We start from the raw sequence: 144179 nt of genomic DNA, 5'->3' as shown, positions 1-144179 counted from the left end.
AGCGGTATGATGGCTGCGTGGTCCCATGGTGTTTATACTTGTGTACTATTGTTTGTACAGATGAACGTGGTACCTTCAGGCATTTGGAAATTGCTCCCAAGGATGAACCAGACTTGTGGAGTTCTACAATTTTTTCCTGAGGTATTGGCTGATTTCTTTTGATTTTCCCATGATGTCAAGCAAAGAGGCACTGAGTTTGAAGGTAGGCTTTGAAATAGATCCACAGGTACACCTCCAATTGACTCAAACGATGTCAATTAGCCTATCAGATGCTTCTATATCCATGGCATCATTTCCTGGAATTTTCCAAGCTGTTTACAGGCACAGTCATATTAGTTTTAGTAAAGTTCTGACCCACTGGAATTGTGATACAGTGAATTATAAGTGACATAATCTGTCCGTAAACAATTGTTGGAAAAATTACTTGTGTCATGCACAAAGTAGATGTCCTAACCGACTTGCCAAAACTATAGTTTGTTAACAAGAAATTTGTGGAGTGGTTGAAAAACGTTTTAATGACTCCAACCTAAGTGTATGTAAACTTCCGACTTCAACTGTATGCTGAGCAAACACATTTGCAAACACACACACACACACACACACACCTAACCATGACATTACTGTCAACTCAACTAAATATCTCAACTGGCTAGTTTGCCTGTCTGTAAAGAGAAGGGCGGACTGTACGTGGATCCTGCTGCTGTGATTGGATAGAGTGAAGCTGTATTTCTCTGTCCACTCGCTTCATAATTTCACCCCACCACTTTCACTTCTCTGTTTGGGTCTGATCATTCAGACTGCTGCTGCCTCCTGTTAGCCTGCTACTGTGATCAATCAAATGCAAGGACTTTTGCTCTCAATCTATCAATGTATATTATGTTTAACAACAGGGCGAGAGTAACGGCTCCTAATCTGCAGCTTGTTTGGTCTATAAACGTGCAGGGAGACATTTATTAAAACATCCAAGTCTCATCCGATCCGACTATCAAATGTCAATTTAGGGATACGGTTATGAATACGAGTATGGTCATTTAGGGACACCCCTAGTCTACAACAGAAATTTCAGCAGTTAAATGCAGCAACAAAACATGATAAAAATCAATCTATTTTTTTGTGTTATTTGAACTCTATATTTTTTAACAAGCATGATAGCTTTACTTTTCGTTTATAGTTGACATAGCTTGTTGGCCCTTAGCCAATTGCCGTTTCTCAACCATTTCAAATCACATGAATGCACCCAACTGGTATTTATGACTTCACAACTGGTAAATTCCCACCTGGTTACAAACGCAACATAAGAATGGAGACTAGAGAGGCCCAACATAACAATCAGGTCACAGCAGGAACTGTGACCCCAAAACCTCAATATGTACCAAACTGTGAGTTTGGTGAACTGTTACACAACCACTTAAAATCATGTATTTTCAGGTAGAGATACCTTGCGATGCATCTGCATCTGCTCTCTATCCCTCTCGGTCACTCGTCATCTGTCGCTTCTCCCTCTCAGTGTATTACCACTCTTTCTGCGCTAAACTATGTAAAATATTGACTTGCTGGAAACTACAACTTCCCTACTACATTGCACACTAATGTCTCCCTAGAGCAGTGGTCGCCAACCTTTTGGTGATCTGAGCTACCTGATCAGTCAGCGGTAGGCCTATAGGTGGAGTTCTACCTTCAGACATATGAAATAACTAAAAATTGGAACACTTTGGCTGCTGAATCAAGGGCACCTACCATCAACAGCAATGGCAAAAATATGCTCAAATGCATTAAGAAGGAAAGAAATTCCACAAAATAACTTGTAACAAGGAACACCTGTTAATTGAAATGCATTCCAGGTGACTACCTCATGAAGCTGGTTGAGAGAATGGCAAGAGTGTGCAAAGCTGTAATCAAAGGGTGGCTACTTTGAAGAATCTCAAGTATAAAGTGTATTTTGATTTGTTTAATACTTTTTGCTTACTACATTATTCCATATGTGTTATTTCATAGTTTGATGTCTTCACTATTATTCTACAATGTAGAAAATAATAAAAATAAAGAAAAATGAGTGGGAAAAATGAGTAAAAATTACTCTTGAATGAGTAGGTGTGTCCAAACTTTTGACTGGCACTGTATATACAGTATAGAATAATAGGAATGCAAGATTTTATCGTATTCTTTTTACAAGCGATCGACCGGTTGGTGACCACTGCTCTAGAGAAACTGTGTATGGAGTTCACAGAAAGAAAATAGAACAAAATGGGATTCAAATAATTTAACCGACTTCGGTCAACGAGTTGTTTAAAAAAAAAAATAATAATTCAAACCGCTTAGCACTATCACACACACAACACAAACAGACAACACAAACACACACACACATACACATACACACACAGCGGAATACAAATCATTCATCCAGTAGAAACACTTGAAATAATAATAACAATAATACACCGTTTATGTTAAATGAAAAATTATGCAAATGTTATTGATATTATTCATCTTCAAATACACTGGGATATTGTGCTCCCTATAGCTAATGACACTAGCTAGGAAAATGTGAAATAAATTGATAAAATGATGAAGTGGTTAGATTTCTAATTTGAAAGTTATCCCCTCAGTCTCTCTCTGTTTCTCCCACTCACATAAACCTTTTTTTCTTTCTCTCACCTCTCATCTTTCTCTCGTGTTATTTCCATCTGTTATAAATCATTAAAACTCAAACCCAATTCCCAACACACACATGAACACACATGGACAACACCTCTGCCCGCCTGTCTGTCGCTCTGTCTCTCTGTCTGTCTCATACACACACCCACCCATCCACACACATGTTCCTGTGATATCAGGAGTGTACAGATCATTGTCTGTTATGTAACCCTAAAGGCCATGACGGAATCGAGGTGATGCGACTTCCTGCTGCGAAGGTCTGGCTGCCGGACATCGTCCTCATCGACAAGTAAGAAGCTAGACTGCTCAGTTGGTAGAGCATGGCACTAGCAACGGCAGGGTCAATGCTTCGCTTCCTGCTGGGGCCACCTTTACGAAAATCTATGCATGCACCGATGTCACATGCTAAATGGCATATATTATTACTTGGGTTCAGGTCCATTTAAATTCGGTCAATTCATGAAGTTATCAGACATTCCAATTCCAAAATGAACAAGATGACCTGATAATGTATACAGTATAATACAAATCTCTTGAGCTCCTGAGTGGTCACAGTCATTTAGATACTAAATAGCTAAAGGATGTTGGGTATTTTTCGGGCCTCTGTTCATTCAACATCATGTATTTGACTTAACTGCAATAGTTTGGACTGGACGGGTCAGTCAGGACAGAGAGTAGAAACAGACACACACTTCCAATGAACGGGACATGGACATGGACGCATACAAGAAATTACGTTACGTTGCGACCTCTGATGAGACATCAAACATGCAAAAGGACAATAGAGGAGAAAGGTGGAATCCTACTACACCGGCTACGATGCTTGTTGTACGTGCCAGAGCTTGCAGACGATAACGGATTACGAAGGGAAACCCAGCCATGAGCTGCCCAGCAACGCAGGACTCCCGAACGAGCTAAATGCCTTTTTTATGCTCGCTTTGAGGAATATAACACTGTGCCTTGCGAGAAATCCCCTGCTTTTCCAATCACTGTATGATCTCGCTCTCTGTGTCTGATTGTGAGCAACATTTTCAACAGGTTAACTTCTTATGGCTGGGGGCAGTACTGAGTAGCTTGGATGGATAAGGTGCCCGAGAGTAAACTGCCTGCTACTCAGGGCCAGAAGCTAAGATATGCATATCATATGGATAGAAAACACTCCAAAGTTTCTAAAACTGTTTGAATGATGTCTGTGAGTATAACAGAACTCATATGGCAGGCAAAAACCTGAGAAAAAATCAAACCAGGAAGTGGGAAATCTGAGGTTTGTAGGTTTTCAAGTCTTTGCCTATCCAATATACAGTGTCTATGGGGTCATATCACACTTCCTAAGGCTTCCACTAGATGTCAACAGTCTTTAGAACCTTGTTTCAGGCTTCTACTGTGAAGGAGGAGAGAATAAGAGCTGATTGAGCAAGAGGTCTGGCAGAATTCATGAGCTCAGTCAGGCGTGCGCCCGTGAGCGGTAGCTGCATTCCTTTTCCTTTCTAAAGACAAAGGAATTCTTCGGTTGAAACATTATTGAAGATTTGTTAAAAACATCCTAAAGATTGATTCTATACATCGTTTGACATGGTTCTACGAACTGTAATGGAATTTTTAGACTTTTTGCCTGGCCTGCGCGTCGTGAATTTGAATTTGTAAACTAAACGCGAAAACAAAAAGGACGTATTTGGACTTAAATTATGGATTTTATCGAACAAAACAAACATTTATTGTGGAACTGGGATTCCTGGGAGTGCATTCTGATGAAGATCATCAAAGGTAAGTGAATATTTATAACGCTATTTCTGACTTCTGTTGACTCCACAACAGGGCGGGTATCTGTATGGCTTGTTTTGGTCTCTGAGCGCTATACTCCGATTATAGCATGGTGTGCTTTTTCGGTAAAGCTTTTTTGAAATCTGACACAGCGGTTGCATTAATAAGGAGAAGTTTATCTAAAGTTCCATACAAAACACTTGTATCTTTTATCAATGTTTATTACGAGTATTTCTATAAATTGATGTGGCTCTCTGCAAAATCACTGGATGTTTTGGAAGCAAAACATTACTGAACATAACGCGTCAATATAAACTGAGATTTTTGGATATAAATATGAACTTTATCGAACAAAACATACATGTATTGTGTAACATGAAGTCCTATGAGTGTCATCTGATGAAGATCATCAAAGGTTAGTGATTAATTTTATCTCTATTTCTGCTTTTTGTGACTCCTCTCTTTGGCTGAAAAAATGGCTGTGTTTTTCTGTGACTAGGTACTGACCTAACAGAATCACATGGTATGCTTTTGTCGTAAAGCCTTTTCATTGGCTGTTGTCATATCGATCCCGTTAACGGGATCTCAGCCGGTTAACAATCACAAGGCCGCCGGGGCAGACGGAATAACAGGGCACGTTCTCAAAGCATGCGAAGACCAGCTGGCAGGTGTCTTCAGACATTTTCATTCTCTCCTTCGCCCAGTCTCCAATCCCAACATCTTTCAAGCTGACCACCACTGTCCCTGTTCCCAAGAGCTCCAAGGTAACCTGCCTAAATGACTATCGCCCTGTAGCTCTCACATCTGTAATTATGAAGCGCTTTGAAAGGCTGGTCATGACACACATCAACACCATCATCCCAGACATCCAAGACCTACTCCAATTAACATACCAACCCAACAGATCCACAAATGACGCAATCTCAATTACACTTGACACTGCCCTCTCCCACCTGGACAGGAGGGGAAATAACTATGTGAGAATGCTGTACATAGACTACAGCTCAGCGTTCAACACCATAGTCCCCTCCAAAATCCTCACCAAGCTAGGAACCCTGGGACTGAACATCTACCTCCACAACTGGATCCTGGTACTCCCTGAGACAGCCTATAGGGAGGAGGTCAGAGACCTGGCAGTGTGGTGCCAGCACAACAACCTCTCCCTCAATATCAGTAAGACCAAGGAGCTGATTGTGGACTATAGGAGACAGACGGGAGAGCACGCTCGCATCCACATTGACGGGGCTGTGGCGAAGCGAATCTAGAGCTTCAAGCTCAAGGACTTAACATGGTCCACACACCCGCACAGTCATGAAGAGGGCATGGGCCCTCATATCCTAATAAACGTTGTAAGCTGCACCTTCGAGAGCATCTTCACTGGCTGCATCACCGCTTGGTATGGCAATTGCTCCACTCTTGACCACAAAGCTCTACAAAGAGTGATGCGGACAGCCCAGCACATCACTGGGGCCAAGCTCCCTGCCATCCAGGACCTCTATATCAGGCGGTGTCAGAGGAAGGCACGGAAAATTGCCAAAGACTCCAGCCATAGACTGTTTACTCTGCTACCATCCGGCAAATGGTACCGGAGCATCGTCTCTCGGTCCAACAGGCTCAGAGACAGCTTCTACCCCCAAGCCATAAAACTGCTAAATAGCCAGACTGCTAAAAAGTTAATTAATGGAACCCGAACAATCTGCACTGATCCTATCTTGCACCGACCCTACGCACTCTCACTAGACTATATATACACACCATATACACAGTCACTAGACTATATATACACACCATATACACACTCACTAGACTATATATACACACCATATACACAGTCACTAGACTTTATATACACACCATATACCTTTGATGATACAGTGGTAGCAATACAAGGTTATAACACTTACAGAAAATACAGAAATACCAATGGTAGAGATGTTGCTGTTTATATTGAGAACCACATTCCTGTAAAGTTTAGAGAGGATCTCATGTTAAATACTGTTGAAGTAATATGTCTACAGGTCCATCTGCCTCACCTAAAGGCCATTATTTTGGGAAGCTGCTATAGACTACCAAATTCTAACAGTCAACTTGATAACGTGTGAAATGCTTGATAATGCATATGATATCAACAGAGGTATATTTTCTGGGTGATTTAAATATTGACTGGCTTTCATCAAGCTGCCCACTTTAAAAAAAGCTTAACTATAACCAGTGCCTGCAACCTAGTTCAGGTTCAGTCAAACTACCAGGGTAGTTATAGACAGCACAGGAATGAAATCATCGACTTGTATTGATCACATCTTTACCTTATGCTACAGAAATCAGCTTGAAAGCAGTATCCAGAGCCATTGGATGTAGCGATCACAATATAAACTCAGCAAAAAAGAAACGTCCTTTCACTGTCAAGTGCGTATATTTTCAGCAAACTTAAATAGTTGTATGAACATAACAAGATTAAAAAATTGAGACATAAGTTCCACAGACATGTGACAAGAAAAATGTAATAATGTTTCCCTGAACAAAGGGGTCAAAATCAAAAAGTAACAGTCAGTATCTGGTGTGGCCACCAGCTGCATTAAGTACTGCAGTGCATCTCCTCCTCATGGACACCAGATTTGCTGTGAGATGTTACCCCACTCTTCCACCAAGGCATCTGCAAGTTCCCTAACATTTGTGGGGGGGAATGGCCCTAGCCCTCACCCTCTGATCAAACAGGTCCCAGATGTGCTCAATAGGATTGAGATCAGGGCTCTTTGCTGACCATGGCAGAACACTGACATTCCTGTCTTGAAGGAAATCACGCACAGAACGAGTACTATGGCTGGTGGCATTGTCATGATGGAGGGTCATGTCAGGATGTGCCTGCAGGAAGGGTACCACACGAGGGAGGAGGATGTCTTCCCTGTAACGCACAGCGTGAGATTGCCTGCCATCACAACAAGCTCAGTTCGATGATGCTGTGACACACGGACCTTCCACCTCCAAGTCGATCCCAGAGTACAGGCCTCGGTGTAACGCTCATTCCTTCAACGATAAACGCAAATTCTACCATCATCCCTGGTGAGACAAAACCACAACTCGTCAGTCCTGTCTTTTTGCCAGTCCTGTCTGGTCCAGTGACGGTGGGTTTTTGCCCATAGGCAACGATTTTGCCGGCGATGTCTGGTGAGGATCTGCCTTACAACAGGCCTACAAGCCCTCAGTCCAGCCTCTCTCTGCCTATTGTGGACAGTCTGAGCACTGATGGAGGGATTGTGCATTCCTGGAGTAACTCGGGCAGTTGTTGCCCTCCTGTACCTGTCCCACAGGTGTGATGTTCGGATTTACCGATCCTGTGCAGGTGTTGTTACACGTGGTCTACCACTGAGAGGACGATCAGTTGTCCGTCCTGTCTCCCTGTAGCACTGTCTTAGATGTCTCACTGTGCTGACGTTAATTTATTGCCCTGGCCACATCTGCAGTCCTCATGCCTCCTTGCAGCATGCCTAAGAAACGTTTACGCAGATGAGCAAGGACCCTGGGCATCTTTCTTTTGGTGTTTTTCATAGACAGCAGAAAGGCCTCTTTAGTGTCCTAAGTTTTCATAACTGTGACCTTAATTGCCTACCGCCTGTAAGCTGTTAGTGTCTTAACGACCGTTCCACAGGTGCATGTTCTTTAATTGTTTATGGTTCATTGAACAAGCACGGGAAACAGTGTTTAAACTATTTACAATGAAGATCTGTAAGTTATTTGGATTTTTACTAATTATCTTTCAAAGACAGGGTCCTGAAAAAGGGCCGTTTTTTTTTTGCTGAGTTTAGTAGCCATATCTAGGAAAACAAAAGTTCCAAGGGATTGGCCTAAAATAGTGTATAAGAGGTCATACAATACGTTTTGTAGTGATTCCTATGTCATTGATATTCGAATGTTTGTTGGTCCGTGGTGTGTAATGAGGAGCAAACAGACACTACACTATGAAAGAAAGATAAATGACAATGAATGATAGTAAAATGCTTTGGAGCACCTTAAATAAATGTATTGGGAAAAAGGGAAACTCAGCTCCATCATTCATAGAATCAGATGGTTCATTCATTACAAAACCAACTACTTTAATTATTTTTTCATTGGCAAGAATTGCAAACTTATGCATGACATGCCAGCAACAAACACTGACACTACACATCCAAGTATATCTGACCAAATTATGAAAGACAAGCGTTGTAATTGTGAATTCTGTAAAGTGAGTGTGGAAGAGGTGAAAAAAATATTGTTAACTATCTGACAACTTGGATGGAAAATTACTGAGAATAATAGAGGAAGATATTGCCATTCCTTTTTGCCTTATTTTAAATTTAAGCCTACCAGAAAGTGTGTGCCCCCAGGCCTAGAGGGAACCAAAAGTAATTTCGCTACATAAGAATATTAAAGCCCCCTTTACTGGCTCAAATAGCTGACCAATCAGCCTGTTACCAACCCTTGTGTTGAATCAGATGCAAAGCTATTTTACTGTAAACAAATTGACAACATACTTTCAGCACACTTGTAGGGAAGGACATTCAACAAGCACAACACTTGCACAAATGACTGATGATTGGCTGAGAGAAATTGATAAAAAAAGATAGCGGGGGCTGTTTTGTTAGACTTCAGTGCGGCTTTTGACATTATTGATCATAGTCTGTTGCTGGAAAAACATGTGTGTTATGGCTTTACACCCCCTGCTAAATTGTGGACGAAGAGTTACCTGTCTAACAGAACACCGAGGGTGTTTTTTATGGAAGCCTCTCCAACATAATCCAGGTAGAATCAGGAATTCCCCAGGGCAGCTGTCTAGGCCCCTTTTTTCAGTCTTTACAGATGACATGCCAGTATGTATGCGGATGACTCAACACAATACACGTCAGCTACTACAGTGACTGAAACGACTGCAGCACTTAACAAAGAGCTACATTTAGTTTTAGAATGGGTGGCAAGGAATAAGTTAGTCCTAAATATTTAAATACTAAAAGCATTGTATTTGGGACAAATCATTCACCAAACCTCAACTAAATATTGTAATAAATAATGTGGAAATTTAGCAAGTTGAAGTGACTAAACCGCTTGGAGTAACCTTAGATTGTAAACTGTCATGGTCAAAAAATATTAATACAACAGTAGCTAAGATGGGGAGAAGTCTGTCCATAATAACACGCTGCTCCTACAGGCCCTAGTTTTGTCGCATCTGAACTACTGTTCAGTCATGTGGTCAGGTGCCACAAAAAGGAACATGGCAGCACGGCTGGCTCTTGGATGTACACAGAGAGCAAATAATAATATGCATGTCAATCTCTCCTGGCTCAAAGTGGAAGAGGGATTGACTTCATCCCTACTTGTATTAATAAGAGGCATGTTGAATGCACCAAGCTGTCTGTTAGAACTAATGGCACACAGCTCGGACACCCATGCATACCCCACAAGACATGCCAACATGGGTCTCTTCACAGTCCCCAAGTCCAGAACAGACTATGGGAGGCACACAGCACTACATAGAGCCATGACTACATGGAACTCTATTCCACATCAGATAACTGATGCAAGCAGTAAAATTAGATTTAAAAAACAGATAAAAATACACCTTATGTAACAGCAGGGACCGTGAAGCAACACAAACATAGACACAGACACATGCATACACACACACGACAACATACTATTGGGTTCTGAGAACATGAAAATATACTTATTGATGTCACTGATGGAGTGCTAAGGTTTAGAGGGTCTACACCAGAAGTTAAGGGTTATAGAAGGAAGGTATATGGTGTGTGCAACTAAGCTTGGAATGTGTTGAGTGCAGGGAAGCGATTACATGTGGCAGGCATTGATAAGGGGAGACGGGTGGAGATCTTAGAAACTATCAATGCCACTGTGGGAGAGAGGGTCATGTATAACGTTTACATTATGTCCAGATATGCCACTGTGGGAGAGAGGGTCATGCATAACGTTTACATTATGTCCGGATATGTTATTGTTAGCCATCAGGGATCCTATGGGAGGAGAAGAGACACAGTCTCGTACCAGTCACCATGACAGCCTTGAGTTGGGGAGGAGTGAGCACTTTGGGGTAGAGGTCAGGTCAGATGAAGTGAGGAAGAACAGATATCACTAAAGTTCTGTCTAGCACCAGAGATGCATTGGCTGTTCAGTTGTGGAGGAGGAGACTCAGCCGAGGAGAAAGGGTTAAATATCAGTGCTTGTGTGAAATGTCGGTCGTCTGAATTACAGCTGTATCGACCCTTTGGGAAGAATTAAACTTGGTTAACCCTTTTGGAACCGTGTTTTCTAAGAGTGTAAGACATAAGCGTATAGTCACTATTAAACTCATAATGCAAGCCACAACAGAGACATCAACACAATTAGACTGGCATGTTGAGCACCCAGAGTACTGTACACTGCATGGTTTTATGGGCTTGGCAGTGGGCTGGTGAAAGCCCTTCCTTAGGACTGCCCCCTCTAAAACCGTGTCCCTGTGAAGGTGTTTTCAGAGATAAAATTACAAACATTGATCACCCTCACACACACAGACACAGGCACGGACGGGTGCACTAACTTGCCCACACACAGGTACACAAGCACGCACACACACATGCATGAGTCCGCATATGTGAGTCCAGCTCCACTCCCCACTGATTCTCCACTCTTCGGTGCTAGGTGAATGGGTTCCTAGCTGGAGCGTTATCTAAGCGGTTCTCGGTGCGGAGACAATGGCTCTGTTATTGGGGAGCAGTGCTGCTTAATTACCTATAAAGCAGTGATGAATGGAGCGGAGGGGATATTTACAGCACAGTTAACGGGAGCCTCCACACCGACTGAATGAGTATTTGTATTTATTATGGATCCCCATTAGCTGCTGCCTTGGCAAAATTATGGCATTTATACAATTTTAAAAACATTACAATAAATTCACAGATTTTACAACACACTGTGTGCACTCAGGCTCCTATTCCACCACCACATATCTACAATACAAAATATATGTGTACGTGTGTGTATAGTGCATATTGTTAGGATGTAATTTTGAGTAAATAACTCACGGACACTAGAGAACCTTAATCTTCTGTCCACATAGGAGAACCCTTTGGGTTTCATGTAGAACTCTCTGAAGAAAGGGTTCTACATGGAACTCAAAATGGTTCTGCCTGGAACCAAAAGGGTTATTAAATGGGAACAGCCAAATAACCCATTTAGGTACTTAGATAGAAGCTTATTTCTAATAGTGTACAGTCCTATAGACAGAATAGCTCTCATGTACAGTGAGAATGGTATTCTTCTGTTTCTAACTCTCTCTTTTTCTCAATCTCTCTCTCTGCACTCTCTCTCCTCCTCCCTTCCCTCCCTCCATCCCTCTCCCCTCCCTCCCTTTCTCTCGTTCTGCAGTAATGATGGTGTGTTTGATGTGGCCCTCCGTGTGGCTATCCAGGCTTATAGTAGTGGGAGGGTGACCTGGTCTCCCCTTGCCCTCTTCTGCAGCCCCTGTGGGGTCAAGGTGACACACACATATGCACGAGTGAGCAAACACAAACACACACACAAATGTACGTACACATGTACACATACACTGTCACACACACACACGCCGAATTCATGTGCGTACACGTTCATAAATGGACGCACAGACACACACATACGCAGACAACCACACACACAGTTTTACATTTCCATGTGTCTGTTACCTTCTTTGTCGTAACACCCCCTCCTCTTCCTGTTTCCTGTGTCCAGGTGGCGTACTTCCCGTTGACCGGCAGAACTGCACCATGGTGTTCTAGACCTACACCTACATCAGAGGTGGACCTGCAGATCAAAGAGATACAATGTGATGAGGGCTTCAGTGATGACGATATGAGAAGACACACACACACACACACACACACATCCTGGACGAGAAGGGGATTGAGTAGGGGTGTGCCGACATGGCCATCCTCGCATTCGTATCCGTAAGTTGACAGTTGGCCGTCGGATCGGCTCAGATGATACTTGTGATACTTGTTTTTGAATAAGCCTAATATGCAAAATACCTCCCTGCACGTTCTTACTGCAAAAAAGCTGCAGATTAGGAGCAGCGTGTGGAGGGGTGGGTGTGTGTGTGTGTGTGTCTGTGTGTCCTCAAGTTTGCTTTCACTCAGTCAGAATGTGCAGCAGCGTTTCATGTTTTTCCCTCTTGTTAGATGTTAAACACATTGATAGCTTGATAGCAAACATCCTCGCCGTGTGATTTATTACAGTAACAAGCTGCAGCCATCTAAACGATCAGAACGCGAACATGCTTGGAAAAGTGATCGGGTGAATTTATGAAGCGAGTGGACAGAGAAATACAGCTTCACTCTGTCCAATCAGAGCAGCCCTCTCTCTTTACAGACTGGCAAACAAGCCAGTTGAGTTATTCAGACCACGTAGAACCTTGCCCATGTACATTAGGGTTGTCACGCCCTGACCTTAGAGATCCTTTTCTCTATTTGGTTAGGTCAGGGTGTGACTAGGGCGGGCAATCTATGTTCTCTATTTCTTTGTTGGCCTGGTATGGTTCCCAATCAGAGGCAGCTGTCTATCGTTGTCTCTGATTGGGGATCATATTTAGGCTGCCTTTTCCCAGCTGTTTGTGGGATCTTGTTTTTGTATAGCTGCCTGTGAGCAGCCCAGAACGTCACGTTTCGGTTTCTTCTGTATTGTTTTTGGTGAGTTTCATATTTATTTAACATGTGGAACTCTAAGTGCGCTGCGCCTTGGTCCATTCATTCAGACGATCGTGACAAGGGTTTAGAAACGCTTTTGACTGACTGACACGAGAAAGCTGCTTCCTGGCACCCAAAATAAATCTAATCACGGATAATTACAAAAAAAAACACTGATCATAATCGTATCCAGAGAATTGCTCAGCACACCCCTAGTATTGAGAGTGGCGAGTGATACATCAGACACACGACACACATACACACACCCTATGCTCAATGTGGTTTCCAAAGTCACTTTCCTACACTAATACATAATGTACACCATATGTCTCCAGAGAGTGGTGAGTGGTACATCCGTCACCTGCCCAGCAGGAAGAACGCAAACCGTGATGGCCTGTATGAAGGCCTCACCTTCTACCTCATCATCGAGAGGAAGCCTCTTTACTACGTCATCAACATCATCCCCTGCATCCATTTTCAACTTCTACCTGCCGCCCGATGCTGGTGAAATAGCACAGATCTAGGATCAGTGTAATAATTATGTATTAAATGTACTAGAACGCTTACCACACATTGGAACATATTTAGGATCAGTTTAGCCTCATAATAGTTTGAACAGATTAATGTATTGATATAGTCTTCATTTATAGAACCATATTGTTACGAATCCCTTTTGGCTCGACAGTCTAGGGGAGATGGTAACGAGACCTGTAACATAACTCATGCACATTATAATAGTGAAAAAGTAAAAGTGAGAACGAAATAACCACAGACAAATTACTGTCAAACACATGGTTTATTAGAAAACACACGGTAATGGGGGGGGGGGGGCAGGAAAAGGAGCTGAGCTGGACCCAAGGAAAGAAACAATAAGCATCCAAAACACCCCTAAACTAGACTAGCCTATTTCAACAACCGCTAACTAACCAAAAATACAGTGGGTGGTCCGCCCAGTTCTAACTAGTGTTTTTAACTAAGTTTACCTACGGGTAGTGTATGCCCATGGGCGACTTGTCTTGGTTCCCCCTTTTCCCACCAGCAATCAAACACCATTACCAAAATCAATACTCACAGGTGAGGACAAAGTGATATGCAGGTGCTCAAACAAAAGAGAGCTCAATACATAAAGAGCGATAGAGAGACATAGTAGGAGAGGGTGAAACAGAGCAATCTACAGACATATGGCATTTACAGAGAGATTGCGCTCTAGAGCAAACAACTGACAGGGTTTTTAAACCAAGGGAAAGGAACTGTGATTGGGTAGGAAACAGGAGGAGGTGTGTCTTCTGATTGATGATTGGTGACTGATTGGGGAGTGATGATTTTCACCTGTGAGGGGAGAAGGAGAGAAAATAACACAGGATACACACACACCCAGGATACCTGTATCCGTAACACATATACAGAGTAGGCTACAAAACATTATGGACACCTGCTCTTTCCATGGCATAGACTGACCAGGTGAAACCAGGTGAAAGCTATTATCCCTTATTGATGTCGCTTGTTTAATCCACTTCAGTCAGTGTAGATGAAGGGGAGGAGACAGGTTAAATAATCATTTTTAAGCCTTGAGACAATTGAGACATGGATTGTGCATGCCATTCAGAGGATGAATGGGCAAGACAAAATATTTAAGTGCCTATGAACAGGGTATGGTAGTAGGTTTGTGTCACCGGTTTGTGTCAAGAACTGCAACACTGCTGGGTTTTTCACACTCAACAGTTTCCTGTGTGTATCAAGAATGGTCCACCACCAGCCTGTGGGAATCTTTGGCGTCAACATGGGCCAGCATCCCTGTGGAATGCTTTCGACAACTCTCATTTGAGTCTATCAGTGTGCAGAGATGGTGTAGTTCTCCTATACCCTTCCTCTTCCTTCCCTTATTCTTCCTACACACACAGCCTCTCATGGGTGATCACACACACACACACACACACACACACACATGCATGCGCACAGGTACATGCATGCGCACACACACACACACACACACACACACACACACACACACACACACACACACACAGCTAGTGAAAACCCACATGCCTGTGAACGTGTTCCTCTCTTGGCTTCTGTGGGAGAGGAGTTAGAGAGAGAGAGGGTCACACTGTGAGAGAAGTGGCCATGCATAGCAGCACAATACACAGACTGTACAAGGACACATTTAAGCCCAGCTCCCTGGGGCTCTGAATGTAAAGTGTCTCACTCAGTCTCGGCTCAGCTCTGTGTGTCTCTATGGAGCTCCTCAAGTTCTCACACACACATGCAAGCAAAGACACACACCATCCTTGTGGCACGAACACTTACAGTGTGAAAACAGCCTGAATCCTGTCCTTTCTGCACCTTTGTTAAGTCACTTGCTGAAGTTACCTTTACAGCTAGGAGCATTGTATGTACATTTCTCCATCTGTTTGTCAGTAGGAGTGAGTGTTTTAATGGTTAATTTGGCAATTTTTGTCTAATTCATCAATATGTTTTTTTTTTACATTGTACTGTAACACAATGGGAGCATCACTTCAGGGCTCCCTGTCTCCTCAGAAAGGAAACGAGAGACGAATCACCATTAGAATTCATTAACTGGTGAATGACACAGGCCAGCTAACGTTAACACACAGAATCCCTTTTTGTACATTCCTTCCATTCAGTAACTTCCCAAATAATCCAATAGGCTCTACAAATCCCCTCTGTGTCACATTAACCTGACCACAGAACTCTGTTGTGTCCTCTGTGGTGTGTAGCCACGGGAGAGGAGGAGGGTGGGGTGGAGTGTGTGTGGTTGGGTGCATGCGCGTGTGTGTGTGTGTGTGTGTGTGTATGCATGTCTAATATGTCCAATATAACATGTATAATGTCAATGTCTGCGTAATGTGAATGTATATACACACTGTACAGTATCAGTCAAAAGTTTGGACACACCTACTCATTCAAGGGTTTTTTCGTTTCTACGTTGTAGAATAATAGAGAAGACATCAAAACTAGACTAAAAGTAACTTTCTCAGTCTTTCAAAGATCATTTATAAAAAACGGAATACCTTCACAGATCTTCATTTTAAAGGGTTCCAGCACTGTTTCCCATGTTGAATGAACCATAACCAATTAATGAACATGCACCTGTGGAACGGTCGTTAAGACACTAACAGCATAGGTAGGCAATTAAAGCACTCAGACATATGGGGCTACACCAAGAGATTCGTATGGACAGTCAAAGCAGAAGTGAAGAGGGACCTCGAGCGTGGGGAACCTCCTAGCCATTCCAATGAGTTCGACATTACTCCATTTGTAACAAGTTTTTCGAAACCCTCAATGGAGCTTAACTTTATTGTTAAGAAACATTTTGAGGAGACACAGAATCGTTTTGAGCCCTTGAAACCGTTGAACTTCATTTCAGCGTTTAGGAGAAACAAGAACCTCGACGACATCTTGGTTGAATGCTTCCATAGGTAGTGGGAAAGTGCAGGTTAATCCTCATTTTAGATGTGGGAAACACCTGCAAAATAAATATACGGGAATGGGGGCTCCGGTTTGGCAGAACTTCCAGCTGGAGTCATCCAATCTTGTCTATTTGATAGAATGTAAAGAATGTAACAAACTGTATGTCGGAGAAACCAAAAATAAATTGCTGAAATGTCTAAAACAACACATGTATTACAAAGAGAGAGTGGATGAAATTACAGAATCATATGTACACTTTCATACACATGGAAAAAATAACATATCTATCTATCGCTGGCCTCGAGTTGGGGGTGGGGTGGTCCAAGGCCCAAAGATTGGCAGCAGAGAAAAGGTGAATAACAAATGACTTGCCCCCACCGGTCTCAATGAGATTGACAAGAGTCCCATTGATATTACTCCATCTAGATTATCATTTTTTACAACATGTTGTTTGTGTGGGGTGGCACTACTATATATACTACCAATTAACCTCTAACACAATTTTAATAGATCCTCTATTAAAAATATTTCTTACATAATCTTCATGGGATTTCTTTGTGTTGTTTTTGTGATTTGCATGGTAACAGAATATAGGTTTTCCTCTTTTGAATTTGAAAGGAGGCTATTTTGAATTCTACCCCTCCTCTTATTGCACTTGTTTCAACAATTAGCACTTATTTATGTATAGTTGCCAACATCAGTACTTACAACCTTTTGAGGCTAAAAATAAATAATATATATATATATTTATTTATTAATTTATCCTTTCATATTTGTTATGTTTTTAAAGTTCACTGTGGATAGTAATTAGTTAGTGACCACTAACAAACATTACAGGAAACTAACTACCCTTTATTCTGGTTGGAAGATTTGAGTGTTCTGGGACCACTTCATCTATTTTTACAATGTATTAAAATTGAATTTTGGTTTTAACTAGAAGTTCATAAAATAAGTGGGGTAATTGTCTATGTGCTCGTGCACCCTGTACTCCTTGTGGGTACGTTTTTGTCCCCTTACCTAACCTTAACCCTCACCCTAACCATAACCCTCATCCTAACCTTACCCTAACCTTAATCCTCACCTAACCCTAAAATCTTAACCCTTACCTTAATCTTTTTCAATTTAAACTTCAATGGAGTGATGTCAGAGTTGTACATTCCATGGATCCCGGATATCACTAGCCCATAAAGATAGGTTAGGTTGCATCTGATGGGGAGCAGACATTGAATAAGGAATCCGATTATTGATCTATCAGATATGACCAGCAATGATGTCTTGATTATGTAAGCTAGTCATATGCAAAAATAAACGTCAAGAAATGAGTTATTGGTGAACACAGTAATAACCCTGAAAAATCAGAATAATCTTGTTTATTTGCATAGGCCTATTTGTAACAAGCAGGCTATGGAAGAAAGCGCAGTACACAATTCAAAGACACATGAGACCAGTTTTTTTTTTTTTACAATCATACAAATATATTATATTTTATTCAATTATATCCAATAACATGTCTCCCTTGACTTTGTGTAAGTTATTATGGAAATGAATACAGATCATATTGCAAAAGCAGAGAAGACAAGGGTTCAAGGAGTAGAGTGTGTTTTGGGGGAAGGGAGGGGGGGGGAGTAAATATAGGACTCCTTGTCTTTCTTTTTTGATGTATCCTGTAAATGTTGGACGCATGCATGCTTGTAGTACAGTCCATCTGTGACTCTCTCCACTGCCGTAGGCTATAGTGCTCAAAACAGCCTTAGATAGATCTCTATTCCTTTATTGTCCCATTCTCTGTTTTTTCGGTGATACATGGTTCGGTGTTTTGCTTTTAGATGGTATGGTGTTGTTGTCCTCTTTGTGTGCAACAGGGGGCACACTGCGATGCACATCTGACCCCCCCCCCCCCCCCCCCTTCCACGTTTCCATGGATATGATAGTCCCATTGTTTTGGTACAAAAATAGTGTCATCGTGGTTTTGTTGTTAGCTGGAAGACTGAAGTACTGATTTTTCATTGGAAGACATGAAACAAGTAATGTGGAGAATTTCATAAAATCCCTTTTTGGAAGACTTCATCATCATCATCATAGTCATCATCATCACAATAACTTGGATCATCCATGCAATACAAAACTGTAGGGGGCTCCAATGTACAAAGCAGACCCCTTTTATCAATGGCAGAATCACACACGTGGGTTATACGGTGTGTGTGTGTGTGTGTGTGTGTGAGAGAGAGAGAGAGATAGAGAGAGAGAGACAGTGAATGAGCAGTCTGCATGCTGCTGGAGAGCCAGTTAGATTCCTCTCAGGGTTCATAGGTCAGAGGTCATCCAGTTTGATTGAGAGGTCTGTATCCATGGCGAGGGGTACTAGGGCTCCGGAAGACATAGTAGCCAAAAGATGAATATCCTTCCGTCTTTACACACAATCACTCACTAAAATGTTACTTTTCTCTTTGCCTTTTTGTTTACATTGTGGAGTTGGGGTTCAGTGTTGGGTTGGCGGTACACATCAGAGTCCGATTTGAAACCAGACATGGATATGTATTGAAAAACAGAACAAAAACAAGATCAAATCAAGAAAGAAACATACATGGATGGACCAACTAAGATATATACATTAAACAACTCCAATGCTATCGACAGAATCCCCCAAAAGTACATTCTTTACAACAGTCACAATAACCCCAACAACATACCCCCATGACAATCAATCTCAGTCTTCACCAACAAGATCCCACTTTAAAAAACAGTAATACATTTTCAGCATACCATCAGACCACAGTAGTTACTGTGCAGCAGGCCTAGGCTCAAATACCATTCAAACAGCATTTGTTTGCCCTAGTCTGCCTGCAGTGCCATAAGGGTAGGGTTTGCATTCTTGCCGGTATTCTATTACTTCCATTGTGCCAGGACAGCTCAATCAAGCCCACATGAAGTATTTGTAATGATTCCAAATACTATTGAACCCAGGCCTGGTATTTATTTATTTAACCAGAAAAAGCCCATTGAGACAAACAGTATGCAGTACCTCAGTGGTGGGGCAGCTCCCCAGCTTAGCTCCTATTTTAAAGGTGACCTCTGTGATTCACATCTGCGCCGGCCCAGCCCGACATGCAGAAGTGCTGTGTGTGCATTGCAGATGTGCTTCAGGACAGGACTGTACCTTTAAAATGCAGCACTACTCTGAGGACTAACAGAGATTGGAGATAGCTACTGGCCAGTGGTATTTTAGCATTAAACTCAGGGCTGGGTTGGGTCAGGGCCTCAATAGAAAACTATTTTGTCAAGCAGCTTCAGAAACAAAATATCTGAGAACGGGACCTTGACTTAGTTATTTTGTCAAAGCATGTGAGCTTTTCTCTTTCCATTTTGTGTCTCTTTTCTGCTGCATTGCAGATGTGGGAAGAAGGACTACACCCCAAAGTAACACACACAGACACATGCAACAGCAACTCCGATCACAAACAAACATGGAAAAACGTTTTTAAAAGTTAAAGGTCTGACAAAACACATTTGCTAATTTGTTTAACACTCTCGTAGATATACTGTATAACCTGTGTTGCATCTTTTAATGAAGTTTCTTCCTTTCTGCCCAACGACTAGTTCTCATTGATTTGGCGTCTTGATGTTTACCTCTCCTCACTCACAAGCGCACACACACACAGAGACAGAGTGAATGGACACATTTTCACACATTGCTACAGTACCTGTAGGCAGTACACAGAGATAGACAGACGGATGAGATGCAGAGAGGAGTGTGCGTAGAAGTTACACACACACTCTCACACCCTCTTCATAAGGGTTGTAGGGAAGTTGTGTTTGGGAGACGGATCAGAAGAGGAAGTGAAACTTCAAAGTGTGGCCGAGTGGGCAAGAGTTAGTTGCCCCCCTCCCTCTCCTTTGAGTCCTCCAGGACTCCAGATGACCTACACTGCAGTTCTCTCTCTCTCTCTCAGTGTGTACTGACTGGGGAGAGAAGGAGGGAAAGATGGAAGGAGAAAAGACCCCCTGATAACACCGGGCAAACGGAGTGGGTGAACCTCCATCGCTTAACCCTATTGAATAACCATATCTCACACGCACATACACACACATTTGAACTCTCTATTGCACAAGCATCCACACGGTCTCTCTCTCCCACTTACAAATGTAGAGTGAAAAGTATTAATATAATATAATACGCTCTCAAAAGGGAGGATATTTTGCATTTAAAATAGAATCCAGGGGCACTTTATGGGGAGCTTAACAGCTGTAAATCCAGCTCTTGATCTCTCTGATCAATTTATGGTCAGGTAATACATGGGATGGAGAGGTAAAGAAGAGATGAATGGCCGTCCAAAGACACAGTAATTCATGCTGAATGACATGAAGTGATAGCTAACTCCCCGAAGGAAGGCAAGGGATATGGAGAGACATGGAAGAAAAGAGAGAGGAGGAGTATGTCTGTTCTTAGATGTATTCAACACTTCAGTGGATCAGGGAACACTTTGAACATGGCAAAAACACAGCACAACACGAACCACACCATCCTCGTGGGGGCCAAACAGTTGATTCCCGTTCAAAATCCTAATTCCCTAACACGTAACCCTATTAAACCTAACCCTAACCTTAACCCCAAACCCCCAAATTCCTTACCCTAATTCTAACCCTAATTGTAACCTTAAACCTAACGCCTAAGCCTAAAATTGCGAAAATGTCCCCATTTGTCTGAATTGTCCTTTTTTTTACTATCCTTGTGAGGACTTCACACACTCTCCTCAGTGGAGAAGCACTACAACTCTTGCAACTCCATGAACACCGTTGTTGTTCCCCCACTCTGCATCTAACAGAAGAAAGTGAAAAACACTGCAAACACCTGGGGGGCCTAAAACAACACTGGTGCTCATCTGAATAACTACATTATCCTCGCATGTGTTTTACTGTAGCGTTGTACTATTTCCAATGAGCTATTGTTCATTCTATATTCATTATTGCAACCTACAGGCATATGTAAATAAATGAAAACTTGTTTGTTTGTTGAATAAGTCAGGTTCATTATAATGAAAATGACTTTGTGTGTGTTTGTGAGTGCGCGTGCATGTTTGATTCTGTATAAGATGGAAGCTCAGTACAATCCTACACTCCATAACCTACACACCAGCATAGCAGCGCCCTGTGGCTACATATCTGCTCATACAGGTGCTCACACCTTGTGTGCTCGTAGATATACTGTACCTGTCCTGTATGTATAAACACACACACGTTGTGTAACCATTTGAAGGGTTAAAACAAACGGGATTACATTTGGTGTAAAATTGCACTTACTCCTACACTGACACACCTTTATGAACACACACCAATCATACTGTATGTAACATGACATACACAAGCAGATGACAACACACACACACACACATTCAGTGCTCACTGTAATGTAATCTCAACTTGCTAGAGTGCCAGTGTTGTACTGGCACAACATCATCAAATCATCATCAAGCATTTCGCTACACGCAATAACATCTGCTAAACACGTGTATGTGACAAATAAAATTTGATCACCATATCAGCTAGTCAGGGACTAGCTTAGCATTAGCCCTTAACTCGCTTTCTTTTCTCATTGTTAATAGTAATGCTTGTGGAGGGTGTGCATTCAGAGTTGTGATGTAAAATAATGTAATGCATGCACAGACAGTGGTTGATACATAATGTATTGCAACATAGATTTCCCCAGCCCTTAAATAAAACTGTAAAAATCACAGGATTCATGGCTATTTTACATACAGTATATCCAATTTATGGATTCACTGGCCTTATTCAACATTGACCGGTTTGATAAACCAGCGGAAGCGCTCATTTAAAGTAACCTATTGTTTTCTCCTCTCCTCCCCTCCGCTCCACTCCTCTCCTCTCGATCATCTCCTCCTCCTCCCCACTCCACTCCTCCCCTCTCATCCCCACCCCTCCTCCCCTCGCATACACTCTTCTGCTCCATCCCCTCCTCTCCTCCTCCCCACTCCACTCCTCCCCTTTCATCCCCTCCTCCCCATTCCACTCCCCTCCTCTCATCCATCTCCCTCCCACTCCATTCCACTCCTCCCCTATCATCCCCTCCTCTTTTCCATCGCCTCCTCCCCACTCTACTCCTCTCATCCCCTCCATCTCCTCATCCCCCTTTCCTGACAGTCTCACACCATTTAGTTCTAATCTGAGGCAGAAGGAATCTTCCTAGAGACTCATGTTCTCAGAACCTTTCTATAATTGGACATGCTTGGAATTAGCTTGTGGAATCAGTGGGTCAGATGTGTGTGTGTGTGTGTATGTGTGTGTGTGTGTGTGTGTGTGATCATAGGCCTTTAGGCTCAGCAACCGGGCTTCCCAAATACATAAATCAGAAGCCCTATTTAATTGCTTAATTGAAGTGAATAGTCTGAATCAGTGAGAACCAGAAAGTCTGACAGACAGCCTGCTAGCATAACAAACAGACAGCCTGCTAGCATAACAAACAGACAGCCTGCTAGCATAACAAACAGACAGCCTGCTAGCCTAACAGACAGACAGCCTGCTAGCCTAACAGACAGACAGCCTGCTAGCCTAACAGACAGACAGCCTGCTAGCCTAACAGACAGACAGCCTGCTAGCCTAACAGACAGACAGCCTGCTAGCATAACAGACAGACAGCCTGCTAGCATAACAGACAGACAGCCTGCTAGCCTAACAGACAGACAGCCTGCTAGCATAACAGACAGACAGCCTGCTAGCATAACAGACAGACAGCCTGCTACCCTAACAGACACTGTCGTGTTACAGCTCACACACTTTCACAACAGAGAGAGAGAGAGAGAGAGAGAGAGAGAGAGAGAGAGAGAGAGAGAGAGAGAGAGAGAGAGAGAGAGAGAGAGAGAGAGAGAGAGAGAGAGAGAGAGAGAGAGAGAGAGAGAGAGAGAGAGAGAGAGAGAGAGAGAGAGAGAGAGAGAGAGAGAGAGAGAGAGAGAGAGAGAGAGAGAGAGAGAGAGAGAGAGAGAGATGAAGATGCCTGGTGTCAGCACCTTATTTAGGATTACCAGGTCTGGAAGAAGCCATCGTAATTCCTATAATTCTCTCTGAAGCCTCGTTCCTCCCTTTCTCTCCTCTGGCTTAAGTAGTGGTGTAAAGTACTTAAGTAAAAATACTTTAAAGTACTAGTTAATTTGTTTTTGCGATATCTGTACTTTACTATTTATATTTTTGACTACTTTTACTTTACTATATTCCTAGTTTTAAATATTGAACTTTTTACTACATACATTTCTCTTGACACCCAAAAGTACTTGTTATATTTTGAGTGCTTAGCAGGACAGGAAAATAGTCAAATTCACGCACTTATCAACCAAACATCCCTGGTCATCCCTACTGCCTCTGATCTGGCAGACTCACTAAACACACATGCTTCATTTGTAAATGATGTCTGAGTGTTGGAGTGTGCCCCTGACTTTCCAGAAATTAAAAAAAGAAAATGGTGCCGTCTGGTTTCCTTAATATAAGGAATTTGAAATGATTTATGCTTTTACTTTTGATCCTTAAGTACATTTTAAACCAAGTACTTTTAGACTTTTACTCAAGTAGAATTTCACTGGGTGACATTTACTTTTACTTGAGTCATTTTATATTAAGGTTTCTTTACTTTGACTCAAGTATGAAAGTTGAGTACTTTTTCCACCACCGCAAACAAGCCCACTCACTCTAAAGTAGTGAATCTCTCCTCCATCTACCACTCTGCCCTAGCTCTCTGCCTCCCAAATGGCACCCTATTCCCTACATAGTGCACTACTTTTGATCAGGCCCCATAGGGCTATGTAGGAAATAGTTTGCGGTAACACTTTATTTGGATAGTCCATCTGTAACTATCTACTAACCCTAGCTCGAACTCTAACCCTAACTAACCTTAACCTTAACCCTTATCCTAACCCTAAACTTAACTTAAACCCTAACCTTACCCTTACCCTTATTCTAACCCTAAACTTAACTTAAACCCTAAACCTTACCCTTACCCTTATTCTAACCCTAACTAACCTTAACCTTAACCCTTATCCTAACCCTAAACTTAACTTAAACCCTAAACCTTACCCTTACCCTTATCCTAACCCTAAACTTAACTTAAACCCTAAACCTTACCCTTACCCTTATCCTAACCCTAAACTTAACTTAAACCCTAACCGTACCCTTATTCTAACCCAAATTGTAACCTTACCAAGTAGTTGCTCATCAACAGATAGTTTGTTGACAGTATGACCATAAATCCGGATTCTCCAAATAAAGTGTGACCTAACATTCCATTTGGGATGGGAACTCAAATCCCTCCTGTAACCACATCACGGTAAAATAAAATAAAAACATCATAGTCTTGTAGACGCATGTCAACGACAGGCACCGTATTCCCTGTACTGCGTGACCTTTGACCAGAGCTCTGGTCGGTACCTTTTCGGATGCAGCCATCGAGAATTAGCAACCTGTAACTGGCGCTGTCAACGTCAACAAAACAACAACAGATTTCATACTGTACAACAATGACGTTGCTGTGGGCAATGACCAGACATGATGGTGTAGCGTGCAGTAAAGGAGGCTCGTAATAACTACGATCTGCTCAGGATACTGGATCATGTGTTGATGAGGTTCAGTGCATACTAGTTGGTTATTACATCTGAAGTTGAGATCAACATCAGAAATAAACATGGAACCAGGAGGTTATTAGCCTGGGTGCCAGTCTGTTTGGCCTGATAATTCCATAAAGAGGCTGTAGCCCTCAGGAAAGAACCACAACTGTCCTGCAATAACATACACAACTACAAAAACACTCAAACAAAACCACAATAGGCCTACGACACAGGAGGCTGCTGAGGGGAGGATGGCTCATAATAATGCCCAGAACGGAGCAAATGGAATGGCATCAAACACATGAAAACACATTTGCTACCATTCCACTCATTCCGCTCCAGCCATTACCACGAGCCCGTCCACCCCAATTAAGGTGCCACTGACCTGCTGTGGGCCCAACAGTATGTATCTCCCTGACTGAAGGCATGAGCTAGAGAAATGATACATTGTGTTGTAGTGATAGGAGGGTGTATTGCAAACAGATTCTCAGAGACCAACACCATCTCACTGATGGTGTCATTACCATTCCTTAAGCCCTGACCCGCACACAATCACCACTCTCTCTCAGAAGGGTGTGTGTGTGTGTGTGTGTATGTGTGTAGTTCAATGCAGTGCAGTGGGGAGGTTCCTCTCTCTCTTTAAAGAGGTATGGGAGATTTTGATTAGAGAGCTGCTGTTAACAGCCCTAGAGAAGAACGAGGAAGTTTCTCTTGTGCTGCCGAGTGGAAAATTGACTCCGTGTCACAAACTAATCAAATTTCACCAAAGGTGAACGAGAAAAAGAAAAAAAGAAAAGAGAACCTCCACATCATTGCTTAAGTATGGAGGGGATCGCTATGGTCACAAAGGTGCTGACGGACAGAGAACACCTGGTAACAGATGTGAAGAGAACAACAGGGTGTTTGGGGACACGTCCCATGTGGCACCCAAATTCCCTTTATAGTGCACTACTTTTGACCAGAGTCCTGTGCAAGCTTTGGTCAGAAGTAGTGCACTATAAACGGAATAGAGTGAAATTTCACATCCTTGGTCAACCTTACATTAGGATGAAACCTGTGGGAATATAGAACAATACGGCCCCCTCTACGCGCTGCTCGGTGGGGCAAGGGGGAAACATTTGACGGTGACCCCCCTTTGTAATAAAAACAGGAAGACTTTGTTCGCCAGTCAGTGCCAGTGCCAGTCAGTGCCCATTGCCCCCTGTCTTCTCCATGCGCTAGGAAGTTTTGGTTTTGGAGGGCGGGTCTTTCTTGCCGTTCTGCAGCACGGGCGAATCGGAGGTCTTGGCCGTTTTTCTGGGCGGACTCAGCTCGGCGACCACCACCACTTCATGCAGCGAAGGCTCCCTGTACATTGCCACTGTATGGGGGAGAGAAGGGAGGGAGGAGGGGAGGAGGAGGAAGGGAGGAAGAGGGTGGAAATAGGGGGAGGGAGAGAAGGAAGGGATTGGATAAAAGGATGGGAAAAAATAAGTGAGAGAGGAGAGAGACAGTAACATTGAGCTGAACAAATCTATTTTTAAATGAGACCTGAGCAACATCTACAGTAGCCAACTGGTCTTTGCAGAAAGACCGCTTGCTGCCCACAACGTTACAAATGTTCCAGCATGTCCTATGTCTGGGATGTCTGGGAATAGTAGCCTACCTTCTATGAGTTTGGGCAGGAAGTGGGCCGCCCCTTTGGTCTTCTTGACCCTGTTGCCCTTCATGACCTGTCCGTCCCGGTTGATGCCGATGTACCAGGCCCTGCCCGACTGGGTCTGCCGGTACAGGATTGACGAGTACGTCACGTAGTAGTTCTCAAACACACTCTCTTTGAACTTGCACTCTGGGGTGAAGTATTCCTGTAGATTAGAAGACAGAGACACACTGATATTCATAGATGAGCACATGGGGAACACAAACACAGATAAGCAGATGTAGCGCACTCACACACTCACTCATGCTCTAACTCACTCACACACTTACACACTCACTAATGCTCTAACTCACTCACACACTCACTCACTTACACACTCACTAATGCTCTAACTCACTCACACACTCACTCACTCACACACTCACTCATGCTCTAATTCACTCACTCACACACTCACTCACTCACACACTCACTCATGCTCTAATTCACTCACTCACACACTCACTCACTCACACACTCACTCATGCTCTAATTCACTCACACACTAACTCACTCACTCACTCACTCACACACTCACTCACTCACTCACTCACTCACTCACTCACTCACTCACTCACTCACTCACTCACTCACTCACTCACTCACTCACTAATGCTTTAACTCACTCACACACTCACTCACTCACTCACTCACTCACTCACACACTCACACACTCACTCACTCACACACTCACTCACTCACACACTCACTCACGCTCTAACTCATGCTCTAACTCACTCACACACTCACTCATGCTCTAACTCACACACTCACAAATGCACTCACTCACTCACTCACTCACTCACTCACTCACTCACTCACTCACTACACACTCCAGATCAGTGGACAAGAACAACAGATTGAAAGTGCTGACAAATATTTTGATTCCATATATTTAATTTCAAATTCCAAAGGCTCAGATGGGGAATTGCGCAGAACGGAGCCCACATTTCCTTGTGACAGGGTTAGGGGAGGATCTGTGTCTGTTGCGCAAAATGAACACAACACGAGCACGTGCACGCTCACACTCACACACACGCGCACGCGCACACACACACACACACACAGAGGCTATCTGTCACCATCCTGTCCATCTATATCACCATCCTGTCCATCTATATCTATATCACCATCCTGTCCATCCATATCTATATCTATATCACCATCCTCTCAATCTATATCTATATCACCATCCTGTCCATCTTTGTCACCATCCTGTCCATCTATATCTATATCACCATCCTGTCCATCTATATCTATATCACCATCCTGTCCATCTTTGTCACCATCCTGTCCATCTATATCTATATCACCATCCTGTCCATCTATATCTATATCAACATCCTGTCCATCTATGTCACCGTCCTGTCCATCTACTTCAACCTCCTGTCCATCTATATCACCATCCTGTCCATCTTTGTCACCATCCTGTCCATCTATATCACCATCTTGTCCATGTTTGTTACCATCCTGTCCATCTATATCACCATCCTGTCCATGTATATCAACATCCTGTCCATCTATATCTATATCACCATCCTGTCCATCTAAATCTATATCAACATCCTGTCCATCTATGTCACCGTCCTGTCCATCTATATCACCATCCTGTCCATCTATATCTATACCACCATCCTGTCCATCTACGTCACCCTCCTGTCCATCTACGTCACCCTCCTGTCCATCTATATCACCATCCTGTCCATCTATATCTATACCACCATCCTGTCCATCTATATCACCATCTTGTCCATCCACATCTATACCTATAAAGCAATTTTTTTGTCCATTAAAATAACGTAAAAATGATCAGAAATAGAGTTTTGTAACGGCAGATTTCCTCCTCTTCGTCTGAAGAGGTAGGTGCAGCAGGGATCGGACCAAAACGCAGCGTGGTAAGTGTCCACATCATTTATTATAAAACATAAACTGAACACTAAGAAATACAAAACAATAAATGTGACCATGAACGAAAACGAAACAGTACCGTGTGGCGACACACAGACACGGAAACAAACACCCACAAACCAACAGTGAAACCCAGGCTACCTAAGTATGATTCTCAATCAGAGACAACTAATGACACCTGCCTCTGATTGAGAACCATACTAGGCCGAAACAGAAACCTAAACATAGAAACACAAAACATAGACTGCCCACCCCACCTCACGCCCTGACCATACTAAATAAAGACAAAACAAAGGAAAATAAAGGTCAGAACGTGACAAGTGTAGACATTGTTAATGTTGTAAATGAGTATTGTAGCTGGAAACAGCTGATTTTTATGGAATATCTACAAAGGCGTACAGAGGCCCATTATCAGCAACCATCACTCCTGTGTTCCAATGGCACGTTGTGTTAGCTAATATAAGTGTATCATTTTAAAAGGCTAACTGATCATAAGAAAAGCACTTTGCAATTATGTTAGCACAGCTAAAAACGGTTGTTTCAGATTAAATATCTCAGACTGGCCAATAAAAAGAAAAGATTAAGATGGGCAAAAGAACACAGAAACTGGACAGAGGAACTCTGTCCAGAAGGCCAGCATCCCAGAGTCGTCTCTTCACTGTTGACGTTGAGACTGGTGTTTTACAGGATGGTGTCCATCTAAATCTATATCACCATCCTGTCCATCTATATCTATATCATCATCCTCCGGTCCATTTATATATATATATATATCTGTCCATCTATGGATCTGACAAGAATGTGTCAGTTACTATAATATGCTCTCTCCCTCTATCCATCTCCCACTCTCTCGCTCTCTGTCTCCCTCAGAATTTCCCCCTCTCCTCTCTTTCTCTCTCTCCGTCCCTCCCTCTCCGTCCCTCCCTCTTCCTCCCCCTTCATTTGGTATCCTTGTCGAGGAACAAACCAATTTGCAGGATTGATTTGGAGCCTTGATGTGACTGGTGAACAGAAAATCCCTGAATAAGGACTTTACTCTACCTCTCTTCAACATCCATCTGTGTATCTCTCCCTCCTTTCTTTCCTCTCATTCTTACCTCTCCTACTTTTTCCCTTTCTCTCTCTCCCTCCCCTCTATAAACTCTCTGTTTACCTTTACTACTTCTTCCCTCTCTCTCTCCCTCCCCTCTTTTAAACTCTCTCTTTACTTCTTCTTCTTCCTTCTGTTTCTCTCTCCATTATCCTGTTTACCTCTTCTTCTTCCTTCTGTTTCTCTCTCCATTATCCTGTTTACCTCTTCTTCTTCCTTCTGTTTCTCTCTCCATTATCCCGTTTACCTCTTCTTCTTCCTTCTGTTTCTTTCTCCATTATACCGTTTACCGCTTCTTCTTCCTTCTGTTTCTCTCTCCATTATCCTTTTTACCTCTTTCATCCCTCTGTTTATCTCTCTCATCCTCCTCTTTCTCCATTATTAACGACACATGCTTTAATCGTCTATAAATCCATTATACACACCTGCATAGCTAATTACAGTGACTTCAATTGCTACCTTAATTACACATGAATTTCCTGACTCACTCATTAACTTAACGTTGATAGCAAAGAGTGGGGTGTAGAGGTCTAATCTTTAGAAGTTGTGATCTAATCCACTATCATTAGTTCATTAAATTGTCTTAGCAATAACCAAGATCCAGCCCAGGCAATCTTCCTTAAAATGCGGTTGGATCTTTAGAGGGAGTTTTATAGGCTAACACACACACACCCACCCCCATTTACACACACACACACACACACACACACACACACACACACACACACACACACACACACACACACACACACACACCTTCAAAGAGATATGTCTTTGAGTTAACAGCGAGAAGCCCAGAGCAAACCAGACAGCCTCGCTCAACCCCATTAATTGATTAATTAACTTAATTAAATGGGAACTCCCTACAGAACACCGGAGAAGGGAGAGCGAACGGGGTTTGTGTGTGTGTGTGTGTGTGTGTGTGTGTGTGTTCACAGAATGACTCCATTACAGTGGAGTCCAGGGACCAGTTCATCTCTAAACCACTAGGGACTGTAACCTTCTACAGCAGGTCCCCATAGCACATCTCAATCAGTCGGCAGTTATTTCCTCTTTCCTCCATTCCTCACATCCTATCTCCTCACCTCCTTCTCAAAACGCATTGGAGAAGAAGGTCTGAGAGGGGGGACTTTAGACCATCTCCTCCAATACGGTTGAGAAGGAGGCAAGGAGATTAGAAATGAGATAGAGCCAATGTATGGCCCCAAAGAGGAACCAACCCAAACACTATGGCTGTCCTAAATGGAACCCTATTCCCTATATAGTACACTAGTTTTGACCAGAGTCCTATGGTTCCTGGTAAAAAGTACTGCACTAAAAAGGTGAATAGGGTGTCATTTGGGATGCATCCTGCAGTACCCATCAAAAGTTTGGACACACTTTCTCATTCAAGGGTTTTTCATTATTTTTACTACTTCTACATTGAAGACATCAAAACTATGAAATAACACATATGGAATCATGTATTAACCAAAAAAAGTGTTAAAACAAATCAAAATATATATTATATTTTAGATTCTTCAAAGTCTTTGTCTTGATGACAGATTTGCACACTATTGGCATTCTCTCAACCAGCTTCACCTGGAATGCTTTTCCAGTGTTCCCGCATATGCGGAGCACTTGTTGGCTGCTTTTCCTTCACTCTGCGGTCCGACTCATCCCAAACCTTCTCAATTTGGTTGAGGTCGGGTGATTGTGGAGGCAATGTCATCTGATGCAGCACTCCATCACTCTATTTCTTGATAAAATAGCCTGGAGGTGTATTGGTTCATTGTCCTGTTGAAAAACAAATTATAGTCCCACTAAGCCCAAATCAGATGGGATAGCGTATATCGCTGCAGAATGCTGTGGTACCCATGCTGGTAAAAAAAAAAAAAAATCACAGACAGTGTCACCAGCAAAGCACTCCCACACCATAACACCTCCTCCTCCATGCTTTATGGTGGGAAATACACATGCAGAGATCAGCCGTTCACCTACACCGCGTCTCACAAAGACACGTCGGTTGGAACCAAAAATCTCCAATTTGGACTCCAGACCAAAGGACAAATTTCCACCGGTCTAATGTTCATTGCTCGTGTTTCTTGGTCCAAGAAAGTCTCTTCTTCTTATTGGTGTCCTTTGGTAGTGGTTCCTTTGCAGCAATTCGACCATGAAGGCTTGATTCACATAGTCTCCTCTGAATAGTTGATGTTGATGTGTGTGTCTGTTACGAGAACTCTGTGAAGCATTTATTTGGGCTGCAATTTCTGAGGCTGGTAACTCTAATGAACTTATCCTCTGCAGCAGAGGTGACTGTGTCTTACATTCCTGTGGCAGTTCTCATGAGAGACAGTTTCATCATAGTGCATGATGGTTTTTGCAACTGCACTTGAAGAAACTTTCAAAGTTCTTGACATTTTCCAGATAGACTGACCTTCATGTCTTAGAGTAATGATGGACTGTCGTTTCTCTTTGCTTATTTGAGCTTTTCTTGCCATGATATGGACTCGGTCTTTTACCAAACAGGTCTATCTTCTGTATACCCCCCCCCCCCCCCCCCCCCCCCATACATTGTCACAACACAACTGATTGGCTCAAATGCATTAAGGAGGAAAGAAATTCCACCTTCTTCAGGATTGGTGGCTCCCCTGTGGGAGGGTTGAGCTAACGTAGGCTAATGCGATTAGCATGAGGTTGTAGGTAACAAGAACATTTCCCAGGACATAGACATATCTGATATTGGCAGAAATATTAAATTATTGTTAATCTAACTGCACTGTCCAATTTACAGTAGCTATTACAGTGAAATAATGCCATGCTATTGTTTGAGGAGAGTGCACAATTTTGAAAATGAAAAGTAAACAAATTAGGCACATTTGGGCAGTCTTGAAACAACATTTTGAACAGAAATGCAATGGTTCATTGGATCAGTCTGAAACTTTGGCCATCTAGTGGCCAAAATCTAAATTGCACCTGGGCTGGAATAATACATTATGGCATTTCTCTTGCATTTCGAAGGTGTTGGTGCAAAAAAATACAACAAAGTTAGTTTTTTTCTTTGTATTATCTTTTACCAGATCTAATGTGTTAAATTATCCTACATTCCTTTCACATTTCCACAAACCTCAAAGTGTTTCCTTTCAAATGGTACCAATAATATGCATATCCTCGCTTCAGGGCCTGAGCTACAGGCAGTTAGATTTGGGTATGTCATTTTAGGCGAAAATTGAAAAAAAGGGGCCGATCCCTGAGAGGTTCATTTAAATGCATTCCAGTTGACTACCTCATGAAGCTGGTTTGGGAGAATGCCAAGAGTGTGCAAAGCTGTCATCAAGGCAAACAGTGGCTATTTGAATAATCTCAAATATAAAATATATTTGATTAACACTTTTCTGGTTACTACATGATAACATGTATTATTTCATAGTTTTGATGTCTTCACTATCACTCTACAGTGTAGAAAATACAAAAAAAAAAAACCCTTGAATGAGTACGTGTTCTAAAACTTTTGACCGGTAGTGTATGTGGCACCTAAGAGGACCCAAGCCAGACATTGTAAGGCCCCTGAGGGCCCTAGACAGACACAGTGTGGCCCAGGTCACCTCTCCTCATTAAATAAACAGTACTCCTTTGGGGCTCCTAAACACAGCCAGTTCCTCTCTCTCTCTCCAGGGTCATCAATAAATAAAAGCACACTGCTCTCTGAGCTGTGAGTGGGGGGTATGAATTAATAAAGGATGGATGGATAGAAGGAGGGAGCGAGGTAAAGAGAGAATGCTAAAACATGTCCAGCACCTTTCAGTGTTGCACCCAGGGGCCTAAAATGAAGGGAAGAAGGAGAGAATGAAAGAGAACTCAAACATAACCCTTCACTCCTAAAACAAATGGTTGTGCTGAAAAGAATTCAAACAAAAGCATTTTCTACGGTTTAGTTATTTACTTGATTCCATGTCTGTCTCGTAGTGATTTGTCAATCACTTCCGTACAACCGTAGGACACAACAACACACCAACTCATCAGACATCCTTTCTTTCTTTCTTTCCTCTGCTGTAGCTCCCTATGTCTACCCCATTCTATTCCTTTTTCATCCTTGTTCCTATCGATTCTGGTACAGGTTAAAGATGATTTCATACTAACCTATTAATGGGTACTGTTTCAATCGGTAGGTCAGTTAGAGGGCTTGTCTGTCAAAGTCTGGTTGGATGTTTTTCAAAGTGCTCTTTCACTCTCTTACCAACCAGTGGTTACTCTTTCACTCTCTAACCAACCAGTGGTCACTTTTTCACTCTCTAACCAACCAGTGACCACTCTATCACTCTCTAACCAACCAGTGACCACTCTTTCACTCTCTAACCAACCAGTGACCACTCTTTCACTCTCTAACCAACCAATGACAAGGGTAATGTAGGTGGTGTGGATGTTAGTCCCTGGGTCACCTTTTATTCTCTCCTGCATAAATATATTATATCTAGTGAGTGAAAAACCTGAATAGAGTACAGATCGATACAGTACAGATCTAGAATCACATGATCATCACACACATCATATTATCATACACATCACATTCTGATATGAGACAATGAATGCGGGCAGCAGGTATCCTAGCGGTTAGCGTGCTGGTCCAGTTACTGAAAGGTTGCTGGTTCAAAGCAGACAAAGTGAAGAACCTGTCAATGTGCCCTAGAGCAAAGCACTTAACCCTAATTTCGCCTGTAAATTGGGAAAAGGGATACCTAGTCCGTTACACAACTGAATGCATTCAACCAAAATGTGTCTTCCACATTTAACCCAACCCATCTGAATCAGAGAGGTGCGGAGTGCTGCCTTAAATCGACACCCATGTCACCGGCTTAACCGCTAGGCTACCTGCCACCCACTCTGGATAATAGTGTCTGCTAAATGATAACAATTTAAATAAATATGGTCCAAAAATATATCACTAATGCAATTCCACTTCTCTCCAGCAGGGGCTGCTCAAACACACAGGCTGCCTGGGGGCTTGTAGTACACTCTGCCTTGCTGCTGTTGGTGGTACAATACTAACACAGAGACCACTTCTCCAAAACACCTAACCTCAGATCTCCCATTGCATTGGCCCTCTTAAAACAGGCTAAAATTCACTCAGGTTCGACACCTGCGTTACACATGTGAGGATTTCATTTAGGTTTTTTGTTGTTGCTAAATCAATCCCTCCTGTTGCATATTTGAGGCAGATTTGTAACGGGCACATCCTCTCTCACACACCACATTACATAAATGAATCCTGAACAGAGAGAGAGAGATGAGGGTGAGAAAGGGGAGGGGGGAAGGGAGAGGGAGTGTTGAGGGTTAAGGATTTGGGACAGAGATAGATGAGAGAACAGAATGGAGATGCAAGCGTGCGAGAGAGAAAGAGAGAGAGAGAGTGGGAGGAAGAGGAAGAGAAAGAGCGAGAGAGAGTGTGTGAGCAAGATGGAAACAACTATTTACATCCTACTTGCTCAACTCTGAGCTTGCACATGTAGCAGGAACCAGGTTGATTTCCAGACATTGGCACCAACCAGAACCCCCCAGTCTTCTACTCCACCTCTCTCCCCCACTCCCTCTTTCTCCTCCACCAGTACTTGCTGGGTTGACATTAACCATTCAGCTCTCAAAGCAGTCAACTGGAGAATTGATTTCATGTAGGACCTCTGTGAAAAGTCAATAGGCATTAGTGCAAAGAAGAAAAAAACAGGATTAGGCTGTGGTTGCATCCACCCAAGCATGGAGAAGATAGAAACGCTTCCAAGCTCGGAATCGGCCAACTAAAGGTTAATCCTGGGTTTAACCATCCTGACACTTATTGGCTGTCTCCCTGAGAACAATGGTATTTCACACCGTTGATCAGATACAACGTGTGTGTGTGTAAATGTGTGTGTGTGCGTGTCTGTGTGACAGGTTTCACGTGACACTGTCGCTGTCTCCAACGTCATCTAAGACGTCAACGGATACAAAACATCCCTATAAACGGCTCATAAAAGACTTGACGAGAACGAGAACATCCCATATCACTCATTAAAGCCGTCCGTCCTTCAGTATAGAGACAATTAGGGCATAATAAAGGAAGTGTGTGTAAAAGAGGGTTTCAGGTACTGTAGTCCAGGTGCATGGAGGGGTCATAAGCCAATCAACGGGCAGCTAAATTATCACCTTGGATCTTTCTTACCTGGATCCCTGAGCTGCTGGAGCCTTCACAGTCACTGACCCCACTGACACACACACACACACACACAAAAACACACACACCATGTTCAGAACAGCTGGAGAGGAGGAGGAGGAGGAGGAGGAGGGGGGTTGTCCTCTGCATCTCACCTTGTCTGCCAGACCCCGCTGAGTGTTTGGGGATTTTCCAGAGGAAACTAGAACTAACCTACCCACCCCACACAGCCCTCTCCCTCTCTCCCTCCCTCTCTCTCTTTCTCTCTCTCCCCCTCTCCCTCACTCCCTCTCCCCCTCTCCCTCACTCCCTCTCCCCCTCTCCTTCACTCCCTCTCCCTCCCTCTCTCTCTCTCTCTCTCTCAACCCCCATCTCTCCTACCTCTCAACCTTGCCCTCCTCTCTCGCTCCATCTCTTTCTACCGCTCTACCTCCCCCATACCTGAAGCCCACGTGTGTCTGCATGCCTTCGCTGCTAGGTCAGTTTAAGGAAAGGGAGGGGGAGAAGAGTGAAGAAGAAGAGGATAGACAGAACGAGAAAAACAGACAGAGTTTGAATAAAGGGAAGGAGGGAGAGAGGGAGTGCTGACTCGATGGAAAAGAGACAAGCGTTTTCTGATTCGATGGAAGGTGTGGAAGGTCACAAGAGAGGGACGGAAGGGGAGATGTGTATGTGCATGTATCCATATGTGTTTGTTTGTGTGTTTGTACGTGTGCACTCCTGCGTGTGTGCCTGTGTGTGTGTTGCCACATATGTGTGTGTGTGTGTGTGTGTGTGTGTATTGGCATGTGTTTGTGCGTTACTGTACGTGTGTGTGCACTCCTGCGTCCCTGCGTGTGTGTGTGTTGCACAGTGCAGGGTGGTCTCTGAGGCCAGTGTGGATCCTTGCAGGTTCTAGCTATATTGACTAATGAGCTCATCTGTCAGGGCCAGGGGCCAAGGGCTAGGGGGCCAAAGAGGGAGCAAAACCCCACCCCTCAACCATCTCAACCCCCCTCCTAAACCAGACATGAGTAATCACCCTGACACAACCTGAGGACAAGGTTGAACGAACACGCAACAGTTTGAACACTGTGTTCCTAGTTCATTCCGGGTCACATCCGAAAACCTTCAACTAGGCACACTCCCTTCAGGGTTTATCTTATGTGACTGTTTGGCATGACAGGAATATGCACTAACACGCCGACATTCAGTCTGGTTCTTACTGTAGGGGAAAAAAGGGTAGTTGACCTGAGTCTAACACTCGTATGGTGTGTGGTCAGCAGCGGTTTAAAGGGTTTTGTGTGTTTAATGTATAGAGTAGTGGTACTTGTAAGTACGCTACAGATACTGTACGTCATATACAGTACAGTGCATTCGGAAAGTATTCAGACCCCTTGACTTTTTACACATTTAGTTACGTTACTTATTCTAAAATGTATTGAATATTTTTTTCCCCTCATCAACATAAACACAATACCCTATCATGACAAAGCAAAAAGCACTTTTCAGAAATTCTTGCAAATGTATAAAATAAAAAAAATGGAAATATGACATTTACATAAGTATTCAGCCTCTTTACTCAGTACTTTGTTGAAGCACCTTTGGCAGTGATTACAGCCTTGAGTCTTCTTGGGGATGATGCTACAGGCTTGGCACACCTGTATTTGAGGAGTTTCTCCTTTTCTTCTCTGCAGATCCTCTCAAGCTCTGTCAGGTTGGCTGGGAAGCATCGCTGCACAGCTATTTTCAGGTCTTTCCAGATATGTTCGATCTGGTTCAAGCTCTGGCTGGGCCACTCAAGAACATTCAGAGACTTGTCCCAAAGCCACTCCTGCATTGTCTTGGCTGTGTGCTTAAGGTCATTGTTCTGTTGGAAGTTGAACCTTCGCCCCAGTCTGAGGTCCTGAGCACTGGAGCAGGTTTTACTTTGCTCTGTTCATCTTTCCCTCAATCCTGACTAGTCTCCCAGTCCCTGCTGCTGAAAACATCCCCACAGCATGATGCTGTTTCCTCCAGACGTGACGCATGGCATTCAGGCCAAAGAGTTCAATCTTGGTTTCATCAGACCAGAGAATCTTGTTTCTCATGGTTTGAGAGTCTTTATGTGGCTTTTGGCCAAGCAGGCTGTCGTGCCTTTTACTGAAGAGTGGCTTCCTTCTGGTCACTCTAACAAAAAGGCCTGCTTGGTGGAGTGCTGCAGAGATGGTTGTCCTTCTGGAAGGTTCTCCCATCTCCACTGAGGAACTCTAGAACTGTCAGAGTGACCATCGGGTTCTTAATCACCTCACCTCCCTTCTACCCCGATTGCTCAGTTTTGCCGGGCAGCCAGCTCTAGGAAGAGTCTTGGTGGCTCTAAAGTTCTTCCATTTAAGACCTTCAATACCGCAAACATTTTTTGGTACCCTTCCCCAGATCTGTGCCTCGACACAATCCTGTCTCAGAGCTCTACAGACAAATCCTTCGACCTCATGGCTTGTTTTTTGCTCTGACATGCACTGTCAACTGTGGGACCTTATATAGACAGGTGTGTGCCTTTCCAAATCATGTCCAATCAATTTAATATACCACAGGTGGACTCCAATCAAGTTGTAGAAACATCTGAAGAATGATCATTGGAAACAGGATGCACCTCAGCTCAATTTCGAGTCTCAAAGTAAAGGGTCTTAATACTTGTGTAAATAAAGTATTTATGTTTTTTAGTTTAATACATTTGCAAACATTTCTAAAAACCTGTTTTCGTTTTGTCATTATGGGGTATTCTGTGTAGATTGATGAGGAAAAAAGTTATTTAATCAATTTTATAATAAGGCTGTAACTTAACAAAATGTGGAAAAAGGGAAGAGGTCTGAACACTTTCCAAATGCACTGCATACTGTGTGTGTGCCCTCTCACAACAGTTTTCTCAATGTATAGGCCTATATACTGCACAGTGTCACTGTCTCCACGCCCGTCCACACCCCCTACAACTGACCAAAGATATCAACAGAACATCCTAATGAAATATCTATCTAAAGAAGGAGCACTCTCATTCTGGCATCATCTCAACAACACACACACACACGCACAAACACTACATTAGGGTGGTTCTACAGGGAGGTAAATGTCCCTCAACAGTAGCTGGTATTCCTTATGACCTCCTCTAGTCTTAACAATGGCATTGCGGCAAAACACAGCTGGCTATACTTTACTGTGCCTTAGACAAGCAACCATTCGCATGTACTCTGTCACACACACAAAGGCATGTACGTACGTGCGTGCTCACGCAGGCACACACACACACACACACACACAGGGAAAGGAATAGCTAACTATTACAAATTACAACAGCATGATAGATTTGGGAGCTGAGAAACCCCAAAATATAATCTATCCCAGTTAGTGTTCTGTATGACAGCCATTAAATGGCACAGGATGTAGTTCATAAAGCGTGTCTGTGATAATAGATATTGGGAAAGAGAGAGAGAGTGTGTGTGTGTGTGTGTGTGTGTGTATACTACTGTATAGTAATCTATGTATTGTGTCTGTCTATATGGATAAATAGTAGCGATCAGAATGCAGAACCTTCGGGGCTTTGTCCATTCAGTGCTTCACCCATTGGGCTCATAACTCTGTCACATTAAATGCATTTATTGTATTCGCTATAGCTGCACTATATTTAGGAGGTGGTGGAATCCTCCTCTCTCCTCCTTCCTCCCTCCCTCTTTTCTACACCTCATCCCTTGCCTCCCTCGCTTCCTCCATACTTCCTCCTCCCTCCTCCTCCTCTGTGCCCCTCCTCCACTCCTTCCTCATCCCCCTCTGTGTCCCTCTGTGCCCCACATCCATCCTGCCTCGTCCTCCTCTGTTTCCCCCCTCCCCTCCTTTCTTCTCCTTCCTCCCTTTCGGGGCTGTGTAATGTCACGTGACAGAGAGAGGTGATCCCTATCTTGCGGGCAGTGCCTTCCTGCATCTCAATAAGGCCCCGGAGGGTTTGGAAAGAGCTACTCAAGGAGTATAGCAGAGGGGAAGCAGATAGAGGATACAGAGAGAGAGTGTGAGAGAGAGAGAGAGTGTGAGTGAGTGAGTGAGTGAGTGAGTGAGTGAGTGAGTGAGTGAGTGAGTGAGTGAGTGAGTGAGTGAGTGAGTGAGTGAGTGAGTGAGTGAGTGAGTGAGTGTGTGTGTGTGTGTGTGTGTGTTAGTGAGTGAGTGAGTGAGTGAGTGAGTGAGTGAGTGAGTGAGTGAGTGAGTGAGTGAGTGAGTGAGTGAGTGAGTGAGTGAGTGAGAGAGAGAGAGAGAGAGAGAGAGAGAGGGGAGGGGTGGGGGAAGGAAGATAATGAAGGAGATAACAAAACCAAAGCAGGAGATCTGGAACTCACTTTATATAGGGAGTCACCCAGGTGAAACATAGCACATAACATGAAAACACACCCTTTCTCCTATCTCTGTTATTAGCAGTGTTTGAGTGTTATTAAAGTGTTGTTAGTTTATCTTCATTGTATAAATGTTTAAAAGTTTACTTGGTCCAACTTTTCCCCAGCCTGTTAGTAAGCTGGTCAGTTCTGCCTGATCAGAGCTGGCTGTCCCAATTATGTCTACCTTCCTCTGTCAGTTTGTTTACACCTGCGTACTGTGTGTGTGTGTGTGTGTACTCCTGTTCGTCCATGTGTGTGTGTGTGTGTGTGTGTGTGTGTTTGTGTGCAACTTCATCTCCCACTCTCCCACCTCCCATCCCTCCTTCCTTCGCCCCCTCTCTCAGCCCAGAAGGGTTTCTCCAGAACACAGTTAATAAAGTGGACCAGACCCGGCTGAGCACTATTTTGTATTAAAAAGCAATTCCCACATGTTACCCCAGAGTTAGCTGTAGCTGAGCCCAGGCACCAGGCAGGCAGGCAGCGCCTCAGACAATAGACCAATGACAAGGAGTTTCCCTCCATCATTAGCCTCTCTCTAGTCCCTACTGCTCCTCGAGGAGCTGGGGATAGGCATGGCCATCGGCCACACCGCACGGCTCCTCCTTAGGTGGAAAGGGAGAGAGGAGGGATGGTAGAGAAGAGAGTAGGGGGGGTAGAGGGAGGGAGAGAGGTGGGGGGATAGAGTAGGGGGAGAGAGGGAGGGAGAGAGGTGGGGGTATAGAGTAGGGGGAGAGAGGAATGAGGGAGAGAGGTGGGGGGATAGAGTAGGGGGAGAGAGGAATGAGGGAGAGAAGTGGGGGATAGAGTAGGGAGAGAGAGGAATGAGGGAGAGAGGTGGGTGGATAGAGTAGGGAGAGAGAGGAATTAGGGAGAGAGGTGTATGGATAGAGTAGGGAGAGAGAGGAATGAGGGAGAGAGATGGGGGGATAGAGTAGGGGGAGAGAGGAATGAGGGAGAGAGGTGGGGGATAGAGTAGGGAGAGAGAGGAATGAGGGAGAGAGGTGGGTGGATAGAGTAGGGAGAGAGAGGAATGAGGGAGAGAGGTGGGGGATAGAGTAGGGGGAGAGAGGAATGAGGGAGGAAGGTGGGGGATAGAGTAGGGGGAGAGAGGGAGGGAGAGAGGTGGGGGTATAGAGTAGGGAGAGAGAGGAATGAGGGAGAGAGGGGGGGGTTAGAGTAGGGAGAGAGAGGAATGAGGGAGAGAGGTGGGGGTTAGAGTAGGGAGAGAGAGGAATGAGGGAGAGAGGTGGGGGATAGAGTAGGGAGAGAGAGGAATGAGGGAGAGAGGGGGGGATAGAGTAGGGAGAGAGAGGAATGAGGGAGAGAGGTGTGGGGATAGAGTAAGGAGACAGGGGAATGAGGGAGAGAGGTGAACGACTAATTCTATAGTGAGACTGTGAGAGCTTGTTGTGAGAGAGAGTGGGAAAGAGAGAAAAGGAGAGGGTCACGCAGGAAGGACAAGGACAATAAATGAGGAACATACGAAGACAGGCTGAAGGGAGGTCAAGGACAGTAAATAAGGAACATACGAAGACAGGCTGAAGGCAGGTCAAAGACAGTAAATAAGGAACATACGAAGACAGGCTGAAGGGAGGTCAAGGACAGTAAATAAGGAACATACAAAGACAGGCTGAAGGGAGGTCAAGGACAGTAAATAAGGAACATACAAAGACAGGCTGAAGGCAGGTCGAAGACAGTAAATAAGGAACATACAAAGACAGGCTGAAGGCAGGTCGAAGACAGTAAATAAGGAACATACGAAGACAGGCTGAAGGGAGGTCAAGGACATTAAATAAGGAACATACAAAGACAGGCTGAAGGCAGGTCGAAGACAGTAAATAAGGAACATACAAAGACAGGCTGAAGGCAGGTCGAAGACAGTAAATAAGGAACATACAAAGACAGGCTGAAGGCAGGTCGAAGACAGTAAATAAGGAACATACAAAGACAGGCTGAAGGCAGGTCGAAGACAGTAAATAAGGAACATAAGAAGACAAAACGAGTGATGGGAGGAAGAAATTTTAAAAAGAAGCGAGAGGCAAACCACAATTCTGAGGAGAGAAAGGCAACTAGCACGACGGATATAGACGGCTGGCCAGGGAATGAAAAGGAATGACAAGCAAGAAAAGGGAGAGAGAAGAGATAAGGAGAGATGGAGAGAGAGGAGAGAGCTGCAGAGCGCTTTCTTCTCCCTACAGGCAGTACTCAGTGTATCTGGCCCCATCAGGAAGACATGCTCGCACACACAGATGCATGCACACACACACTTTATGTGCCGCAGGGAGCTGTCTCCCTACAGGCAGTGCGTGTGTGCGTATGTGTGTGTGTGTGTGCGGGGGGGCTGGTCCCCTGTCAAGCCATCCCTCCTACTCTGCTCAGAAAGACACAATGATATGGCTGTTTGGTACAGCTGTTTGTTATGCTGCCACTCACAACCTGCCCCAAGTGAACCAGTCCTGTACTAGACCATGCCCCCAGGCATATACACACACACACACACACACACACACACACACAGATGCATGCACACACACACACACACTCACAAACAAACACACATACACACACTCTCTCTCTCTCTCTCTAACGGCATGCTATGCACAGAGGGATATTCACTCAGCAATATCCAAACATACAGGGAGGCTTGCAGGTAGGCACATTCGGACACAAACCCACACATACATGCACACACACACCATAGTAACAACACAGTGTTGTCAAAGACATGAACTTAGTTGTAGTCACGATCTGGTTACCTATAACTCAATAAATAATTATGTTTAGAGGGTTTTAAATATTTATTAACTTATTTTCGGATATCTTCGGAACTACCCACAATGCACTATTGTGTTATAGTGCTTCCTAGTTCGTATGCTAGCTCGCTAGGTAGCTCAAGTTGGCTAACGTTTGCCACTAGCCATGCTAGCATGTATTTACATTCCAGGCCGAGTGTTGGTAGTTATGTTGACTGTTCCACTCGTCCCCTGTACCCTCTGCCGCTTCTTGATGATCTACTTTGGATTTTCCTCGCTATATCACGATTGGATTACACTCACTGACTCTCCCTCAGCCCGGTGCTCACTCCTCCCCCCGCTTGTTCGCAGGCTAGCTATAGCTACGGCCTTCAGCCCAGTCGTCCATCTGCAAGACTCTCTTTGCTTTTGATCTGCTGGCGAGGGTGTTTTTCTGGCTTGCTGCTTATGCCGACCATGGCTAACGTTAGCTGGCTGGCTAGATAACTGCATAGCTATAACAATCTATAACATTCTTTGATCGCCAACTGATCAGAAAACGTTATGTATTTCTAAAAATGTGGTTTACTTTAATGTGGCTCAATTCGCTATTAAAGCTGTAAATGAGCTAGCTAGGTGCTGATAACCACTGGCTGACTCTTGCAGTACTAATGTAGCAGGCTTGTTGCCTAGCAACCTTGCAAGCTGATTTGTAACCATAAATTCATAATGTATTTGCTTGTAAGTTGGCAGAAATTTTGATTGAAAATGGGTAGTCATGATTGCACACAATTTTATTTAATTTGAAGTTATACATTTGAAGATATTTCTTTATGAGTTTACGTTGCAGGAAATCGGCTGGCTGGCCAGATCCTCTATATGACACTTCGCCCCTCCCCCCAAAGGGATTTGTTCTGATCAGTTTCATGCAATAACTCGAAAAATAGAAAAACGTGAGATGTTACTTTGCATTGGGACTTTTGATAGGTTTACTAATTCAAATCCATATGTTACATGTGGTTATGTTTTTGCTGCCTACCCTTGAAGGCTACAAGACAGGGATTCAATCTTTCACTTCACTTCAGTGATTTTGTGAAGTTCTGAATACGACGTTGTTTGTCTTGTGTCCTTGTGAAAGTGTTTTCGTTTCTTAAAAGTAAAGTGATCCACTATGTATTCTTACACTGTAACTTTTTAAAAGACAGTACTTTTGTTTCTTCACATTGACTGGGTTGAATCTATTTTTTTTTCTCTCTCTCTGAGTGTAAAGAGCAAAAAGACAAGTGCTAGTTGAGTGATCCTGAAATAGCAGCAGTAGGTCTGAAGTGGAATGATTGAGCTTCTCCCTGATCCGCTGAGAGAGACTGTACACATAAATAACACAAAGCTCTAAATAACACAAAGCTTTCTTCTTAAAATTATAACTTTATTTACATCCACATATCCTGGGACACTGGCAGAGAGAGTGTGTTCTCTGGCTAATTGAGACAAGAGTGGAGTGTATGTGGATGTGTTTAACTATACAAAAATAGTAAAACAACATTTTTACCAACTGGGGACATTTTGTTCATCCCCACAAAGTCAAATGCTGTCTCTAGGGGGTTTAGTGTTAAGGTTGGAATTAGTTTCACAGTTAGGGTTAAGGTTAGGGGAAATAGGATGGGACTGAATTGTGTCCCCACAAAATGTGAAATTAGTTATATAAGACTGTGTGTGTGTGTGTGTGTGTGTGGTGTGTGGTGTGTGGTGTGTGGTGTGTGGGTGTGTGTGTGGCCTCAGAGGAGAACACAATGATAATGTGTTGGGGCTTTGACTGCCACAGAGACACATTAATGGTCAATACTGAGAGACTACTGGTCCAGAAAGGAAGTGTGTGTGTTGGTGAGTGTGGGGTGGGGGGAGAAGTTCTGGTACACACACACCAGAGGTGATTGAGTCCAGGTGAGTCCAGTAATCGCAGATGCGCGGGAAGGATGGAAGGCAGGTGTGCGTAATGATGATGGCAGGAGTGCGCAATGCTGGGGAGCCTGGTGCCCTTGAGAGCCAGGGGGGAAGAGCGGGAGCAGGCACAACATAGGTAGCTTTCTCCTGGCATCCGTCAAACCCCGGTTCGTCTGTCGGACTGCCAGGTGTTGAAGCAGGATTCATCCCTCCAGGGAATACGTTTCCACTGCCCCAGAGTCCAATGGTGGTGAGCTTTACACCACTCCAGCCAATGCTTGGCATTGTACATGGCTTCCAGAGGCAGTTTGGAAGTCGGTAATGAGTGTTGCAACCGAGGAAAGACGATTTTTAGCTTCAGCATTTGGCGGTCCTGTTCTTTGAGGTTGTGTGGCCTACCAGTTCGTGGCTGAGCAGTTGTTGCTCCTAGGCGTTTCCACTTCACAATAACAGCACTACAGTTGATTGGGGCAACTCTAGCAAGGCAGAAATTTGAAGAACTGACATGATGGAGAGGTGACATCTTATGACAGTGACACATTGAAAGTCACTGAGCTCTTCAGTAAGTCCATTATATGTTTGTCTATGGAGATTGAATGGCTATGTGCTCTATTTTATACACCTGTCAACAACGGGTGTGGCTGAACTAGCCGAATCCACTAATTTTAAGGAGTGTCCACATACTTTTGTATATATAATGTATCTTGAACACACACCCAGTATTCAAACATGCACTCTTTAAAACCATACAAGCACACAAACCCATTTCCTACAAGTTCAGCATTGATCAGTATATAAATGACGCAATGCACATCAATATGCTGCCAGAGCATGTGAGAGCCGTGCGGAACAGTTTGCTGCTGTTGGTCTACCCTCTAGTAATCTATTCCTCTGCACCAGTGTCAGTGATGTGTCAAAGTTACAGTAGGGATATCAAAGTCTTAGACTGACTTTGAACCTGTACACCTTTCTGATGTAAGACATCACAGTGCTGCTCTCCCACAGGCAAGGTGAGTTGTCCATTCAAGCTGAGATAGTGGGAGCAAACTGCTCTTTGACCTTATATATAGCTCTATGCACTATTGAGCTATTTAATACTTAACCAACATTAGCAGTTTTCTAGTGATATGCATGGCATGTTTATAATAGTATTATGCCAGACTTAAGACACAGACAGGGCTTCATTTCAACTGAGTTTGACATCTTATTGTTGCCGTGCCAACCTGGTCACGGAGGTGACAGTACCTTGGTCGTCAATGGCTTCTATACCCACAGTCATAAACCATTTCTACAATTTCTCTTCTTAAAATGCTGCTGTCCCCCTCTCTCCTCTCCCTCTAGTGTTGTAGTGGATTATGTAAGAGGTGCTAAAACACTATAGTCGCTACCCTTACCTTGTTCTCTCTCTCTCTTATTATTTGACCAATTTCTCTCTATGACCAACTCTCTCTCTCTCTCTCTCTCTCACACACACACACACTCTCTGTATCCTCTCTCTCTCTCCCTCCCTCCCTCCCTCCAGCACTATAGTCCCTACCATTACCCCCCCTATCGCTCTGATGCTTTCAGTGAGAATGTCCATCGCCTCTATTTCTGCACACTGTCCTCTGAATCACTCGATGTGCCTTTCTTCACACCGTGAAAAAAAATGACAAAAATAATGAAAAAAATAGAAAAAAAGAAAGAAATAGCTCCCCCTCAAAGCCACCTGGTCTCGGGGCAATGTTCCCTCTCATTTGTTTGGCACTGAGCAAATTTCAGGTCTGCTGAGTGCAAACTTGAAAGTTGTGAAAATTCTGTGCAACTTCCAGTGTGTGTTTACTGTGAACACTGAGGCTGTACCTGCTTTAAGTTATAGTTTTAAGTGGCCAAGTAGGCTACTGTGGCTATTTGATCATAATGTAGGCCTGCCAGAGTGGCCTACCATCAAAAACAATGGAGAAAATGCATCCCATAATTTAACATGGAAATAGCTGTTCTTTCATTCAGCCTACAGTAGCAGCCAATGTGTGGTGTTTAATGTAGTCCTACATTCCATGAGACTTTTGAAAAAAACATACGAGCTTGACATTAACCTGTTTATCCACTTGTCCTTCAGACAAGGAGGTGACTGAAAATGTGTTGTTTGATGGAAGAAACCACTTTACAAAATAAAATGCATTATTTTTTCCATACCATTACTTCATAGAATCAGACAATATATGCTACCCTCTGCTTATTGGCTGCTTAGCTTATTCAAGCCTGTCTCAAAATACAACACTGCCCGTTTAAGACAAAAGAAATCTCTTTACCTGACTCTCTTTTCAAAGATGTCTAGAAATGTACACGTTTTGTGCTCTTGTAGGAAGCAATCATTCCCCTTTTACTGATTACAAAGGATCTATAACTGGGCTAATAACTCACTAGCAAAGGACATGAACTAAATGTGCACACGGGGCTACATGCAGCTTTTGCTTTGATCTCAAAACAAGCACATCTACTCACGACCACAGCTGTAAACACAGTCCAGTTCAAAGTAAATGGCACAGATCTATATATGGCAATGGTCTATTTGCATATAGGCCAACTGCAGCTCTGATTGGTTATGCCGCACCGGTCTGTGTAGAGTACCACCACGTTATGTGCAATAGAATCCTACTAAGATGTGTTCTGCCTACCACAAAATCTCTTGCATAGTTTGTTTTGCTTTGGTATGTCACATTGAAAGTGGCTAATATTGCATTGATTCGACCATAATTGCCACAGTAAAGAGTAGTGATAGTTTTAACTTACAGGGAAAAGTCTAGAAAGTTGAAGTTACAGTTTTGAGCTTCTCTCCGTGTAATGATATTTCTTCTGCACTCTATGCTGCAGTACTGGGGAGCTGTGTGGCAGTCTCGGGGCTACTGAGTTCCCGTTTAGGAGTAGACATATCATAGGAAACTGGGACACTCCGATTAGTATGATATGTTACAATTCGTATGGTATGTATTCATTTGTGGATGTCGATCATCCATTTTGTATGATATTACAATTCGTATGATATGTTATAAATTCCAATTAGTACGAATTTTCAAAAGTATGACGTGTTAAAAATTCCAATTTGTTTGTGGCTAACATTAGCTAGGTGGCTAACACTAATGTTAGCTAGGTGGCAAATGTTAGCTAGGCTATGAGTTAGGGGTTGTGGTTAGGGTTAAGGTTAGCGTTCGCGAACATGTTAAGTAGTTGCAAGAAGCTAAAAAGTAATAAGTAGTTGCTAATTAGCTAACATGTTGTCTGTTATGAGATTCAAACATGCAACCTTTGGGTTGCTAGACATTCGGGTTATGCACCCACCTTTCATGTGGACCCCAGGAAGAGTAGCTGATGCTTTTGCAGCAGCTAATGGGAGTCCTAATAAACACCAAATACCGATACACCCTGACCAATTACCCTCTGTTCATATTCGCCTTAAGTAACTTTTTCTGTCTTATGTAACCATACCAAATGTAACAAATCATGCTAGTTTGAGTGTCCCAGATTTACATGTATAATGTTACGTCTAGTCTATGAGACCAGGCTGCTCAAAGGGATTTTCTCTATGACCTTTTCTTCTCTCTCGCTGTCTTCTGTGGTTCATTCCCCCTACGAAAATGGGTCACCTTTCTTCTGTCTGGAGAGAATGCCTGTGCAAGTATATCCTCTACAGCTGTGCTCTCTCTCGCTCTCTCTGTCTCTCTCTCTGTCTCTCTCTGTGTGTGTGTGTGTGTGTTTGTGTGTGCATACGTGCATTCGTACATGCGTGCATGTGTGTTTTTTTCATACCTGTGTTCATGTGTGTATGTATTTGTGTATCAAAGTGTGTGTGTGCAGACTGACACATCGGAAAGCCGGTGCTAAAAAACTTCATGCCACGCCATTCCTCTCTATACCCCAGGTCCTGCAGGCAGAATGTCGACTTCGAAGTGAACGTGCAGAGCTACCTTAAACAGAACTACACAGCAGACTAGAAAAGTGCTCTACTTTCCCTCGGTCTACCTCTCCACTCTCTCTCCCACATCAAGGTGAAATAAGAGAGTTGCATACCAGTACAATGTGGATGCATCCCAAATTGCACCCTATTCCATGATAGGGAATAGGGTGCCATTTGGGATGCATAAGTACTGTGCATTAGACTATGTCAGATTGGTAGTGGCACTGAATACCGTATCTTTGACTGTTCAACATGATGAGATCCACAGAGATAATAGACTTTCAATTATGCAGGACCGGAATTTTTTTTCTCTGATCGGGTACTGTATTATTGAAAGTATATTATCTCTGTGGATCTGATATCATGATAGATAGTACATTAAACAATGGGGGATACATGTGTTGTTACTTTGTTAGGCGTACTGACTGACACGGTTGTATGCTAATCAAATCAAATTTTATTGGTCGCGTACACATATTTTGCCGATGTTATTGAAGGTGCAGCAAAATGCTTATGTTTCTAGCTCCAACGTTGCAGTAATACCTAACGATACAAAACAATACACACAAATCCCCCAAATAAAAAGAAAGAAATCACGACATTTCGAAACGAGCAATGTCAGAGTCTGGAACACAGTACCAGTCAAAAGTTTGGACACACCTACTTTTTTTCCATTTTTTAAAACGATTTTCTACATTGTAGAATATGTTGAAGACATCCAAACTATGAAATAACACATACGGAATAATGTAGTAACCAAAAAAGTGTTAAACAAATCAACATATTGTCACGTTCGTCGCATGAATGAGACCAAGGCGCAGCGTGTGTAGAGTTCCTCATATTTTAATCAACTGAAACTCACTAAACAAAACAATAAAGAACAAACGAAACGTGACGCTATACACAATAGTGCTGACAGTCAACTAAGATCAACTGCAGTCAACTAAGATCTCACGAAACACAAAAGGGAAATGGCTACCTAAATATGATCCCCAATCAGAGACAATGATAAACGCTGTCTCTGATTGAGAACCATATCAGGCCAACATAGAAATACAAAAACCCCTAGACCTACAACAACCCTAGACATACAAACACCCTAGACAATACAAAAACTAGCGTACCCACCTCAGTCACACCCTGACCTAACCAAAATATAAAGAAAACAGAGATATCTAAGGTCAGGGCGTGACACATATATTTTATATTTCAGATTCTTTACCCTTTGCCTTGATGACAGCTTTGCAAACTTTTGGCATTTTCTCAACCAGCTTCAACTGGAATGCTTTTCCAACAGTTGAAGGAGTTCCCACATATGCTAAGCACTTGTTGGCTGCTTTTCCTTCACTCTGCGATCCAACTCACCTCAATTGGGTTGAGGTCGGGTGACTGTGGAGGCCAGGTCATCTGATACAGCACTCCATCAAACACTTTCTTGGTCAAATAGCCCTTACACAGCCTGGAGGTGTTTTTTTTTTGGTCATTGCAAACCAGATGCTGTGGTAGCCATGCTGGTTAATTGTGAATTTTAAATAAATCACTGATACTGTCACCAGCAAAGCCACTCCACACCATAGCACCTCCTCCATGATTCATGGTGGGAACCACACATGCGGAGATCATCCATTCACCTACTCTGCGTCTCACAGAGACACGGTGGTTGGGACCAAAAATAGGACAGATTTCCACCTGCAAATGTCTATAGCTCGAGTTTCTTGGCCCAAGTAAGTCTCTTCTTCTTATTGGTGTCATTTAGTAGTGGTTCTTTGCAGCAATTCAACCATGAAGGGCTGATTCACACAGTCTCCTCTGAAAACTTGATGTTGAGATGTGTCTGTTACTTGAACTCTTCAAATCATTTATTTGGGTTGCAATCTGAGGTGCAGTTAATTCTAATGAACTCTGCAGAGGTCTTCCTTTCCTGTGGTGGTCCTCATGAGAGCCAGTTTCATCATAGCGCTTTATGGTTTTGTGACTACACTGACATTTTCCAGATTGACTGACCTTCATGTCTTAAAATAATGATGGGCTGTCATTTCTCTTTGCTTATTTGAGCTGTTCTTGCCATAATAAGGACTTGGTCTTTTACCAAATAGGGCTATCAAGATGGCACAGACAGATAGGGCAGCCGTGCTTCTATCTACTTAGCAACTTTGTATTTAGTTTTTTATGCGTTATTTGTTACATTATTAGCCCAGATTTTTGTGTGTTATTACATACAACAGGAAATAACTTTTGGATATCAGAGCAGCGGTAACATACCGCATTACCAACATTGGGACCAGGAATACAACTTTCCCAAATTGGATCCGTTGTTCTTACCCCCCAGGGCAATTGAACTGATTTGAGAGGCTGATTCCAGGTCCGACTCAGGAGGCACGCACACCACCCACCGCTTCCAAGTATATTATTACTTGCTACTGTTCAGTCTCTGGATAATAAAGTTGACGAGCTCAGGGTGAGCATCTCCTTCGAGAAACATATCAGGGATTGTGACATACCCTGTTTCACAGAAACATGGCTCTCTTGGGATATACTGTCTATACAGCCAGTTGGGTTCTCAGTTCATCGCGCAGACAGGAATAAATCTCTCTCCAGGAAGAAGGACAGCGGGGTGTATGTTTCATGATTAACTACTCATGGTGTGATTGTGATAACATACAGAAACTCAAGTCCTTTTGTTCACCTGACCTAGAATACCTCACAATCAAATGCCAACCGTATTACTTCCCAAGAGACTTCTCTTGAGTTATAGTCACAGCCTTGTATTTTCCCCTCAAGCCAAAACAACGTCGGCCAATGAAGAACTACACTGGACCACATATCCATATCCACATATCCTGAGGACACATTTATTGTAGCTGGGGATTTTAACAAAGCTAATCTGAGGAAAATGCTACCAAAGTTCTACCAACACATTGACTGTAGCACTCGCTCTGAGGAACTTTGGACTTCTGTTACTCAGCTTTTCGAAATGCCTACAAGGCCCTCCCCAGCCCTCCCTTGGGCAAATTTGATCATGACTCTGTTTTGCTCCTCCCTTCCTATAGGCAGGAACTCAAACAGGAAGTAGGGATATGTTCCGGGTAGCCTCTGAGAATAATATCGACGAATACATAAATACGATGACTGAGTTTATCAGGAAATGTATAGGATATGTACCCTTGTGACTATGAAAACCTACCCAAATCAGAAACTGTGGAAAGATGTCAGCATTCACGCAAAACTGAAAGAGCGAACCACCACATTAAACTATGACAAGGTGACTGGAAATATGGCCGAATACAAACAGGGTAATTATTCACTCTGTGAGGCAAGCAAACAAGCAAAACATCAGTACAGAGACAATTCAACGGCTCAGACACGAGAAGTACGTAGCAGGGTCTACAGACAATCACAGACTACAAAGAGAAAACCAGCCACGTCGCGGACACCAATGTCTTGCTTCCAGATAAGCTAAACAACCTTTTCACCTGCTTTGAGGATAACACAGTGCAATTGATGTGGCCAGCTACCAAGGACTGTGGGTTCTCCTTCTCCGTGGCCGACATGAGCGAGACATTTAAGCGTTTTAACCCTCGCAAGGTTGTCGGCCCAGACAGCATCCATAGCCGCAACCTCAGAGCATGTGCAGACCAACTGACTGGAGTGTTTACAAACATATTCAATCGCTCCTGTCATGACGTTGGCCTCTTTGGGTATAGCAAGCCCCACTCCCTGCCTCCCCCTTGCCTCCTTCAACTACGTGGTCAGAGAGACGTCGTAAATTCCTGAGGATCTCCTCAGAGTAAATTGTCATAGAGAACAAAGCAATTCCTTCCACCTCACAGAACTTGAGGTACGAACAAATTTCATGTTCCGGAGAAAGTATAAAAGATCGGTGAAGAATCCAGCAACGAACTGGTCCGTTTGTCACAACTTGGGGAAGCTTATGGGAGACAGTGTGGCCACATTACCATAACGCTGTTTATATAATATCCTCAGATATGAGGTTTACACTTAATTGTTGTATAAGATGAATGAGTGAGTATGATACTGTTTGTAAAATTGTGTAATATGAGTTTGGACTGTTTAATGAAGGAAAACTCAAAAAGGGGATTTGAGTTTACTAAATTAGAGGACTGCCCCTGAGCCCAGTTAGGGTCAGGCATCCTGGGACAGCCCTTTTCTGACTTCCGAATAAAACCCCCACTCGGGTTTTTGATCAGCAGAACCGACCTTACCTCATTTACGAGATGGCTAAAGGTTGCAGACCATGTTTTTCTCCATTAGGAAAGTACAAAGGTTGTAGACCCTTGCTGAATCTTTTAACCATACCACATGGTTAAACTATCAATACCAACAGAATAAGAACAAGTCTTTGATATTAATTACTAGTCTGCAGCTAGGAATTCAGTATCATTGAACGCGAAGAACGACAACCGCCGAAACATCCATTCTATAACGAAACGAATGAATGTCACCCTGAAATATCCAATATAACCAAGACAAAGAGAGATAGGGAGAGAGGCGGACAATTCTACAAAATAAATGAACTTGCTGAATGTAAATATATATATTGATTGCAATTGTTCTCGAATGAGTGAGCGTTCATGTGCAAAGGATTAACATTTCAATTGTTATAATTATCACTTTGTAGTGACTTCTTAGTCAACCCCCACTTCCCCTTTTGTCTAACAAGCCGACATGCCGGTTTAGCCCACTAGGGCACATTCTCATTTCATGTAACCACATTTACCTTGATTGTTTGTTTGTTTATGCATTTCTGTGAATTACTTAGTTAGTAATAAATAAATTACTTCAGACAATCGATGTATGGATTACTCATAGTGAAGACTGGGTTCGTGCAGATAACCAACAATTTACGACGTTTGGAATGAGACTAACGTGAAGTAAATAATTCATTAATTCGAAGACTAATTGATCAGATAAAATATCTGAAAAGTTATTTTAGGAAATAATAGCTTTGTAATCCGAATATTTTTCCTTGATGCCCCGACTTCCTAGTAATTAAAGTTACATGATTAATCAGTATAATCACGTATTGCTACAGAGAATCTTTGAAAACAACTATGTCTTCAGTTAATGATAGTAAAGACACGACACTCCTTATCCCAGTCTGCTCTCCCCACATGCTTCAAGATGTCCACCATTCTTCCTGTACTTAACTTTTTCTTAACTTTTAACAAGGCATACAGATTCATTGAAATGCATTCCAGGTGACTACCTCATGAAGCTTGTCAAAAGAATGCCAATGTGTGCAAAGCTGTCATCAAGGCAAAGGGTGGCTACTTTGAAGAATCTCATACATAAAATATATTTTGATTTGTTTAACACTCTTTTGGTTACTACATGATTCCATATGTGTTATTTCATAGTTTGTCTGTCTTTACTATATTCTACAATGTACTGTATGTACAATTTTAAAAAAATATATATTTAATTGTGTTCTAATCCTACCACCCTTCCCCTAATTGGAGTAAACTAGTGAACGACAACGCTTAGGCTTCTACTTCCAGATTATACATATTATATACATTTTACGGGCAGAGTCTATTTTACGATAGTTATATTGTGTTTGTTTTTACTCCCGTCCTTCCTCTAACCTCAACCTCTCCCCTCTATTTCTTTCACAAAAGTTCTGAACCAAAATACATTTTATGGACACATTATGATTTACAGTAGTTATCTTGTTGTTATTTGTTGTCATTATTCCCAACCTTCAGCTCCTTTCAACCCCTCCCATCCATCTCTTAACACCATCCATATTGAATTTCTATTTTCTATTTCTAACTGTGCTGTTGATGTTTCACAAAAGTTCTGAACCTTTCTATTCTCATAATTTCTACAGATTGTAAGTTAAAAACATTTTTTAGCTAAAAGTATTATGATATTTTTGATCGATTGACTATGACTTTTTGGATCACCAAAACGTGACTATTGACGTGACTATCATTAAAATGATGACGGTTATTTTATCAAATCAATGAACAATGTTTAATAATTACGTGATTCAATTAATCATGTAAAAATTAACTCATTAGTAAACTTGGGGCACCACGGATAAAGTTTGTTTAAAGAGTTACCATTTCCCGAATTAACTCAAGAATACATCAGAATATATCGTTATCATACCAGTCATCCATTAATCATTTTTACCTCGTATCAGTCTCATTCTGAACGTCGATGACTTCAAATCTGCACGAACCCTAGTCTAAATGATGATTCAGCGATACACAAATTGTCTTAATTATTTATTTGCAAACTAACTAAATAATCACACAGAAATACATTATACATGGTCAAGTTTCCTACACTACGTGATATGCAGAGCTGCAGGTGGTGCATATCTTAGTCTAGTCTTCTTCTTCTCTGTTGAGTTTCAGAGGGGTTACCATTTTGTGACATTCAGCTCACGCTGCCAGTCACACTGGTCTGTATTTAAATTGCAACCATTTCAATGTGTAGCCAAAGCGCCACGCTTTCTGATCTAATATTTTAATTCTTCAGCGAGTCCTTTAATGCACTCGCCTTGGAGGGCGGTTCCATCACATTGCCACAATGTCTGTGCTCACGTGGGTATGGTTACTGACTTAGCAAAGTTTCTATGAAAAACAATTATCTAATTTAGAAGGCTAAAATACCCTTTCATCAAATAGTTTCATATGTAATCATATGTTTTACAACATTTAGATGTATTTCTGAAAACTGGGACGTAAACATTTGTAGAGTTACAGATATTTAGTTGTACCGTCCTTAATGATATCACAAAACAATAAATGTTTGACAGGATTTAGTGTTTGGATCCCCATCAACCATTTCCCACATTATTTATGTTGGAAATATTTTTTCATTATCCACTTTAGGATGTTGGAGTTTTGGCGTTAGATTCTCTATACACAAGGATTTTGACTTCTCCATACTGCATGTCCAGAGAGAGAAAGTTTACAACCGGTCATTTTAGAGTCATAGAACCGGCTCCACTCCCCCTCTTCCTCTCTGGTGGGAGAGAGGAGGGCTATCTTTGATACTCACCCAGGAGCGAGAGTCCTGACAAGTGCTATCTGCAGAGTTAGCTCCAGGTAAATGTTGCAATTATTCAGCAATTCCTGCACCTGTGACCAAAAACAAGCTACTTATGAACCAAAACAAATTATACCAAAAACAAATGATCTAATGAAAATGTCTCTACACAGCAAAATCTGCAGTGCAGGGAAGATTGTATTCCCCATATATATAGCATTATATTGGTTGCAAGAATTTTGGATAATAATTTAAATTGAAAAATTCAAAGTTTTGAATCTGGTGTTGTTTTGCGTATCTGTTCATAAACCATGTGAATCTCTTTGTCACGCCCTGACCTTAGAGAGCCTTTTTACTCTCTATTTGGACAGGTCAGGGTGTGACTAGGGTGGGCAATCTGTGTTGTATTTTCTATGTTGGCCTGGTATGTTTCCCAATCAGATCGCTGTTTGGGGATCATAGTTAGGCAGCCTTTTTCCCACCTTAGTTTGTGGGATCTTGATTTTGTATAGTTGCTGTGTAGTCTGCAGAACTTTACATTAATTTTGTTTTTTGTTTTTCAGTGTTCATTTCAATAAAAGTAAGATGTTTGCCTACCACACTGCACCTTGGTCTCCTCATTCAAACGACGAATGTAACACTCTTCCCAACTATTTTGCAATCTACATGGCACAGCTGTACATTTTTTGGTACTTAAATGAAACTGGTATACTTTTTATTTATCACAATTTTGTTTAACCAATTATTGTCTTTAATGCAGGGTCGACAGACAAGTTCCATACTTTTCCCCCTTCCACTTTCCTCTTCTATTTTTGCAGTAATACTGCAATTAGTTTAGTGCAATTAATTGGTTGTAATTCTGGGTAGGGCAGACATTTCTATATATTTTTGTTAGCTGCATATGTGACATTACTCCACCAGCCCCATTTACGACATCATTTACAACGATTATACCTTTTTTAAACATTTTGTAAAATATTTTATTATATTTCAGTTTAACCACAATATTTGTTGTATTATTTGTTTTAGTTTTTTCTGGTGGATGAAATTGAAATTGCAATCAACTTTCTATTGATTGTTTTAAAAAGAGCGATATTTGGGAGATTATTTGGGAGTGTGATTTTGTAATCTGAATAAAGGGAAAAAGGCCATTCTTGAACATTGGGTGAGGCATTCTTATTAATTTGTTAGTATAACTTTTGTATGACTAAACCCATTAGTGAGAGGTCTAATGCTTTAATATTTAATCATTTCTGCCCTCTGAATTCATATTCATTTTATAAATACGGCCGTTTAATTTTGTCTGGCTTGCAGTTCCCCCCCCCCCCCCCCAAAAAAAAATCATATTTTTGTTCTCATATCATTTAAATAACTGTTTGCTAGGTGCGGGCAAGATCATAAGCAAATAGATTGGGATATGACTAACAAGTTAAACCTCTCTGGGATATGTGGGACGCTAGCCTCCCACCTCGCCAACAGCCAGTGAAATTGCAGGGTGACAAATTCAAAACAACAGAAATCTCATAATTAAAATTCCTCAAACATACAAGTATTATACACCATTTTAAAGATAAACTTCTTTTTAATGCAACCGCTGTGTCAGATTTCAAAAAGGCTTTACGGCGAAAGCACACCCTGCGATTATATTAGGTCAGCGCCAAGCCACAGAAAAACATACAGCTATTTTCCAACTGAGGAGAGGAGTCACAAAACTTAGAAATAGCGTTATAAATATTCACTTATCTTTGATGATCTTCAACGGAATGCACTCCCAGGAATCCCAGTTCCACAATATATGTTTGTTTTGTTCGATAAAGTCCATCATTTATGTCCAAATACCTCCCTTTTGTTCGCTCGTTTAGCCCAGTAATCCAAATGCACAATGTGTGAGCAATTAGTTCAGACGAAAAGTCAAACAAGTTACATTACAGTTTGTAGAAACATGTCAAACGATGTATAGAATCCATCTTTAGGATGTTTTTATCATAAATCTTCAATAATGTTTCAACCGGACAATTCCTTTGTCTTTAGAAATTATAAGGAATGCAGCTCGCTCTCATGGCCACGCACCTGACTTAGCTCATGGCATTCTGCCAGACCTCTTAGTCAAACAGCTCTTATTCGCTCCCCCTTCGTAGTAGAAGCCTGAAACAAGGTTCTAAAGACTGTTGACATCTAGTGGAAGCCTTAGGAAGTGCAATATGACCCCATCAACACTGTATATTGGATAGGCAAAAAACCTCAAAACTCCGATTTTGTACTTCCTGGTTGGATTTTGTATCAGGTTTTTGCCTGCCATATGAATGATGTCTATGAGTATAACAGAACTCAATCTGTTTTACAAACTTCAGAGTGTTTTCTATCCATTTCCACTAATTATATGCATATTCTAGCTTTTGGGCCTGAGTAGCAGGCAGTTTACTCTGGGCACATTATTCATCCAAGCTACTCAATACTGCCACCCAGTCCCAAATAAGTTAAATCAGGGTGATGCTGGCCTTTTAGGCTGAGTTCCTCTGTCTGTGTTCCTTTGCCCATCCTAATCTTTTGTTTTTATTGGCCAGTCTGAGATATGTCTTTTTCGTTCCAACTCTGCCTAGAAGGCCAGTATCCCGGAGTTGACTCCTCACTGTTGACGTTGAGACTGGTGTTTTGCAGGTACTATTTAATGAGCTGCCAGTTGAGGACTTGTGAGGCGTCTGTTTCTCAAACTAGACACTCCAATGTACTTGTCCTCTTGCTCAATTGTGCACCGGGGCCTCCCACTCCTCTTTCTATTCTGGTTAGAGACAGTTTGCGCTGTTCTGTGAGTAGAGTAGTACAAAGCATTGTACGAGATCTTCAGTTTCTTGGCAATTTCTCACATGGAATAGCCTTCATTTCTCAGAACAAGAAATGACTGACGAGTTTCAAAAGAACGTTCTTTGTTTCTAGCCATTTTGAGCCTGTAATCGAACGCACAAATGCTAATGCTCCAGATACTCAACTAGTCTAAAGAAGGCCAGTTTTATATCTTCTTTAATCCAACAGTATTCGGCTGTGCTAACATCATTGCAAAAAGGTTTTCTAATGATCAGTTAGCCTTTTAAAATGATACACTTGTATTAGCTAACACAACGTGCCATTGGAACACAGGAGTGATGGTTGCTGATTTTGGTTCTCTGTACGCCTATGTAGATATTCCATAAAAAATCTGTTGTTTCCAGCTACAATACTCATTTACAACATTAACAATGTCTACACTGTATTTCTGATCAATTTGATGTTATTTTAATAGACAAAAAATGAGTTTTTCTTTAAAAAATAAGGACCTTTCTAAGTGTCCGCAAACTTTTGAACAGTAGTGCATATTCAAAACTCTTACATGTCTTTTTTTCCATCATTAGCAATTAATACGAGTAATAATGTCAACAGTTCATGCAAAGGATTGTTACCTATAACCAGGATTGCCATTGCATTACATTTTTGTCAAGCTAACAATTATTGTGATTCATCCGATATGTTCCCTAACATCCTTACCCCCTAGCAGTAGATGTGGGACGGACACACACACACACACACACACACACATATAAACAAACAAACCCTTTCCCCCACAATCAACCATAAGCTCAACGGTTGTTACATCCCAGAGCCCAACTCAAGAAAGGACTTGATTTACAAATGCATATTCAGTTACAGCTGTTTGAGAAAGCATGCAAGATTGATTGAGGTTGAAGGAATTGTCCTTAGAGCTCTGGGACAGGATTGTGTCGAGGCACAGATATGGGGAAGGGTAACAAAAAATGTCTGCAGCACTGAAGGTTCCCAAGAACACCGTGGCTTCCATCAATCTTAAATGGAAGAAGTCTGGAACCGCCAAGACTCTTCCTAGAGGAGGAGGAGTGGCTGTGTGCGACGATATCTGTGCAGCAACGCTCCCCATCCAACCCGACAGAGCTTGAGAGGATCTGCAGAGAATGGGAGAAACTCCACAAATAGAGTTGTGCCAAGCTTGTAGAGTCATACCCAAGAACACTCAAGGCTGTAATCGCTGGCAGCTAAGCCGAGGACAGCCAAGCCAAATTTGGTTGAGCAGTTGATGTGGATTGGGGCGTTCTCTCTCTGTTGTCTCCTGAAGTCCATGATCCGCTCCTTAGTTTTGTTGTCGTTGATGGAGAGGTTATGTCCTGGAACCACTCCGCCAGGGCCCTCACCTCCTCCCTCAGGACTGTCTCGTCATTGTTGGTAATCAGGCTTATCACTGTTGTGTCATCAGCAAACTTGATGATTGAGTTGGAGATGTGCGTGGCCATGCAGTAATGGGTGAATAGGGAGTACAGCAGGAGGCTGAGCACGCACCCTTTAAGGACCTCCGTGTTGAGGATCAGCGTGGCGGAGGTGTTGTTTTCTACCTTCACCACTTGGGGTCAGCCCGTCAGGAAGTCCAGGACACAGGGAGGGATTCAGACCTAGGGCCCAGAGATTAGTGCTTGGAGGGCACTATGGTGTTGAAAGCTGAGCTGTAATCGATCAACAGCATTTTTACAGGTATTTCAGTGTGCAGTGCGATTGTGTTTGCATCATCCATGGATCTGTTGGGGAGGTATGCAATTGTAGTTGGTCTAGGGTGTCGGGTAGGGTGGAGGTTATATGATCCTTAAAATAACTAGCCTCTCAAAGCACTTCATGATGACAGACGTGAGTGCTTAGGGGCGATTTAGTTCAGTTATCTTCGCTTTCTTGGGTACAGGAACAATGGTGGATAGGGCGAGATTCAATATGTCCGTAAACACTCCAGCCAGCTGGTCTGCACATGCTCTGAGGACATGGGTTGGGATGTTGTCTGGGCCGACAGCCCTGTGAGGGTTAACACGCTTAAACGTCTTAATCACCTCGGCCACAGAGAACGAGATCTCACTGTCCTCGTTAGAAGCAGTGGCTTGTGTTTTTGCGGCTCAGTGTTTTATTCGAAGTGGGCGAAGATGTTTAGCTTGTCCGAGAGAGAGGTGTCAGTGTCCGAGACGTGGCTGACTTTCCCTTTATAATCCGTGATTGTCTGGAGTCCCTGTCACATACGTCTTTTGTCTGAGACGACTTTGTCCCTGTATTGTCGTTTTGCACCTTTGATTCCCTTATAGCTGGTCTGATTGTGCATGTCCATGTTCCCAGCCACCTTGCCGTGGTTAAATGAGGTGATTCACACTTTCAGTTTTGCATGAATGCTGCAATTGTTACAATCGTTATAAGGAGTGGACCAAGACGCATCGTGGTATATTTCCATCCTCTTTATTAGGAAAAGAAACTCAAAGAAAAACAAAGTGTTAAACGAAACGTGAAGCTCAATGAAGTGCTGACAGGCAACTATACCTAGACAAGATCCCACAAAGCACAAAGGGGAAATGGCTGCCTAAATATGATCCCCAATCAGAGACAACGATAATCACTGCATCCCCCGTACAGACTCGGGAGAGGCGAATGTCGAATGTCGAAAGAATGTCGAATTAGTTCTCTGAAACACGATCCTGCCAAGCCGCAAAGCTTCTTAACACACTGCTCGCTTAACCCGGAAGACACCCATGCCAATGTGTCAGAGGAAACAACTGCTGACCAAAGTCAGGATACATGCATCCAGCCTGCCACAAGTCACTAGAGTGCAGCGGGACAAGGACATCCTGGCCGGCCAAACTCTCCCCTTATCCGAACAATGCTGTGAAGCAGTGCCTTAGATGGCTGTGCCATCAGTGTATACGTCGATACTATTTTCAAAGGCAACCCGGAACACATCCCAGTCCGTGTGATCAAAACAATCTTGAAGCATAGATTCCGATTGGTCAAACCAACGTTGAACATTCAGGTACTTCCTGCCTACTATTTTTTAATGATTTTTTTTATTTCACCTTTATTTAACCAGGTAGGCCAGTTGAGAACAAGTTCTCATTTGCAACTGCGACCTGTCCAAGATAAAGCAAAGCAGTGCAACAAAAACAACAACAGAGAGTTACACATAAACGAACGTACAGTCAATAACACAATAGAAACATCTATGTACAGTGTGTGCAAATGTAGAAGATTAGGGAGGTAAGGCAATAAATAGGCCATAGAGGCAAAATAATTCAATTTCGCATTAACACTGGGGTGATAGATGTGCAGATGATGATGTGCAGGTAGAGATATTGGGGTGCAAAAGAACAAGATGATAAATAACAATATGGGGATGAGATAGTTGGGTGTTCTATTTACAGATTGGCTGTGAACAGGTACAGTAATTGGTTAGCTGCTCTGACAGCTAATGCCTAAAGTTAGAGAGGGAGATATATGTTTTCAGCTTCAGTTATTTTTGCAATTCATTCCAGTCATTGGCAGCAGAGAACTGGAAGAAAAGGCAGCCAAAGGAATTTGGCTTTGGGGATGACCAGTGAAATATACCAGCTGGAGCGTGTGCTACGGCAGGGTGTTGCTATGGTGACCAATAAGCTGAGATAAGGCAGGGCTTTACCTAGCAAAGACTTGTAGATGACCTGGAGCCAGTGGGTTTGGTGACGAGTATGTAGTGAGGGCCAGCCAACGAGCGCATACAGGTCGCAGTGGTGGGTAGTATATGGAACTTTGTGACGAAACGGATGGCACTGTGATAGACTACATCCAGTTTGCTGAGTAGAGTGTTGGAGGCTATTTTGTAAATGACATCGCCGAAATCAAGGATCGGTAGGATAGTCAGTTTTACGAGGGTATGTTTGGCAGCATGAGTGAAGGAGGCTTTGTTGCGAAATAGAAAGCCAATTCTAGATTTCATTTTGGATTGGAGATGCTTAATGTGAGTCTAGAAGGAGAGTTTACAGTCTAACCAGACACCTAGGTATTTGTAGTTGTCCACATATTCTAAGTCAGAACCGTCCAGAGTAGTGATGCTAGTCAGGCGGGCGGGTGCGGGCAGCAATCGGTTGAAGAGAATGCATTTAGTTTTACTAGCATTTAAAAGCAGTTGGAGGCCACGGAAGGAGGGTTGTATGGCATTGAAGCTCATCTGGAGGTTAGTTAACAGTGTCCAACGAAGGGCCCGATGTATACAGAATGGTGTCGTCTGCGTAGAGGTGGATCAGAGAATCGCCCGCAACAAGAGCGACATCATTGATAAATACAGAGAAAACAGTCTGCCCGAGAATTGATCCCTGTGGTACCCCCATAGAGACCGCCTGAGGTCCGGACAACAGGCCCTCCGATTTGACACACTGAACTCTATCTGAGAAGTAGTTGGTGAACCAGGCGAGGCAGTCATTTGAAAAATCAAGACTATGTAGACTATTATTCAGGTTTCTGTAACTGTCATAACTTAATTAATCAGAGGTTGCCATACTGACGTGTACAGATGTTATTACTATGGTATAAGTGGTGTTGATAGTGTCATAACTTAATTAATAAGGGGTTGCCATACTGAGGTGTAGAGGTATCCATCGCTGTTCATCCCAATGTAGAGCCCTGTCTTAGTGCTCTGGATGGCTACTATCCTCAGTCCCACAGGAATCAAGTTGAACTGCACTGCAAAACAGACACAAGGGAGGGAAATATAGAGGGGGAGGGGCAGAGTGAAGGAAGGAGATAGAGACGTGTTAGAGCAGTCTGCACATGTTGTTGCTTTCTAAAAACATTCTCAGTGTTTGAAAAACACAATTACAGCCTCCTCTCGTTTCATTCCTACCTCCATCCGTCAGTGAAAAAAGAAAGAGAGGAAGATAGTCAGAAGTTTAAGAACAACAAAGCCTCTCTGTTCCACCTGCGGGTCAGAGTGACCAGGAAGAGAGAGATAAAGGGAGAGGGGGAAAGGAAAGTGTGTGAGAGAGAGAGAGAGAGAGAGAGGGGGGGGGGGAGGAGAGAAGAGAGAAAGAAAGAGGGAAAGATAAAGAGAGAGGGGGAAAAGGAAAGTCTGAGAAAGAGAGAGAAGGGGCAAAAGACAGAAAGAGTGAGAGAGAAACTGAGAGAGAGGGGAAAGGTGAGTGAGAGAGATAAAGAGAGTGAGAGATGAGAGAGCAAGATAAGAAAGAGTACGAAAGAAGGAGAGAGAGAGAACAGAAGGCTTTAAGCCTATGGAATTCATTACGGAGTGAAACCTGCAGAATTCATCTTTAACAACACTGTAAACCCGCGTTCTTTCTCCTTTCTCCTTTCCCACTTTCTTTTTTCTCTTTGTAAAGGGATACTTCTGGGATTTTGGCAGGATCTGGCACCTCTCTGTTCTGGACGGTTTCGTTCCGGAACCTATTTGTCCGGATACGGTACCTCTTCATGAGAAAAAAAAATCACAGTTGACAATGAAAAAAAGTATAATTCCAGATGCCGCCTCATTCATTTTCCTGCACCTAAAATATGTAATTTGAAAACGTTGATTTTCAGCCGGTGCCTAATATTCTAAGATTTCATTAGTGTTGTGCCAGCCTGGGCTTTTGGTTTGTGCAACATTATAGCCTGTATCATTTTCTCTACTAGACATGAGCTTGCAACTCTTATCTTGCCAGCTTTGCAGTTCATCATTTGTTCCCTTATGGAATCATAGCCGCGGGAAGTGTGCTGGAGGAGCTGCAGCACCTCTGATTACTTGAAATAAATTTGCCAAAGTTATAGAATTACTGCCGTCTGTTATTAAATAATAAACAATAGGTTAAATAATGCAGAATACTACTCCAGGAGTAGGCCAATCATTTTGCCACAGAGGATCAATAGCTTAATTAAAAAAAATTGCTTAGCTGTGGATTGTGTTCATGTCGACCAATAACAAAGCATAGAGCCCAGGAACGCTTGGCATATCTGCCAGTGAACAGCATGCAACAAGCCTTTCGCAATATTCCAAATACTATCATGGAAAAACACTTTGGAAAGCAAATGGCTCCTGCTGAAAAGAGAAAACTCTAATCTGATTGTAGGCCACCAAAATATGTTTTATCAACTTCCAAATAGGCCTATTGAGAAAACAATGTTTGACAAAGTGAAACAAGAGAGAGGCTTTTAGCACGAGAGTGTCGGCCATCACCCGCGAGTGAGCTGCGCATCATTGGGTGAGTCAGTGAAACTGGAAAGCTTTTCTAGGAACTCCTCGTATTGTACAATATATGTCTCCACACATCAAGGGTATTGATGGATTCAAGACGAGGAGGTTAATGATCTCAGTGTAACGGTTTTCTTGCGGTGAAGGGGAGGCGGACCAAAACGCAGCGTGGTGATTATTCATGGTTCTTTAATAAAGAAACTATACAGGAATAGACTAACAAAACAAGAAATGTGAAAAACCAAAACAGCCCTATCTGGTGCAAACACAGCGACAGGAACAATCACCCATAAAACCCAACACCAAACAGGCTACCTAAATATGGTTCCCAATCAGAGACAATGACTAACACCTGCCTCTGATTGAGAACCATATCAGGCCAAACATAGAAATAGACAAACTAGACATGTAACATAGAATGCCCACTCAGATCACACCCTGACCAAACAAAACATAGAAACATACAAAGCAAACTATGGTCAGGGTGTGACACTCAGATTCTTCATTTGTCAATGTCAAAGTAGCCTGTCAGTTCGATCATTTGTGCGGTGGTCTGCGAAAGCTTCCAGTCATATACAATTAGGTAGAATCGCATAAAACGTGTTTAGAAAATACCAAATTCTTCCTGGACCCAAGTACAAAATAAGTTTGTGCATCTTCTGTGAGCGCCTCTACTCTAAATGCTCTATGCAACGCCGCAAATACAATGATATGCACAGCTTTGTTATAAAGCAGATTGTTTTCTTCTTCGTGCATTCCCGTTACCTCAGAGCACCCCAGGTCACCCCCTTCTTGTGCTCATTTGTTGTTCCGGCCCCTCCTCATTTACAATTTGGGCACTGACGGTAACAGCAGCTGTGACCGTAGATGCTGTTACCATAGACTTCCAGTCACTGCGCTAATGCTAGATAGCAAGCTTCCTTCAAACTGCAGGCAGAGATATAAAATGGTATCCACGAGTTCATCTGGCTCTGGGAAAGAAGATAAAGGGCTTCATTGCCACAATCCCCAAGTATCCCTTGATGGCAGTTCAGTGCATCTCCTCTATTCTGAACCTTGGATTTTTCCATAAAAACACATCAAACCTGGCTCTGTCTAAAAAGCATTGTATGTCTCTACAGTATCAGTCAAAAGTTTGGACACCCCTACTCATTCAAGGGTTTTTCTTTATTTTTACTATTTTCTACATTATAGAATATATGGAATCATGTAGTAACCAAAAAAGTAATAAACAAAGATATTTTATATTTGAGATTCTTCAAAGTAACAAACATTTGCCTTGATGACAGCTTTGCACACTCTTGGCATTCTCTCAACCAGCTTCATGAGGTTGGCTGGAATGCATTTCAATTAACTGGTGTGTCTTGTTAAAAGTTAATCTGTGGAATTTCTTTCCTTCTTAATGCGTTTAAGCCAATCAGTTGTGTTGTCAGGGGGAAGATAGCCCTATTTGGTAAAAGACCGTGTTATGGCAAGAACAGCTCAATTAAGCAAAGAGAAATGACAGTCCATCATTACTTTAAGGCTTGAAGTTCAGTCAATGTGGAACATTTCACTACATTTATTAGAGTTAACTGCACCTCAGATTGCAGCCTAAATAAATGCTTTACAGAGTTCAAGTAACAGATACATCTGAACATCAACTGTTCAGAGTAGACTGGGTGAATCAGGCCTTCCTGGTCAAATTGCTGCAAACTAACAACTACTAAAGGACACCAATAAGAAGAAGAGACTTGCTTGGTCCAAGAAACACAGGGAATGGACATTAGACCAGTGGAAATCTGTCCTTTGGTCTGATGAGTCCAAATTTGCCCTGTTCTGTTTTTCAACAGGACAATGACCCAACACACTCCAGGCTGTGTAAGGGCTATTTGACCAAGAAGGAGAGTGATGGAGTGCTGCATCAGATGACCTGGCTTCCACAATCACCCAACCTCAACACAATTGAGATGGCTTGGAATGAGTTGGACTGCAGAGTGAAGGAATAGCAGCCAACAAGTGCTCAGAAAATGTGGGAACCCCTTCAAGACTGTTGGAAAAGCATTCCAGGTGAAGCTGGTTGAGAGAATGCCAAGAGTGTGCAAAGCTGTCATCAAGGAAAAGGATTGCTATATTAAATATATTTTCATTTTTTTGACACTTTTTTGGTTACTACATGATTCTGTATGCGCTATTTCATAGTTTTGATGTCTTCGCTATTATTCTACAATGTAGAAAATAGTACAAATAAAGAAAACCCTTGAATGAGTAGGTGTGTCCAAACTTTTGACTGGTAGTGTACAGTATGTCCTCTCTCATCATCAGCGTGTCTTGAACGTGAGCCCAGTGTACCCTCTATGTGGGGGGATATACCAAGTAACAGGTTAACGTGAGCGATATTGACAAAATGCCCCTCGGCTTCACAACACTGCGGGAGCCATGCAGATTTTAAACTGATGCCTGAAAGCATTAAGGCGACTGCTGTCGAGAGAAACAAAGCCCTCACTCACTGCCCTTAAAGGTTCTAAAAGGTCCCAAGAAACAAGCTAGGAATAGTAGCTTTAAATAAGCCACTCAATAGCCAGTGTCACGACTTCCGCCAGAGTCGGTCCCTGGCCTTCTAGCCATCACCGAACCACTTTTAATTTTCCATTTGTTTTGTCTTTGTTTTTTACACACCTGGTTTCAATTCCCACAGTACATGTTCATTATTTGACCCTCTGGTTTCCCCCATGTTTGTGTGCGTGTTTGTTTTATTGTAAGGCTGTATCTGACGGCTGGTATATTGTTGCCAGGTTTTGTTATTTACGCCCGTTTATTTCGTGGTACCGGTATTTTTCCAGCACCAGAGTATTGTGTTTATACTGGTGTTTTTCTTGAATTAAATACCTTGTCCACGCATCTCAGCTCTCCTGTGCCCGACTTCTTTCACCAGTTACTCACAGCCTTGGCAGCCAGTATAAAAAAAAACAACAATCCAAGCGCAATTATCAACCCCTGACCACTTTCGTCTAATACAGTTTTCTCGCTGAAAGGAAGAGAGTGATGAGGGGATGGGTGGTGAAAGAGGGCAGCCATGGCTGCCCCCGCCGCCTCTCTCCATCTCTCTATCTCCAGGCCAGGCTTTTATTTGTTCTATCGACCCCTGAATCTCAACTAGGCCATTTCGCAAATGAACATGGTGTCACCGAAGACCACGGAGAAGATGACAAATAGAAGAGCACCCTCTCTATCGCACACACACACATTGAATATGTAATAGCCCCTTCCTCTCCATAACCCTGGCCACTGCGACAGGCAGAACACACAATCCTCTCTCTCTCTTTCCCTTTCTCTCTCATCAAGACCCTGCACTGACCTGTATTTCTCTTTCTGTCTCCCCTCCCCTCTCTTTTCTCCAATCTCTTTAATCATTAATCATTTCTCCCACCATTCATTTGCTCACGTCCTCTCTCCATCTCTTCACCTACTCTCCAGTATCTCCTACTTTCCTACTACTCTCTCTCTCTCTCTCTCTCTCCCATCTCCTCGCTATGTTCTGTTCCGTTCTTCCAGGCATCAAAGAGAGGAGTGCGTCAGTCCGTCCCCCCACCCCTGCATCCCCTCCATGGCATAGTGAGTGAGAGTTTGTCCTTCTTTCTCGCTTCATCAACGGTGTCTCTCTTATCGTCTAGGTTATACCACTCTCTGTAGATAATAGGTCAGCCTGCCGTTTCTCTGTTTCCTTTCCTCTTCGCTTTTTTCGCTCTCCTCTCTTTCTTTCTCAAGATGCTTGCCGGGGCTCTGGGGAGACTGCTCAATTAATTAAAGTTGTTTGAGTGAGAGACAGAGGGAGGGAGAGAGAGATATAAAGAGAGAGACGGAGGGTAAGCGAGAGTGAGAAGATAGATAGGTGGCTTTCCTGAATCAATCCCAGCAAGTCAATTTGAGAGCTTGAGATCATCTACACAATAAATAAACGAGAAGAAAAACTACCAGGGAGAGAGGGATGGAGGAGACGAGAGGGCATCAGCGGGCTTGTTGATAAGCAGAAGGGATGGACGGATGACAGGAGGGATAGAGAGTAGGCGTGGAGGAGAGGGAGGAAGGGCAATAGAGGGAAGGTGTGGAGATGGCATCAGTTGTCTTGTTGCTGTGATGTTGTTCTGCATTGAGCCTTGCAGTGAGAACAGGATTAGCTGTCATGTAGAAAGTTCAATACAAAGCCAGGTGGTAGATGTAGTCCATCTACTTGTAGTCCATCTATTTGTAGTCCAAGTAGATGGACTACAGGAAGTATAGCTTGTTCTCTACTTCCTATTTGTTAGGAGAGGTTGTAGAGAGGGGGGTGGCTGTGTCTCAAATGACACCCTAGTCCCTCATGTAGTTCACTACGTTTGACACTCAGGAATCAATTAATATCAGGATTTACGGATTACTTGAGTGATGTGAGATTGACTACTTTTGAAGTGCCTATGATACTCATTCTCCTATTCCTATAGCAGTGAGTTTCATATAGCATGTATCCCAAATGGCACCCTATTTCCTAGGGGCCCTGGTCAAAAGTAGTGGACTCTATAGGGAACAGGGTGCTCTTTATGATTGAATTACTGTGTCATGCTCTTCTGATGTGCATAAGCCCTATCTGTCTGTCACTCATCTCTCATCGCCATGATGACGCTACTTTAAGGGATTACTCAGACATCATCAATCTACCAAACAGAGCAACAGATCAAGAGGAAGAGGATAGGGGTCACAAGAGGTCAAATAATGTAGAGACCACCAGTCATCTAACGTCTGCCTATACGCTCTATTCCTCTTTATTTTGTATTATTTTATCAATTTTTCTATATCTACTTTGTGGATGACACAAGTAATTTTTCCAAAATTGTTTACAAGCAGATTATTTCACTTATAATTCACTGTATCACAATTCCTGGTGATCAGAAGTTTACATTCACTAAGTTGACTGCATTTGAACTGCTTGGAAAGTTCAGAGTCCATCTACACTCTCTCCCTCTCTCTCACTTTCTGTATTTAACCTACTCTATTCCTTCAGTGTTGTTTCACCTCTTTCTAGTTCTCTCCTTCTTGGTTTATTCTCTTCTCTCTCTCTTTCTGCCTCCTGTGAAACACCTACACTCATTTACCTCTGTCTTATCCTACATCCTTATTTCTCAGCACCCCTTCTCTTCCTTACTTCTTTCTTTCTCTCTTGCTGCCCTCTGTCTCCCTGACTCTGTCTTTCGCTCTCTCTTTCTCCTTCTCTCACACTGTCCCTTGATCTCACTTCCCTATTCCTCACCCTGTCTCATGCTCACACACCCTCTGTCTCTCACTGACTCTCTCTGACTGTGACTCTGTCTCTGTCTGTTGCTCTCTGTCTCTCGGTCTCTGTCGGTTTCTCTCTGTCGCTCTCTGTCTCTCTGTCTCCCTCTGTCTCGCTCTGTCTCTCTCTCTCTCTGTCTGTTTCTCTCTCTCTCTCTCTCTCTCTCTCTCTCTCACTGTCTCCCCCTCTCTCTCTCTGTCTCTCTTAGTCTCTATGTCTCTCTCTCTCTCTCTCTCTCTATTTATCTGTCTCTGTCTCTCTCTCTGTCTTTCTGTATCTCTCTGTCACCCGCTCCCTTCATCCGACTGCAGCATAAGAAGTGCATTTCAATGCTTTCAATATATCGCATGCCTTTCCTTTCCTTTCCTTGAGTGCTGCTATCTTTGTGCACAAAGTTTTGATGCTTTTCCTTTCAGAGGTTTTCCTTGTCTTGTCTGTCTGATGAATAAAGATAGCTGTTAACAACTGCACTACTTTGAGAGAGTTTCCCTGTGTGTGTGTGTGTGTGTGTGTGTGTGTGTGTGTGTGTGTGTGTGTGTGTGTGTGTGTGTGTGTGTGTGTGTGTGTGTGTGTGTGTGTGCGTGCGTGCGTGCGTGCGTGCGTGCGTGCGTGCGTGCGTGCGTGCGTGCGTGCGTGCGTGTCTGTGTGGGCGTGTGTGCACGTGTGCTTGCATGCATGTGTGTGATCGAGTTACTCTAGGGAGGATGTCAGACCAGACCAATCACTGAACTGGAAGAGATGAATAACGATTTTCAGAAGCAGTAATTGGAGGGGATAAAAGTGCAGGGAATCAAGCTGACTGGTCCTTATGGCTTTCCGATGGGATGTCCACACAAAAGTCAATTTCTCCTCCGCCCCTGTCCAGACGGATTGAGATTTTCAAAGCAGGCCAAATCCATTGATACCGCTTCACCACCCTTCTAACCCCAATCTCTCACTTTCTTGTTTTTCATCTTCCTCTGCTACTCTCTGGATCGCTGTTTTTCAGTCTCCGTTTTTTTTCTCTGCCTCTCAATAAACTATTCTCACAACCTCTTACACTCCTTGTCTCTCTTTCTTCTGTTTCTCTCTGTCTCAGTTTATTTTTCTCTCTCCATCTCTCTGTTTCATTTTCCGGCCTGTTTCTCCCTCCTATCTCTGTAGGTTGTGAGAGTCCCTCCTCTATTGCTACAGTATTGCTACAGTATTAAGGCATCCTCCTCCCCCTATCTTCCCCCTCTCCATTTCCCCCTTTCTCCTCCCTCCTTCATGTATCTCAAGTGGAGGTCGAGCTCTCTCACACACACAGCCATGTCACAATGTCAACCCACTGGTCAGTCCAGCTGGTCAGAGAAGAGGTGTCCAAAATCTGGATTCCCCCCCCCCCCCCCCCCCCTTTCCCTTATTACCCCTATTACATAACTCTCTGAAAGAGAGAGGGAGAGTAATAGCCAGCCTCTCTGACCTCCCACCAGAGGGGGGAGACACAGTGATTGAATGGCCATCAGTGGATCGCCAGCTGCTCATTTGGCATCACAGTCCCTCCTCCCTTGATCTCCTCTTTCTCTCATCTCTCATCCCTCCTCTCTCTCCCTATTCCCTGTCTTCCCATCTGTTCCTCTGCTGTCTGTTCCTCTGCTCTTCACCTTCCTTTCATTCATTCATTCATTCATTCATTCATTCATTCCTTCCTTCCTTCCTTCCTTCCTTCCTTCCTTCCTCTTTGCCTAGGTGTAGGGATACTACTGACACACAGTGCAATTGAGGCCCAGCTAGCACATTTGTTTCCTTGGGGGAACATCAGTTTTTGGTTTCCCATTGGCTCTGGGAATTATTATAATGATTTTTTTTATTTAACCTTTATTTCTTTAGGGAATGAAGCCCTAAATAACCAGTAAAACGGAACGTTTTTTTTAACATTCTGAAAACAGAAGTTGCCGGTTCTGAGAACGTTTTACCATGGTTCCCTGATACTTTTCCTGGGAGGTGTTAGTAATGTTCTGAGAAAATAAATTATACATTACTTGAAGGTAATTAAATAATATTCTGAGAACATATTTCAATTAGACTTTTAATAACACTGACAGCTTATTTTGGGTTAACTGTTTTGAACCAGCACAGACAGTGCCCTCAAAGCTCATCACTAAGCTAAGGACTCTGGGACTAAACACCTCCCTCTGCAACTGGATCCTGGACTTCCTGACGGGTCGCCCCCTGGTGATAAGGGTAGGCAACAACACATCTTCCATGCTGATCCTCAACACGGGGGCCCCTCAGGGGATTGTGCTTAGTCCCCTCCTGTACTCCTTGTTCGCCCACGACTGCATGGCAATGCACGACTCCAGCAACGTCCTTACATTTGCCTACAACACAACGGTGGTAGGCCTGATCACCAACAATGATGAGACAGCCTACAGGGTGGAGGTCAGAGACAATAACCTCTCCCTCAACGTGAGCAAGACAAAAGAGCTGATTGTGGACTCCAGGTAAAGGGAGGCCGAGCACGCCCCCATTCACATCGACGGGGCACAACAACTCCTATTCCCCCTCAGGATAATAAAATATTTGGCATGGGTCCGCAGATCCTCAAAAAGTTCTACAGCTGCACCATCAAGAGAATCCTGACTGGTTGCGTCACCGCTTGGTATGGCAACTGCTCAGCATACGACTGCATGCGCTACAGAGGGTAGTTTGTACGATCTAGTACATCACTGAGGCCAAGCTTCCTGACATCAGGACCTATATACTAGGCAGTGTCAGAGGAAGGCCCTAAAAAAGACTCCAGCCATCCTAGTCATAGACTGTTCTCTCTGCTACCGTGGGTTAAGCAGAACCGGAGTGCCAAGTCTAGGTCCAAAAGCCTCCATATCAGCTTCTACCCCCAAGCAATTAGACTGCTAAACAGTTAATCAAATGGATACCCAGACTATTTGTATTGACACCCTTTTTTACACTGCTGCTACTCGCTGCTTTTTATCTATTTATAGTCACTTGACCCCTACCTACATGAACATATTACATACATTTACTAACCTGTACCTTCGCAGATTGACTCAGTGCCGGTACCCCCTGCATATAGTCTCATTATTGTTTTTATTATTTTTTATTATTTTCTAGCAAATATTTTCTGACTTAAAAAAAACAGTATTGTTGGTTAAGGTGTCACGTTCTGACCTTAGTTCCTTTGTTTTGTCTTTGTTTTAGTATGGTCAAGGCGTAAGTTGGGGTGGGCAGTCTATGTTTGTTTTTCTATGTTGGTTTTTGTATTCGGCCTAGTATGGTTCTCAATCAGAGGCAGGTGTCGTTAGTTGTCTCTGATTGAGAATCATACTTAGGTAGCCTTTTTCCACGTGGGTTTCTTTTTAGTATATTTCCTGTTTAGTGTTTGTCATTCCCATTACGGGACTGTTCGTTTGTTGCTTATTGTTTTTGTTCAGTGTTCATTTTTGCTTAATTAAATTATGGACACTTACGACGCTGCGTTTTGGTCCTCCAATCCTTCTCGCTTCTCCTCCTCAGAAGAGGAGGACGAGATCCCTTACAGAAACACCCACCACAAAAGGACCAAGCAGCGTGGTAACGGGCAGCAGCAGCGATCGCAGGACTCATGGACGTCGGAGGAGATTCTGGACGGCAAGGGACCATGGACACAGGCTGGAGAATATTGCCGCCCCAAGGCTGAGCTGGAGGCAGGGAAAGCCGATGAGGAGCCTATGAGCGAAAGCCTATGAGGAGGCAGCACGGCGGCGCAGCTGGAAGCCCGAGAGGCAGCCCCAAAAACTTATTGGGGGAGGCACATGGGGACTGTGGCGAAGTCAGATAGGAGACCTGCGCCAACTTTCTGTGTTTACCGGAGAGAGAGAGGGACCGGGCAGGCACCGTGTTATGCGGTGGAGCGCACGGTGTCCCCGGTGCGTGTGCATAGCCCGGTGCAGTACATTGCAGCACCTCGTATCATCCGGGCTAGAGTGGGCATCGAGCCAGGTGCCATGAAGCCGGTGCTCAAGAGCTCCAGTGCACCTTCACGGTCCGGTCTGTCCGGTACTACCTCCACTTACCAGCCCTCCGGTGGCAGCCCCCCACACCAGGTTGTCTCTCTGTCTTCTCCCTACAGTCTCCCGTCTGTCCTGAGCTGCCAGAGTCTCCCATCTGTCCTGAGCTGCCAGAGTCTCCCATCTGTCCTGAGCTGCCAGAGTCTCCCGTCTGTCCTGAGCTGCCAGTCTCCCGTCTGTCCTGAGCTGCCAGAGTCTCCCGTCTGTCCTGAGCTGCCAGAGTCTCCCGTCTGTCCTGAGCTGCCAGAGTCTCCCGTCTGTCCTGAGCTGCCAGAGCCGCCAATCTGTCCTGAGCGGCCAGAGCACCCAGTCTGTCCTGATCCGCCAGAGCCGGCAGTCTGTCCTGAGCAGCCAGAGCCGCCAGTGTGTCCTGAGCCGTCAGTCAGCCAGGTGCTGCCAGAGCCGTCAGTCAGCCAGGAGCTGCCAGAGCCGTCAGTCAGCCAGGAGCTGCGAGAACCGTCAGTCAGCCAGGAGCTGCCAGAGCCATCAGTCAGCCAGGAGTTGCCAGAGCCGTCAGTCAGCCAGGAGTTGCCAGAGCCGTCAGTCAGCCAGGAGTTGACAGAGCCGTCAGTCAGCCAGGAGCTGCCAGAGCCGTCAGTCAGCCAGGAGCTGCCAGAGCCGTCAGTCAGCCAGGAGCTGCCAAAGATGCCTGTCACGCCGGCGATGCCAGAATCGCCCTTCACTCCAGCGCTGCCAGAGCCTTCCTCCTGCCCGGCGCTGCCGGAGTCTCCCGCCTGTCCGGCGCTGCCGGAGTCTCCCGCCTGTCCGGTGCTGCCGGAATCTCCCGGCCATTCGGGACCCGTGGTGTGGGTCCCCAGTCCGAGGTCGGCGGCGAGGGTCGCCGCTCATAAGAGGCCACGGGGGTGGTTGAGGAGGCGGACAAAAACTATGGTGAAGTGGGGTCCACGTCCCGCGCCAGAGTCGCCACTGCGGACAGACGCCCACCCTTATAGGTTCAGGTTTTGCAGCCGGAGTCCGCACCTTGAAGGGGGGGGGGGGGGCTACTGTCACGTTCTGAGCTTAGTTCCTTTGTTTTGTCTTTGTTTTAGTATGGTCAGGGCGTGAGTTGGGGTGGGCAGTCTATGTTTGTTTTTCTATGTTGATAGAGACTGTGTGTGCTAGAGACTGTGTGGGTAGATGAAGGCTGGGCGTTGGGGGCTAGAGACTGTGCGGGTAGCTGAAGGCTGGGGGTTTGGGGCTAGAGACTGTGCGGGTAGCTGAAGGCTGGGGGTTTGGGGCTAGAGACTGTGCGGGTAGCTGAAGGCAGGGGGTTTGGGGCTAGAGACTGTATGGGTAGCTGAAGGCCGGGAGTTGTGGGCTAGAGACTGTGCGGGTAGCTGAAGGCCTGGAGTTGGGGGCTAGAGACTGTGCGGGTAGCTGAAGGCTGGGGGTTTGGGGCTAGAGACTGTGCGGCTGAAGGCTGGGGGCCGCAGGGATCGATCCGACAGGACGGCAATGGTAAAATTAGCAATTAACTGGCAGGGCGGTGCAGCCGCAGTGTGTAATACGCCTGGCCAGGGGCCAAATGCCCAGGGGCCAAATGCCCAGGGGCCTCTGCCAACAGCAGCCTCTCTGCCTAATTGTCAGCGTGAGGGAGGAAAAGAGAGCAGCGAAATAGAGGAAGGAGGAAGGGGAGGAGAGGGAGGCCTCCCATCCCAGTGTCCTTTAACAACTTCCAACGGTCAAATGTACTTTGAGAGAGTTTATGCGTTTGCGTGTGTGTGTGTGTGTGTGTTTGGCTTCTTAGCTAAATGTAGAGAGGAGGGCAGGGGAAGCCCAGTAAGAACTGCCTGTGGGCACAGGTCCAGCAGAAGACTCCAGACACTCTGTGCATCCAAAAGGGCACCCTATTCCCCATATAGTGCACTTCTTTTGACCCGGACCCATAGGGAATAGGGTGCCATTTGGGACTCAGGCTGTCTCTGTAGAACTAATATGAATCTGACCATTTCCTCCTTAATTATTTATCTCCATTTGCTGCTGATTTGGTCCTTTTCTGACTGGCCTCCTTAGCATACGCCGCAGTAGGGTGCATAATTACACACACACACACACACACACACACAAATGGACAGGCATGCATAAGCACATGTACAGACAGACACTTGTTTTATATAGGAGAGGTCAGGGAACCAGTGGGGGTCCTGATGGGAGATTTCAGGAGGATGAGAAGCAGAGACAGAGACAGGGAGAGTGAGCGGGAGAAAGGGAGAGAAAGAGAGAGAGTAGAGTGTAAGCTATAGCGTGACCGAGACAGAGAATACTCAGCAGGTCTCTCAGCCACTCAGAACCCTAGCAGCCTGGGCTGTGTTGTGTTGTGTATGAGGGGTATCTCTGCTCTCTCCATAGGGAGAAGACCTGTCATTCTGTCATTCTGTTATGGTGTATCTCTGCTCTCTCCATGGGGAGAAGGCCTGTCATTCTGTTATGGGGTATCTCTGCTCTCTCCATAGGGAGAAGACCTGTCATTCTGTTATGGGGTATCTCTGCTCTCTCCATAGGGAGAAGGCCTGTCATTCTGTTATGGGGTATCTCTACTCTCTCCATAGGGAGAAGGCCTGTCATTCTGTTATGGGGTATCTCTGCTCTCTCCATAGGGAGAAGGCCTGTCATTCTGTTATGGGGTATCTCTGCTCTCTCCATAGGGAGAAGACCTGTCATTCTGTCATTCTGTTATGGGGTATCTCTGCTCTCTCCATAGGGAGAAGACCTGTCATTCTGTTATGGGGTATCTCTACTCTCTCCATAGGGAGAAGACCTGTCATTCTGTTATGGGGTATCTCTGCTCTCTCCATAGGGAGAAGACCTGTCATTCTGTTATGGGGTATCTCTACTCTCTCCATAGGGAGAAGACCTGTCATTCTGTTATGGGGTATCTCTGCTCTCTCCATAGGGAGAAGGCCTGTCATTCTGTTATGGGCTACAGTAAATACTGTAGGGGTCATTCCAGACCTCAAACATACATGCTCAAACACGTACATAAACATGCACGCACACACACACAAAAACCACTAATTTTTCCTATTCAATATTCTGTGCAGTCGGGTAGATGCTTGTGCTGTAGATTGATGCGCAATTACAATGATGTCAATCACTCCACAATTCCACCGTGCTGCGGGAATTAATAAATAATCTGCCTTGAAAGAAAAGTGAACAATTTATAAATCCTGTACTGTACATTCCAGATCTCCCTCCATTCGTCTATTTCTCTCTCCCCCCCCCCCTCTCTCCCACCTTCTGTATCTCCCCTGTTTCCCTTACAAAGCGCTCACAGTAACAGTAAGACTGATGTAGGGTTTGATGGAATTATAGTTATTAAATTAACCGTAGCTCACACTCACAAACACTTCATGGCTGACCTCCAATCTCTAAATAAATGACTTAATACTCCAACCGGGCCCTGTTTTATTACTCACTGATTTACTCTCTATACTGCCCCTACCTAAAAAAAATCACCCACACTGGCTAAAGAGAGTTAGTTGTACAATATATTTCAGATTTAAGACTCACAAAATCTTATGGAATAATGTGTCCACGCTTACTGTATAGGCTACCTGTCTAAAAATACGTACTGTCTAGAAAGCATTCACACTATGCCAATATGAAGTGTAGATTTTCATATCGCAATACATACTGTGAAGAGTTACATGGCATTACATAATGACCCTCAACATGACATCCCCCCCCCCCCCTTTGAGAAAGGAACAGCATGCGTTGCGTATCACCAGATAATCACAGTGCCTTGGGATCTACAGTAAGCGTGACTTTCCTCATTACAAATTATGCTAGCGTTATACCTTTTCGCCGTAAGGTATTTCACTCTAAGCTAGTGGGAAGTGCGGCATCAACACATCGTGGGATCCTATAATGCTCTATTGATCTGTTGTATGAGAGCCCAGTGGTCCCAGAGGAAGGGAAGGTATGTTCTGCTCAGTGATCACCCAGGTGAAAACCCTAACCTCCTTCAAACTAAAAGTCCTAACATAAGCAGGTCTCACATTATAATGATCTGGTACAGGTGAGACCAGTGGGCCGTAGAGGACTGGGGATACTGTATCTTTTGGTCAGTGATCATTCAGGTGAAAACCCTGACTGAGGGTAATACACCCAGCAGAGAGACTACTCAGCAGGTGAGCGAAGTTTCCCCTACTTACAGTTTCAGGATCAGCTCCCCCTCCCCCAATCCTAACCTTAACCATTAGTGAAGAAAATGCTGGAATGACCCAAGATCAGCATGTTCACCCTACACCCGGATAACTGATCCAGCAGGAAGACTACTATCTGGGGCTAACTACCGAGCTACTTGGGGAAGATCTGTGAGGAACCAGAGCTATGTGGATAACAGCTGTTTTAGACTTGTCTAACTGACACTCCAGATGGGCAGACAGAGGGACAGGACAGCCAGGGGTTGAGGACAGCAGACTGTCAGACGCAGACAGACAGGTGCATAACCGTCCCTGGAAGGTTACAGGAACAGTGAACACAGACAGACAGACAGACAGGTGTGAGACTCAGAGATGGACAGCAGGGTTATAGGGAGACAGACAGGTGTGAGCCAGACAGACAGACTTACAGAAGGAGCTGCTTTCGTCCTTTGTGCCGTCCATGGTGCCATCCGGAAGCATCTGGAGGTAGAAGCCATGCCGGTTGTAGAGTCTTGTGACGATACCTTTCAGTTGGGGCTCTGCAGGTGGAGGGAACAGGACAGGGTTAACAACACACAGGTACCACGGCAACCAACATATGTGTGTGGCCTCATACTGCCCTATCCTACACAAACACAGCATCTGGGAACGTGTGTGTGTGTGTGTGTGTGTGTGTGCGTGTGTGTGTGTGTGTGCTTTAAGCAGGTGGTGGATATCAAAGTTGATGTCCAGCAATTAAAGAAAGACTCTGCGCACTGCAATCTATTTCCTCCCATCTTCCACCTATATTTTAACATCAGGTCTAAGACCTTAAAGGAAAACTCTTCCCAAAAATGATATTTTGGTATTTGCTTCATATAGTTCCAAAAATGTTTTCCTTGTCAGCAATCATGTTTACAAGATGTATAACTTTCAAAATACAGAAATACAGCTGCCCTTATCAAGAAGAAAATGCAGTCAGATTGCAGTATAACTGCAGTACACTTTTACTGCAGTTTCAAAAGTGCAATCTTTTTTGTAAGGGTGGTGTGATTCATTTTGCATTATATGATGCAAAATGCATCATACAGGCTGTATTTATGTCATTTCATTCGGACTAATGACAAATAGTTTGGGTTTGGAATTTTCCTTTAAGGTGTTGTTATTATGGACACATTCTGGAGCAGACTGCATGTAAATGACAGTGTGCAGAGTGCTCCTTCTTACTGGTGAACAAACAGTCACTAAGGGAGAGAACGTTGTGTCCCCCTAATGCATGAGAGCCCTGCTATTTACACTGAAAGGCACCGTCTGTGTCTACAGTGGCCTTCTGATTGATGGGACCTTGCAAGGTGCCTGCTTAAAAAGGGACAGCCTCTACTGTGAGGAAGGTAGGGTGTGTGTGTGTGTCTATTGCCTAGCACGGAGAATGCTTCATTAAAGATGGATAGCATGTGAGACTGTGCTGCTCTGTTTGGGTAGAGGAGTGAGAGAGTGAGAGAGTGAGAGAGTGAGAGAGTGAGAGAGTGAGAGAGAGAGAGAGAGAGAGCGAAAGACAGACAAAGAAACACTTTACTGAGCTACTAAAAGTTGCATGACCCGGGACACCATTTTCCATCTACTGTGGTGCTCTGTTTTGTTGTTTTCAGAATACGTTCTGAGGCAGAAAAGTTGTTTGTCGAGCTAGCTGGGATTTATATCTTATATGAACTGTGAGCTTATCTGCTGCATTTGCAGCCTCTAGTTGTGTGTATTAGCTTTCGGTTGACAGCTAGCGTGCTAGTATGCTAGCTAACGCTATGGGACAACAGCAGTTGTTTACCCTGCCTGACAACATATCAAATCCTTCACTTAGAACCTCCAAATAGCAGGAAAATAATGTGTAGCATCTTACGTAGCTTCCTGTTGACAGCAGGGGACAGCAGTTGTTGGTTTCTTTTTTCTGTGCTCCACACAAGACAGTCTGTCACGTCCTGACCTTAGTTCCTTTTTTTATGTCTCTATTTTAGGTTGGTCAGGGCGTGAGTTGGGGTGGGCATTCTATGTTTGTATTTCTGTGTTTGGCCTGGTCTGGTTCCCAATCAGAGGCAGCTGTCAATCGTTGTCTCTGATTGAGAACCATACTTAGGCAGCCTGGTTTCGCCCTTCAGTTGTGGGTAGTTGTTTTCTGTCTTTGTACCAGACAGGACTGTTTCGTTGGTTCCGTTTTGTTATTTTTGTTCTAGTGTTCAGTGTAATTAAAAGATCATGAACACGTACCACACGGCACCTTGGTCCTCTCCTTCTTTCACCTACGACAGCCGTTACACAGTCCCTCACTTTAGACCTTCCAAGAGCAGGAAATACAGGGAATGTCTAGCACCTTGTTCCAGTGTGCTAGCTAACGATACAGGACAACAGTAGGGTTACCACATTTAACATACCCAAATACGGGACAACAGGAAGATTTTGTGGGACAGTGTAGCCTAGATTAAAATATATATATATTTGTCAGCAGGTGTTTGTAAAAAAAAAAAAAACGTAGGCATTAATATGAGGGCTAAGTGCCTTGCCCCACAAGTTAAAAATATCATATTTCAAAATAGGCCATCATTACTGTCAATTGTGAATTATAATTTTTTACAATATTGTGTCATATAATGGTGTTAACAAACTATATAGCCTTCCTGTATTTTGTTCAAAGCACATTTTGCCTAGTTGCGTGTGCTGGACTATTCAAGTAACTATCCTAAAATCTCAAGAAATGAGCTGGTGTTTTTGGTGTAACAGTAACATTATACTACGCTATTATATTTGGTTCTGAATACAAATAGATCATTGTGATCTTCCAAGGCATTGATTATTCAGCTTTGATCTAACTGTACTAAACGAGCACCACTGTGAGAAGTAGCGTCGTGCTGCTCTGGACACCCCTGCTCCCGTTGCACTGAACAAGCTAATTAAAGCACACCTAGCTACTCATTTGCCTCGTGCAAAATTTGGTGATGCAGAAACGAGAAACTACACGTGTGGCTGTTTTATGAAAATCTGGGAATATGTGGATACGGAAACATTTCTGGCTGTTCTTACTTTTATAGCTCTTCATCAGAAGTGTGCATTTTGTAAGTAGTTAGGCTAACAGTCCTCTCCAAGTTTAGCTGGAATTTAATTTAGCTTGAAAGGATTTGAGAAATGTGATTGGTCGGCGATAGGCCTATGATGTTGGCCTACGTCTCGTCTTGCGCTACGCAGAATATCAGATCTCGACAACAATTTTCATAAACGCAACGTGAATGCAGGAGACAGGTTGGAATGTCTGACTGAAATACGGTGACAAATCAAATAGCACTTCTAAATCAGCGATGTTTGAATTTGTGGGACAAAGGGACCAAATGCGGGACTGTCCCGCACAATCTGTGACATGTGGTCGACATGTTTTCTGTTTTCATGTGCCCCACAGCAGAGAGAATCCTTCACATTAGACCATTAGCAGGGAAAATACTGTATCACATGGATCACAGGGAATGTCAGACTACTTAAGTGCCACTACAATCCAGATTTAATGAGCAACATCAAATATGCATGAGGGTACGGTAGTATCGGGGCATCTGGTAAAACAGGGCTTCTGACACCTTGGCCTTTTGAGTACGGGGAGGAAAAAGATATCACTTGTACAGTTGTGTGTGGCTGCTAAGGGTTTAACCGTTTCCTTCCTGGGAATAGTGAGGGAGATACCTGTACACTAACATTTGTTAAATCATGAAAGGCCCTGACTAACACAGAACGTGCCAGGAACGTTTACGCAATGTGGAAACGTCCAGTTGGTGACACAATGCTGTTAATTGTTGGGTGAAGGTTGTGGCCCCTGGAATGCGATTGGATCCAATAATGACCACCTCATCGGCAGTGGGTGGTCAAACACCAGACACACAAGGCCAGAGTTCAACAATTTGCTTGTTCTGGAGTACAGTTTTAATCCCAAATTAAGCCTCAGTCTACACTTTCAAGCCTCACTTATCATACTGTACTGGACAGAAGCAGCACTTCTCATGACAGTGGATCTTACGCAATATTACAAAATACTGTCTATAGAGACACATTACACAAGCACACGCGGTCAAGCACACACACAAACACACACACACTCACTCCCCCTTCAGTCAAGGTTAAACACAGCAGTAGCTGCTGCAAGTGGTGTGGAGTCGGGGGAGCATGTCAGTCAGACTGGGCTGTGTTCAGCAGAACATCTGGGGGTTCTGGAGAGGGCAGGGGCCAGCCGAGGAGAGCTTCCCCCTCCTGAGTCTGTCCTGCCTGGGCTGGATGAGCTGTCAGGCTGGCCCTGATGGACCTCCCTGGTTCCGTATGCTAAACACTGCAGGGGCACCACTGCTCTACCACTCCTCACCACACACACACACACACACATTGCATGTACGCACAAACACACACCACACGCACGTTGCATGTACGTACACACACACACACAAACACGTTGCATGTACGCACACACACACACACAAACACACACCACACACACAGCCCCACCCAGCCGCAGGCGTCACCGCGGACTGATAGAGAGAGGAGCCATCGATCCAGGATTAGGCGCCTTCAGGACTGCACATGATGTTTTAACATTCTGGGTGTGAAGCAAGGGGGAATAAGCCAAGCCAAGCGGCCACTGGAGTCGTGAGCGGATGAGAAAGCCACCTACAGTCACACACAGGAGGGGAGGGGCTGAGAGAGAGAGTCGTGCCCGTTTTCAGAAACATAACTTTTGCCATTCAAAGGAAGTCTAGGTGTAAGAGACTGTAACAAACATGAATATATTCATTTGTCTTACCCATTTAAGTCACAATATTCCCCAGTGTCTCACATCTGACAACTTGACCCATTCCCATTGGTTTCTTTTCCTTGGCTGTGTGTGGTAACTGAGTGCAGAGAGATCTGAGATGGATGTGTGTGCGTGCGTGTGTGTATGTATGGGTGTGTGTGTGTATGTGCGGTCTGAGATGGATGTATGAATGCTGGCAGGTCCCTTCCCAGAGCATGGAAGTGACGGACACATCTAAAGGAATGGGGTTGGCAGGGGGCAGAGGGGTGGACTGGAGCCGTCACACACACACTGATGCCCACTCTACGTGGGACCTCTCTGGCATCCTTTCTCCGTCCATCCATCCATCCATCCGTCCACCCCCCCCCCCCCCCCAGTCCGTGGAAGCGTAGTGAGTTATGTGGTTTGGATCCCTCCTAATAATGCCATATATCAACCAATCAGCAGGGGATAACAAGGCATTACTTTTCTCTGCTGAAAGAGAGAGGGAAGAAAGAGAGGGAGGCAGATAGAGGGAGAGAAATAAGGAAGAAAGACAGAGGGAGTGAGAGGAAAGAGAGAGCTAGATGGAACGAGAAAGACCTAGCACACAACAAGAGATGGAGAGAGAAAGAGAGAAGCAAACGAGAAAAAAGAGAAGGAAATGAGAGGTAGAGAAGCAAAGCGAGAGAGAGAGAGAGAGAGAGAGAGAGAGAGGGAGGGATGTGTGGGAATTGCGTGGCTGCGGCGTGGAAGGGTAGCAAGGGATGACAGAGTTATTTCATTAGGAGAGATTCACTCTCTTAATAAAAGAGGAGCGAGCATCACGCCTTCACGACCAACGTCAATAAAGCGCTGAGGCGAGACGCTGCTTAACCAAACCAGCCTGTCTGTCTGTCAGATACACACTGGAGAGAGATGGTTTCATTTAAATTTGCTTTGGTAAATATGCTTGTTCCAGTTTAGTTGACCTATTCACAGCAGTACAAGGCCATTCAGACAGAATATCAGGAGATAACAGTATTGGATGTGCTGCAGGACATTGTTCATTATACTGTTAAAATAGCTCAAATAACTCAAAGGATATCGGTATGACTTAGATTCAATTACAGGTTCATTCAGTGTTGGAAAAAGAAGATATCTTTTAACAGAAAATGAGTCAGGTAAAGGTGAAAGTCACCAAGTAAAAACTACTTGAGTAAAACTATTTGTTTTGAAATATACTCAAGTTTCAAAAGTAAAATTGTAAATCACTTCTAATTCCTTATATTAAGGAAACCAGACGGCACCATTTTTTTCTTCTTATGGATAGTCAGAGGTACACACCAACACCAGTATACCACTCTGAATCCCACTGCTGGTTGGCTTCTGAAGCTAAGTAGGGTTGGTCCTGGATGGGAGACCAGATGCTGCTGGAAGTGGTGTTGGAGGGCCAGTAGGAGACACCCTTTCTTCTGGTCTGAAAAAAAATATCCCAGGGCAGTGATTGGGGACATTGCCCTGTGTAGGGTGCTGTCTTTTGGATGGGATGTTAAATGGGTGTCCTCACTCTCTGTGGTCACTACAGATCCCATGGCACGTACTGTTGGGGTGTTAACCCTGGTGTCTTGGCTAAATTCCCAATCTGGCCCTCATACTGTCACCTAATGATCCCCCGTTTACATTTGGCTCATTCATCCCCCTCCTCTCCCCTGTAATTCTTCCGCAGGTTGTTGCTGTAAATGAGAATGTGTTCTCAGTCGACTTGCCTGGTGAAATAAGGGTAAAAGAAAGTGTGTGAATTGGACCATTGTCCTGTCCGGCTAAGGATTCAAAATGTAATGAGTACCTTTGGGTGTCAGTGAAAATGTATGGAGTACAAAGTACATTATTTATTTGGGAATGTAGTGAAGTAAAAGTAATCAAACATATAAATAGTAAACTACAGACACCCCAAAAAACTACTTAAGTAGTAGTTTAAAGTATGTTTTACTTAAGTGCTTTACACTACTGCAATCATTCTTTTTTCTACCTAATACAATCCAGTAATCTTGCTACTGCAGCTCATATTGTATTTGCTCCCACCATCACAGCCTACAGCTGTTAACGCACCCACCAACTTAGATTTCCACTAGCGTTAATATTTTTATCTGTAACATTTACATCCATGGCAACAGAAGCTACTGATGAAATAACACCTAACAACAGCACAACCCCCCCCCCCCCCCCATATATCTGTTACCATAACAAAAGTTTAGAGACCTGCTGCAGTAGCTTTCAGGAGAAAGATGCAAACTCGCACACCGACGCACACGCACGCACACACAGGAGGCATAAAAAGCTCCAGGTGCATCTTTCATCACATATTCATAATTACGATAAGTGCGCAGATAAATTGCATCAAATGACCATGTCTGCTCTTGGTGGCCCCGTTTGAGTAAGAGTAATGGGGAGAGAGGCAGGCAGAGCCCACATCCTCATGGGCATATTTAGTGGGACCATCAATCATATCTCGCTGTGAAAGACTCCTTCATCATTCATATAGACATGGGTGTGGTGACACTTTAAAACAAACTATTTTCTTGCCGATGCCGCTGCCACAGCTCTGACTATGATGCCCGCCAACTGCCCACATTTAGGGAAATGGATTTATAGGGTGTTGACGATTGAGATGAGAGAAGCTATGCCATGTATTATGCATCTATTAACGTGAAATGCATTGTGGGTAGTAACGGTGTAATACGAGGAGGAAAAGTAACCAGGTCCAATTGAATGAATCCCTGTTGTCACTTCATACAACCGTTCCAAGTATGTCACTAAAACCACAAAGGAAGTTAAAAGTTGCCCAACAACTCCGGCAGTATTTCTCTACTGACATTGCATTGGCTGGAGAGAGACGACAGCTAGCCAATGAACACAGTACACATCTCTTGGGCTATATCCTATTCACCTAAATAGTGTATTTGGAAATAGGGTGCCATGTTAGGATATAGAAAAGAAATTGAAAGAAAAGTGTGTGAGCACCTAGTGAGATACATTTGGTTGGCTGTCTCAGTCCAAATCCATAGTATCTGGTTTTATAGTATCCCAGGGCAAGGACCAGAGCCATACAATGTGTCTGGTTTTATAGTATCCCAGGGCAAGGACCAGAGCCATACAATGTGTCCGGTTTTATAGCATCCCAGGGCAAGGACCAGAGCCATACAATGTGTCTGGTTTTATACTATCCCAGGGCAAGGACCAGAGCCATACAATGTGTCTGGTTCTATATCCCAGGGCAAGGACCAGAGCCATACAATGTGTCTGGTTCTATATTCCAGGGCAAGGACCAGAGCCATACAATGTGTCTGGTTCTATATCCCAGGGCAAGGACCAGAGCCATACAATGTGTCTGGTTCTATATCCCAGGGCAAGGACCAGAGCCATACAATGTGTCTGGTTCTATATCCCAGGGCAAGGACCAGAGCCATACAATGTGTCTGGTTCTATATCCCAGGGCAAGGACCAGAGCCATACAATGTGTCTGGTTCTATATCCCAGGGCAAGGACCAGAGCCATATAATGCATCTGGTTCTATATTCCAGAGCAAGGACCAGAGCCATACAATGTGTCTGGTTCTATATATCCCAGGGCAAGGACCAGAGCCATACAATGTGTCTGGTTCTATATCCCAGGGCAAGGACCAGAGCCATATAATGCATCTGGTTCTATATCCCAGGGCAAGGACCAGAGCCATACAATGTGTCTGGTTCTATATATCCCAGGGCAAGGACCAGAGCCATACAATGTGTCTGGTTCTATATCCCAGGGCAAGGACCAGAGCCATACAATGCATCTGGTTCTATATTCCAGAGCAAGGACCAGAGCCATACAATGTGTCTGGTTCTATATATCCCAGGGCAAGGACCAGAGCCATACAATGTGTCTGGTTCTATATTCCAGTGCAAAGACCAGAGACATACAAACGAAGGTAGAAACAGAGAGGGTCAGAGACACAAGCAATATAACACATTTATCTCCATCTACTTCTTAAAAGGCAGTCACACACACACACACACACACACACACACACATATATACAGTTGAAGTCGAAAGTTTACATACCATACCTTAGCCAAGTACAGCTAAACTCAATTTTTCACAATTCCTGACATTTAATCAGAGTAAAAGTTCCCTGTCTTAGGTTCACCACTCAATTTTAAGAATGTGAAATGTCAGAATAATAGTAGAGAGAATAATTTATTTAAGCTTTTATTTCTCTCATCACATTCCCAGTGGGTCAGAAGTTTACATACACTCAATTAGTATTTGGTAGCATTCCCTTTAAATTGTTTAACGTGGGTCAAACATTTCAGGTAGCCTTCCACAAGCTTCCCACAATAAGTTGGGTGAATTTTGGTCCCTTCCTCCTGACAGAGCCGGTGTAACTGAGTCAGGTTTGTAGGCTTCTATCATGCCCTGACCTTAAAGAGCTTTATTTTTCTCTATTTTGGTTTGGTCAGGGTGTGATTTGGGTGGGCATTCTATGTTCTTTTTTCTATGTTTTTGTATTTCTTTGTTTTGGCCGGGTATGGTTCTCAATCAGGGACAGCTGTCTATCGTTGTCTCTGATTGGGAACCATACTTAGGTAGCTTTTTCCCACATGGTTTTTGTGGGTAGTTATTTTCTGTTTAGTGTTTTGCGACTGACAGGACTGTTTCGGTTATGCTCTTTGTTATAGTGTTCCGTTTCAATAAAAAAGCATGAACACTTACCACGCTGCGCTTTGGTCCGATTCCTCTTCTTCAGACGACAAAAACCATTACAGAACTACCCACCACCAACGGACCAAGCAGCGTGTTATGGAGGAGCAGAGGGTTCAGGACTCCTGGTCATGGGAGGAGATATTGGACGGAAAGGGACCCTGGAAACAGGCTGCGCACCAGAGTTCCAGTGCTCCCCCACAGCCCGGTTCATCCAGTGCCTCCTCTACGCACCAGGCCTCCTGTAGGTCTCCCCAGCCTGGTGGGCCCTGTGGCAGCCCCACGCACCAGGCTGTCTCTGCGTCTCCTCACCAGGCTGTCTCTGCGTCTCCTCCCTCCAGAGTCGCCCTCCAGTCCGGAGCTTCTAGCGCCGCTCTCCAGTCCGGAGCCTCCAGTGTCTCCCTCCAGTCCGGAGCTCCCAACAAGGGTGCCCAGTCCCGGGCCCGCTACGAGGGTCTCCAGTCCGGGGCCCGCTACGAGAGTCCCCGCTCCAGAGGTGCCACCTAAGTGGGCCAAGCCAGAGGTGAAGCGGGGTCTACGTCCCTCACCAGAGCCGCCACCGCGGAGAAATACTGTCACACCCTGACCTTAGAGAGCTTTGTTTTGGTTTGGTCTGGGTGTGATTTGGGGTGGGCATTCTGTTCTTTTTCTATGTTTTGTATTTCTTTGTTTTGGCTGGGTATGGTTCTCAATCAGGGACAGCTGACTATCGTTGTCTCTGATTGGGAACCATACTTAGGTAGCTTTTTCCCACATGGTTTTTGTGGGTAGTTATTTTCTGTTTAGTGTTTTGCACCTGAAAGGACTGTTTCAGTTTCGGTTATTCTCTTTGTTATTTTGTTGTAGTGTTCAGTTGCAATAAAAAAGCATGAACACTTACCACGCTGCGCTTTAGTCCGATTCCTCTTCTTCAGACGACGAAAAACGTTACAGCCTCCTTGATCGCACACACTTTTCAGTTCTGCCCACACATTTTCTATGGAATTGAGGTCAGGGCTTTGTGATGTCCACTTTGTTGTCCTTAAGCAATTTTGCCACAACTTTGGAATTATGCTTGGGGTCATTGTCCATTTGCAAGACCCATTTGTGACCAAGCCTTAACTTCCTGACTGATGTCTTGAGATGTTGCTTCAACATGTCCATATAATTTTCCTGCCTCATGATGCCATCTATTTTGTGAAGTGCACCAGTCCCTCCTGCAGCAGAGCACCCCCACAACATGATGCTGCCATCCCCGTGCTTCACGGTTGGGATGGTGTTCTTCGGCTTGCAAGCCCCCCCTTTCCCCTCCAAACATAACAATGGTCATTATGGCCAAACAGTTATATTTTAGTTTCATCAGACCAGAGGACATTTCTCCAAAAAGTAGGATCTTTGTCCCCATGTGCAGTAGCAAACCGTAGTCTGGCTTTTTTAATGGTGGTTTTGGAGCAGGTTATGTCAATATAGGACTCGTTTTACTGTGGATATAGATACTTTTGTACCCGTTACCTCCAGCATCTTCACAAGGTCCTTTGCCGTTGTTCTGGGATTGATTTGCACTTTTCGCAACAAAGTACATTCATCTCAAGGCGACAGAACGCGTCTCCTTCCTGAGCAGTATGATGGCTGCATTGTCCCATGGTGTTTATACTTGCGTATAATTGTTTGTACAGATGAATGTGGTATCTTCAGGGGTTTGGAAATTGTTCCCAAGGATGAACCAGACTTGTGGAGGTCTACAAAGTTTGGTGGAGGTCTTGGCTGATTTCTTTTGATTTTCCCACAATGTCAAGCAAAGACGCACTGAGTTTGAAGGTAGACCTTGAAATACATCCACAGGTCCACCTCCAATTGACTCAAATTATGTCAATTAGCCTATCAGATGCTTCTAAAGCCATTACGTAATTTTCAGAAATTTTCCAAACTGTTTAAAGACACAGTCAACTTAGTGTATGTTAACTTCTGACCCACTGGAATTGTGATGCAGTGAATTATAAGTGAAATAATCTGTCTGTAAACAATTGTTGAAAAAATGACTTGTGTCATGCACAAAGTAGATGTCCTAACCAACTTGCCAAAACTATAGTTTGTTCACAAAAAAATTGTGGAGTGGTTGAAAAACGGGTTTTAATGACTCCAAACTAAGTGTATGTAAACTTCTGACCCCAACTGTATACACACACACACACACACACACAGAGACACACACACAGACACACACTCACTGAGAGGTCAGAGTGAGGGAGAGGAGTAGCTGCTGAAGATTAATTAAAGAGAGACTGATGAACAGTTTGTTCTCTTTGGCTGTAAAGCTGAATGATTTGTAGCTTAACGAACGGCAGAATAATTAAGGCAAAGAGAAAGAGTGAGCGAGAAAAAGGAGAAAGGGGGAGGAAAAGCAGATGTCAGAGAAATGAGTGAGAGAGGGGCTACAGAGGAAGAGATGGGGGAGGGTGAAGGGAAAGATTGATAAGGTCGGAGAGAAAGGAAGAAAAGATAAGAAAAGAAGAAAGAAAGAGGGAGAGAGACGGAGGGGGGGGGGGGTGACAGTGCTTAGTAAGAGAGAAGTTTCCCTTGGGGGCTGTTGTATTTGGGGGAGAAAAAGGAGAGGAGGAGAGAGAGAAAGACAGACTGATGGACAGACAGGAGGATAGAGTGACAGACAGATGGAAAGAGCTAAAGAGAGAGAGAGGGGGAGAGAAAGGTGTGAAGGAGAGAGCCTTGTGGAGGTTTCCCATGACTTTAACAATTAGACCCACAGTGCTCTGGTGCTGGCCTCCACCCAGAACCTGACAGGGCCAGGAGGAGGGGAGATAGAGAGAGAGAGAGAGAGAGAGAGAGAACGAGATCAAGGAAAGAGATAAGGAGGAAGGAGGGAGAGAGTACATGAGAAAACAGAGGGAGAGGAGTAGAGGAAAAGGAGGTGGGAGGCAGCGAGAGAGAACGTGATAAAGGAAAAAGGGAGAGGGGCGGAGGGAGGGGAGAGGGAGGAAGGGAGAGAGAATGTGAGAAAAGAGAGAGAGAAGAGCAGAGGAAGGGGAGTGGGAGGCAGAGAGAACATGATAAAGGAAAGAGAGAGGGCGGAGGGAGGGAGGGAGGGGAGAGGGAGGAAGGGAGAGAGAATGTGAGAAGAGAGAGAGAGAAGAGCAGAGGAAGGGGAGTGGGAGGCAGAGAGAACATGATAAAGGAAAGAGAGAGGGCGGAGGGAGGGAGGGAGGGGAGAGGGAGGAAGGGAGAGAGAATGTGAGAAGAGAGAGAGAGAAGAGCAGAGGAAGGGGAGTGGGAGGCAGAGAGAACATGATAAAGGAAAGAGAGAGGGCGGAGGGAGGGAGGGAGGGGAGAGGGAGGAAGGGAGAGAGAATGTGAGAAGAGAGAGAGAGAAGAGCAGAGGAAGGGGAGTGGGAGGCAGAGAGAACATGATAAAGGAAAGAGAGAGGGCGGAGGGAGGGAGGGAGGGGAGAGGGAGGAAGGGAGAGAGAATGTGAGAAGAGAGAGAGAGAAGAGCAGAGGAAGGGGAGTGGGAGGCAGAGAGAACATGATAAAGGAAAGAGAGAGGGCGGAGGGAGGGAGGGAGGGGAGAGGGAGGAAGGGAGAGAGAATGTGAGAAGAGAGAGAGAGAAGAGCAGAGGAAGGGGAGTGGGAGGCAGAGAGAACATGATAAAGGAAAGAGAGAGGGCGGAGGGAGGGAGGGAGGGGAGAGGGAGGAAGGGAGAGAGAATGTGAGAAAAGAGAGAGAGAAGAGCAGAGAAAGGGGAGTGGGAGGCAGAGAGAACATGATAAAGGAAAGAGAGAGGGCGGAGGGAGGGAGGGGAGAGGGAGTGAGGGAGAGAGAATGTGAGAAAAGAGAAAGAAGAGGGGAGGGATGAAGGGAGCGGGAGAGGGAGAGGGTGAGAGAGCGAAAGAGAAGAAACAGAGGGGGCGGAGGGAGCAAAAGAGAGGGAAGAAAATATATCTGGCTATAGCTCTGATGTTACAACTTGCAACGTTAAAGGGTGTCAAAGTTGGAGTACTGCCAAATTGCAGATACTACAGTGAGGATTTCTCCCAGGCGTTCCATTCGTCACTTGCATGAACACAGAAATTGGTTATTAGAAAAGCACAAACATAAAAATGTCCATCACAGATGCTACAAAATAAAATAGGCACCATACTTTTCTTTCACCTCTTTAAAATACACTGAACAAAAATGTAAAGTGTTGGTCCCATATTTCATGAACTGAAATAAAATATCCCAGAAATGTTCCACACGCTCAAATTTTGTGCATTAATGTGTTTACATCCCTGTTAGTGACCATTTATCCTATGCCAAGATAATCCATCCTACCTGACAGGTATGGCATATCAAGAAGCTAAATAAACAGCATGATCATTACACAGATGCACCTTGTGTTGGGGGCAATACAATTTCACTCTAAAATGTGCGGTTTTGTCGCACAACACAATGCCACAGATGTCTCATGTTTTGAGGCACCGTGCAATCAGCATGCGGACTGCATGAATGTCCACCAGAGCTGTTACCAGAGAATTGAATGTTAATTTTAGAGAATTTGGCAGTACGTCCATCCGGCCTCACAACCTCGTCGTGTGGGCGAGCGATTTGTTGTGAACGAAGTGTTCCATGGTGGCGGTGGGGTTATGGTATGGGCAGGCATAAACAACGGACAATAAATACAATCGCATTTTATCGCTGGCAGTTTCAATGCACAAAAATACTGCGATGAAGTCCTGAGGCCCATTGTGAGTCCCATTTTTTTAAGGTATCTGTGACCAACAGATGCATATCTGTATTCCCAGTTACATGAACTCCATAGATTAGGGCCTAATGAGTATTTTTTCATTTGACTGATTTCCTGATATGAACTTTAACTTGCGTTTATATTTTTGTTCAGTATAGTTTAATACCCATATTTCTGCTCTTCAACAGGGAAATGATGCACTCTGGTAATGTGAGTGGTCTGACCTTTTGAGCGATAAATACTGTATATTCCCTTAAGTGCCATTACAGGCAGGCAGATACAAGCCAACAGTCTGCCTCTGTAACCTCTGTCCCATCGCTCTCAGGATGACAGTCACTGCATAGCATCATTCTACAGTGTGACTCACAATAACATACAACTATGTATATTTCACAGTCAACAGTTAACACTGCTTCCAGAAACCTGATCATATCACCTGGATATTCCTATTGTGAATTGAGACTGTGTACTCCCACTGCAGTGCTACTGCCCTGTGTCTGACTCACTGTGCTAAGGAGAGGCAATGTGTGGCTGCCAGTGGGTGAACTTACAGACGAACGTGCAAGCACTTACACACACACACACACACACACACACACACACACACACACCTCTCTCTCCCAGCAGTTAAGAAGTCGTCCAGTCGCGTGTGTGTGTTTACCAGCGAGTGTGTGTGTGTTTGCGTGTATCAATGAGTGTGCGATAGTGAGTGTGTGTGTGTGTGTTTATTAGCAAGTGTGTGTGTGTTGTTGGCACAGCAGTGTGACAGAAATGGATGAGGGTGGAGTGACCCTGTGATGGACTACTGTTCTCTTGCGTCAGTGCCCTTTGACCAGTGTTGCGTGTAACGGCGGTGCATTAGTTAATGACCGCCGTACCGTCCTCCCAGTGAGAACCATCCGCCTGTCATCAGTGTACAGGGGTGTGTGTGTGTGAGTGAGCGAGAGAGAGAGAGAGAGAGGGAGAGGGAGAAAGAGGGGGAGAGAGAGGGAGAGAGAGAGTAGGTGAAGAGGAGAGAGTAGGTGAAGAGGAGAGAGAGAATCCAGGATATGTAGGCGTCTATGTATCCTGGAGCCATGCCGTATGGGACACCTAACTAAATGTGTGTGTGTCTGGTCATCTCTAAGTGTGTTTGAGTGAGTGCACTACGCGTCTTAATCAGTGGCATAGATATCTGTATGGACCTGTCGGCAGCAGTGCACCGGATGAGAGAACAGAACCCTCCCGACAGTAAGAAGGAGAAAAAAAGAACAGCAGAGGAAACGGGTGTTTCCCTGTGGCCTGACAGCACCGAGCTGTTTTATTGTCTCAGCTCAACAAAGCAGCCAAGACACTGAGAACAGAGGGATGAGAGGGCGAGTGGGGGAAGAGGATGAAGTGTACACTTGTCTGCAGTCCCACCCCTCCCTCTCTCTCTCTTTCCTCTAGCTTTCTCTCTCCTTCTCTCCCTCACTCTCTTTTAAACCTCTCACCCTTTCTCTCTTTCTCCCTCTAAATACATAGACTCTCTCCTCTGCCTCAGACTACTCTCTCCCCATCCCTCTGTCCTCCCCTCTCTCTTTCTAGCGGTGATTCGAAGCCACGGCAGTGGGACATGGACCACAATGCTAATCAGCTTTCTCTGTGGTGTACATCTCTCTCACAATTCAATTTCAATTTAATTTTGATAATTAGCGGGTATCGGCCTAATTCTGCTCGCTCTCTCTCTCTCTCTCTCTCTCTCTCTCTCAATTAAATTCCAAGGGCTTTATTGGCATGGGAAACATATGTTTATATCTCCAAGCAAATGAATAGACAATAAACAAAAGGGAAATAAACAAGGGAAACATTAGTGAACATTACAGAAGACATTTGAAATGTATTATTGGCTATGTACAGTGCTGTTACAATGTGCAAGTAGTTGAAGAAAGAAGGGAAAAATAATTAAACAGATAAATATAGGTTGTAATTACAATGTTGTTTGTGCTCCACTGGTTACCCTTTTCTCATGGCAACGGGACACATATCTTGCTGCTGTGAATACACACTGCGGTACTTCGCCTAACAAACATGGGAGTTTATCAATGTTTGATTTGTTTTCAGATTCTTTGTGGGTCTGTGTGATCACTGGGAAATATGTATTTCTAATGCGGTCATACATTTGTCAGGAGGTTAGGAAGTGCAGCTCAGTTTCCACATACTTTTGTGAGCTTTGTGCACATAGCCAGGTCTGCCTATGGTGGCCTTTCTCAATAGCAAAGGCTACGGCGTCTAGATGGAATTTGTATTTGTAGTACTGGCAACTGGACCTTTTTTGGAACACGATTATATTTGTGTTACTGAGATTTACTGTCAGGACCCAGGCCTGACAGAATCTGTGCAGAAGATCTAGTTGCTGCTGTAGGCCCTCCTTGGTTGGGGACAGAAGCACCAGATCATCAGCCAACAATAGACATTTGACATCAGATTCTAGTAAGGTGAGGCCGGGTCCTGCAGACTGTTCTAGTGCCCTCGCCAATTTGTTGATATATATATATATATATATATATATATATATATATATATATATATATATATATATATATATATATATATATATACTGCTCAAAAAAATAAAGGGAACACTTAAACAACACAATGTAACTCCAAGTCAATCCCACTTCTGTGAAATCAAACTGTCCACTTAGGAAGCAACACTGATTGACAATACATTTCACATGCTGTTGTGCAAATGGAATAGACAACAAGTGGAAATTATAGGCAATTAGCAAGACACCCCCAATAAAGGAGTGGTTCTGCAGGTGGTGACCACAGACCACTTCTCAGTGCCTATGCTTCCTGGCTGATGTTTTGGTCACTTTTGAATGCTGACGGTGCTTTCACTCTAGTGGTAGCATGAGACGGAGTCTACAACCCACACAAGTGGCTCAGGTAGTGCAGCTCATCCAGGATGGCACATCAATGCGAGCTGTGGCAAGAAGGTTTGCTGTGTCTGTCAGCGTAGTGTCCAGAGCATGGAGGCGCTACCAGGAGAGGCCAGTACATCAGGAGACGTGGAGGAGGCCGTAGGAGGGCAACAACCCAGCAGCAGGACAGCTACCTCCGCCTTTGTGCAAGGAGGAGCAGGAGGAGCACTGCCAGAGCCCTGCAAAATGACCTCCAGCAGGCCACAAATGTGCATGTGTCTGCTTAAACGGTCAGAAACAGACTCCATGAGGGTGGTATGAGGGCCCGACGTCCACAGGTGGGGGTTGTGCTTACAGCCCAACACCGAGCAGGACGTTTGGCATTTGCCAGAGAACACCAAGATTGGCAAACTCGCCACTGCCTGTGCTCTTCACAGATGAAAGCAGGTTCACACTGAGCACGTGACAGACGTGACAGAGTCTGGAGAAGCCGTGGAGAACGTTCTGCTGCCTGCAACATCCTCCAGCATGACCGGTTTGGCGGTGGGTCAGTCATGGTGTGGGGTGGCATTTCTTTGGGGGCCGCACAGCCCTCCATGTGCTCGCCAGAGGTAGCCTGACTGCCATTAGGTGCGGAGATGAGATCCTCAGACCCCTTGTGAGACCATATGCTGGTGCGGTTGGCCCTGGGTTCCTACTAATGCAAGACAATGCTAGACCTCATGTGGCTGGAGTGTGTCAGCAGTTCTTGCAAGAGGAAGGCATTGATGCTATGGACTGGCCCGCCCGTTCCCCAGACCTGAATCCAATTGAGCACATCTGGGACATCATGTCTCGCTCCATCCACCAACGCCACGTTGCACCACAGACTGTCCAGGAGTTGGCGGATGCTTTAGTCCAGGTCTGGGAGGAGATCCCTCAGGAGACCATCCGCCACCTCATCAGGAGCATGCCCAGGCGTTGTAGGGAGGTCATACAGGCACGTGGAGGCCACACACACTACTGAGCCTTATTTTGACTTGTTTTAAGGACATTACATCAAAGGTGGATCAGCCTGTAGTGTGGTTTTCCACTTTAATTTTGAATGTGACTTCAGACCTCCATGGGTTGATGAATTTGATTTCCATTGATAATTTGTGTGATTTTGTTGTCAGCACATTCAACTATGTAAAGAAAAAAGTATTTAATAAGATATTTCATTCATATATGGGGAATATGGGGAAAAATGCACCAAATTATTTTTCAAACCAATAGAATGTTATATACAGTGCCTTGCGAAAGTATTCGGCCCCCTTGAACTTTGCGACCTTTTGCCACATTTCAGGCTTCAAACATAAAGATATAAAACTGTATTTTTTTGTGAAGAATCAACAAGTGGGACACAATCATGAAGTGGAACGACATTTATTGGATATTTCAAACTTTTTTTAACAAATCAAAAACTGAAAAATTGGGCGTGCAAAATGATTCAGCCCCTTTACTTTCAGTGCAGCAAACTCTCTCCAGAAGTTCAGTGAGGATCTCTGAATGATCCAATGTTGACCTAAATGACTAATGATGATAAATACAATCCACCTGTGTGTAATCAAGTCTCTGTATAAATGCACCTGCACTGTGATAGTCTCAGAGGTCTGTTAAAAGCGCAGAGAGCATCATGAAGAACAAGGAACACACCAGGCAGGTCCGAGATACTGTTGTGAAGAAGTTTAAAGCCGGATTTGGATACAAAAAGATTTCCCAAGCTTTCAACATCCCAAGGAGCACTGTGCAAGCGATAATATTGAAATGGAAGGAGTATCAGACCACTGCAAATCTACCAAGACCTGGCCGTCCCTCTAAACTTTCAGCTCATACAAGGAGAAGACTGATCAGAGATGCAGCCAAGAGGCCCATGATCACTCTGGATGAACTGCAGAGATCTACAGCTGAGGTGGGAGACTCTGTCCATAGGACAACAATCAGTCGTATATTGCACAAATCTGGCCTTTATGGAAGAGTGGCAAGAAGAAAGCCATTTCTTAAAGATATCCATAAAAAGTGTTGTTTAAAGTTTGCCACAAGCCACCTGGGAGACACACCAAACATGTGGAAGAAGGTGCTCTGGTCAGATGAAACCAAAATTGAACTTTTTGGCAACAATGCAAAACGTTATGTTTGGCGTAAAAAACACACCATCCCCACTCTCAAACATGGTGGTGGCAGCATCATGGTTTGGGCCTGCTTTTCTTCAGCAGGGACAGGGAAGATGGTTAAAATTGATGGGAAGATGGATGGAGCCAAATACAGGACCATTCTGGAAGAAAACCTGATGGAGTCTGCAAAAGACCTGAGACTGGGACGGAGATTTGTCTTCCAACAAGACAATGATCCAAAACATAAAGCAAAATCTACAATGGAATGGTTCAAAAATAAACATATCCAGGTGTTAGAATGGCCAAGTCAAAGTCCAGACCTGAATCCAATCGAGAATCTGTGGAAAGAACTGAAAACTGCTGTTCACAAATGCTCTCCATCCAACCTCACTGAGCTCGAGCTGTTTTGCAAGGAGGAATGGGAAAAAATGTCTGTCTCTCGATGTGCAAAACTGATAGAGGCATACCCCAAGCGACTTACAGCTGTAATCGCAGCAAAAGGTGGCGCTACAAAGTATTAACTTAAGGGGGCTGAATCATTTTGCACGCCCAATTTTTCAGGTTTTGATTTGTTAAAAAAGTTTGAAATATCCAATAAATGTCGTTCCACTTCATGATTGTGTCCCACTTGTTGTTGATTCTTCACAAAAAAATACAGTTTTATATCTTTATGTTTGAAGCCTGAAATGTGGCAAAAGTTCGCAAAGTTCAAGGGGGCCGAATACTTTCGCAAGGCACTGTATATATGGCGGATACAATCTTCCCAGCTCTGCAGATTCTGCTGTGAGGAGGCAGAGTCATTAGATCATTTATTTTGGTATTGTCCATATGTAGCTTGTTTTTGGTCACAGGTCCAGGAATGGCTGAAGAATTGCAACATTAGCCTAGAACTAACGCTGCAGATAGCAATATTGGGTGATTTGAAAAGTCATAGTCAATCAATAATACAATAATTATTTTAGCGAAAATGTTTATTTTTAATTTACAATCTGTAGAAGCTATGAGAATAGAAAGGTTCAGTACTTTTGTAAAGCATCACAGCACAGTTGAAAAATATGTGTCAAATAGAAATCCAAAATGGATGATGTTGAGAGATAGATGGGAGGGGTTGAATGGAGCTGAAGGGTGGGACTAACAACAAGATAACCAATGTAAAACATACAGGGTCTGTAAAATGTATATAGGTTCAGAAATGTTGTGAAATAGCAGTTACAAATAGAAATCAAACAGGATGGACATCAGAACTAGAGGAAGGACTAAAAACAAACAAAATATAACTATTGTAAAATAGATTGTGTCTGTAAAATGTGTATCAGATATGTCAACTGAAGGTAGAAGCCTAGGTGTTTATTAGTTTACTCCAATTGGAGGAAGGGTGGTAGGTTTTGCGGGGAATAATAAAGGTATATTCTTTAAAAAGTATGTACTGTAGTTGTATCTAGGGGGGCATATTTGTAAGGGAATGCTGTCACCTCCATGTAGGCTTTTGTCCCCCTGTGTGCTAAGCGTATCCAGTTCTGGCATTTAGGTCGGCACAGTACATGTCCCTGAGCCTGAAAATGGTTGATCTTCCTCTCTAGGATGGAGATGCTGTCATCGTTAAAATATGGGGATTATATTGGGGGGGATATAGGTAGCGCACAAGGTCATATTTCTCTTTTGAGATAATATCCTTATTACCAAATCAGTAATACCAAATGAGTCACCTACTAACAAATGAGTCCCTTACTACCAAATGAGTCCCTTCCCTGTTTCACATCTGGTAGTTAGGTGGATGGGACTATCAGCTCTCTGTTACTTAAAAGGGCAACTAGTGGGTCCGTCTCCTCTATACCATGTATCTTGTAGGATGACCGTGTCTGTATTTCCAATTTCTTTGATGAAGTCTGGGTTCCTGCTCTTTAGGCCAAAGGCAGATGACCTCAGACCTTGTACTGTATATTCCAGGATGAAATAGTAAAAGCTTTGTGTTCCATAGTGTTTAGGCTCATACCATTACAGTAGGTGTGAGCAGAGCATGTCGAGCATCTGATACATTACACTTAGATTGCAGGATGGGGCTTGTGGAGGTGCATTAGTGGTGGTTGGGCCTGTTGCTCTGCTCACGGCCTGGGCATATGTGCAGCTGTCATGTTGAGGTCCTTGCTGCAGGGGCAAGGGGCCTGGGGGGACAGAAGGGGCATAAGTCTGATCTGGGGGGGCTATTTAGGGTGTGGCTAGGGTTTGTTTGGGGTGTGGTCGACTGGTTGGGGTGGGGATGTGGCTGGTGGTCTGGAAGTGAGTCTTCTTGGGGGGGGGGGGGGTCTTGCAATTCTGGGCGGGGTGTCCGTTTCTCTGTTGCTTCTGTGTGAGGTGCCGAGATTGCAGTTGAGGGTGATGTGCTTCAGCCCTGGCAAAGGTAGGGACTGCTGCCTTGTCGAGGTAGACCTGGTCGTAAAGGCTGATGGAGTGGTGGGCCAGGTAGACATTAGGTTTTGAGGCACAGTCACAGTAGCAGGGTGGAGATAGCCACTTGTGTATTGGGGATAGTGGAAGAGGATTTTTGTGTGCGTGAGGTGGCCACACTTTCCTGCTGGGCTCTCAGGTTGACAGCAGCTTCAGGGCACGCCGGGTGTTCGGACACCAGAGTTTAGTCACTTGGTGTTTTTGTAAAAGTTCTCTCTCTCATCAGTGTATTTCCCATTTGAGTCAATGAGGAGCACAATCTCTGGCTTTTGTGTGTCCTCAGTTGGTGTGGAGGTGTTGTCAGGAGAGCTATCCGGGGGTCTGACAGGGGAGGGGTGCCAGGAGGGGGGTACTGCTGGGTTGGTGAATCCTGCCATGTTTATTTTTTATTCCACCTTTATTTAACCAGGTAGGCTAGTTGAGAACAAGTTCTCATTTACAACTGCGACCTGGCCAAGATAAAGCAAAGCAGTTCGACACATACAACAATACAGAGTTACACATGGAATAAACAAACATACAATCAATAATACAGTAGGAAAATCTAAACACAGCATGTGCAAATGAGGTAACATAAGTGAGGTTAGGCAATAAATAGGCCATGGTGGCAAAGTAATTACAGTATAGCAATTAAACACTGGAATGGTAGGATGTGCAGAAGATGAATGTGCAAGTTGAGATACTGGGGTGCAAAGGAGCATGATAAATAAATAAATACAGTATGGGGATGAAGTAGATTGGATGGGCTATTTACAGATGAGCTTTGTACAGGTACAGTAATCTGTGAGCTGCTCTGACAGCTGGTGCTTAAAGCTGGTGAGGGAGGTAAGATTTTTGCAATTCAGCAGAGAACTGGAAGGAGAGGTTGCCAGAGGAAGAATTGGCTTTGGGGGTGACCAGTGAGATATACCTGCATGCTACGGGTGGGTGCTGCTATGGTGACCAGTGAGCTGAGATAAGGCGGTGCTTTACCTAGCAGAGACTTGTAGATGACCTGGAGCCAGTGGATTTGGCGACGAGTATGAAGCGAGGGCCAGCCAACGAGAACTTACAGGTCGCAGTGGTGAATAGTATATGGGGCTTTGGTGACAAAACGGATGGCACTGTGATAGACTGCATCCAATTTGTTGAGTAGAGTGTATTTTGTGAATGACATCGCCGAAGTCAAGGATCGGTAGGATGGTCAGTTTTGCGAGGGTATGTTTGGCAACATGAGTGAAGGGTGCTTTGTTGCAAAATAGGAAGCCGATTCTTGATTTAATTTTGGATTGGAGATGTTTAACGTGAGTCTGGAAGGAGAGTTTACAGTCTAACCAGACACCACAGTATTTGTAGTTGTCCACATATTCTAAGTCAGAACCACCCAGAGTAGTGATGCTGGACGGGTGGGCAGGTGGGAAATGTTATAGATAGGGATGGAAATTTCAGGGTTTTTGGTGGTTTTCCTAAACCAGGATTCAGACACGGCTAAGACATCCGTGTTGGCAGAATGTGCTAAAGCAGTGAATAAAGCAAACTTAGGGAGTAGGCTTCTAATGTTAACATGCATGAAACCAAGGCTTTTACGGTTACAGAAGTCAACAAATGAGAGCACCTGGGAGTAGGAGTGGAGGTAGGCACTGCAGGTCCTGGATTAACCTTTACATCACCAGAGGAACAGAGGAGAAGTAGGATGAGGGTACAGCTAAAGGCTATAAGAACCAGCCGTCTAGCACGTTCGGAACAGAGACTAAAGGGAGCAGGTTTCTGGGCACGATAGCATAGATTCAAGGCATAATCTACAGACAGAGGTATGGTAGGAAGAGAGTACATTGGAGGTAAACCTAGGCATTGAGTAATGAAGAGAGATATTTCGTCTCTAGAGACGTTTAAACCAGTTGATGTCATCGCATATGTAGGAGGTGGAACAACATGGTTGGTTAAGGCATATTGAGCAGGGCTATAGGCTCTACATTGAAATAAGACCGTAATCACTAACCAGGACAGTTAATGGACAAGGAATATTGATATTAGGGAGAGACATGCTTAGCCAAGTGATCGTATGGGTCCAGTGAGTGTTTGGGCTGAGTGGGGACACGGCGATTCAGACAGTTAGCAGGCCGGTGCTATCAAGCTAGCATAACAGCCTAGGAGGGACGTCGCGATGGGGGAAAAGTCTGTTTTGCCTCCTCGTGTGGTGACGTCGAATAGACCAGTCGTGGAATTAGTAGGGTTCCAAGTAGCAGAGGGGTCCAAATCCAATTGGCAAAATGGGTATAGTGGTCTAAGAAACTGGCCGGTGGATCAGCTAACAGTCCAATATGCTATAGAGAGCTAGCAGGCCGTGGTTAGCAGAATGGGCCTTCAGGGGATGTCTCGCCTGAGGGACAAGTTGGGATCCTCGGGCAGATTATGTCGGTATTCCAGTTGTGAAGGATCGGCTGGGTTCCATGTCCCGTACCGGCAGTAGAAGGGGTCTGGATATTGTAGCCGAGGAGTGGGCTTCAGGAGTAACCCAGGAGCCCTAGCTGGGAGATGTGTTGTGTTGTGCCATGTGTTTCTCTCTCTCAGCCTGCAGTGCTGTTAGCTGTGCCATGTGTTTCTCTCTCCTCCTGCAGTGCTGTTAGCTGTGCCATGTGTTTCTCTCTCCTCCTGCAGTGCTGTTAGCTGTGTCATGTGTTCCTCTCTCCTCCTGCAGTGCTGTTAGCTGTGCCATGTGTTTCTCTCTCTTCTTTCAGTGTTGTTAGCTGTGCCATGTGTTCCTCTCTCTCCTCCTGTAGTGCTGTTAGCTGTGCCATGTGTTCCTCTCTCTCCTCCTGTAGTGCTGTTAGCTGTGTCATGTGCTTCTCTCTTGTCCTTCATTGCTGTTAGCTGTGCCATGGGTTTCTCTCTCTCCTCCTGTAGTGCTGTTAGCTGTGCCATGTGTTCCTCTCTCTCCTCCTGTAGTGCTGTTAGCTGTGCCATGTGTTCCTCTCTCTCCTCCTGTAGTGCTGTTAGCTGTGCCATGTGTTTCTCTCTCTCCTCCTGTAGTGCTGTTAGCTGTGCCATGTGTTCCTCTCTCTCCTCCTGTAGTGCTGTTAGCTGTGCCATGTGTTCCTCTCTCTCCTCCTGTAGTGCTGTTAGCTGTGTCATGTGTTCCTCTCTCTCCTCCTTCAGTGTTGTTAGCTGTGTCATGTGTTTCTCTCTCTTCTTTCAGTGCTGTTAGCTGTGCCATGTGTTCCTCTCTCTCCTCCCTCAGTGCTGTTAGCTGTGCCATGTGTTCCTCTCTCTCCTCCTGCAGTGCTGTTAGCTGTGCCATGTGTTCCTCTCTCTCCTCCTGCAGTGCTGTTAGCTGTGCCATGTGTTCCTCTCTCTCCTCCTGTAGTGCTGTTAGCTGTGCCATGTGTTTCCCTCTCTCCTCCTGTAGTGCTGTTAGCTGTGCCATGTGTTCCTCTCTCTCCTCCTTCAGTGTTGTTAGCTGTGCCATGTGTTCCTCTCTCTCCTCCTGTAGTGCTGCTAGCTGTGCCATGTGTTTCTCTCTCTCCTCCTGTAGTGCTGTTAGCTGTGCCATGTGTTCCTCTCTCTCCTCCTGTAGTGCTGTTAGCTGTGCCATGTGTTCCTCTCTCTCCTCCTGTAGTGCTGTTAGCTGTGTCATGTGTTCCTCTCTCTCCTCCTTCAGTGTTGTTAGCTGTGTCATGTGTTTCTCTCTCTTCTTTCAGTGCTGTTAGCTGTGCCATGTGTTCCTCTCTCTCCTCCTTCAGTGCTGTTAGCTGTGCCATGTGTTCCTCTCTCTCCTCCTGCAGTGCTGTTAGCTGTGCCATGTGTTCCTCTCTCTCCTCCTGCAGTGCTGTTAGCTGTGCCATGTGTTCCTCTCTCTCCTCCTGTAGTGCTGTTAGCTGTGCCATGTGTTTCCCTCTCTCCTCCTGTAGTGCTGTTAGCTGTGCCATGTGTTCCTCTCTCTCCTCCTGCAGTGCTGTTAGCTGTGTCATGTGTTTCTCTCTCTTCTTTCAGTGCTGTTAGCTGTGCCATGTATTCCTCTCTCTCCTCCTGCAGTGTTGTTAGCTGTGCCATGTGTTCCTCTCTCTCCTCCTTCAGTGCTGTTAGCTGTGCCATGTGTTTCCCTCTCTCCTCCTGTAGTGCTGTTAGCTGTGCCATGTGTTCCTTTCTCTCCTTCTTCAGTGTTGTTAGATGGGCTGTGTGTTCTGTGCCATAAGTTCTCTCACCTCAGACCGGAGCGCAGCCAGCTCTCTCAGACAGCCATCTATCTCCACCTTCAGCCCTCTGGGTAATGTAGTGTGGGGTGATGTTGTGCTGGTCTGTTTTGTGTGTCTGGAGTGTGTGGACTAGCTCTCTGAGCTCCACCATTTCTCTCTCCAGCTAGGTGAATTTATCTCTCTCAATGATGGAGGAGCAGTGCAGTTGTGGGACATGGGTGTGTTCTCACTCTCTCTCTCTTCTCCTTCCCTCGCTCTCTCCTTTTCTGTGTCCTTCTCCTTCCCCCTCGCTCTCTTTCTCTCTCTTTCTCCTTCCCTCTCTCTTTTTATTCTTCTTCTTCTTCCCTCTCTCTCTCCTTCTCTCTCTCTCTCGCTCTCTCACTTTCCGTACTGTGTAATCATATCCTTTATACCATAGTCTCCCAATCTAATCTCATGCATCAATACTCTTTAATTCATCTGATTTGCTGGGACTCTCTCTCTCTATCTCGGATTCTTTCCTCAATTAATTCACACCCCAACACTACACACTCAAGAACAGTCAGTGCACACACACAAACACACGCTCGCACACACACACATGCACAGTCAGTGCATGCACACACACAAACACATGCTCGAACACACACACACACGCACAATCAGTGCATGCACACACACAGAAACACACACCAATCATTCCCTCAACTTGTCGACAGCCCTGCAATCAGCTCAAACAACAAGCAGTGAAAAATTGAAATGTTAGTCTTAATTATTTCCTCCATTCATTTGTACAACGAGTGTTCCCACCTTCAGCATAATCATCTCAAACTGCACAAATCAACAGCGGCAGCGGCACCCTGACAAAAACAACTATAGACAGACAGACAGAATGTTCATCTAGGGCCAAATCAACTGTTATTGTTCGCATGATGATTGCATATTGTTCAGTTGCTGCTTTGGTAATGGTGGTTGTGTGGTTTTGGATCCTGGCCGCTGAACCAAACTACTGTTATCCTGTTCCAGTGTGGTCTGTAGTGAGTATACCACAAAGGGAGACAGGGGGAGCAGTGGTGTGGTCTCTTTCTCTCTCTCATCCCCAACCAGCAAGGCTATCCCCATGGTTTACGGTTGCAGTAGGTGCTTCCTTCTCCATCCTTTCATCCCCCTTTTATTCTCTCCCTCTCCCTCCCTCTCATTCTCTCTCTGTGTTAGTGGCTCACTCATTATTGTCGTGTCTTTAGTTTCTCTGCAGCAAAACCTGGGGTTGCCAGGTTGGATACTGTATCACACAACTATCCACTCACACAGGCTTATGTAATCTCTTAAAGTCTATTTAGTAGGACTCTTTCCCAGAGAAAAGCATCTGGCAACCCCCATGGTTCTGATGCTGTAATGCTTCAGCCTTTTTAGACTGGCAGCTGGTAGCCAGTTACTGTTAAATGGGGAGTTTTCCAAGCATCTGGCAACCCCCTCGAGCAGAGCAGTGCATGGAGGGTTGCCAGAGCTAGTGCATCCCCCCAGAACATATACTGTATAGCAATAATGATCATCATCACTCTAATCATTACCATCATGCAATAAGAGGGGAAACAATAGTAATTGCTTCCACCCTCCGGTCCCTAGAGTTGTGTGTGTACATAAAAATTGGGTTTTAGAGGAGAGGAGAGGGGGTTGTGGATGGAGGAGGGGGGATTTTCAATAAGGTGATCGACTTCTCTGTTCTCCCCTTCTTATTATTCTCTTTCCCTCTTCTCTCTCTCTCTATTCACCCTCTCTCTCTTTCTGTGTTTAATTGGAGAAATGGTGAACTCCGTAATCCTTCCAATGTAGTATTTTAATTGTGTGCGGGCGGGATGCAGTGTTTTAGTAATTACTGTTGAAGTCAAAGCCCTTTAGCAGTTAGATAAGGAGAGAGGAGTTGGACTATTTTAACAGAGTAAAAGCTTTCTTTTGAGAGAGAGGGACAGGGGGGAGAGGATAGGAAAAGAAAGAAACAGGTACGAAAAAAAAACAAACTAAAATGGCATCCATTATCATGAAATCCAACAATAAACACAGCCCATATGTTGCTGAGGCGCCAGCCTCCTCCTACCACAATAAAATCCACATAATACAACAACAGAGTTTAACAGGAGGGTCACTGTCACTCTCAGAGGGTGTCCTGTCCACCAGCCCTACGTCTCACTGTACTGTCCCCATACATGCTTCACTCACGACTCACTCTGAAAACCACTGCATGCGACACAAGCATGCAAGCTTTGCACACTACAACTCTCCCCCTCTCTCTGTCTCTCTCACAGACACACACCCTCTCTCTCTCTCGCTCGCTCTCACACACACACACCTAAAAAACCGAGGTAGGTGTTTCCCAAGCCGTGGGCCACGTAACCCTCCATTCCTCCATCCTATCCTGCAGGCCAGCTGGCTGGCGTGTTTACGGGCATATTCAATCTCTCCCTATCCCAGTCTGCTGTCCCCACATGCTTCAAGAGGGCAACCATTGTTCCTGTACCCAAGAAGACAAAGGTAACTAAACTAAATGACTATCACCCTGTAGCGCTCACTTCCGTCATCATGAAGTGCTTTGAGAGACTAGTCAAGGACCATATCACCTCCACCCTACCTGACACCCTAGACAGACTCCAATTAGTTTACCGCCCCAATAGGTCCACAGATGACGCAATCGCCATCACACTGCCCTGTCCCATCTGGACAAGAGGAATACCTATGTAAGATTGCTGTTCATTGACTATAGCTCAGCATTCAACACCATAGTACCCTCCAAGCTCATAATTAAGCTTGAGGCCCTGGGTCTGAAACCCGCCCTGTGCAACTGGGTCATGGACTTCCAGACGGGCCGCCCCCAGGTGGCCGCCCCCGGGCCGCCCCCAATTCCTTGCGCAAAGACACCTCGCTCTCTCTCTTCTCTACCCCCTCTCTTTATCTCTCTAACCCCAAAACAAACTAGCACCACTCTCTCTCTCCTTCCTTCCATCTCTCTGTTTGGTGACCTCTCGGTAGAGGTCAGGCTCAGTCTGTCCTTGCCTGCTTTAATCCGACCATCAACTGATTCCCTCTCAGCTGAATATACAGTGGGGCAAAACAGTATTTAGTCAGCCAGCAATTGTGCAAGTTCTCCCACTTAAAAGATGAGAGAGGCCTGTAATTTTCATCATTGGTACACTTCAACTATGACAGACAAAATTTTGAAAAAAATCCATAAAATCACATTGTAGGATTTTTAATGAATTTATTTGCAAATTATGGTGGAAAATAAGTATTTGGTCACCTACAAACATGCAAGATTTCTGGCTCTCACAGACCTGTAACTTCTTCTTTAAGAGGCTCCTCTGTCCTCCACTCCTTACCTGTATTAATGGCACCTGTTTGAACTTGTTATCAGTATAAAAGACACCTGTCCACAACCTCAAACAGTCACACTCCAAACTCCACTATGGCCAAGACCAAAGAGCTGTCAAAGGACACCAGAAACAACATTGTAGACCTGCACCAGGCTGGGAAGGCTGAATCTGCAATAGGTAAGCAGCTTGGTTTGAAAAAATATACTGTGGGAGCAATTATTAGGAAATGGAAGACATACAAGACCACTGATAATCTCCCTCGATCTGGGGCTCCATGCAAGATCTCACCCCGTGGGGTCAAAATGATCACAAGAACGGTGAGCAAAAATCCCAGAACAACACGGGGGGACCTAGTGAATGACCTGCAGAGAGCTGGGACCAATGTAACTAAGCCTACCATCAATAACACACTACACTGCCAGGGACTCAAATCCTGCAGTGCCAGACGTGTCCCCCTGCTTAAGCCAGTACATGTTCAGGCCCGTCTGAAGTTTGCTAGAGAGCATTTGGATGATCCAGAAGAAGATTGGGAGAATGTCATATGGTCAGATGAAACGAAAATATAACTTTTTGGTAAAAACTCAACTCGTCGTGTTTGGAGGACAAAGAATGCTGAGTTGCATCCAAAGAATACCATACCTACTGTGAAGCATGGGGGTGGAAACATCATGCTTTGGGGCTGTTTTTCTGCAAAGGGACCAGGACAACTGATCCGTGTAAAGGAAAGAATGAATGGGGCCATGTATCGTGAGATTTTGATTGAAAACCTACTTCCATCAGCAAGGGCATTGAAGATGAAACATGGCTGGGTCTTTCAGCATGACAATGATCCAAAACACACCGCCCGGGCAATGAAGGAATGGCTTCGTAAGAAGCATTTCAAGGTCCTGGGGTGGCCTAGCCAGTCTCCAGATCTCAACCCATAGGAAATCTTTGGAGGGAGTTGAAAGTCCGTGTTGCCCAGCAACAGCCCCAAAACATCACTGCTCTAGAGGAGATCTGCATGGAGGAATGGGCCAAAATACCAGCAACAGTGTGTGAAAACCTTGTGAAGACTTACAGAAAACGTTTGACCTCTGTCATTGCCAACAAAGGGTATATAAAAAAGTATTGAGATACATTTTTGTTATTGACCAAATACTTATTTTCCACCATAATTTGCACATAAATTCATTAAAAATCGTACAATGTGATTTTGACAATTCATACAATGACAATTCATTTTGTCTGTCATAGTTGAAGTGTACCTATGTTGAAAATGACAGGCCTCTCTCATCTTAGAGAGAGAGAGAGAGAGAGAGAGAGAGAGAGAAATATAAATATCTGTTCACAACCACACCCCGCTGAGCCCCGGGGAATCAGCACAATTAGAACCAACCAAATCTTGAGAGAACAAAAAGATAATCACTTGACACATTGGAAAGAATTAACAATAAAACAGAGCAAACTAGAATGCTATTTGGCCCTAAACAGAGAGTACACAGTGGCAGAATACCTGAACACTGTGACTGACCCAAACTTAAGGAAAGCTTTGACTATGTACAGACAGTGAGCATAGCCTTGCTATTGAGAAAGGCCGACGTAGGCAGACATGGCTCTCAAGAGAAGACAGGCTATGTGCACACTGCCCACAAAATAAAGTGGATACTGAGTTGCATTTCCTAACCTCCTGCCCAATGTATGACCATATTAGAGAGACATATTTCCCTCAGATTATACAGATCACAAAGAATTCGAAAACAAACCCAATTTGGATAAACTCCCATATCTATTGGGTGAAATACCAGTGTGCCATCACAGCAGCAAGATTTGTGACCTGTTGCCACAAGAAAAGGTCAACCAGTGAAGAACAAACACCATTGTAAATAGAACCCATATTTATGCTTATTTATTTTCCCTTGTGTACTTTAACCATTTGTACATTGTTACAACACTGTATATATATAATATGACATTTGTAATGTCTTTATTGTTTTGAAACTTCTGTATGTGTAATGTTTACTGTTATTTTGTATTGTTCATTTCACTTTTGTATATTATCTACCTTACTTGCTTTGGCAATGTGAACACATGTTTCCCATGCCGATAAAGCCCCTTGAATTGAAAAAAGCAGAAGAGGAAGAGAGAGCAGAAGAGAGAGGGGTTGGTAGGCCCTTCATTAAACACACACAGCCCTCCTGTACCTCATCAATGTAAGGCCCCTGTATAAGGAACCTGCTTGGTTCTGGTACTGGTTCCAACTGACATTTTTACTTATTATTCGATCTGTGGACACAGTAGATTTCAAGATGTGACCTCTGACACCACTTAAAGTGAAGGATGTCCCTCCTACTATTTCATTCATCCATCAACTCCTGGCGGAACCCGACAATAAAGCCACAAACGAAGCAAACCTGACATCGTAATGCAGCAACTGAGAGGGGTTTCGTCGCTGTAGCACATTCAGAGATCAATTTATAGCCAGTAATCTAAAATAATCCATAGATTATATTAATATGAGATTAAAAGGAGAATTCCTAACAAGTTCAGGAAGCCAAGCTACAACTCTGTGAGACGTTCACAGCGATGGGGGCAGACATTTTGAACAAAAGAGATCTTTAGAGAATATGCACATTTTCTCTAACACTAAATATACAAATATGTGTTTTACAGTTATACGGAAGGTGAAACCTTATGGTTAGTCTTTTTATAAATTGATTATGCTATATTTAGAGAAAAAAAAAATCAGTTATATCAAGCCTTATTCATTGAGTTTTGTTGAATAGGAAATCTATCACATAAAATATTCCTATTTTCATATATCTGTATCATATTTGTACTGTGTACACTCAAACGTGACTACGCCTCAGAAACAATTTTTACCAGAAAAGTGAAGTTTCAACTTTCTTGGATTATGCAGCATTATTGTTTGTAGCCCTCTCGTGATAAATCATTACTTTGGGGGATTGAGAAGATTACATTTAGATACATTTAAGATGTTTTTAAAGCACAACAATACCTCTTGAGACACACACAATTTCTGTCTCATCTACTGTTCCTCTGAGGAGTAAATGAGAGCTCTCTTACAGGCTCATGGCCTTGGCTTAGTCAGTGTCTATGTCCAATATAGAATATGTATGTGACTGTGCGAGCTTTTATCTGTCACCCTGATGTTTGTTAGCTAGGCATTGCCCAATTGTAAACGAACCAGCTGTATGTTCATAAACCCTTCTGTAGGATCTCTGCTTTGGCTCACTGCACTCCAGTCCATTCGGTTTCAACCTGGCTATTTCTACCAGAGACGCTGGAAAACGTGTAGCAAGACAGCATTTTCCCCAGTGGTGTGGTGCCACCACAATACTTTCAATACGATACTAACAATATGCTGGCCACTGTTGATAGTGTGCAAAAAGAAATCTATAAAAAATACACTCTAACGTCGAGCCTACTGTAGCCAGGTCAATATCTCTTTGCGAATGACATTTTCTTAAATAGGCAAAGTCTTATTTTGAGATGTAAAACAAATACTCTCAAAATGGCATACTTTATAAACAAAAATGAATGCAGTTAATGCAATGTAATTCTAAAGAATAGATCAATGACTTACTTTTCTTAATTACTGTATATTAGACAGCTGTTTAATGCATATCACAATACCCAAATAAAGACTGTTTATAATCTCTGCATAAAGAGAGAAAGCATGTCAACCTATTGGCCCTGCATGACCCCCCCCCATCCAAGTCTGGACCAGTAGAAGTTATGTTCGGGCCAGTTGATTTTTGGCCAACTGGGCCAGTGAGAAAAAAAGTTAGTGTTGAACCCTGTCATAGCCTAGCAATGGGACCCAGAGTTTTACCATACCAGGTTATGAGATCAGGAAAAACTCCAGGCCCCCGAAAAGACACATACACATTTTTTTGCCACACCACTTTTTAACCTGTGGTGGCCACCTCACTTTCTACCCATCTCTGACTTCAACAGGGGCCTGTTAAGCCTGGGTAGGCTTGGATAGAACCCTTCCGTAGCCTGGACCGCAGTACATAGTTCTGGTGTGATTCGGACCGGGCCTCTCCGTTCTCTCCTCTCTGCTATCCATATGGAGCATTGCCACACAGTCCTTGTTCCTTACAGGAGCAGTGAACAGCCCTTAGCAGAGAAGCCTCCATTTTGTGATTTGATTTGGAGAGTGAACGACCAGTAAACTGAAACAGTTCCATTTCTATTGGATTAGAGCTGATCACTGCAGTGTCTCCTTTTCATTGCTACTCGTTTTTAGTGCTTGTAGAGGTTTAATTCTGTCCGGGGGGTTTACTGGAGTGGTGTGAAGACTGAACTTTACTGGAGTGGTGTGAAGACTGTTGTTGGAAAGCTTTTGCTATCATGCTTGTCCTTTGGTTTGATGTTGATATGGAAAGGATTTTGGGGGACGTTCTCTTTGATTGATGTCAAAACACACGTTTTTTAAATATGAAATAAACTAAAGAATATCAAGATCAATGGGTTCAAATTGAATGGCAAAAAAATCCACCATTTAAAATCAGCACTATAATGTATAAATACAACATTAACCGAAGCTCCACATTTTCTATTTCTATCTGTTTGGCTACTTTCTATTCATACAATAAGTGATGATTAGCTGTCATATATCCCGTTATTACTTCTCCTCCTCTCCATCTCTAATGTTTCTGTTGAGTTAAACCCAGCGAACAGGGGACGTCCTGAGGACATTCTGCGATGTTCCCATTAGGTCCCTTAATTCTTAGGGCTGAGATCCCGCTAACGGGATCGATATGACAGCCAGTGAAACAGCCAGTGAAAGTGCAGGGTGCCAAATTCAAAACAACAGAAATCCCATAATTAAAATTCCTCAAACATAGAAGTCTTTCACACCATTTTAAAGATACACTTCTTGTTAATCCCACCACAGTGTCCGATTTCAAATAGGCTTTACGGCGAAAGCACCACAAATGATTATGTTAGGTCAGAGCCAAGTCACAGAAAAACACAGCCATTTTTCCAGCCAAAGAGAGCAGTCACAAAAATCAGAAATAGAGATAGAATTAATCACTAACCTGTGATGATCTTTATCAGATGACACTCATAGGACTTCATGCTACACAATACATGTATGTTTTGTTCGATAAAGTTCATATTTATATTAAAAAAATCTCAGTATACATTGGCGCGTTATGTTCAGTAGTTCCAAAAACATCCGGTGATTTTGCAGAGAGCCACATGAATTTACAGAAATAAATGTTGATGAAAATACAAGTGTTATACATGGAACTTTAGATAAACTTCTCCTTAATGCAACCGCTGTGTCAGATTTCAAAAAAGCTTTACGGAAAAAGCAAATCATGCAATAATCTGAATACGGCGCTCAGAGACCAAACAAGCCAAAAAGAAATCCGCCATATTGTGCAGTCAACAGAAGTCAGAAATAAAATTATAAATATTCACTTACCTTTGATGATCTTCATCAGAATGCACTCCCAGGAATCCCAGTTCCACAATAAATGTTTGTTTTGTTCGATAATGTCCATTTATGTACAAATAAATACTTTTGTTCGCGCGTTTTGTAAACAAATCCAAACTCACGGAGCGCGTTCACTAGGAGCAGACGAAATGTCAAAAAGTTCCGTTCCAGTCCGTAGAAACATGTCAAACGATGTATAGAATCAATCTTTAGGATGTTTTTAACATAAATCTTCAATAATGTTCCAACCGGAAAATTCCTTTGTCTGTAGAATTGAGATGGAACAGAGCTCGCTCTCACATGAATGAGCGTTACGAGCTCAAGGTATTCTGGCAGACTCATTCCCCTCTCTTCCGGCCCCCCTTCACAGTAGAAGCCTCAAACAAGGTTCTAAAGACTGTTGACATCTAGTGGAAGCCTTAGCAAGTGCAACATGACCAATATCCCACTGTGTCTTCAATAGGGAATAAGTTGAAAAACGACCAACCTCAGATTTCCCACTTCCTGGTTGGATTTTTTCTCAGGTTTTGCCTGCCATATGAGTTCTGTTATACTCACAGACATCATTCAAATAGTTTTAGAAACTTCAGAGTGTTTTCTATCCAAATCTACTAATAATATGCATATCTTAGCAACTGGGACTGAGTAGCAGGCAGTTTACTCTGGGCACCTTATTCATCCAAGCTACTCAATACTGCCCCCAGCCATAAGACGTTAAGGGTTTTCAGCGTGATGTTATCCCTCTGACGTTCTGAGAACATTCTAAAAACATTGTTTGATGGTTCCAAGAGAACGTTCCTTCGCTGACCTTTGTCTAGTTCCCTGTAAGTTCCCAGGACACTTAATATATTAATAGGACACTTAATATATTTTTATAAGGACCATGTCAGGACCTTTTTAGGATGTTCTCAGGATGATCATTTTACTAGTCCTTAGGACATCATGTGATGGTCCTAGGGGAATGTTCTCAGGGAGACCTTTGTCTAGTTCCCTGTAACTTCCCAGGACATCACTGAGGACCATTTCAGGACCTTCATTTTACTAGTCCTTATGACGTTGTGTGATGGTCCTAGGGGAATGTTCTCTGGGGGACCTTCGTCTAGTTCCCAGGACATCACCGAGACCATGTCAGGACCTTTTTAGGATGCTCTCAGGACGTTCATTTTACGAGTCCTTAGAACATCTTGTCTTCCAATAAGCTTTCCTCTCATTCCCCACAAATACTTCGCTAAGTGTGTGCATGCCTGCCTGGCAGGGGTGCGTATGTTGATACACGTGCATGTACGCCCTGTGTGTGTGTGTGAGTGTCCTGTATATGTGTGTACACCCTGTCTATGTCTCTGTGTGCATCCTTGAAGTGAGTAAAGGGAGTGTACCGTGTGTGTGTATACCGTGTGCATGTTGTGCAGGGAGTGCTCTGGCGTGTTTCCAGTGGGAGAGATTGATGGCACATTAAAGCGAAGGACGCGTCACGCACCTGTGCTCCTGTAGTGCAGGGGGACCAACACACAGGTAGACAGGATGCTGCAGTCAGCAAGGTGCCCCAGACACACACACACACACACACACACACTACAAGTATTAATAAGACACATTAACCCACACCACACACTTGTTCTCACATCTCTCAAAAGGTGGCTAACCCACCAGAAATTCACACACACAGACATCCAAAGGACACCCTCACACACACCTATTGTACATCCCTACACACACACACACAAGGTACATGTATCTGCATCCATGGACCTGCACGCAGATCAGTGTCCCCATAATACATGATGCTCTGCTACATCACCTACCCTACCATCACCATCACAACACTACCCTGTCTTATCAGGACATCCCCATCACAACACTACCCTGTCGTATCAGGGCATCACCATCACAACACTACCCTGTCTTATCAGGACATCACCATCACAACACTACCCTGTCTTATCAGGGCATCGCCATCACAACACTACCCTGTCGTATCAGGGCATCACCATCACAACACTACCCTGTCTTATCAGGGCATCACAACACTACCCTGTCTTATCAGGGCATCACCATCACAACACTACCCTGTCTTATCAGGACATCACCATCACAACACTACCCTGTCTTATCAGGACATCACCATCACAACACTACCCTGTCTTATCAGGGCATCACCATCACAACACTACCCTGTCGTATCAGGGCATCACCATCACAACACTACCCTGTCTTATCAGGACATCACCATCACAACACTACCCTGTCTTATCAGGACATCACCATCACAACACTACCCTGTCTTATCAGGACATCACCATCACAACACTACCCTGTCTTATCAGGACATCACCATCACAACACTACCCTGTCTTATCAGGACATCACCATCAGGGAACTTCTTTACTGCACTAAACACCCTGTTATTCTAAATTCTACCACTCTATGCTTTACTTAAGCTACCTCTAATGGGTTGGTTGGGGGACACCCACACATAGTACTGCTCTTCCAGATGTCATTTTCATAATGAACAGTGTTGGCTGGCTGAACGGCAGGATAGAGTGAATTGTTTTAATGTGTTTCATGTACTCAGTATAGAAGGCATTGAATATTTGACTGTGTTTCATGTTCTCATATGTCAAAACATGGCTTTAAGTGGCCGGTAGAAGAAATATTTTAGTGTAGTGTGTGTGTACAGAGTACACAGTGCATTCGGAGAGTATTCAGACCCCTTGACATTTTCCATACTGTTACATTACAGCCTTATTCTAAATGTTTTTTTTCTTTAAATCCTCATCAATCTACACCCAATATCCCATAATGACAAGCAAAAACAGGTTTTTATAATTTTTTGGAAAGGTATTAAAAATAAAGAACATACAGTGCCTTGCGAAAGTATTCGGCCCCCTTGAACTTTGCGACCTTTTGCCACATTTCAGGCTTCAAACATAAAGATATAAAACTGTATTTTTTTGTGAAGAATCAACAACAAGTGGGACACAATCATGAAGTGGAACGACATGTATTGGATATTTCAAACTTTTTTAACAAATCAAAACCTGAAAAATTGGGCGTGCAAAATTATTCAGCCCCATTACTTTCAGTGCAGCAAACTCTCTCCAGAAGTTCAGTGAGGATCTCTGAATGACCCAATGTTGACCTAAATGACTAATGATGATAAATACAATCCACCTGTGTGTAATCAAGTCTCCGTATAAATGCACCTGCACTGTGATAGTCTCAGAGGTCCGTTAAAAGCTCAGAGAGCATCATGAAGAACAAGGAACACACCAGGCAGGTCCGAGATACTGTTGTGAAGAAGTTTAAAGCCGGATTTAAATGCAAAAAGATTTCCCAAGCTTTAAACATCCCAAGGAGCACTGTGCAAGCGATAATATTGAAATGGAAGGAGTATCAGACCACTGCAAATCTACCAAGACCTGGCCGTCCCTCTAAACTTTCAGCTAATACAAGGAGAAGACTGATCAGATATGCAGCCAAGAGGCCCATGATCACTCTGGATGAACTGCAGAGATCTACAGCTGAGGTGGGAGACTCTGTCCATAGGACAACAATCAGTCATATATTGCACAAATCTGGCCTTTATGGAAGAGTGGCAAGAAGAAAGCCATTTCTTAAAGATATCCATAAAAAGTGTCGTTTAAAGTTTGCCACAAGCCACCTGGGAGACACACCAAACATGTGGAAGAAGGTGCTCTGGTCAGATGAAACCAAAATTGAACTTTTTGGCAACAATGCAAAACGTTATGTTTGGGGTAAAAACAACACAGCTGAACACATCATCCCCACTGTCAAACATGGTGGTGGCAGCATCATGGTTTGGGCCTGCTTTTCTTCAGCAGGGACAGGGAAGATGGTTAAAATTGATGGGAAGATGGATAGAGCCAAATACAGGACCATTCTGGAAGAAAACCTGATGGAGTCTGCAAAAGACCTGAGACTGGGACGGAGATTTGTCTTCCAACAAGACAATGATCCAAAACATAAAGCAAAATCTACAATGGAATGGTTCAAAAATTAACATATCCAGGTGTTAGAATGGCCAAGTCAAAGTCCATACCTGAATCCAATCGAGAATCTGTGGAAAGAACTGAAAACTGCTGTTCACAAATGCTCTCCATCCAACCTCACTGAGCTCGAGCTGTTTTGCAAGGAGGAATGGGAAAAAATTTCAGTCTCTCGATGTGCAAAACTAATAGAGACATACCCCAAGCGACTTACAGCTGTAATCGCAGCAAAAGGTGGCGCTACAAAGTATTAACTTAAGGGGGCTGAATAATTTTGCACGCCCAATTTTTCAGTTTTTGATTTGTTAAAAAAGTTTGAAATATCCAATAAATGTCGTTCCACTTCATGATTGTGTCCCACTTGTTGTTGATTCTTCACAAAAAAATACAGTTTTATATCTTTATGTTTGAAGCCTGAAATGTGGCAAAAGGTCGCAAAGTTCAAGGGGGCCGAATACTTTCGCAAGGCACTGTAAATATACATTTACATAAGTATTCAGACCCTTTACTCAGTACTTTGTTGAAGCACATTTGGCAGCGATTACAGTCTCGAGTCTTCTTGGGGATGGCGCTACAAGCTTGTCACACCTTTATTTGGGGAGTTTTTCCTTTTCTTCTCTGCAGATCCTCTCAAGCTTTGTCAGGTTGGATGGGAAGCGTCACTGCACAGTTATTTTCAGGTCTCTCCAGAGATGTTCGATTGGGTTCAAGTCTGGACTCTTGGCTGGGCCACTCAAGGACATTGTCCCGAAGCCACTCCTGCATTGCCCAGTTGGAAAGTGAACCTTCGCCCCAGTCTGAGGTGCTGAGCACTCTGGAGCAGATTTTCATCAAGGATCTCTCTGTTCTTTGCTCCGTTCATCTTTCCCACGATCCTGACTAGTCTCCCTGTCATTGCAGCTGAAAGACATTCAAACAGCATGATGCTAACAACACCACGCTTCACCGAAGGGATGGTGCCAGGTTTCCTCCAGACGTGACGCTTGGCATTCAGGCCAAAGAGTTCAATCTTGGTTTCATCAGACAGGTGCCTTTTGGCAAACTCCAAGCTGCCTGTCATGTTCATTTTACTGAAGACTGGCTTCCGTCTGACCACTCTACCATAAAGGAGTGATTGGTGGAGTGCTGCAGAGATGGTTGTCCTTCTGGAAGGTTCTCCCATCTCTACAGAGGAACTCTGGAGCTCTGTCAGAGGGAGCATTTGGTTCTTGGTCACCTCCCTGACCAAGGACCTTCTCCCCCGATTGCTCAGTTTGACCGGGTGGCCAGCTCTAACAAGACTCTTTGTGGTTCCAAACTTCTTCCATGATGGAGGCCACTGTGTTCTTGGTGATCTTCAATTCTGCAGAATTGTTTTGGTACCCTTCCCCAGTTCTGTGCCTCGACACAATCCTGTCTCGGAGCACTATGGACAATTCCTTCGACCTCATGGCTTGGTTTTTGCTCTGATATGCACTGTCAACTGTGGGACCTTATATAGACAAGTGTGTGCCTTTCCAAATCATGTCCAATGAATTGAATTTACCACAGGTGGACTTCAAGTTGTAGAAACCTCTCGAGGATGATCAATGGAAACAGGATGCACCTGAGCTCAATTGAGTCTCAAAGCAAAGGGTCTGAATATTTATGTAAATACGGTATTTTTGTGCTTAAGTTTTAATACATAATACATTTGCTTTGTCATTATGGGGTATTGTGTGTAGATTGATGAAGAAGAAAAAATATTTCCTACATTTTAGAATAAAGCTGTAACGTATCAAAATGTTGAAAAAGGGAGGGGGTCTGAATACTTTCTGAATGCACTGTATGTGTGTGTCAGGATTGGGCTCAATTCGAAGTGAAGGTAGTCAATTCAGGAAGTTAACAAAAATTACATTTCAATAATAGAATTCATTTTCAATGACTTGTCAATAAACTGAAAAGTAGAAGCTATTTATTTCAAAAGTTTTAAATGTCTGAATTCTACATTCAAATCACTTCCTGAATTGACTACCTTTGATTCAAATTGAGCCCAACCGTGGTGTGCGTCGATTTGTGTGGGGGGAGGGAGAGAGACAGAGAGAGACAGAGAGAGAGAGATGCCAGGGGGCATAGGGTGCCATTCCATTTTCCGTTTTGTCTCTCACCCCTCGTTGTTGCACCCTAATCACTCCGTGATCAATGCAAATGAACCACACACCCAGTTCTGACATCATGCATGCATGCATACACACACACACACACACATACACACACACACACATACATACATACATACATACATACATACATACATACATACATACATAGGCTGGGGGAGAGGAGTAAGAGTTTGGGGGGGTCGGGACACTGTTGACAGAGAGATCACACTCTGCACGCATGGCCATGAGGGGTGTAGCGGTGTGTGTGTGTGTGTGTACATGTGTATGTACGTGCGTGTGTGTGTTTTTGTCTGCATGCACGGTGTGTGTGCAGTCAGCACTACTTAAGGTAAAATACTTTAAAGTACTACCTAAGTAGTTTTTGGGGGGTATCTGTATGGGGTCAATTTCACGCCATATGTATTGAATTCAAAATAAAATAAAATTGTGAACATGGTAAATAAAGTTGAGAATGTAAACATTATATTTTCCAGAACGGGTGAGATAATGGATGTCGAAAATCAAAAGCCAAACAATTGAAAGCAAAATATATAGAATTGTAAACAAAAATAAGACATCAAAACCCCAAAACATGTAAGCAAATAATTTTAAAGCGAGAGCGAACCAGTTACCAACAACTCCGCCGAATGTTGTGCAACAGGTAATTCATATGTTTACCTAAGTAGTTAGATGGTTTGTCATTAAATGTATTAGATAGACATGCTTGTAATATCCGTACATTATTGACCCGTGACTGACAATTTTGAAGTACGTTAGCTGAAACTATAAAACGAGGTGACGTCAGACCATCTACTTAAGTAGGCAAATGAAATAAGCCTGTGAAGAATAACCGTCACTCCAAAACTAGCGGACTGGCAGTGAAAGCAAAGAAACACAAATCGAAAGCAAAGATACAAGTAGTGTAACCAAAAGGTAGTACATGCAGGCAAGAGTGTAGGCCAGCGGGCCTCCCGGGTGGTGCAGTGGTCTCATGACTCTGGATCCGAAGGTGTTCATTCTCAGTGTTTTTAAATTTTTTACATTTAATTTTATCCCAAACCATATCCCTTAACACTCATACCCGTGTACAGGTAAAAAAAATGACAGGTTTGGGCACTGATAAGCGCCTAAATTACAGGTCAGTGGCTGTACAGTACATGCTACAAATTAGGTCAGCTCTCAGGCTCTCGCCTTCACACCACTGTGCCGGGTTTGACTGACAACCGTTCTGAACCTGAGCACCGCGCACAACAAGAAGTTGCCCAGATCCCCCCTACAATAGGCAGTAATGCTGTAAATGAAGACAATTTATTTTCTAAAGATGAGACGTCGAGGATTATAGTAAACACCGCGTTGATGTCATACTGCACAAGCAAGCCAAACACCAAGCAGTCCAAATGTGCACTTCACATTTCCATATCATAAAACTCATGTCATATACAGTGTAAGTGTTTATGATCACCATGTTTGATGTACAGTCAGAAGATGACATGGCGCCACACCCTGGGTTGTTCTGAGCCTGTGTTTGTGCACCTGAATCACTCACGACTCCTCTCTATGCACGCAAAAATGACCATCTGTTTCTGTGAATTGCCCTGTGAAAGCCTAATACTTCAAGATCGTATTTTATAACGTAGCTAGTCACGTTGGCAATAAAACAAACTTTCAAATGATGCCCACCTGACCCAGATTGCCATGTATAATGTCCTGTTATTAGACTGCATAAACAACAACAGTAATTGTGTGATGGCGGGGATGCAGGGTGTTCCAAACAAAACAACCATAAGTGTGCTTGCTCTAGTTCCTCAACAGCACAGCAAAAATAAAGTAGTATAGTTGAAGACTCTTCTTTGGGTCATAAAAGTGCATTGAAATGATTTAAGAACTGTGAACACTTTGGAGAAGTGAGTGTCACTTTGAGACACTAGTTAGTCGTCTCACTTCAACCCTTGGCATTTTTTTGTCTTATGTTGCACCTACTCCACATTTTTCATGCTCTGTGTAGTGAATGAATCCAAAGCATTTCCTGATTTCGTTATCAACAAATGCGCGAAAAGTACAGTAAATGTAAAAATGCACATATAAATCAACAATCTAATGTTTGGATTCAATCCTTTGTCAGGTGAACCGTTGTCTCCTCAACTTTGTTCTAATCATTTTTCCATCATCTCCAAACTGTTCCCTTTCAATTGCTACCATGATTGTGCACACACCTTTCATATGCTTTCTGTAAGAAACATTTCAATTATACCTATCCATGTAGGCCAATTACCACGAGTGTAAAGGGTTAACCCTTTACATTAAAACCTACCCCAACCAGAAACCGTGGATAGATGACGGCATTTTGCGCAAAACCTAAGCGTGAACCACAGCATTTAACCAAGGCAAGAAGACTGGGAATATGGAAGCATACAAACAGTGTGGTTATTCCCTCCTCAAGGCAATCAAGCAAACTAAATGTCAGTGTAGGGACAAAGTTGAGTCCCAGTTCGACGGCTCAGACACAAGACGTACGTGGAAAACCAGCCACGTCGCGGACACTGAAGTCTTGCTTCCAGACCGGCTGAACCCCTTCTTCGCTGGCTTTGAGAATAACACCGAAGTGACCCGCTATCAAGGACTGTGGGCTCTCCTTCTCTGTGGCCGACGTGAGTAAGTCATTTTAGCGTGTTAACCCTCGCAAGGCTGCCGGCCCAGATGGCATCCCTAGCCGCGTCCTCAGAGCATGCACTGATCAGCTGACTGGTGCGTTTACGGACATATTCAATCTCTCCGTATCCCAGTCTGTTGTCCCCACTTGCTTCAAGATGGCCACCATTGCTTTCTTAGGTACAGGGACAAAGGTAATTGAAGTAAATTACTATCGCTCCATAGCACTCAGCTCTGTCATCATGAAGTGCTTTGAGAGACTAGTCTAGGATCATATCACCAACACCCTACCTGATACCCTAGACCCACTTCAATTTGCTTATCGCCCCAATAGATCCGCAGATGACACAATCGCCACCATACTGCACACTGCCCTATCCCACCTGAACAAGAGGCATACCTATGTAAGAATGCTGTTCATTGACTATAGCTCATTATTCAACACCATAGTACCCTCCAAGCTCATCATCAAGCTCGAGGCCCTGGGTCTGAACCCCACCCTGTGCAACTGGATCCTGGACTTCCTGACAGGTCGCCCCCAGGTGGTGAAGGTAGGAAACAACACCTCTTCGCTGATCCTTGCAACACTGGGGCCCCCACATGAGTGGCCTTGCGTGCCTCCAACTCAACCATCAAGTTTGCAGATAACACGACAGTAGTAGGCTTGATTACCAACAGCGATGAGACAGCCTTCAGGGAGGAGGTGAGGGCTCTGGGAGTGTGGTGCCAGGTAAATAACCTCTTACTCAACATCAACCAAACTAAGGAGACGATCGTGGACAGGAAACAGCAGAGGGAGCACACCCCTAGCCACATCGATGCCACCGCAGTGGAGTAGGTGGAAATCTTCAAGTTCCTCTGCGTACACATCACTGACAAACTGAAATGGTCCACCCACACAGACAGTGTGGTGAAGAAGGCACAACAGCGCCTCTTCAACCTCAGGAGGCTAAAGAAATTTGGCTTTCACCTAAAACCCTCACAAACTTTTACAGATGCACAATTGAGAGTATCCTGTCGGGCTGTATCACCGCCTGGTACGGCAACTGCACTGCCCAGAACTGCAAATCTCTCCAGAGGGTGGTGCAGTCTGCCCAACGCATTACCGGAGGCAAACTTCCCGCCCTCCAGGACACCTACAGCACCCGATGTCACAAGAAAACCAAAAAGATCATCAAGGCCAACAACCACCCGAGCCACTGCCTGTTCACCCCGCTATCATCCAGAAGGCGAGGTCAGTACAGGTGCATCAAACCTGGGACCAAGAGACTGAAAAACAGCTTCTATCTCAAGACCATCAGACTGTTAAACAGCCATCACTAGAACATCAGCGGCGGCTGCGTATTGATATAGATTAGGAATCACTGGCCACTTTTAGAAATGGATCACTAGCCACTTTAATAATTGTTTCCATATCGAACATTACTCATCTTATATGTATAAACTGGACTCCACACTATTCTGCTGTATCTTAGTCACTTCTAAATTGTGTTAACATATTGCATCACCCATCTCACATGTATGTACTGTATTGTTTGCAGCTTCTTCAAAATGTGATGTTTGGAGAAACGTGGCTAATGGTCAGAATCTGATGCCAAATTGGTAAAACCATGAGATCTTGCTGGTGTTTGAGTGAATGCGTGCATGCGTGCGTGCGTGAGTGAGTGAGTAAGTCAGTGAGTCAGGATGGCTAGGAGGTGTGCGTGGACCGTATCTCCATGTCATCCACGTACAGCTGTGTTTGCATACCATCAGGCAAATTGATTGAATAGAAAATGCTAACGTGTTTATTCCTCTCCCAGTGCATGTGAATACAGTCATTAGAAGTATGACCACTGATTAAAGGGACCATGCTTCTCCTCGCCACTCATTTTTGACATTGAGGCAAGCAGCGGGAGTAGAAGATGCTGCCTCAGCAGAAACAGCACTTCATCTGTTTCCTGCATCAAGTCAAACACAATGAGCGAGAACGAGACTGCTGCATCCTGTACATGGCAAGACAGAGGATGAATATGTTGTGTGTGTGTGTGTGAGTGTGAGTGGTGTGGGAGTGTGTGTGAGTGTTTGTGCCACCTGTATAAGGTACAGATGGTGTTACAGGTTAATTATGAATCACACCTGAGGTGGTTTACATATTGATACCAGAGGCATAGCTGTCACAGATTGTGCGTTTCTGTCTGTGCGTTCCACCGTGCATGTGTACACGTGTTTGTGTGTGTGTGTTCTCCCTCTGTGCTCCTTCTTTGAAGGTCATCAGCTGAACAGTTGTTTCCGATCCCGATTCGACTGCCCCTCTCTGACCCGCTTTGGTACCATGGCCCTCTCACGAATTCCCCCCCCCCCCCCCCGAAGGCACACACACAACCCCCACCCACCTCATAAAGTCACCACCTATAGATGCCTGTGGATGATGACATCCATCTCAAAAAACCAATGGCTTTTTCACCACCACAAATCAATAAGGTAGCACCTTGAGCGTTTACACTCATTGATCATTATGGAGGCCAAATGTTATCTAAAACGAATTTATAGCAGGCTCCATTTTCACATCTGTCCCATTGGCAGTAAACTGGAGGTGAGTAGTGAAAAAACAATGGAGCCCAACAGAAGACTGGAAAATGTACGGCCATCTTGGCGGTGGTGTGAATAACAGAATATAAATGGCTGTCACAAGCTCACAGCTCATAGCCTTTTATAGATCTGCAACCACTTGGAAACAATAATGCAATGAAATAATTGAACATGTCCAGTGGTATGTAACAGTTTAATTTGCTGTGGTTTATTGCGGTAGTTTTATTTGTGTATTTCATACGCTAGGCTACTAATGGGAAAGCAATATCCAGATGGATGAACCCAATGGATCATCTTCACAGACTTGCAGTGTGTGTGTGTGTGTGTGTGTGTGTGTGTGTCTGTGCAACACTGTCTACCGTGTGTAGTTACTACAGCAAGTGAATGCCTGCCATGTCATCCCCAATACCAGCCGTCCCCCTGTAGCAATCAGAGCTCCATTATAAATGCATGTAGCAGCTTCTCTGAGTCCTGGGTTTATAATGCAGCTACACCATTCCCCAGCTCCCCGTTGTCCCTGACTAACTACCTGGCTAGCAGACGTCAACACCATGTTGAGGAAGAAGACAGACTTGGAGGGAGGGAGGGAGATAGAGGAAGGAGACAGATGTCAACACCATGTTGAGGAAGAAGACAGACTTGGAGGGAGGGAGATAGAGGAAGGAGACAGATGTCAACACCATGTTGAGGAAGAAGACAGACTTGGAGGGAGGGAGGGAGATAGAGGAAGGAGACAGATGTCAACACCATGTTGAGGAAGAAGACACTTGAGGGAGGGAGGGAGGGGTCCTTGAGAATATAAGGGTTTGGGCACTGCGAGAGCAAGGGAGTAGAGAAGTGGGGGAGATGTTGGGGTAACCTCTCAATTTGAGGGGTTAACATATGTTAACATTGCCAGAGCAAGTGAAATAGATAAGAAATAAAATTGAAATAAACAATACAAAATAACAGTAAACATTACACCCACAAAAGTTCCAAAATAATAAAGACATTTCAAATGTCATTATGTGCAAATGGTTAAAGTGCAAAAGGGAAAATAAATAAACATAAATATAGGTTGTATTTACAATGGTGTTTGTTCTTCACTGGTTGCCCTTTTCTTGTAGCAACAGGTCACAAATCTTGCTGCTGTGATGGAACACTGTGGTATTTCACCCAATAGATATGGGAATTTATCAAAATTGGGTTCGTTTTAGAATTCTTTGTGGGTCTGTGTCTCTAATATGGTCATACATTGGGCAGGAGGTTAGGAAGTGCAGTTCAGTTTCCACCTCATTTTGTGGGCAGTGTACACATAGCCTGTCTTTCCTTGTTAGCCAGGTCTGCCTATGGCGGCTTCTCTCAATAGCAAGGCTGTACATAGTCAAAGCTTTCCTTAATTAAGTTTGGTTCAGTCACAGTAGTCAGGTATTCTGCTACTGTGTTCTCTCTCTCTCCAGAAATTGTGCAGGGCTGAATGGTTGCTCTCCACACTGAGCACAGTGTTATTGATGAAATCAGTTTGTGTGTGTGTGTGTGTGATTGATAAATCAGTGTGTTAATGAGCAGTGCTGATGGGGCCTGATGAATCACACCGCAACGATGAGCTGCTCATTGTCACACACACACTTCAGCGAAGGGTTGTAATTTACCCAGGCCTTATCGAAGGGTGTATGGGTGGATTTATAGTAGTAGTAGGGCCCTTTCCTTTCCCGATATCTCTAGCCACGGCAGCACCGCACACACACACACACAAACGCAGTCAGGCATGCGCCAACCCGTGCGCACTAGATGTGTGTGTCCCTGACCTGATATGCAGTAGAAGTGTTATTATATTCTGTTTGGTAAACAGCATTTATATGTCCTTCTCAAACACACACACACACCTATAAATCTTCCCATTCCTTCTCAAACACACACACACACACACACACAATTCCAGCGTGGTGATTCCTCCTCTCTGTGGTTGCAGAGGGGCAGGCTGACCTTGTTAACAGCTGACTGGGCTGTAGTGGAGGGTGAGGCCGTCCTTCGTATGGGTTGTTACCAGCCACCCGGTGAGTGAGTTGAGATGGGGTCTGACGGAGGGGGGTGGGGAGGAGGAGGAAGGGTCAGTCAGGGACATGCACATCAGATCATCATCTGTCACTGACACACAGGTAAGCAGCGATTACAGACGATACACACATGCATCACATCCAGGCAGGCGAACACACACAGAAATGGACACAAGCAACCTGAATGTTTATTTAGAGCTTGCTCACACACGCACCTGTACATAAACACATGGAACCTAAACTACTTGCTTAGGAAATAGTGGGGCATGAGTAGGTTATGGGTAAGTACGTATGGGTATGGACGTATACTGTATACTGTATATTGTATGACCACGCACACACATGCAGGAAGGAACACGTGGAGCACTCAGATACACCGACACACTAAAACAAATAGACCCATATCACCACAGCACCAATATAAACAAAACAGCGTACACCAACTAGAAGATCACACATTGCAATACCACACGTTTGAACTGCCACCATATTTGATACAGGCATTAAGTTACATAGTTAACCTCACTCTCCATCCAGTCCTCTCCATCCCTCTCTCCATCCAGTCCTCTCCATCCCTCTCTCCATCCAGTCCTCTCCATCCAGTCCTCTCCATCCCACTCTCCATCCAGTCCTCTCCATCTCTCTCTCCATCCAGTCCTCTCCATCCCTCTCTCCATCCATCCCTCTCACCATCCAGTCCTCCCTGTCCCTCTCTCCATCCAGTCCTCTCCATCCCTCTGTCCATCCAGTCCTCTCCATACCTCTCTCCATCCAGTCCTCTACGTCCCTCTCTCCATCCAATCCTCTCCGTCCCTCTCTCCATCCAGTCCTCTCTGTCCCTCTCGCCATCACTCTCTCCATACCTCTCTCCATCCGGTCCTCTCTGTCCCTCTCTCCATCCAGTCCTCTCTCCATCCCTCTCTCCATCCGGTCCTCTCTGTCCCTCTCTCCATCCCAGTCCTTTCCCTGTCCCTCTCTCCATCCAGTCCTCCCTGTCCCTCTCTCCATCCAGTCCTCTCTGTCCCTCTCTCCATCTCAGTCCTCTCTGTCACTCTCTCCATCCCTCTCTCCATCAGTCCTCTCTGTCCCTCTCTCTGTCCCTCTCTCCATCCAGTCCTCTCTTCATCCCTCTCTCCATCCCAGTCCTCTCTGTCCCTCTCTCCATCTCAGTCCTCTCTGTCACTCTCTCCATACCTCTCTCCATCCCAGTCCTCTCTGTCCCTATCTCTGTCCCTCTCTCCATCCCAGTCCTCTCTGTCCCTCTCTCTCCCTCTCTCCATCTCAGTCCCCTCTGTCCCTCACTCCATCTCAGTCCTCTCTGTCCCTCACTCCATACCTCTCTCCATCTCAGACCTCTCTGTCCCTCTCTCCATCTCAGTCCTCTCTGTCCCTCTCTCCATCTCAGTCCTCTCTGTCCCTCTCTCCATCCCTCTCTCTATCTCAGAGAGGACTGAGATGGAGAGAGGGACGGAGAGGACTGGATGGAGAGAGGGATGTCCCTCTCTTCATCCCTCTCTCCATCCAGTCCTCTCCGTCCCTCTCTCCATCTCAGTCCTCTCTGTCCCTCTCTCCATACCTCTCCATCCCTCTCTCCATCCAGTCCTCTCTGTCCCTCTCTCCATACCTCTCTCCATCCAGTCCTCTCTGTCCCTCTCTCCATACCTCTCTCCATCTCAGTCCCTCTCTCCATACCTCTCTCCATCCCACTCTACATTCAGTCCTCTCCATACCTCTCTCCATCCAGTCCTCTCCATCCCTCTCTCCATACCTCTCTCCATCCAGTCCTCCCTGTCCCTCTCTCCATCCAGTCCTCTCCATCACTCTCTCAATCTCAGTCCTCTCTGTCCCTCTCCATACCTCTCTCCATCCAGTCCTCTCTGTCCATCCCTCTCTCCATCCCTCTCTCCATCCCTCTCTCCATCCCTCTCTCCATCCAGTCCTCCCTGTCCCTCTCTCCATTAAGTCCTCTCTGTCCATACCTCTCTCCATCCAGTCCTCTCCGTCCCTCTCTCTATCCATACCTCTCTCCATCCAATCCTCTCCGTCCCTCTCTATGTCCATACCTCTCTCCATCCAGTCCTCCCTGTCCCTCTCTCCATCCAGTCCTCTCTGTCCCTCTCTCCATACCTCTCTCCACCCAGTCCTCTCCGTCCCTCTCTCTGTCCATACCTCTCTCCATCCCTCTCTCCATCCAGTCCTCTCTGTCCCTCTCCCCATACCTCTCTCCATGCAGTCCTCTCCGTCCCTCTCTCTGTCCATACCTCTCCCCATTCCAGTCTTTTCTCTGTCCCTCTCTCCATCCAGTCCTCTCTGTCCCTCTCTCCATCCCAGTCATTTCCCTGTCCCTCTCTCCATCCCTCTTTCCATCCCTCTCTCCATCCAGTCCTCTCTGTCCCTCTCTCCATCCCAGTCCTTTCCCTGTCCCTCTCTCCATCCCTCTCTCCATTCCTCTCTCCATCCTTCTCTCCATCCCAGTCCTTTCCCTGTCCCTCTCTCCATCCCTCTCTCTGTCCCTCTCTCCATCTCAGTCCTCTCTGTCCCTCTCTCATACCTCTCCATCCAGTCCTCTCTGTCCCTCTCTCCGTACCTCTCTCCATCCAGTCCTCTCTGTCCCTCTTTCCATCCCTCTCTCTCGATACCTCTCTCCATCCAGTCCTCTCTGTCCCTCTCTCCATACCTCTCTCCATCCCTCTCTCCATCCCTCTCTCCATCCAGTCCTCTCTGTCCCTCTCCATACCTCTCTCCATCCAGTCCTCTCCGTCCCTCTCTCTGTCCATACCTCTCTCCATCCCAGTCCTCTCTGTCCCTCTCTCTGTCCATACCTCTCTCCATCCCAGTCCTCTTCGTCCCTCTCTCTCTCTCCATCCAGTCCTCTCCGTCCTTCTCTCTCTCCATCCCTCTCTCCATCCAGTCCTCTCCATCCCTCTCTCTCTCCATCCCTCTCTCCATCCAGTCCTCTCCGTCCCTCTCTCTCCATCCAGTCCTCTCTGTCCCTCTCCATACCTCTCTTCATCCAGTCCTCTCCGTCCCTCTCTCTGTCCATACCTCTCTCCATCCCAGTCCTCTCTGTCCCTCTCTCCATACCTCTCTCCATCCCTCTCTCCATCTCAGTCCTCTCCGTCCCTCTCTCCATCTCAGTCCTCTCCGTCCCTCTCTCCATCCCTCTCTCCATCCCAGTCCTTTTCCTGTCCCTCTCTCCATACCTCTCTCCATCCCTCTCTCCATCCCAGTCCTTTCCCTGTCCCTCTCTCCATACCTCTCTCCATACCTCTCTCCATCCCTCTCTCCATCCCAGTCCTTTTCCTGTCCCTCTCTCCATCCCTCTCTCCATCCCAGTCCTTTCCCTGTCCCTCTCTCCATACCTCTCTCCATACCTCTCTCCATCCCTCTCTCCATCCCAGTCCTTTTCCTGTCCCTCTCTCCATCCCTCTCTCCATCCCTCTCTCCATCCCTCTCTCCATCCCAGTCCTTTTCCTGTCCCTCTCTCCATCCCTCTCTCCATCCCTCTCTCCATCCCTCTCTCCATCTCAGTCCTCCCTGTCCCTCTCTCGATACCTCTCTCCATCCAGTCCTCTCTGTCCCTCTCTCCATACCTCTCTCCATCCCTCTCTCCATCCCTCTCTCCATCCAGTCCTCTCTGTCCCTCTCCATACCTCTCTCCATCCAGTCCTCTCCGTCCCTCTCTCTGTCCATACCTCTCTCCATCCCAGTCCTCTCTGTCCCTCTCTCTGTCCATACCTCTCTCCATCCCAGTCCTCTCTGTCCCTCTCTCCATACCTCTCTCCATCCCTCTCTCCATCTCAGTCCTCTCCGTCCCTCTCTCCATCCCTCTCTCCATCCCAGTCCTTTTCCTGTCCCTCTCTCCATACCTCTCTCCATCCCTCTCTCCATCCCAGTCCTTTCCCTGTCCCTCTCTCCATACCTCTCTCCATACCTCTCTCCATCCCTCTCTCCATCCCAGTCCTTTTCCTGTCCCTCTCTCCATCCCTCTCTCCATCCCAGTCCTTTCCCTGTCCCTCTCTCCATACCTCTCTCCATACCTCTCTCCATCCCTCTCTCCATCCCAGTCCTTTTCCTGTCCCTCTCTCCATCCCTCTCTCCATCCCTCTCTCCATCCCTCTCTCCATCCCAGTCCTTTTCCTGTCCCTCTCTCCATCCCTCTCTCCATCCCTCTCTCCATCCCTCTCTCCATCTCAGTCCTCCCTGTCCCTCTCTCGATACCTCTCTCCATCCAGTCCTCTCTGTCCCTCTCTCCATACCTCTCTCCATCCCTCTCTCCATCCCTCTCTCCATCCAGTCCTCTCTGTCCCTCTCCATACCTCTCTCCATCCAGTCCTCTCCGTCCCTCTCTCTGTCCATACCTCTCTCCATCCCAGTCCTCTCTGTCCCTCTCTCTGTCCATACCTCTCTCCATCCCAGTCCTCTCTGTCCCTCTCTCCATACCTCTCTCCATCCCTCTCTCCATCTCAGTCCTCTCCGTCCCTCTCTCCATCCCTCTCTCCATCCCAGTCCTTTTCCTGTCCCTCTCTCCATACCTCTCTCCATCCCTCTCTCCATCCCAGTCCTTTCCCTGTCCCTCTCTCCATACCTCTCTCCATACCTCTCTCCATCCCTCTCTCCATCCCAGTCCTTTTCCTGTCCCTCTCTCCATCCCTCTCTCCATCCCTCTCTCAATCCCTCTCTCCATCCCTCTCTCCATCCCTCTCTCTCTCCATCCCTCTCTCCATCCCAGTCCTTTCCCTGTCCCTCTCTCCATCCCTCTCTCCATCCCTCGCTCCATACCTCTCTCCATACCTCTCTCCATACCTCTTTCCATCCCTCTTTCCATCCCTCTCTCCATCCCTCTCTCCATCCCAGTCCTTTCCCTGTCCCTCTCTCCATACCTCTCTCCATCCCTCTCTCTATCCCTCTCTCCATCCCAGTCCTCTCCCTGTCCCTCTCTCCATCCCTCTCTCCATCCCAGTCCTCTCCCTGTCCCTCTCTCCATCCCAGTCCTTTTCCTGTCCCTCTCTCCATACCTCTCTCCATCCCTCTCTCCATCCCAGTCCTTTCCCTGTCCCTCTCTCAATCCCTCTCTCCATACCTCTCTCCATCCCTCTCTCCATCCCAGTCCTTTTCCTGTCCCTCTCTCCATCCCTCTCTCCATCCCTCTCTCCATCCCTCGCTCCATACCTCTCTCCATACCTCTCTCCATACCTCTTTCCATCCCTCTTTCCATCCCTCTCTCCATCCCTCTCTCCATCCCAGTCCTTTCCCTGTCCCTCTCTCCATACCTCTCTCCATCCCTCTCTCTATCCCTCTCTCCATCCCAGTCCTCTCCCTGTCCCTCTCTCCATCCCTCTCTCCATCCCAGTCCTCTCCCTGTCCCTCTCTCCATCCCTCTCTCCATCCCAGTCCTTTCTCTGTCCCTCTCTCCATCCCTCTCTCCATCCCAGTCCTCTCCCTGTCCCTCTTTCCATGCCTCTTTCCATCCCACTCCTCTCTCGGTCCCCTATGCTGATCTATAATTAAGCTAAACTCTTGTGGAAGCTTGTTGCATGCTGGGTAGAGCCAACGCAAAACCAACCAGATGCCCCTTTGAGGGTGAGCTACGAACAGGAGAGGTCAGGGAAATTCTGTGGGGTCACTGGTGATGAGTGATCAATGATCGCCTCCAACCACCTACACCACACACACACACACAGGCAGGAACACACACACAGCCAATGGGATGCACAGACACAAACACATAGCCAGAGGCACACACACTGTAAATAAGGTTACTGTGAATTTGACAGTAGCTTACAGGCAGCTTGGTGGCAAGTGAAATTCTGTATTTCATATTACAGTATATATATAATATAATATATATATATATAATATATAATATATATATTATATATATATATATATATATATAAATAATATATATATATATATATAAATATGGTAACAATACGGTAACACACAGTACAATACTGTAAAATTGACTGTATTATATTGTAAAAAAGTGAAGCTACTGTTATCAGAATGAACGGATTTCCCAGTATTTTACTGTGATTAGTGCAAGCAGGTTGGCTGCTACAGTAGGTAAAGTGTTTACACATTACAGTGTATTTATGAATATTTGGTGTTTTATATCATTTGCACATAACAAAGGCCTTAACAAAGACTTCCAAACCCACAGTGACCACAGGGCAAGACAGACCAAAAGGACATGGCAAAATGCTCAACCGTTTATGGTTGAAGACTTGCTGCCTCTCCAATCTGTCCCCTATACAAACTGATGGGGCACTATAATCACATAGGAGTTAAGTTGGTACAGCATTCTTATTCATGGGGGCAACAGATATAGCCTCTCACAAGGCACACCTCAAAATACGTCAATGCAACAGAAACAACAATACCTTACACCCACTACGGTCAAAAGGTTTTTGGCGATCCAAAGATACGATACTGTATTCTTTAAAAAAAAATGATTTCACCTTTACTTAACCAGGTAGGCTAGTTGAGAACCATTTCTCTTTTACAACTGCAACCTGGCCAAGATAAAGCAAATCAGTGCGACAGAAACAACAACAGAGTTATACATGGAATAAACAAGGGTACAGTCAATAACACAATAGAAACAAAATAAAGTCTATATACAGTGTGTGCAAATGGCTTGAGGAGGTAAGGCAATAAATAGGCCATTGTAGCAAAGTAATTACAATTTAGCAGATTAACACTGGAGTGATAGATGAGCAGGTGATGATGAGCAGATGATGGTGTGCAAGTAGTGATACTGGTGTGCAAAAGAGCAGCAAAGTAAATCAAAACAATGTGGGGATGAGGTAGGTAGATTGAGTGGGCTATTTACAGAAGGACTATGTACAGCTGCAGCGATCGGTTAGCTGCTCAGATAGCTGATGTTTAAAGTTAGTGAGGGAAATGTAAGTCTCCAGCTTCAGCAATTTTTGCAATTCGTTCCAGTCACTGGCAGCAGAGAACTGGAAGGAAAGGCGGCCAAAGGAGGTGTTGGCTTTGGGGATGACCAGTGGGATATACCTGCTGGAGCGCGTGCTACGGGTGGGTGTTGTTATCGTGACCAGTGAACTGAGATAAGGTGGGGCTTTACCTAGCAAATACTTATTGATGACCTGGAGCCAGTGAGTCTGGCAACAAATATGTAGCGAGGGCCAGCCAACTAGAGCATACAGGTCGCAGTGGTGGGTGGTATAAGGCGCTTTGGTAACAAAATGGATGGCACTGTGATAGACTGCATCCAATTTGCTGAGTAGAGTATTGGAAGCTATTTTGTCGATGACGTCGCCGAAGTCGAGGATCGGTAGGATAGTCAGTTTTACTAGGGTAATTTTGGCGGTGTGAGTGAAGGAGGCTTTGTTGCGAAATAGGAAGCCGATTCTAGATTTCATTTTGGATTGGAGATGTTTGATATAAGTCTGGAAGGAGAGTTTACAGTCTAGCCAGACACCTAGATATTTGTAGTTGTCCACGTATTCTAGGTCAGAACCATCCAGAGTAGTGATGCTAGTCGGGCGGGCTGGTGCAGGCAGCGAACAGTTGAAAAGCATGCATTTGGTTTTGCTAGCATTTAAGGGCAGTTGGAGGCCACAGAGGGAGTGTTGTATGGCATTGAAGCTCGTTTGGAGGTTAGTTAACACAGTGTCTAAAGAAGGGCCAGAAGTATACAGTATGGTGTTGTGTGCGTAGAGGTGGATCAGGGAATCACCCGCAGCAAGAGCAACATCATTGATATGTACAGAGAAAATAGTCTGCCCGAAAATTGAACCCTGTGGTACCCCCATAGAGACTGCCAGAGGTCCGGACAACAGGCCCTCCGATTTGACACACTGAACTCTTTCTGAGAAGTAGTTGGTGAACCAGGCAAGGCAGTCATTTGAGAAACCAAGGCTGTTGAGTCTGCCGATAAGAATACGACGATTGAGAGACGAAAGCCTTGGCCAGGTCGATGAATACGGCTGCACAGTACTGTCTTTTATCGATGGCGGTTATGATATCGTTTAGGACCTTGAGCGTTTCCGTGACCAGCTCGGAAACCGGATTACACAGCGGAAAAGGTACGGTGTTATTGGAAATGGTCAATGATCTGTTTATTAACTTGACTTTCAAAGACTTTAGAAATTCCGTGGGTGGAATTACAGTACCATTCGAAATACAGCAATTCTTTCCCCACCTGCAACATTTTCCCACAATGCTCCATAATTTACAGTATGCTGCAGTAAAATTGTTGATAATACCCAAAATTACCATATCAATTACAGTTTCTGTTATTGTGCACACACAGGCAGAGGCACCAGAGACGGAAAAACACACACTCAGGAACACCTACAAACTCACGGCCATGGGTCACCGATTCTCCCTCGCTCTCCCTCTCTCTTTTTTTGCTGACAGGCAATATTCCCACAATGACAGGGGCAAGCTATGTCTAATCCATACTAATACGTAGTGAATGCCGGAATCGTGGAGAAGCCATAGAAAGCAAAAGGGGCTTGTATTACCATAATAAAACAATCAGACTGTAGCGACCGCTGGTGCAACCCATTAGAAAAGGAATGGCCGGCCATTACGACCTGGGCTGATATCTATGTTCACCGGGGCATGTGTATATGCGTGAGTGTGGGTGCCATATTTTCCACCGGTAATTACAGTGCAGTGCATGGTGGCCGCGGCGGCAGATGCTGTGTTCACGGGTAAGGTTTCCACCGTGATCACCCTGACGAACTTGATAATACATATAGGGTCGACCAGCGGAATGACGACCGCAGCAGCTACTACACACGCCCAGTTAGACCAATGGCTACTGGGGTTTGGAGAGGGGAGTGCTTACTTGGTATTAGGTTTTATATAATATTCACGTACGACTTTACAAACCTGCCGCGTACATGTTTTGCGTATGCGTGGTGCCGGGAATCGCGGCCACTTATCCTGCCGTAGCAAGCACCATGCTCTACCAACGGAGCTACGTTTATAGATGTAGAACGTTTACACCGTATTTATAGAACGTCGACACACCGTTCATAGACCGTTCACTTCACTCAACAGTCCCTCCATGATAGAGAGAAACCTCTGGAAGCATCTAACTAAGTCAGCCTTCAATTCTTCAATTCTGAGTGAGTCTTCACACAACATGCCGGAAATCATACTTTGAAATAAATTACTAAATAGAACCTGGTATACAGAGAGAGAAAAGGCTAATATAAACTGGGTAGTTCGAGCCCTGAGTGCTGATTGGCTGACAGCTGTGGTAAATCTGACCGCATACCACGGGTATGACAAAACATGTATTTTTACTGCTCTAATTACATTGGTAACCAGTTTATAATAGCAATAAGGCACCTCAGGGGTTTGTGATATGGGTCATTCTTGGGCTGCGCTAATATTAGATTTTTTTTTTTTTACTAGAATAACTGAACACCCCACAACATTAAGTACATATTAAAACCGTCAAGAAAACATATTTTCCGACCTCAGACATTAAAGCCCTTTTATTACTATGCTTGTGACAGGTTTTTTTGGTTCAAAATGGCCTCTGCTCCTCATGTGGTGAAGGACAGGAGACCACATGGTGTGCATGAATGAATAGATTGTATATTTTCATGGGTTAAAGTATTATTTTGATAAGTACTAGTTTTCCATCTTCATTTCATGTAACGGGGTTGAGTTGGTCAGCTCGACGATCCCCACCTGACTTTAAAAAACAACAAAATACAGATATAAAATAATGTGATTACTTGCCTGTTTCTGTACCATGCAGTTGAAAATTGTTGAATGATGTTATATAATTACATTACAGAATTCTTAGTGCCAGTTAAAAAACATGATTTAAAAAAATATATACATTATACTGGACATTTCAATTTATATTCAAAATCTTTTAACATTTCATTTTGGTGAGCCAATACTTGAAATATAACATAAAAATATTACAAGAATGACCCACACATGGCCAATATACCACGGCTAAAGGCTGTGTCCTGGCACGCGTTGCGTCGTGCGTAAGAACAGCCCTTAGCTGTGGTAAATTGGCCGTATACCACACCTCCCCGGGCATTGTTGCTTAAATATACTCTCAAAGGTGACCGTATAGTCCGAAATGATTTCAATATTTTGACACACTGACTACTCCGAATAACTCCAAATGTCAAGAGCACAGAGATACGTGTGAATATAAACACAATAGCAGGATGTCCCATAAATAACATTGTTCGACATGAAGAACAGTTTGTCTTATAACCAGCTCACTGTCTCACACTAGCTCATAGAAATACTGTTGCCACCATTAAACTTCATTTTGGTCCATTTACTTATGAGATCATAAAACTGCAGCAGCCACCGTGACGAAGGCCCCTCAAAGCAGTCTGGGAATATGCCTCCTCAAGTCTAGTTTAATTCCACTAACCAGAAGTGTATTGTGATAGATTTAGTCTGACCGGTTTAATGTGCCACTGGGTTAATTATGTAAAACACACACACACAGGGTTTTAAATAACACATGCGAACACACACACGCGCGTGCACACACACACAAACACACACCAGTTGCCCCGTAAATGAGGATATTGATGTTTTTACACAGTGCTAAATCACAATGACACGCCAAGTTTTTCTATCGCCGCAAATGACCAGGACCTGTCTGCTGGTCGGTCCGCTGTGCTGACATGTAACACAATAATCACACCCATTACAGACAGAGAAGGGGGCAGTCGTGTGGTTCATTCTGTATGGTAGGACTATTGTTTAAAGTTATAATAGGGGAAAGGATGTAGCAGATGTGGAACATTTTGTTAGAGAAAACAAAATCAACTTTTATTGTATTGTCAGTATTGAGTAGATAGAATTATTTTTATTTTTAACACAACCAGTACGTACAAATCCTAACTCTCCCTCGTTTCCATTTAGATGATAATGCTACGGATATTCAGGCCATTCGCCTGAATACAACGGGGCTTATGCTAACTGCACCACTGGGTCACCTCTGCTTTCCACAGTCAACACATGCTCAACTCATATGTCTGCTCGGTAACAAGAAGATAAAGACGCTTTGAGCTTCTTGACAATCATGTAAACTGTCAACATGGATTGGTGGGGTCATGTATGGTGGGTACAGACTGTATATGGTGAAATAAACCAGAATAATAATACCTTCACAACTCTCGGGAGTATTAAGTAGCAAGTAAAAGAAAGAGAGTAATAGACAAGTATATACTCACATAAATGAAAGTGAAAATACAGTACCAGTATAAAGTTTGGACACGTCTACTTATTCAAGGGTTTTTCTTTATTTTTACTATTTTATACATTGTCGAATTATGGTGACGACGTCACAACTATGAAATAACACATTTGGAATCATGTAGTAACCAAAAAAGTGTTCAAAAAATCCAAATATATTTGAGATTTGAGATTCTTCATAGTAGCCACCCTTTGCCTTGATGACAGCTTTGCCCACTCTTGGCATTCTCTCAACCAGCTTCACCTGGAATGCTTTTCCAACAGTCTTGAAGGAGTTCCCACATATGCTGAGCGCTTGTTGGCTGCTTTTTCTTCACTCTGCGGTCCGACTCATCCCAAACCATCTCAATTTGGTTGCGGTCGGTGACTGTGGAGGCCAGGTCATCTGATGCAGCACTCCATCACTCTCCCTCTTGGTAAAATAGCCCTTACACAGCCTGGAGGTGTGTGGGTCATTGTCATGTTGAAAAACAAAATGGTAGTCCCGCTAAGCGCAAACCAGATGGGACGGAGTATCACTGCAGAATGCTGTGGCAGCCATGCTGGTTAAGTGTGCCTTGAATTCTAAATAAATCACAGACAGTGTCACCAGCAAAGCACACCCACATCATCACGCAACTTCCATGCTTCACAGTGGGAACCACACATGGATTTCATCCTATCACCTACTCTGCGTCTCACAAAGACACGGCGGTAGGAACCAAAAATCTAAAATTTGAACTCATCAGACCAAAGGACAGATTTCCACTGGTCTAATGTCCATTGCTAGTGTTTCTTGGAGCATTCAAGTCTCTTCTTATTATTGGTGTCCTTTAGTAGTGTTTTCTCTGCAGCAATTTGACCTTGAAGGCCTGATTCACGCAGTCTCCTCTGGACAGTTGATGTTAAGATATGTCTGTTACTTGAACTCCGTGAAGCATCGATTTGGGTTGCAATTTCTGAGGCTGGTAACTCTAATGAGCTTATTCTCTGCAGAAGATGTAACTTTGGGTCTTCCTTTCCTGTGGAGGTCCTCATGAGAGCCAGTTTCATCATAGCAATTTATGTTTTTTTCGACTGCACTTGAAGAAACTTTCAAAGTTCTTGAAATGTTCCGTATTGACTGACCTTCATGCTTAAAGTAATGATGATCTCTTTGCTTATTTGAGCTGTTCTTGCCATAATATGGACTTTACCAAATAGGGCTATCTTCTGTATACCAGCCCTACCTTGTCACAACACAACTGATAGGCTCAAACGCATTAAGCAGGAAAGAAAATCCAAAAATTAACAAGGCTGTTAATTGAAATGCATTTCAGTTGACTACCTCATCAAGCTGGTTGAGAAAATGCCATGAGTGTGCAAAGCTGTCATCAAGGCAAAGGGTGGCTACTTTGAAGAATCTTAAACATTGAAATATATTTGGATTTGTTTAACACTTTTTTGGTTACTACATGATTCAAATGTGTGTTATGTGTTATTTCATAGTTTTGATGTCTTCACTATTATTCGACCATGTAGAAAATAGTAAAAAATAAAGAAAAACCCTTGAGTGAGTAGGTGTGTCCAAACTTTTGACTGGTACTGTATATATTGACTCACCCGGTTTTTTTTCTAACTTTCGCCCTCGATTGCCACATAGTCGGACTTTTGATATGAGTAATAATATTTGTTTCTGGCACAGGGACTTGTTGGCCTTGGGGCACGGCTTCCTCTTGTTGGCCACCTGCCGGTTGGCCTGGGGGTCCTTCACCTCCCGCCGCTGGCGGATCAATGAGCTGGCGAGAGCCGCCATATTGCCGCCCGCTCCTGTTCTTCACCCGGTTGTGGTCGGGGGGAACCGTGGGCCGCCCCCCTGCCCTTTCACCCAGGGCGACGGCGCACCGCCGGAGGAGATTACCCAGAATCCTTGAGAAAACTTTCCTAGATTGACATAGAAATGTCAATATGTTATGTCAACAATATCTGGAGGAATATAGTAGCAGAGTGGGGGTCACTAGGGGATTATTGCTGGTGAATGGAGGGAGGAGACCACCACGGCAGTGAGAGTGGTGGAGTCCTTGTCAAAGGCTCACCCAAAGTTGTGGGATGTTGACTAGTTGAGGTTTGGTTCGATGCAATGTGTTGTTCCAGTCACTGGTGGTTTAGCTGTTGTTGTTCTCCTTTAGGCTGTTGCCTGCTATTGCACTTGTTGTTGTTTACGTTGTTGTCACTGTCCCTCCGTCACAATGGCAGCAGGAAGATATAAAGCTCATGGTGTCATTTTCAGGTACACAGTTATCAGTGGGTGAGAAGAGCCACTACGCCAGTGTCCCTCTGTGTGCGTCCCAGGTTGGGTGCTTTGTCCTGGGCCACGGCCCTCCCCACGGCCCCTTCCTCTCCCTGCAGCTCCAGCTAACTTTGACACAGCTCCTTCAGGACAGGAAAGAATTTTCCTGACGACCGAATCATATCAAAACAGAGATCTCAAAGTCTCAAAGTCCTTATAGCCTCCAGTCCTGCTGCTCACACACACGCTTCAATTCAGTCAGGAGGTGATCGTTGAAATAAAGTGATCGTTGAAATAAGAACAAACCAAAAAAACTATAAATGACACAAGCTTTCAGACATCCACAATGCAGCTCCTCCTTTCTTCACCTGATCCTTCACATCCCTCCATCAAAAAAGAGAAAAAAACTAAAATTACAAGAGAAAAAGAAAGAATTCAAAACGGGACCGTCCGACCTGAGATATCGGCTCTGAAAAAAAAGAGGAATGAGGATGACGGGTGGACGGACAGACGGAGAGCTGGATCGTTCCTTCCTTTCAAGCTCTCCTGGCATAACCCCCTTTTCACCTACCCCCCGAGAGAGAGAGAGAGAGAGAGAGAGAGAGAGAGAGAGAGAGAGAGAGAGAGAGAGAGAGAGAGAGAGAGAGAGAGAGAGAGAGAGAGAGAGAGAAACAATTTTTAATCCCAGCAGTTCCCACAAACAGAGGTGACATTCATGAATGAGGAAGCAAGAGAGAGACTTAGGGAAAGGGAACTCATGCAGTGTGCCTGCCTAGCCACCCATCGGATCTCCAACTCCAACATCACCACGGTTGAGTATCCTTCACACAAATGAGGAGAGGGGCAGCGAGGCATGAATTAATGAATGGAGGGATGAAGGGAGGGAGGTGACAGGTAGCTGTTGTCTCTTACTGTGCAGTGGCTGTAGCCGTGGATCATCGGCGGGGGGCTGGTCGGTAGGTGACAGTGGTCCGGTGCCTTAGAGTCCCCCTGTCCTCTCTCCTCTCTCTTTCACTGCTGCTTCAAAAGGCACCAGCCTGGATGCCTTCCTTACTCCCTCTGTGTGTGAGAGAAAGAGAGAATGTGTGTGTGTCTCTTGATCTCCCGATCAAAGCAACTCTCAGTTTCATTGCGTGTGTGTGTGTGTGTGGGTGCGCACGTGTGGAGAGACAGTGTGTGTGTGTGACTCTCTCTCTCATCCCTTGCTCACAGTGCATTACAGAGACCATGCTTTACATGGTCTCTCTCTCTCTCTCTCGCTCTCTCTCTCAATTGTGCTCTCTATTTCCCTAAGCCCTCCCTTTTGCTATCCTTCTCCCTCCCTTTTCTCCTCCCTCTGTCACTCCGATCCCTCCTTCTCTGTCTATCATTCAAAATCCCTCCTTCCCTCCTTCTTCCTCGTCTCACATTCCTCCCTTCCTCTCCTCCCCTCTCTCCCCATCGCTCCTCTCGCTCGGTACAGCGGTATAGCCCAGCCCCACCCTCTGTATGATGTTGGCTTAAAGAGACAAACAGAGAGTAGATGTCAGTGGCTGTAGTCTCCCTCTACACTGCTCAATATGACAAGGACATAGGGACAGACAGACAGAGAGACGCACTGAATCAGACAGGATAACGTCTCTTAGATGTCACTTATACAACGTCATAGACAGACGTACATTCAGTATGCAGATGAATAATCAAACTGAATATACACTCTCACATTCACACATCCTATCTGTCTCTCTTTCACTTTCTCTTCAACAAATATAAGCATTTTATAGAATGTTTGAACATTTTTGTGCCCTTTTCAACTTTTTTAGTATATGATCATTTCTGTCTTTCATAGTCCAAAACAAGCACTAGGCATGTTATTCTACAAACTCCATTATTAGTAAGTAGTCGTGCTATGGACTATTCAACGCTGGTCTGAGCAATCGGAATCCACGTTTCAAGATTGTTTTGATAACGCGGCCTAGGATATGTTCCAGGTAGCCTCAGAAGATAATGTTGTCGAATACACTTATTCGGTGAGTGAGTTTATAAAGAAGAGTATAGGAGATGATGTACCCACTTTGACTATTAAAATCTACCCTAACCAGAAACAGTGGATAATGGCAGCATTTGAGAAAAACTGAAAGCGCGTACCACCGCATTTAACCATGGCAAGGTGACTGGGAATATGGCCAAATACAAACAGAGTAGTCATTCCCTCCGCAAGGCAATCAAACAAGCAAAATGTAAGTATAGAGACAAAGTGGAGTTGCAATTCAACGGCTCAGACACAAGACGTATGTGGCAGGGTCTACAGACAACCAAGGACCACAAAAGGAAAACCAGCCACATCGCGGACGTCTTTCTTCCAGACAAACTAAACACCTTCTTTAACCGCTTTGAGGATAATACAGTGACACCGACGCGGCCCACTAACAAGGACTGTGGGCTCTCCATCCCCGTGGCCGAAGTGAGTAAGACATTTAAAACGTGTTAACCTTCGCAAGGCTGCCGGCCCAGACGACATTCCTAGCCATGTCCTCAGAGCACCACCCTCTGAGCTGTCCAGAGGGTGGTGCGGTCTGCACAACATATCACCGGGGGCAAACTACCTGCCCTCCAGGACACCTACAGCACCTGATGTCACAGGAAGGCCAAAATGATCATCAAGGACAACAACCACCCGAGCCACTACCTGTTCACCCCGTTACCATCAAGAAAGCGAGATCAGTACAGGTGCATCAAAGCTGGGACCGAGAAACTGAAAAACAGCTTATATCGCAAGGACATCGGACTGTTAAACAGCCTCCTAGCACAGAGAGGTTGCTGCCTATATACAGACTTGAAATCATAGGCCACTTTAATAAATGGAACACTAGTCACTTTAATAATGCCACTTTAGTAATGTTATATATCTTGCATTACTCATCTCATATGTTTATACTGTATTTTATACCATCTATTGCATCTTAGCCTATGCCGCTCTGACATTGCTCATCCATATATTTATATTTATATATTCTTATTTCATTCCTTTACTTAGATTTATGTGTTTATTAGGTATTTGTTGTGGAATTGTTAGATATTACTTGATAGATATTGCTGCACTGCCGGAACTAGAAGCACAAGCATTTCACACAAGCATTTCAAACTGAAACTTTTTCACCTTGGTCACATGATTTTGACGACAAACTCTCTCTGGTGTTATGTCTCCAATACAAATGCAGCTCTTCTGTGTGTTGTTACACAGCAATAGCAATTTCACAGTGCCTATATTATAAAGATATAAACCCTGGATTGGATCCCCCAGAGGTGTGTAAAGGAATGGAATCCTTCTCACCTGCTGGGTTTTCTCTTTTACTTTACAACACCGACAGGGTTCCCTCTCTCCCTCCTTTTTACTCTCGAGTTAGCTTAGCTCTCCTTACACCACAGCGCTTCAGACAAGCACCGTGGCTCCATCTCCATTATGGGGAAAGCTCCATCGGATCAGAAGGACTCCGTTTCTCAGAGCTCCCCAATGCGGAAACTGGAGTGGGAAGAGGCACAGACACAGGAGATTTGTGATGAAGACATCAGTCGGTCCAGACAAGACAAGACATGGTACAGAGTGCCAGGAAGAGAGTGAGTGAGTGAGTGAGTGAGTGAGTGAGTGAGTGAGAGAAGGAAAATGGAGAGAGAGAGAGAGAGAGAGAGAGAGAGGGAGAGAGGGAGAGAGAGAGAGAGAGAAGGGAAAGGGGGAGAGAGAGAGAGAGAAGGGAAAGGGAGAGAGAAGGGAAAGGGAGAGAGAGAGAGAAGGGAAAGGGAGAGAGAGAGAGAGAGAGAGAAGGGAAAGGGAGAGAGAGAGAGAGGGAAAGGGAGAGAGAGAGAGAAGGAAAATGGAGAGAGAGAGAGAAGGGAAATAGAGAGAGAGAAGGGAAAGGGAGGGAGGGAGAGAGAGAGATGGGAAAGAGAGAGAGAAAGAGAGAGAAGGGAAAGGAGAGAGAAAGAGACAGAGAGAAGGGAGAGAGAAAGAGAGAGAGAGAGAGAGAAGGGAAATGGAGAGAGAGAGAGAGAGAAGGGAGAGAGAGAGAGAGAGAGAGAGATGGGAAAGGAGAGAGAGGACGGGAAAGGGAGAGAGAGAGAGAGAGAGAGAGAGAAGGGAAATGGAAGAGAGAGAGAGAGAGAGAAGGGAAATGGAGAGAGAGAGAAGGGAAATGGAGAGAGAGAGAAGGGAAAGGGAGAGAGAGAGAGAAGGGAG

At 44.4% G+C, this 144179-nt stretch overlaps 1 protein-coding gene and 1 pseudogene across 1 annotated transcript; one reads left to right on the top strand and one right to left on the bottom strand.

Annotated features, from left to right (window-relative positions):
- Nucleotides 1–23729: 23729 nt before the first annotated feature.
- fgf11a (fibroblast growth factor 11a) lies at nt 23730–141242 on the bottom strand. The gene is made up of 6 exons (XM_021614984.3): nt 140879–141242; nt 139300–140533; nt 78888–78998; nt 63392–63495; nt 26784–26982; nt 23730–26498 (listed from the first exon to the last, which is right to left on the bottom strand). Exons 2-6 carry the CDS (start codon nt 139490–139492, stop codon nt 26356–26358), a joined length of 750 nt encoding a protein of 249 aa, XP_021470659.2. The 5' UTR covers nt 139493–140533; nt 140879–141242; the 3' UTR covers nt 23730–26355.
- On the top strand, nt 72588–75495 carry LOC149980834 (uncharacterized; annotated as a pseudogene).
- Nucleotides 141243–144179: the final 2937 nt, after the last annotated feature.

Source organism: Oncorhynchus mykiss, chromosome 9 (assembly GCF_057628025.1).
Source record: "Oncorhynchus mykiss isolate SJ-2025 chromosome 9, ASM5762802v1, whole genome shotgun sequence".
Classification (NCBI taxonomy): Eukaryota; Metazoa; Chordata; class Actinopteri; order Salmoniformes; family Salmonidae; genus Oncorhynchus; species Oncorhynchus mykiss.
Note: the sequence above shows the minus strand (reverse complement) of the source record. Positions and strands in the feature narration are given on the sequence as shown.

What these genes read in the sequence shown, in the direction of transcription:
- fgf11a (XM_021614984.3), bottom strand. Translation starts at nt 139,492, where the DNA reads ATGGCGGCTCTCGCCAGCTCATTGATCCGCCAGCGGCGGGAGGTGAAG. An exon ending in ATGGATACCTCTACACCTCA is followed by an intron (nt 26,983 to 63,391) that starts GTATGGCAACCC and finishes TCTAATCTACAG; the next exon opens with GAATACTTCACCCCAGAGTG. An exon ending in CCTGCCCAAACTCATAGAAG is followed by an intron (nt 26,499 to 26,783) that starts GTAGGCTACTAT and finishes TCCCCCATACAG; the next exon opens with TGGCAATGTACAGGGAGCCT.